The sequence below is a fragment of the Patiria miniata genome, unplaced genomic scaffold, assembly GCF_015706575.1.
Source record: "Patiria miniata isolate m_02_andy unplaced genomic scaffold, ASM1570657v1 HiC_scaffold_7, whole genome shotgun sequence".
Classification (NCBI taxonomy): Eukaryota; Metazoa; Echinodermata; class Asteroidea; order Valvatida; family Asterinidae; genus Patiria; species Patiria miniata.
In genome coordinates, this window is record NW_024037074.1 from 26202075 (window position 1) to 26346253 (window position 144179).

Here is a 144179-nt window from a genome sequence, read left to right on the forward strand (position 1 = left end):
GGCATCTTTCCTGCAAGATTTAAGCAATTTCATTTTTTGGCCAAAATTGAAAAATATGCAAGGGGTTAGCCTTACATTTTTAATCAAATTTGGCCAAAAATTGACTTTTCTCCAAACAATGCAGAAATTCCTTTGGAGGTAAGAGGAGCATCAATCAACATTCAAACTCCAAATATTTTGAAGATTTGGGGCAAAAACAGTCGATTTGGGGAGAAAACAATTAACATTTTTGACTGATTTTGCCCCAAATATTCGTCGTAATCTATGAAGAAAACATAGCTGTACACAAATCGTATCTTAACGTGTTCTGGGATCCCTTGGGCATCTTTCCTGCAAGTTTTAAGCAATTTCATTTTTTGGCCAAAATTGAAAAATATGCAAGGGGTTAGCCTTACATTTTTAATCAAATTTGGCCAAAAATTGACTTTTCTCCAAACAATGCAGAAATTCCTTTCGAGGTAAGAGGAGCTTCAATCAACATTCAAACTCCCAATATTTTGATGATTAGGGGTAAAAAATGATTTTGGGAGAAAACAATTAATATTTTTGAATGATTTTATCCCTAATTTTCGTCGTAATTTATGTAAAACGGCACACCTGTCCACAAACCGCATTTGAATGGGTTCTGGGGTCCCTTGGGCATCTTTCCTGCAAGTTTGAAGCAATTTCATTTTTCGTCAAAGATTGAAAAAAAACCCAATGGGTTAGCCTTACTTTTTTAATCAAACACGACAAAAAGTTGACTTTTCCCCAAACTATGCAGGAATTCCTTTGGAGATAAGAGGAGCATCAATCAATATTCATACACTCAATATTTTGAAGATTTGGAGCAAAAACAGTCGATTTGGGGAGAAAACAGTTAACATTTTTGATTGATTTTGCCCCAAATATTCGTCGTAATCTATGAAGAAAAGCATAGCTGTACACAAATCGTATCTTAATGTGTTCTGGGATCCCTTGGGCATATTTCCTGCAAGTTTTAAGCAATTTCATTTTTTGGCCAAAATTGAAAAATATGCAAGGGGTTAGCCTTACATTTTTAATCAAATTTGGCCAAAAATCGACTTTTCTCCAAACAATGCAGAAATTCCTTAGGCGGTAAGAGGAGCATCAATCAACATTCAAACTCGAAATATTTTGAAGATTTGGGGCAAAAACAGTCGATTTGGGGAGAAAACAATTAACATTTTTGACTGATTTTGCCCCAAATATTCGTCGTAATCTATGAAGAAAAGCATAGCTGTACACAAATCGTATCTTAATGTGTTCTGGGATCCCTTGGGCATCTTTCCTGCAAGTTTTAAGCAATTTCATTTTTTGGCCAAAATTGAAAAATATGCAAGGGGTTAGCCTTACATTTTTAATCAAATTTGGCCAAAAATTGACTTTTCTCCAAACAATGCAGAAATTCCTTTCGAGGTAAGAGGAGCATCAATCAACATTCAAACTCCAAATATTTTGAAGATTTGGGGCAAAAACAGTCGATTTGGGGAGAAAACAATTAACATTTTTGACTGATTTTGCCCCAAATATTCGTCGTAATCTATGAAGAAAACATAGCTGTACACAAATCGTATCTTAACGTGTTCTGGGATCCCTTGGGCATCTTTCCTGCAAGTTTTAAGCAATTTCATTTTTTGGCCAAAATTGAAAAATATGCAAGGGGTTAGCCTTACATTTTTAATCAAATTTGGCCAAAAATTGACTTTTCTCCAAACAATGCAGAAATTCCTTTCGAGGTAAGAGGAGCTTCAATCAACATTCAAACTCCCAATATTTTGATGATTAGGGGTAAAAAATGATTTTGGGAGAAAACAATTAATATTTTTGAATGATTTTATCCCTAATTTTCGTCGTAATTTATGTAAAACGGCACACCTGTCCACAAACCGCATTTGAATGGGTTCTGGGGTCCCTTGGGCATCTTTCCTGCAAGTTTGAAGCAATTTCATTTTTCGTCAAAGATTGAAAAAAAACCCAATGGGTTAGCCTTACTTTTTTAATCAAACACGACAAAAAGTTGACTTTTCCCCAAACTATGCAGGAATTCCTTTGGAGATAAGAGGAGCATCAATCAATATTCATACACTCAATATTTTGAAGATTTGGAGCAAAAACAGTCGATTTGGGGAGAAAACAGTTAACATTTTTGATTGATTTTGCCCCAAATATTCGTCGTAATCTATGAAGAAAAGCATAGCTGTACACAAATCGTATCTTAATGTGTTCTGGGATCCCTTGGGCATATTTCCTGCAAGTTTTAAGCAATTTCATTTTTTGGCCAAAATTGAAAAATATGCAAGGGGTTAGCCTTACATTTTTAATCAAATTTGGCCAAAAATCGACTTTTCTCCAAACAATGCAGAAATTCCTTAGGCGGTAAGAGGAGCATCAATCAACATTCAAACTCGAAATATTTTGAAGATTTGGGGCAAAAACAGTCGATTTGGGGAGAAAACAATTAACATTTTTGACTGATTTTGCCCCAAATATTCGTCGTAATCTATGAAGAAAAGCATAGCTGTACACAAATCGTATCTTAATGTGTTCTGGGATCCCTTGGGCATCTTTCCTGCAAGTTTTAAGCAATTTCATTTTTTGGCCAAAATTGAAAAATATGCAAGGGGTTAGCCTTACATTTTTAATCAAATTTGGCCAAAAATTGACTTTTCTCCAAACAATGCAGAAATTCCTTTCGAGGTAAGAGGAGCTTCAATCAACATTCAAACTCCCAATATTTTGATGATTAGGGGTAAAAAATGATTTTGGGAGAAAACAATTAATATTTTTGAATGATTTTATCCCTAATTTTCGTCGTAATTTATGTAAAACGGCACACCTGTCCACAAACCGCATTTGAATGGGTTCTGGGGTCCCTTGGGCATCTTTCCTGCAAGTTTGAAGCAATTTCATTTTTCGTCAAAGATTGAAAAAAAAAACCAATGGGTTAGCCTTACTTTTTTAATCAAACACGACAAAAAGTTGACTTTTCCCCAAACTATGCAGGAATTCCTTTGGAGATAAGAGGAGCATCAATCAATATTCATACACTCAATATTTTGAAGGTTTGGAGCAAAAACAGTCGATTTGGGGAGAAAACAGTTAACATTTTTGACTGATTTTGCCCTAAATATTCGTCGTAATCTATGAAAAAAGCATGGCTGTCCACAAATCGCATTTTAATGTGTTTTGGGGTCCCTTGGGCATCTTTACTGCAAAGTTGAAGCAATTTCATTTTTTGGCCAAAATTGAAAAATATGCAAGGGGTTAGCCTTACATTTGTAATGAAGTTGATAATTTTTGTAATTGATTTGTAATGAAGTTGATACATTTATAATGAGGTATGTACCTCCTTGCATATTTAGAGGTATGTACCTCTAGGGCGATCAATAATAACATTTGTCCGCAAACCGCATTGGAATACGGTCCCTAGTAGGGGCGATCGCCATGGGGGGGGGGGGGGGGGGGGGAGGGGGGGGGGGGGCAAGGGGGGCACTTGCCCCCCTCTAGAAAAAATCCTGGCGACGTCCATGGCGATCACCCGTAGAGGTATCTTTGGTCATAGGGCGTATGTACTTATTGATCGCCCTTAGAGATACCTCTATGGGCGACCGTTATGATCATCCCAAGAGGTACAGATACTTTTAGGGGCGAGCATTATGATCTATTAAAAAAACTAGGGTCATCTTCTTCGAGAATTCCTCGAAAAAGTCAATGTTCAACCTACCAAAAAAGGAAAACCCGTTGATTAACTCTTTTTCTGTGCAGCTTAAAAACTTGTGAGAGTGTTGAGTATTTTTAAAAGAATTTTGAAGTATGGGCATTTAGCACTAGTGTCTATGGGAATTTTATTGCAGGGTTGCACCCCAGAATACACTGCAATTTATATTAATGTCATTCTTTCACGGTTGCTGTCAATATTACAAATGGTCTTGACAATTTATTTGTTTTTAAGAGATTTTGTTCTCAAGGAGATTTTAATTTGTTTTCTTGGCGATTTTAATATGTTTTCTTGTCGATTTTAATTTGTTTTCTTGCCGATTTTAATTTGTTTTCTAGGAGATTTTAATTGCCAAAAATGCATCTTTAGACGCATCGTTGGAAATTGCCCTCTTCCATTGTTTTCTTCAAAATGACAGCTTGGCAGAATGAATAATTTCACAAGGAGTTTAGTACTATTACTTTCCATAAAACCACGTATGCTTTTCAACAATAATTACGTCAGTTACTTTTTGGATATCCTGCAATGGTCTCCCAATTCGTCCCCAAAACACTCTTTGACTCCAACTTTGTTTCCCGTAGTGTGTAGTTTTGGGAGCGTACTGCTCGACACAATGAATACGAGGTTGGACTTGACGCCATTTATTGTGAAGAGCGCCACCTGTTGTTTGATTATCTTTGATCAACATTAGAGCAGACGACTGAAAGTGATCAGCATAAAAAAAGTCATTTTTTGTAAGTGATTATTTCTTTCTCTTGGTAACTGTCAACGTGGTCAGCTTGCCTTGCATGTATTGGTGGGTAGACTCAGCAGCCCAGGTGGACTACGTTATTCTTGGGGCATGTGGGGCGTCCAGGATTATGTGCTCAAGTCAAAACGGGGCGAAAATCATCATGAATTATGTGTATAGGCTAGCTTGAGTGACTCCAGCTGACATGCTCATATTCATTCACATGTAGCGCTGGAGGAAGGCCTGTGCGTTTCCATGTGGTAGCAAGAGACCCTAAAAAAATGGCCTCTCCCAAAAATTGTTCATTTTCACCTCTAATATCCCACCCCAGAGTTCACCCACATACCTCATACATTCAGCAGTTATTTACGAAGCCTAATGATCGATTTGAAACAAGACCAACAAAAAAAAAGTGAAAAATCTTGACGATTTCGGTGGCTTGTCCGTAAAAATACGCCTGTTCCAACGGCTGTCTTCCATTTTGTTTTGCTAATTATATTAATGTATGCATCACGTGATGACATAAAAAAATCGGCGCGCACGATGTATTTGGGTACCACACCGCTTTCAGGCGCCGCAAGTGAGTTCAATTTTCGTCTGGTGCGTTGCCGTGGAGAGCATTCTCGTTGTCTTGCTTTCCGCGACAACGCACCAGACGAAAATTGAACTCACTTGCGGCGCCTGAAAGCGGTGTGGTACCCACATACATCGCGCGCCCCGATTTTTTGATGTCATCATCACGTGATGCATACATTAATATAATTAGCAAAACAAAATGGAATACAGCCGTTGGAACAGGCGTATTTTTACGGACAAGCCACCGAAATCGTCAAGATTTTTCACTTTTTTTTTGTTGGTCTTGTTTCAAATCGATCATTAGGCTTCGTAAATGACTGCTGAAATTATGAGGTATGTGGGTGAACTCTGGGGTGGGATATTAGAGGTGAAAATGAACAATTTTTGGAGAGGCCATTTTTTTAGGGTCTCTTGCTACCACATGGAAACGCACAGGCCTTCCTCCAGCGCTACATGTGAATGAATATGAGCATGTCAGCTGGAGTCACTCAAGCTATGTATAGGCCTAGTCTGGTTCCGCACCGACATTGTCGGCGTGACGTCTTCGTATTCATGACATGCATGAGATGGGAATCAGACCATTTTACAATTACGGACTATTTCCCATTTAAAATTAAAAAATCCTCCAGAGCCATGAGCCTAGGCCTACTCTGTAAAGTGTAATTATTTGTTGGCAACAAATGTGTGTTGGGTGCGATCTAGCTCTACTGAGTGGAGCGCTGAATTACGGGTACCCCTCCATACAGGATTATGGAGGGGTACCCGTAATTCAACGCTCCACTCAGTAGAGCTAGGTGCGATCCATGGATATCTGGGCAATTGATCCAGCCCACGGCCCACTCTGTTAATCAGTTGATCTTGTCGCCAAGTGTTGACATGGTTGATCACCTTTTCTTTTTAATCATTGCTTTGGAGGGTTGTTTTGAAAAACATGAAAAAGGGAAGTAAAGTCTAGAATTTCCTACAGGATTGACCGATTGTGGAAGCTATGCCAATCAGAGAATAGGTCTATTCTAAACCCTGTAACTGGGCGCTATAACTCCCTTTTTTCCAATTTCCTCTTTGGTTGGTCGTAACCATAGTAGCGTACGTAATCATAGCTGTAATCAGACATGCAACTTTTCCTTGGATCCACTGATTTCCTCGTTTTTTTTTAATTTTCATGAATGCCATTACAAAATGGAAAATAGAAAATACTGTTCTCAGACTTGTGCGGTTTGGAGTTTCCTCATTTTTTCCTAAATCCCCAGTTGCATGCCTGTGTAATCCAGAATTTTCATGAACACCTCGCTTAAAAAGTCATTCTGTTACCTGTTTCAGTCTCATATTTTGCAGTGAACTGTGGGAGCTGCCTGCATCTATTGCTCCATACCAACTATGACGGTGTCCCCTAGTTGCCAGTTGCTTACTTTCAACCCCTCGCAGAGGGCACTGGCCCTCTATACTTCCCTCCGCTAATGCCAAGGGAGAAAAAGCAATCCAAGGCCAAGAGATTCAGAGGTAAGTTGGCTTCTCTAAATCCTTTGGAGGAGCAGTATGATGAATTTGTAGAATTTGATTGAAAGGGAATAAAAATACCCATGGACCACTTAACTGAAACTGTGGATATTAACCCCAACCCCCTACGGTGATTTATTAAAAACCTTCCCTACTCCTGCAAATTCCAACACCATATGGTGAACTGTACAGAAGAACTGTTGGACTCTGATTATTGGTGGTATGCCTAACCCCATGTAAAGCATAATCAGTTTGCTAGTGCAGTAGCCGCAAGTGCAGTAACCGCTATCACCCACGAACCGCCAGCTACATCGTCCTGGGAATCTTGTAGCAATTATGTAATGCCTGTGCACCTGTTTGGCCTAATATATGCAGCGCCCATTCCCCATTCAAAACCTTTCATATTACTTCCAAACCAGACTAAAATTTCATCCAGTAACATATTAGATGCAGCAAGACTTTTGTACTACTTCATGGCAGCTGTTCTGTGGTACGTAGTACGAGTGGGATTGAAAATGGACTGTAATGGCCTGTAAAAGTATCGCATGCACACTAGTTTCCCCAATTTTATTTATTTATTTTTTTTGGGGGGGGGGGGAGATTTTACAAGAATCCCAAGAAATTGTTGCTGGCGGTTCATGGGTGATTACTGATATCAACTCGTTGTGATAATGCGGCAGGTTATCGCGTAGTTACAAGAACCGGCTTTCCCAAGTCTAAGTAAAGTCGTGAAATGATATTTGGGCTTCCAGTTTTATGATAGACATCTGGCAAACTACAATACATTTTGTACACGTGGAACTGTTCATAGACGAATCCCAAATTACCCAATGCAGCATTGAGACCCAGGCTCTCAGTGCTAAGCCACTGTATGAATTGAGGACCTTTTCTGTTCTTAATCCTCTCAACAAAAGACGGCACTGATGGCCTCAGCTTCAATGGCAATTTGAAATTCCTCTCTATCTTTGTAGCTTCTTCAGACAGTGACTTGGTCAGCCAGACAGAGAGTGAGCATTCCAACACTAGCGAGCCCTCCAGCCCTAGGAAGAAACACAAGAAGGCTTCTGCTAAGCAGGTCAGTATACTGTAGTCCATTTACCAAAGAGACACTTTAGGTAATACTGTTACCCCTGACCAGCAGGCCTGTAATCATTTCTCAAATTTGTATCACCTGATGTGATCAGCCTCATACTTAACCTGACACCTGTGGAGAAGCATTCCAGTACTCTACCTACCAATAAAATGCACAATTTTGATCCCAGGAGAATCAAGGATTCTGGATTCTGCTAACATCGAAATTTCAGGCCCACTCACATAAATGTTGGTATATTTCAGATTACTCAAGCAGCAGCTTTTAATTTGTTATATAAAATTTAGTAAAGTATTTTTGTCCTTGATTCTTTTTGTTCTTGCAGGCCGCTGCTAGTGGGAGTACCCCTGATCTCCCCCAGGCCCTCCTTCCGCCCCAGCCCCTCCACGCCAGCCACATCAGTGCAGCCAACCCCTTTGACGACACCCCAAACCCTGTGCCGCGGCCCAGCCACCCGGGCTTCATGGCGCGCCGCATGATGAACCCCCGGGCTATGAACGCGGCACCCCCACCCTTCCCCGGTATGATGATGAACAGTGGCTATCCCCGGGGAGGTATGCCCCCCGGGGGCTACCCGCCGCCGGGACCCCACAACGGACCCCCAATCCATCACCACCCGCCCATGTACAACATGGGTAACCACCAGCAGGGCCCGCCCATATTCATCTGCGGGATCTGTCGGATGGATATCCACGAAGGGGAAGAGACCATACTTTGCGAGAGCGGCTGTAACATGTGGTTCCATCGCGTCTGTACAGGGCTGACGGAGGCAGCCTACTCACTACTGACCACGGAACAGCTGGCTGAGTGGGCCTGCGACAGGTGCATTCGAGAGAAGAAAATTCCCCTGGTCAAAATTAAACCACAACAGGTCATGTTCTCCGCCAGTAATTAGTTTAAGATTGTCGTACCATTAACAGCATCAGGAGTCTGATGTATTCAAAGCTCTGATTGGGTTGTGGCTGAACTAATAGATGTAATCAAGTCCATCAAATTCAGGAATAAAGTGTGCAAAGGCCAATTTGTAGTACATGTAACAGGAAAGATGCTGTGTGAGCCTTGCAATAATGTTTGGCATGAACATTCATGTTGTTTCTTTGCAAAGTTGTGGTAAAGTAAACAGGCAATTGATGGAGGTACAATCTCTTGTTCTGAAATCTTGGTTCTTACAGCATACAATGCCAAGATGAACTCTCAAGTTCAACTTTAATAGCAATGGCATCTGCACATAGGAATGCAGTCAAATCCACACCAGCAAGACACTCCCATGACATGGTAAAATGTAGTCTTGGTCAAAGACTGTTATTTTTGGTTTATATTTTCGAGCATACCCCTGACAAGCGCCCTAGCTTGAATACAGCGTGCATAAGGTATGCTCGGAATATAATAATAATTTGGGGGGCTAATCATTCTTACTCGCAGCTGAGAAGCATTGCTAAAGACGCGGCTACAATGTGGTCGAGTCGAAGGCCTGTAAAGGTGCCTTTGGCAGCCACCATACGACCCTTGTATGACCACGGAGCACAGCCAGACATCAAAAGTGTTTGGGGGTTTTTTGCGGAGGGAGGAAAATCGGAGAGCCCGGAGAAAAGCCCTTGTGGCACAGGAGAGAATTCACGCACAACTCTACTTACGTATGGTCCGAGCCGGGAACGAACCAGGGCCACAGTGGTGAAAGGCAAGTGCTTTATGCACTAGCCACACATGCCACCCATTTAATTTATCCCATCCTGGGTAGCAATGCCGAAGTTCCCAAAACTGGACTTGACCCATCATGTTGATAGCGACCTCTACCACCTTGGTGGCTTTACTGCGCTTGTATCAGGGACGACTGCATTAGAAGAATAAAATGCAACTCCAGTCTTCGTCCAGGACTACATTTTACCATGTCATAGGAGTGCCTGTGGGCCAACACTTAGCTGCCTCCTTCAGTGCAGCACCATTGCTTTGTGCACATTTATCAGACTACCAAAAATGTAACCAACCAGCACAATGGTGGATTAATCAAATAACTGGATAATCGTTGCGGGCCCAGTTTACAATAAATTTATCATCCTCCAAACTACATGTATCAGAGATTCAGGTTTGCTGGGAGATAACGGTCAAGGTTAACAAAGATTTGCCAAATTTTGTACAATGTTATGTGTATATTTTAGTCTGTCAGTATCAGCTATGGGTTGTTTGGACTTTTGAGAGGTTTCCAGTAGACATGTTATTGCAATTCTTTTCCAATTATTATTTGATTGGTAAACAGTCTTAATGTTAATAAAGGTGTTAATTTTTTGTTTCATCATCAAACAATATATATATATACGTGTATGAAGGAATGTTCTGATAATGTGGATTTACGTATAGATAGATGGATCCAGTGAGCACAATGAGAAGTACATGTACATTTGTATCTTTTAAGTGGGTACTACACTTGCATTCATGTTCCATGGTTCCTGAATTTGAGATGCGTGCACATTTTGAAAAACCTATCATTGCTGTGAGAATTAAAAGTGCAATTACAACGTTCACATAGGGTGTACTTCTTCACTATGATCCCTTTGTGGTCACCACATTAGTAGGTCTACACTGTAGTTCACATTAGGTGGAAAGGTACGTTAACAAAACAGGGGGAAAAGTGTCTGAATTTGCAAAGTGAGATGTAAAAAAATGATACTTTGCGATATGGGTGGGCATCGGAACCGGGAACCCAGATACCCGACTGCTGATGTCAGGAACCAGTTCCAGATTATGGAATCGAGTATTCATAACCAACTTTACAAATTACTTAGTAACTTCTCAGACAATGAAAAAAAAAAGATTTTAATGCCATTTGTGGGGATATTTCAAAAGGAAAAAGAGGATAGGGTCTACATGGAATACCAAAACAGATTTCACGTTGATGTGCATTTTAATGCTCAACAGATTAATGCCTGCAAAGGTTGCAGTTGTCGTCAAAAAGCTATTAATCTTTTTAGACAACTTCCGGAATTCGAATTTTGGGGTTGGGTTTCTTTTACAGATACCCGGGTAGCCGTGTTTTACTTCAGTAGGGTACCCGGTTCCTGTACTACCCGTAAATGCACACAACTACTTTGTGATAATTCCTGTTCTGTACTTAAATCGTTCATTTTTCAGAAGATAGTCTACTTCAGTAGTTGGGGAAATTTAGGAGAGAATGGTCAACTATAAAATTCATATAACTACATTTTGTATTTGTACCCTTTTGCATAGGTTACTGAAATATACACGTTAACTACACAAATCTGAAATCAGTTTAACCAAAAAATGTCAAACCTTCTATCTTGAAATATATTAGCAACAAATTCAAAAGGCAACTATTCCTTTTCAAGGGACTCAGTTCTAGTTCCCTCCTTCTCACCTCTGAAATGATTATCATTCACACAAAAAACAATTTGTACATTTTCTGGAATGCATCATTTCAGTCTTTTATTGTTTTATACCAACGGTTGTACATATTTTTTTTGTTAACAGAATTCTACGCTTGTCTGGTGTGCAGAGACTTTCATGTGAAATAATCATGTGATGAAAATGATGTAAAATGTTCATGTTGTATTCGGCCATTGCAAAGTCAATCTTTATCATGCTGTGTCATGTCACAAGTGCAAAAGTAACAATTTGTAATTTGTACATTTTCAGACCTTAGAAACGGACTTTTTGTGATGCAATTATAGCAGGTATTGTTACAGTTGTTTCCCCTGCTCTTCAACCATTTTCGATTTTTTTTTCCTATTGTGAAAGCTACAAAATACTATTGAGTAGTAAGGCCAAAAAAAAAAATAAGTCGGTCTCTGGTCAGCGCGCGCGTCGATTTTAAGCATGCGCGTCGATCTTTTTTTTTTTCCAAAATGTTCCGCGGTAGCTCCAACAGGGCCCTCTATTTCCGCACCTCCTCAATTTTTTTTTACCAAAGAGCACCAAGGAATGGGAAATTGCACCAAGGCAAATGATCGAAAGCACCAAGGCAAATTATGGAGGCCACCAATGTACATGAGGACACCAACAAAAGCAAAATAGTACCCACCTTGTCTGTACAATCCAAGCTGAGGGAAAAAAAAAAAAAAAAAAAAAAAAAAAAAAAAGCCGCGTGGCCGCGTCAATTCCGGAACTTTGGTCTGACCAGAGACCGAATATTTTTTTTTTTTGGCCTAACCTGTAGTATTCATTTCTTTTTCTTGTCAAACTGAAAACATATATGAACATTAATTGTCAATACATGAATGCACAACCCAATGAAGATGTGCTTTTTTGTAATTACGTCATTAGGACGTCATCATGGGTCACGTGACGTCACTTGGAAACGTAGTATATTTGGTACTTGACCCCCAAAGAGGGGTTAGGGTTAATAAAATAAACTTGTATGTTTTACTCTAACCAAAAAAGGTTTTTATTTTTGGCACAAACAAGTTCGGCTCTGTGAGCAGACTGGCTCCCACTCTATACATTACTGATAGATTGGGAGGCCTGAACCAGCCTATGTGAGAACGAAATTCCTGCCCGACAGCCAAACATTCAAAATTATAAAGTAATTATTTAATAATTAAACATGGGCCGATTGTTTTTGGTCGATGTCTCATTCACAGGTGAATAACATTCGTGTTGCTAACTCTTAGTACCGTCCCATATCCTTCAAAAACCAATGAGGGCGGTTTGAAAGATTTTGTAGGATTGAGGAAGGTACAGCTGTACTTTAAACGAGATGTCCCTTTCTATTTGAACCAAAAGGATGTGCCAGTGGTTTCCCACGACGTGGTGGATTTCTGAGGATTCTGGACGTTTTCAGCAAACATCAAGGGAAAAAGTATTCACCCTGTAGTACCTTTATTCACTGGAAGATTAGAGTTTGCGAATTGAGTTCTACTCATTTTCAACTGAAATATAAAGTGTCAAAAAATCCCTGTCATTTTGAAGGGCCTTGTCATGTACATTATGTGTATTTCGTGAAGTCCAAGCACAGCAATCTTCTAATTTTTTTTGCATTGTTTTAATTTGCTGAGGGTAAAGGCTGGTACATACATGTACATCAACAGGAACAAAAATTCTGACGTATTTTTTTGTGGTTGGAATTTGCAAAACACATTTCAACACAGAGTTTGTGAAAACAAATTTGCCTGGTATTCACACGCGCTTCATGTATGAACTGGCCTTTATGTAAATATTATTCATGTGTGTGACGAGAATTTTTGCCAAAATCATGACAATTTTGACACTGGTAATAGAAACATGTCAACAATATATCTTAAGTATTGGTTTATCTTTCTCTATTTTTATGTCTCTTTATTCTCATTCAAAAGGTGGACAAACATATCTTAATATTCATCTTGAAGTATAACATGTACATTTTCGTCCCTAATTTTAATAACGCTTTTTAAACAAAGGATAAGGCTTTGGCCCTTAATTAAACCAAACTCTAAAAAAATAATTAACCGCATGAGACCGTAAGTTTGAAAAGCCATTTATTAAAACATGATTTACAAATTCAGTTTTGTATTTGTTATTAAGGGTTTACACATTTGGACAAGTAAATTTGAAATAAACCTTGTGTTCGAGATTAATGATTGTCCATGATGTTCTTTCATCTGTTTTTGAATGGAAATCAGGCAAATGAAACAACAGTAATAAGCTGGATTATTTATCAGTTCTTGCATTTTACTGGTTTAAGACATGCCACATTCAGAAACGTCAAACATACCTGGTGTGTGTTTTACACTCACAAAAAGAATGGAGAAGTCGAAATATTCTGCACAAAAGCCAACCTTGTTCAACTCATAGAAGATATAATAAGACATTGTAATTTATAGAAAGATTTGGTCTGTCCACTCAATTCCTTAAAACTGTACTTACATTTAGACATTGTATATTTAAGCATATGAGAGAAATCATACATCACAGAGTCAGTCCGGTTTGACTATGGGCTCCGTGCGCGAACTAAAGAGGGCGCCCATTTATCTAGCAACGACGTCCCATGGTCGGGACATGATACATTTCGCTGGTTGACGCGCGCGCATCGTTCCTTTTGTGCGATGCACCTACATCAGGGGATTTGTACTATGTACAATCAGTGGCCGCGGTTCACGGCAAAATATTGCAGTCAGGCAAGATGGCGTCGATCGGTCACCCCCAACTGTACTTTCTTTGCCGGTGAGGGGGACTTGTGAACGGAGCAGATACCACCGCCGAAAGGCGTTGTTAATGTCCCTAACGCTACTGGGAATGCCGATGGTTAGGCAGGAGAGGATGACTGCGCAGGAGAGCACATGATGGGTGGTTTGACCTTCCCCACAGACACATCTGTCGCTATTGCTGAGGCCGATCCAATGCGTGAATGCAGCGTACCTGCTGTGGCTAGAGCGGAGCGGAGCCGGTTCAGCAGCACCCACTGTGTGTGCTCTTTGCAGGTCATGCCCGGCTGGTTTCCTGGTTGGCTTCGGAAGGTACTGACGCAATTGGCAGTCTTCCCGCTGCCAGCGACCATTCCATTTGTTGTTCACCCATACATCAGGTGAAGCTCCTACAGCTTCAGAGCTGAGTGCTTGCATCTGTTGCACAAAAACGTGTCGCTTGCAATTGTGCATACATAAAAGCAATAGACTCCAATGAAATTGTATACTAATATGCATTTCTTGTTAATTAACCCCTTAAAGATGGGGCGTAATGGGGACATTCCTCCACACATAGAGCAAGTGGCCCGCATGACTGCACAGCCTTTGTGTGGTAGCGGGACTGCACAAAAGCAGCAGCTGTGGAACTACCCACTTCCCGTCCTTAAGGGGTTAATAACCACCGTTTTCGGGGCTTGGCTCAGCCTGGTGGTACAGACAACACATAAGGCAAGACGACAGACAGATGTACCTGTTGTGCCCCGGTATCAACTATCAGACTCCAGTCGTAAGAAGTTACCCAATGTGAAAATGGTGGAGTCCACTTGTAGCTCACTCTGCTCCAACCTGCAAATGAATGGAACAGTCTCGTCAGAAGAGCAAAATTCAAATTTACATGATTTTCATCAGTCATCATTATTTAAACTTAACAAATTTGACAAAGTGAAATACGTTGGCACAAAAAATGGCCTTGTTTCGGTTTGACTTTAACAATATTAAAATTCACCATCAAAAGTCACTGATAGTACCAGTAGCTACAAGTATATCAGATTCTTAATGGCCAGCCTACCCCCGCAAGCTCCATGGTCAGATGGTTAAGACACCAGCACTAGTAAGCAGGAGGTCATAGGTTCGAGTCCCAACCTTGTGAATTTTTTCTTCTCACAAGCTATAACACAGCATCAAGTAACAAGTGCTTATAAAATAATGTCGGTATTAAAGGACAAAAAAACAACTTGTTTACCTGTTTCAGCATGGAATATGTTCGGAACAGTATTTCGTAAGGAATGTGCTATTTTCCCAAAATGGATAACATTCCTTCTGAGATGCACAAGTCTCTCAAATCTTGCTGAACTTGAGTATCCCTTTAAGATTTGACTGTCAATTCAACACATAACCACCTGTACTACATTGTATTACACTGTATTTATTCCCTGATGAACACATAAACCATAGAGTGCTGAGTACAGGGAGTAACAGGCAGGGCGGTTGGAGCAGTTCGGGGACTATAATGGGTTATTGACAGTGTTCTCACTTGGACATTTTGCTGCGGTATTTCTCCAGCTGGTTTTTCTCCAAGGGTGTAATCATGTCCTCCACCTCCGCCGTCTGTGATTGGTCGGCTCCGTGGCTCTGAAGCGAGGCCGCGATGGCCTCCACGCGCTGGGATTTCTCAATCAAGCGCCTGCATCAAGAGACAATTAAAGTTAGAGTTGTGAACAATACAAAGTAAATGTAGACTCCACACACAAGTACCCCAAGGGTGAAATTTGTTAGGATTTGTTTACCAGATATCAGGAATTTTTGTTAGGATTTTTAATACGAACACATCCTTAGTCTTAGTTCCTACTTGTTCTCCTTGGTCTCAAATGCTCGTCTGCTGATCACGTTTGCCAAGGACTTGTAGCATCGCTCCAGCAGCATGCGGCTGACTTGGCTGACGTCGACCGTGAAGAGGAAGAAGGTGCGGGACGGGGCGTGGTCGGGGGTCCGCGGGATCTCCTGCATGGTGACAAAATGCTCGGAGAACATCTTGTACAGGAGCTCCTTGGCCTCCTTAGCTGGGATGAGGGCAAACTCCTCCACCTGTAACAACAACATCAGTCATAATATACACTTTAAAAACATGGAGGCATTCCATGAGAATGTTGACATAGCTGAAAATGGAAAATTTATTACAATCTTCAAAATTACAAGTACCATGACCTCAAATGTGATGTCAAATTAAAGGGGACAAGACCTTTCATATGATTGATGTGCCGTGAGATGGAATATGGTTAAGTGTATATTTTTGTGAGCAGACTTGCTCCCGTTCCATTCATTATCGATACTGGTTGTGAGGCGGGAACCAGCCTACCATATGAGAACGGAATTATTGTCTGCCAGACAACAATTCAAATTGTCAAGTAATAATTTAATAACTATAAAACATGGAGCGATTTTATAGGTCGATCTTTCGTTCAAAACTGAATAACTGTTGTATTGCTAAAAAATAGCATTTCAGAAAAGGACTTTTTTGGATGAAATTTAAAAATCATGGGAATCCATCTTTTAATACTTGATTTATGAGATTCCCTGATGTTCCAATCTCAAGTGCGTTACTTCTTGGCTACTTTTTATAAACTGACCTGTTTCTGTTCCAGGTACTTCTTGAGCAGTAACGTCTTGAAGATACGGAAGCTCTTGGAGCCAAACCTCTCCTGCACAACTGACTCTATGGTGGAGACAACCAGAGCCTTGCAGGCATTCTGGAAATCTGTACATATTACTGGTCAAGGAGAATCCCATTATAAAAACGGTCAAATTCACCCACAGTCAAATTCACCCTCTATTCCAAATTTGGAATAAGGGAATAATAATGTGAGGATGGAGCAATTGTGTGGTTTAAAACCAGTTACAGGCATTCAAGCAGACCAAGGTGAAAAAGTAGGACAACAATAGGACCAAATTAAAAAAAAACCAGGACAAAAGTAGAACTTTGGAGGACAAATCAGGATACAAGTAGGACTTTTGCAGGCTTTCAGGAGTAGTTTTTGTTGATACTCTGAAATGTTTTCATGGGCCTGAATTCCAAGACTATTTTAGACAAATTTCATCCAAGGATACCGAGGGTATATGAGCCACCTCCAGTCTCGCCCACCTTGGTCACGATGCTAGTCTGTGAGAAGAAAAAGGAGGCATGCAAATAAAATAATAAATAACATGGTCCAACCTATTGATGAGATGGTGACTCACAAGAGCTCAAACGTTATATGTTTACGATAAACTCTTCAAGAATATGGTTTAAGAATGCACAACAACTGCACGCCAGCGTGGCTCTACCTCAACCCTTCCTCTTCGGCTGACAAATTCAGCTATGTCATCACAGCAGTCAAAATCAATCAAGTGACTGTTTTTAACAGTTTAGAATTCCCTAGTTAATTTGATAGAACCAAGCTTTGACTGGAGGTGATTGATATGCCAGATGTACCTACAGTCGAGTCTCATTAATACAAACTCGTTCGGACCTAGCCAAATTGTTTGTTATATCAGATTTTTGTATTAAGAGGAACATCAGTCCCATTCATTGTGTACATACATGTTTTTGTAAATGCACAGTCGGGACCATGGCTTTATGTTTGTTATAACCAGAATGTTGTATTAACAGAGTTTGTACTAACGAAAGTCGACTGTACCAATTACCTCTTGTCTGTTGACGGAATATGACTAGTCATAGTGTTCATACAAATGTGATCTGGCTGTTTTTTACTGGTCTGTATACAAATGAAGTGGAATAAATTTATATTTCCCTTCAAAAGATCAACTTAGTCTTGAAAAGATTAAGGAAATGATCATTGATTTTCGGTCAGGGAATCATGAAGTTTTGCTGCTCTGTATCAATGGGACTGAGGTGGATAGGTCTTCGTTGTTCAAATTTGTGGGTATTTTTTTTTTTCGAATTCTTTCGGTGGGCTGAATATGTTGATTGCTGTGTGAAGAAGGCGCAGCAGCGGTTGTACTTTCTTCTCCATTTAAGAGGCTTTTGGGTAAGCACTGATGTTCTAATTATGTTTTATCATGCTGTCATCGAGAGTGTTCTCACACTCTCTATCACAGTTTGGTACGGGAACATTACGTTGACGGCAAAAGGAAAACATCTTGTGTAGTTGACACAGATACTGAGATTATTGGTGGTCCAATGACTTCAATTGACGGACTTATGAAAGGACTTGTGATGGACTTGTGATGGACTTGTGATGGACTTGTGATGGACTTGTGATGGACTTGTGATGGATTTGTAATGGACTTGTGATGGACTTGTGAAAGGACTTGCAACTGGACTTGTGATGGACTTGTGAAAGGACTTGCAACTGGACCCGTGAAAGCACTTGTGAAAGGACTTGTGAAAAGACTTATGTGAAAAGACTTGTGAAAGGACTTGTGACTGGACATGTGATGGACTTGTGATGGACTTGTCAAAGGACTTGTGATGACTTGTGACCGACTTATTGACATATTTTCAACTCCGACCGTACATGTCCCAATCATGATATTACTTTTACCTGGTCATCTGAAAGCAGCTTGAAGTACTGCTCCACGACACCAAACTTCATATTGTTCTCCTTAGGCAGATTTCTCATGGTGTCGTTGAGAGAGATTGGATGAGAGGTCTTGTCCTCAAGTCCCTTGGATAACTCGCTGATCCTCAGCATCGTGCGCACCACCTCTGCTGCATTCTGATGCAAAAAAACATTTGGCAAATATTAGTCCATCAGCCTCGGTCCAAAATTTTGGCCACCGGTATCAAATAAGGGAATAATCGTCATAGCGATTTTTGGCAAGGTATACACCTCGAGAATTGGAAAATATGTGATAGCATTGCAGCGGTGGCAGCTTTTTGGATGTTATCACCCTTTTTTCCAAAATGGCCATCAAAATGCTTACTACCACTCTAGGGGCGGTATACCTTGGGCATGCGCACTATAATCATTTATGCCCTGATTTGATACTGACCAAACCCCCAGGCTGATGGCCTATATCAGTCAATTTCTACTTCCTACCTCCGACCGGCAGGCTCATAGTCACTCCTGCAGTGATAGGGATAATGAATGGTCAAATCAGGCAGTCTGTGTTCCTGGCAATAGTCAAGCTCTACGCTTAAAGGTTTTTATTGTACTAGTACATGGACCTACCCAGTCTATCCTGCGACTCACGGCCTGTACGATCTCGTGGTCAAGTAGGTACTTGTGGAAACGGTCAAAGTTCAAATGCCAAAGGATACCCTCGTCGGCTGCATGCTGCAAAAAATAGACAACAGCACTTCATTTAAAGACACAGTTGAGTGATAACAATTGGACATTCCCATTTGTGAAAACGAACAGCGTTGTACACTGTTACAAAGCTCTTTTACTGCTTTAGGCAACAACATTTATATCTCAAAGCTTGACATTGATGTGGCTATATTAGAAAGTATTCGTCAGTAACCTAAAAGTTTCAATTTTCTTTTAAATCTGTGTGACATATGAACAGGCTTTGAAGTTAGTATTAACCATAAACGTCGCGGCCCTTTTGGCTAGGACCATAGAGCTATATTAAATTACTAGAGCGCTAACTCGATGTACAAAGAGATGCCTGATGGGAGCATCCATGTTTGTACACAAACCTATGGAAAACTCAAAATTTTGTACGGCTTTTGTACGGTTATTTGCATATCTGCATTTGCATTCCATACCGGTGCGTCATCGAAGCCGATACGCCCAAAACCAAAATGCACAATCAGCAAATGAGCATTTCTTTTTTCTCTACGCAAACAGCGCAACGCGTGTGCGTATTCGCTGCAAATGCGTTTTGCCGTGACGTTTTTTTAACTGTCTTGACGCGTTTAAGTTGTTTGCGTATGTTCCACTTGCGCGTTGCATGTAGAGTACCTTTTTAAAATTCAATCCATCTAATTTCATTGTGTTCTTCAAACACGCACATGAATTCAAAATATCTGCGCCCAGGACGGCTTCAAAGCGTCTCCGCGCGCAAGAGGAGTTAGCGCTCTAGTAATTTAATGTAGCTCTATGGCTAGGACCCATCCTCAATCCATCAAAATCCTCAAATCGCCACTATGTAACAATTTTGATACAACCTCAGTCCTCAAAAATCATCAGTTATTTCTTGCATTTGTTCAGCGGAGGGCTGACCACTGCCTCAATCCTTCAAAATCCTCCAGCAATTATTCCATACAATCAGGAATTGCCAACGATATCAAGAAGCAGTGCAGATGACATCTAGTAGAGTCTAGGCACACTTTATGCTTGGCTAAGCATAAACAACACAAAGTGCAGCTAAAGACCATGATACAACACATCCTCAAAAATCAACTGGCACTAAAATGGTATACAGCGTTAACCCTCCAAAATAAAGGACTGAAGAAGGTTAGGCTTAATTTGACTTATTGAAGGGTGATCTGATCTTTTGTCTCGAAATGTCACCGACTCGTGACGAAGAACTGCATGCTTTTTTATATTAAGGCAATTGATTACAAAACTACGTATAAGTTCAGCTTTACTAAATTTGACAGAATTTTAAAACAAAGGTTTTTTTTGCACCTCTTCACTGTCAATCTTCAGCCTCTTGCTAGAGCTCTGTGGGTCACTGTCTTCTGTTGATCGTTTCCGTTTTGAGGTGTCAGATTCTCCTCCTGACAAAAGTAAAAGAGAGTTTTGAAATTTTTGAAAACTTTTTGAGTGGTATTCAAAACTATGCATTTTGGCCAGGGATCATGCTCAAAGTAACAATGCTAACAACATTAGAAGTGCTCTAAATCTCTGCAATGGCACTCAGAATTAATCCAGACAGGAACAGAGTTTTTATTACAAATTTGCAGCCAACCCACACAGGCAATCTGTCTGGGGACACCTTTGACACTCCATATATGATTGAAAAAAGAAATTGACAAGAGTGGGGTCTGAACCTGTGACCTCCGGAGTACTGGACAGCCACTTTACCAGCTAAGCTATCCAGCTATGGAGCGAAGGTTAACAGCTTGTTAAGATGAACAAAGATGCAGATCAGGGCTTACGGGTCACTTCAATGCTGGCGGGCACCCTGTACAGGTCTCGTTCGCTGATCGTAAGTTCAGGGAAGGCTGCTTTGTTGTTGTCAGGGGGCGGGGCCGGTACCCTCTGCAGGAAGTGGGTGTTGATCAGGTCCTCCATCTTACCCTTGACATGGTCGTTGGTGACTGACTGCCCGCCTGGTGCAAAAAAGACAAACATTATCTAACAAATTCTACATGAAAATGTTTATGAGCTGATTTTACTACTGCAGCAATGAAGTTCAAGTACTACAAAAGCTACAGTCTCTACTACATTGGGACAAGTTAATTACTAACTGGCTATCTGTTAAATGCTAGAATGCACATACTGGCACGTATGTGAATATGAAATAGCTTGAAACCTAGCCTTCATAGTGAGGGAACTGAAGACACCATGTGCATCTTCAGCTAACAAAGCTGGTAAAGATAGAGCATTCTTAAAGGATCCCTAAAATGAATTTTTGTTTCTACATATTTTGAGTAACTTTCTGCTCCTCTTAAATGTATGAAAACCATTTAACATCCCTTTTTGGTTAATTTTATCGAAAAGTGCACTTCTTTAAACATTTAAAATTGTCCATGCTTTTCAAGACAACTGAGGGCACTGTTGCTGTGATGTCATTTCAGGAAGACACTGTTCAGTTTAGGGCTTTTCTGTTGTGAACCCAACAATTTGCTCATTGGAAACATCTGGGAGAAAAGTTTGCTCACTGGCTTACTGCCATGTTCAGACACAACAATGAATCAACAAAGACAAGAAAATTTACGACAGAAAAATATCCAAAATTCTGGCAACTTTTTGTGCAGAAATAGCTGTACATTGAGATAACATTGAGGTTTCTGCTTGGAATGACATCACACATTTGCTCATAAATATGGAAATTTACATTACCATAGAAATGCACCAAAATACCCTTGGCAAAACAAAAATTGAAAGTAAGGTTAAATGGGATACAAAGCTGCATTTCTAAGGATCGCATTAAACAAATAACATTGCATAATTTCATTCTTTGGCGTGTTTTGGAGTACATGTATGTACTAGCATCAGCTAAAAAAAAATGACCCTTTCTTTAACATCCACTAGCAATAGGCCGAGTTGACATTCATTGGCTTTCGGTTTTTTTAACCTGTGGCACATTCTTTGTGCCTTAACTTTAAACAGGCATCAGGTTCCAAGTAAATTTGTATTACCTGGGCTGTTCCTTCAGCAACCCAGTAAAATCTTTTGAAACCTCCCCATGAATTTCAAGGTTTTTGCGAGGGCTAGGGAAATATCCCATTGGTCCGTGTACCACACCAACCCACCCAGCCTATTACGCCCTGTACTGCCCCAAACTAACCCAGCACTGTTTGGTTTTTATAGATTCAGCAGGGAAATAAAATGAAGTACGGGTGCTACTGGGATTTATATGAGCCTCCAGACTTAACAATAGTCTGACCCCTTTATCGTACAAGTCATGATTGACCCTCCTATGCAAACATACATTCTGTGCCAAGTTGTCCTTTTAAATAAAATCAGTCAAGTGACTGTTTTCAACAGTTAAGAGCTCCCAGTAGCCTACATAAAGCAGGACTGACTGGCTGTGACTGTTTATGTAACTTGACACAGCTATGCTTTGGCTGTAGGTGATTGATAAGTCAGCTGTGCCCACCACTTGCCAGTTTTTGTCTGTTGACTGAGTTTGACTATTCACAGTGCTTGCTTGAAATATGATCTGACTGTTAATGACTAGCCTGTATAAAAGGCATGGCAGGGGAAGATGATTGATTTTTTGCCTGTCTGTGGTTCAGATAGTAGGAGGGTTAATTTTACATTGCAGATCTCATACCTTCTGACAGCCTCTGTGTGACCCGCCCCACCACCGTGCTCATCCTCATCTGACCGTGCTGAAGGATCTCTTCCACGATCAGCTCCCCCGCATCCCCGTACAGCGTCTTCGCACAGTAGATGTACCGTGGGTATCGCACCAACAGCAGGACCTGCTCCACGCTGGCTGCGTACTCCACAAAGCCACGCTTGTGCAAGCCAAAGGAGGCAATATTGTGCTGGACGAGGACGCACAATGCTTTACGCACCTGTCGGACATTGGTCACAAAATATTTTTAAGAAAGTTGGGCAGAGCAGTTCTGTATGCAGACAATCTTGTGGTAACAGGCATGCATCTGGGAATTTACAAAAATTGAGGACATTGCAATCCACTTAAGATTTTGTATAGCTCTTTCAATTTGTAATGGCATTCATGAGAAGTAAAAATGTGCAAATATATGTGCAACATGCAAAACATGAAAATAGAAATAGATACATTAGCTTGAGTGACATCCAGCTGACATGCTCATCAGGAAGTCACATGTAATGCTGGAGACAGAACTACCGGTACGTTCATACCTTATACGTACATACCTTATAACAATGCAGCAGTCATATCGAGAAGCTAATTTATGCCGAGTAGGACATCCAACAGCCATCGGGTCAGAAGTACATTCTGCATATCCCTATAGTCCATTGGCGTTGACCCAACGGCTGTTGGATGTCCTATTCATCATAAATAATCAAGGAATAATCTGATTGGCCGAGCGGCACAAGCACCCAATAACCACAACACAGCCATGACAGTGTGGTACTGGACGGTTTTTCTGCCACTGAAATCATCAATATTTTTCATAATTTCGTCACTTTTGTTCTGATTCAAGTCGATCATTAGCTTTGTGAATGACTGCTGCATGGTTATGAGGTATGTAAATGGAATCTGGGTTGGGATAAAAGAGGGGAAAAAGACTGTTTTTTAGGGTCTCTTAACCCTCCGCAGAGTGACCTGGTTCCATTTTGTGATCAGGTGACCGAATTTTTTGAATAAAAAAAAAAAATTGAGGGCCAATGACGGTCATCTTCCATCTAATCCTCATTCAACCCTTGCCAAATAATCTGGTTCAATGAACTTTGCAGCCAGGGCTTCACCCAGGCCGTGTCAACAAACTTTCGACCAGGCCTCCTGCCAAGTCTCATTGAAACATATACAAACACCTGTAACTTGACACAGTCATCTCCCTTCATAGCCTAAGTGCACTGTCTGGCAACTACCTGGACACTGTCTGGCATGTTGCTTTTTGTTGTTTTGACATGAATAGGGTCTTGCCTAGTGCGGGGAAGTACCTGTGGCCCAAAGGGGCCCCGTTGGCTAGTGCAAGTACCTGTGGCGAGTTCTGATAAACATTTTTTGTAAACGCTGCGCAGGGTTAAGATCTCACTTTTACAACAGAGTTTTGTCTCCACTCTTCAGCCAGCGTTACATGTGAATTCCTGATGAGCATGTCAGATGGATGTTACTCAAGCTATATGTGATACAAAATAATGTCTTCCGGTTGATTTAAATTTCACTTGGCTTGGTTAATAAATTGTATTTGTGACCTGTAAAGTACGATGAGGTGTGGCAAAATATAATCCACTATATAAAAAGTAAGTGGAAAAAATGTTGCAACCTGACACCACTTTTTTCTTCATATAAGTATGTATCATTTCAATAAAGGTCATTTATTGCAAAAATGAAGATACCGGTAATTAAGACATGACCCCCCCCCCACATTTTTTCCCACTAAATTTTATTATTTTTCAATATTATTTTTAATTAACATTCATTCCAAATGCTGACATCGTTTCCAGGCGCGGACCCCCCCCCCCCTCCCCAACCTAAGACAACCTTTTGTCAATATTGATTACCTATTGTGTAATATAGTGTCAATGATGGGTGATCGTGTATCTACATTGTACGGACCCGGCTCCTATCCACTTTCAAATTATGTCATAGAAGAGGGCAGGGTTTTGAATCTTTGAGAGAAATTCGGGCGTAAAATGACGATGACAACACAGCGACAACATGCAACCCGAAAATAAAGATGGCGCTCACCGCACGATGTACCGTGAGCAGCACGCACTGTGCGCTGAATCGCATGGCACCAACCGGCAGTAAATCGCGTAGGAAAATCGTGATTTTTCCCTCAAGAAACAGTTTAAAATTGCAATAAAAAATGCAAAAAGGGTGTCATTAGAATTGAAAGAAGTCTGCTTTTGATTGAAAAGGTGATTTTTGAGCAATAAACAGCATCTTTGACTTTAATTTGATCAAAACAAAACAGGGGCCCTACACTACACAATCGCCTAACATGCCTAATGATGATCAGTCGACTTTGAGCATGTTGAACACTGTCCCCATTGAAAGTATGGTACAAGCCCCCCCCCCCCCCCCCCTTGATATTACGGAGGCCATATATCTGGAGAAAAGAACCTGTCTACATTTCAGCAGTGATTTGCTGATGACCCCCCCCCCCACACCCCCGCAAAAAGAAATGGATCCGCCCCTATTTTTGTTTTGTGTGTGTCGTAAATACACGGCTAACTCATGCAAGTTCACACAAATTCAGATCTAACTAACCTGGTCAATTTTGAGCCCGGTTTCCTGAGCTGCAACTCGCAAAGGTTTGGCTCCATTCTGGATCAGATGCGTGCAGACCTTCTCTACAATGTCACCAAAATGTTCTTTGATGAGAAGAGAGCACAGGTGAATTTGACAGACTGACATTCTGTAGTCCAGTTCCGTAGCGAACATGCGCGGTATGGAGCCCTGCAACACCTTTACATGTTCTTCCGCGTTAATGAAATTAAACATTATAAAAACTATTTGAATGCAAAATAGTTCACAATTTCATCACTTTGAAATACAAATATACAGAAATCAATATTTTTACGTTTTAAAACAATATTTGTTCGTATCTTTATTTTGTTGGAGGAAAATCCATGTGTGCGCGGATCAATACCAAAGTGTGGTTGATCGGGGAAGCGGCCAAATTTCAAAATGGCGACTTCGCACTGTCGACTGCTCGTGTTTTTGCGGAAGAGTGCAGACGCCGTACCACAAAAGGCGAATTTTACACAGGTTTGTTCTTTCAAAAAAAATAACAGGTGATCCTTTCGCCACATATTTGATGAATGATTTAGTCTGCGTTTGTGTGTTGTTCCCGTAGGGTATGTGGGGTTCTGATCGTATCGATGATCATTTTATGTTGTGTTTGGAGTGGGGAATCTATGGAAGTGTAGGTGTTGTGCCCATTCTTGAAAATCACGCAATCTTAAGAATGTGCGCGCATTCTTAAGAATGAGCGCCCATTCTGAAGAATAGATAGGACATGGTTAAAAATAAATCTAATTCGTACGTACGAATTACCAAACCGTACTTACGAATTACTAAACCGTACGTACGCATTACTAATTCGTACGTACGAATTACTAAACCGTACGTACGAATTACTAAACCGTACGTACGAATTACTAAACCGTACGTACGAATTACTAAATCGTACGTACGAAATAATTAGTAATTCGTACGTACGATTTATTAATTCGTACGTACGATTTAGTAATTCGCACGTACGGTTTAGTAATTCCAGTGGCGTAGCCAGGAATTTTCCAGTGGGGGGGGGGGGGGGGGGGGGGCGCGGGTGGGCCTGGAACATTTCAGGTGGGGGGGGGGCGTCATGTAGATCAATGATAATTTTTTTAAGGTTTCATGGGGGGCTGTCGCAGTGGCGTAGCCATGGGGGGGTGACAGCCCCCCCCCAATGAAACCTTGTCGCCCCCCCAGTCGCCCCCCCCCCCCCCCCCCCCACTGAGATTTTGAGTTTCTAAAAAAATTATCATTGATCTACATGACACACCCCCATGAAATGTACCAGCCCCCCAGTGCCCCCCCCCCCCCCCCCACTGAAAAATTCCTGGCTACGCCACTGCCCCCAGGCCCCCCCCCTCCCGTGGCTACGCCACTGAGTAATTCGTATGTGCGATTTATTAATTCGTACGTACGGTTTAGTAATTCGTACGTACGGTTTATTAATTCGTACGTACGAATTAGTAATTCGTACGTACGAATTAGTATTTCGTACGTACGAATTAGTTTTATTTTTAACCATGTCCTATCTACACTTCCATAGGAATCCCCGCCCGGTGTATTTCGCCAGACCCTTTCTGTTTTAAAGACAGCTTAATCCGCTTTTTGTTTTTGGACTCACTTGACGCTGATAATTGATATAGATTGTCCGACTGACAGGGACTAAACAAAAGGCCGCAATTTGTTTTTAAATACAATCTTTGATTTAAACATGGCCATTTCATCAATTCAAGGTTAACTTTATTTTCACAATTTCAATGTAGGCCCAAGGCCTAATGTATAATTGTCCATTTTCAAGGGGGTTCTTGTGCCTTTTTGGCAAGTATGCTAATGCAAATCTCCATATTCATGAGCAAAACTGTATTTAATTCAAGGCAGAACTTCAATCACTTAAGGCACCAGAAGTTGCCTGAGGTAATTGTTCTCGTTTTTTCGTGATTCGTTGTTGAACTGGAGTTACTCATGGGAGCATGCCGTACAATAAACCTTCTAGTTCTACATTATTATTTTGAAGATGCAATTTATTGAAAGGTAGGCCTACATGTATGTACTGATGATTCAATATTTTTTCAGTGTATACTGGATTATTTTGGAGCAAGCGGAAACACAACGAGTCTTAGTTGTTCCCTGGATGACAACAAACTGGTGGTGTCTCAGCCAAACAATACATCAGATGGCATCATCATGAAGGTAAGTTAAGCCCTCACATGTCCATCAAAAGTCGATCACAGGTCAATTATCAAAAGTTATCCAGTCCAGAGTCAAGTCACAAAATGTTCAGATGAACTTTGACAAAGGTATACCTTTTTGTATTGACCATAAAATGTGACTACTCATCTCTTTCTCCTCGGACCACTGATGGGCTTTGGATGGACTCAAGTCTAAGTAGCAAACTACTTCAAGTATTGCATATTCCCAGAGTGATTTGCTCAAGATTTGCTCCGTTATGCCCATAATATTAGTCAAGAAGAAGTATTCTTCCCTCCTATGCTGTGATTCTCTAAGTGTTTTGTCATTTTTTTGACTGGCCAGTTCAGATGTGGTGAAGAAGCGGGTATGCCTAGCCTGTCAATGACTTGTGAGATGGAACTTTACATCGAGAAAGAAATAAGCTTTAATTTGGTTTTTCCTTTCAAAGTTTACAAGCGAAATTTCAGAATTAAACAAAATCCTGTGTTTGATTATTCCTCCCAAGCATCCTCCATTCTGCCCCTTGCACAACCTCCAATCAGACCAAGCCGCTGACATTCCAGAGAGCACACTGCATCGTGGGATAGATGTCGGAGTTGCAACCCTCCTGTGGTCGTCAGATCGCAAGCTGCTCCTGACGAGACGAGCTGCCAACCTCAAGACATTCCCCGGTGTTTGGGTTCCTCCAGGAGGCCACGTTGAGCTGAATGAAACGGTATAATTGTTACACCCCAACTGCAACAGCTGCTCCAACTATGGCTCATCCATAGTTGGGTAGTCCCAACTACAGTTCGGCTATTGTTACACATGCCACACTGCCAAACTATACTTAGGACTGCCCCAACAATGGTGGAGCCACAGTTGGGGCAGCTGAACAGTTGGGATGTAACATAATGACAGCCATCAACAGTCTTACAACATTAGAACCCCTGCTTGCTCATCAGGTTTTTGCTAGTCACAGAGACGGTCTCACTGTGCCTGACCGACTCACTGACTTGCTGACTGTCACTGGTGACGTAGCCAAGTCGTTGACTAGTTAAGAGAGCCAGGCACTATATGGTATGGGCTCTGTGCGCCAACTAGAGACGGCACTTATTTACCCCCTTCAAGAGCCCCATGGACGGGACACACCGCGTGTTCCTACTGGTTCGCGCACATATGGCGCAAAGTATGCGCAACTAATTTCATCCTGTGCACAAAGGTAATAGCGTCTCCGTGTGAGCGTCAGGCGTCGCCGGCAATGCATTTGAATGTCACTCCAAGTGGTCTCCCCCAACTCTTTGTTCCTTACCGTTGAGAGGGTACTAGTGTACGGAGCCCATAGGATTGCCCAGTAATAGGCTAAATTCAACCCATCGTGTACCCCCAGATGCGTGCATGACTTCAAGTGTTTTGTGGGCTCTGGGACCAGCTCTACCAGGCTTACCTATTCTCGTCAAAACATTTCTGAGCCGCACTCTTCACAGGCAAAAATACGGCTCATTGCTGCCATTTGGTGCAGGTTGCTATGTAATTCAAATGTAACGATCAGCTGTGCCTTTATAAGTACCCATTTAACCTGGGTGGAGGGAAGCCCTATTCTGACAAAGTGTCTTGCCCAAGGGCACACATGCAGTGCAACCCCACTTGTAGGACTTAAGCCCACGATCTGTAGAACGATTACTTAGTATTAATGCACAAGACATGGAGAGCCAACAACGCAAATGTTTCTTTGATATTTTGAAAATCGTTAACGAGTCTGTGATCCACTGCATTAAACTCTGTCAACATGAACCAGACGTCCACAACTGGTTTCATATGGTTACTATAAGACTTAATTCCTGATAATATATGAAACTTTCCTCAAGTTATACAACAGAAAACAAGCTTTGAAAAATACAAGAGCAATGAGTAAATTTTCTAAGGTACATTAAAAACCAATGAGAAGTCATGTGCAAGTGAAATGTGCAGCAAATCAATTGTCAAACATTTATTATTTGACCTTTTCTGTCTAGTTTAAATTGAGTTAATGGGCACCAAATCCTTCATGCCTCGAAAGCAAGATACGGTTCACAGAATATCCCAACTATAGAACTGATAGGGTTTTAAAACATGGTCAATTATGTCTATACCATAATGACAAATCACATGTTTGTTTTTCTTAGCTAACAGAGGCAGGGTTAAGGGAGTTAATGGAGGAAACCGGATTGGAACTCAAAGTTGAAGACTGCAAGGAAACAAGGACAATAGCACTATGGGAGGTAGGTAGATAACAAGATATTTTTTTACTCTTTTTTTTCTAAGAAACAATTACCAGAGTTGTTTGGCTCGTAACTTGAACTCGGGACTTGAGTCCAACTGGAGTCCCATTTTTCGAGCCTCAGACTCGGACATGAGTCATGGCGACAAGCTTGATTCGGACTCAGACTCGACTTTGCAGACTCTGACTCGGACTTTACCTGCGTGACTTGAGACTCAACCAAAATAACCACAAACCACTTATTATTCTGGCAATTACATTTGGAAGACGACCTTTTCCTTCTTGAGCTGTACAATCAGTGCGGTGCAGAAGAAATGCATCCAAGTACTGTGTATAATTAACAGTGCATGCGGATGGCTTGTTTCCGATATCAATGTGAGGTTTAAGCAGTACCTCAAATTTTGTTGGCAATATATAGTACTTATTAAAAGGTCGGACTCGGACTCGGGAGAGGTGACTCGGACTCGGACTTGATGCTTAGTGACTCGAATACAAGTCTGACAATTACACTAAAGAGCATTGCAATCCACTCAACTTGTTGAGGCATTAGAAAAATGCAGGTCTGATCATATGCAAAAAGATTGGTCAGTTGTTGCTGGATATGCACACTTTACTGCCTAGTTGCTGATTATTCATTGATTACTGTCCACTGCTATATCGGGGCCCAATTACATGGCTCTGCTTACCCTTAACGAAAAATCCCTGCTTACTGTAGCAGACGATTTGTGCTTATCGTAAGCGTATTTCACAGGTTAACGACAAATTCTGGCTTCTGCACATGCATACATCCCGTAACTAAGGATTCTGTGCCAACAGGGTGAGCACAGAATTTTTCTGTTAGCACAAAATGGTGATCGTAAGCAGAATTCTGTGGTTAGCAGTGCCATAAAATTGGGCCCAGATATACACTAGCTAGGCAACCCTAGTAAGCGTGGTGGTGAAATTGCACTGGTAATTGGGAGGTCGCAGGTTCAAGACCCACCCAAGCCTCTTGATGGCACTGAGGATGCGGTGCTTACTAAGTTAGTCAGTGGAGGGCTAAATAAAATCTTCAAAATTAAGTTTCTTTATTGAAGTCACCAAACCTTAAAACTTTAGTTTGTATATTGAATTTGCTACCTTTTTATTTTATTATTGTTAATTTTTTATTCGCCCTTTAGTCTGCTTATCCGCCCATGCTTTCTCATGGACTGCCAAAGCGCCACCATGTGGTCATTTACCAGACAGTTCAGGTGTCGGAGGACCATCATGCATTGCAGCAGCGGCTCAAACTCCAAGTCAGTGAGGTCGGGGCTGCCGTGTGGCTGAGCGAGAATATCGTCCATGCCATCGGCTTCAGAGGTTCTGACGAGACTGATGGAGGGAGGTTACCTGATGATATGCCAGAGTCTATAAGGTGCTTTACAATTGCCATAAGTTGTCATTGTTAAATTGTTATCACCACTCCTATCACCAAAACCAACATTACCGTCAATGCCACACTTGTTATGATCTTCAGCAGCAATACCATCAGTGTTACTGTTGTCAGTATCATCACAAGAATCACCACAATCAATGTCACCATTGTCATCATCACAAGAATCACCACAGTCAATGGCACCATTGTCATTATCATCACCAGTATCGCCACAATCGTCACTACCAGAATCCCCACAATTAATGTAACTATTGTCATCAGCATCATCACCAGTATCACCATTATCAATGTCACCATTGTCATCATCACCAGAATCACCACAATCAACATCACCATTGTCATCATCCTCACCACTATTAACAGTCTATGTTAGCATTGCCATCATCGTCACCAGTATAATCCCAATCAATGTCACTGTTGTCATTGTCACAATCATCACCACCATCATCACTACTGTTGTTAATCAATATTAGGTTTTGCCCTTCACTGACGTCGCTCTGATATACGTGATCCCCACCATAATTCATAGCTGTCATATTAATCAAGTCATTATCATTATGATCATTTCACCACTTCTTTCTTTATATTCAATATTTTAATTTATCGTCATCTGTAGTGTTGTCACTGTTTTAAATAATGTACAATTAATATAGTGTTGTAGTAGAGTCCATCACAAGTTCATTTCAACTCTTTATTCACACATATCAGGGGATGAACAATAACAATTGCCTTCATCATAGTTCATTTGGATAGGGTGTGACTTTACTTTGGCAACTGGAAGACTTCTGATAGAATTGTTAGGACTTGTGAAGGACTCAACTACATCACTGGATCATTCTTCTCATGAAAATGTTCATTTTTTTTTCTAGATGCCTTTTCTACAATAGTTTCCAGCTTTCCATCACCTCCAACTATAAAGTTGTTCAACTCATGTCATCTCATTAAAAAAAAATGTTTCATGATGAATGTGTACATTTCTAAGAGACACCGCTATTCCCATCACATCTGCCCTAGGATCTGAATTCTTTGTCGTCCCATTAAACATAAATAATGGTTGTTTTTACAGAGCTACAGTCGTCCATCCCGACACTCAAGAGCAAGTCCAGGAAGACATCCCCACGTCCATGCTCTTTGAAACAGCCCCCTCTATTGGCCAAGACACAGAGAGGATAAGCACTGGCACCAAGTTTGCCATCGAGCAGTGGTGCCGTCTGCACCCAAAGGACAGCTGACACTGACAGTGAGCAACTGCAACAACAACAGTTCACCAAAGTCTCTAGTTGTGTTTTAACCAAAACTCTTGCAAAAACAATGGAAGTATCAAGCTTGGGAGTTTCAATCCAGACAATTACAGATCAATAACAAGTCAATCAAAAGTCAGATAACAAGGAACGGAGGCAAACTGGGACCTGAATGCAGAAAAACATGCAAAACGACATTAGGCCAACTTTACTGACTCTTTAGCTGGCAAAATTCCCTCCTAAATTTCGATAAGGCAAAGACAACTTTCTCAGTATTTCACCAGCCAAGTTTGAGGTCTCAATTCAAGTTTGTAAAGGAGACTGTTCGTCAACATATTGCACCTGAGAGTGAAGCCGAGTGGTTTGAATTTGAAGCCCAAGACTAGACTGGTACATGTCCAACTTTTTGAAAAGATTTACATGTACTGTTAAAAAGTCTGGTGGCTTGACAATTGGGAATGTATAAAAATAGACGCTCGGTACCAGATGTTTCTTTTGACTTCTCTTACTAAGGAGTCTGAGACAGTGTGTGGACTGGTTGTTTCATGTGCCAGTCTATTAGATTAGATTAGCATGATTTTAATACCTTAAGTTTTGGGACTCATACACAGTATTGTGTAAGTCCCAATTTTGCGACAGGAAATTTGTGAAGTTTGTGATTCTTTGTAAGACCAGATGTCTTGTGATTGACATGGAATGACTTATTCCTGACTTAATTACAATGCTATTGAACTCTGATAGGGTAGTTAATGATGCAGTTTTATACTTGACATTAAAATAAGAATACATGTATATTGAAAGTGAAATACCGTTATTCCAAAATACTTCCCATAGATGATTGGAAACATTACATAGGTGGCAGCACACAGGGGTACATTGAGCTGCCCAAATGCGTTTTCACCAACAATTTTAGAACTTGTGCAAATTGTGTTTATCATACTAGTTTGAATCTTATTCTAGTTAAACTGCGTTTACAATAACCAAAATATTCTTAAATTACAGAGGACTTATAATTAATTACAATGTATACCACAAAGGGCCAACACCCATCACAAAATCTACAATGTAATCAATATCTTGAGTAGGTGTGTTAAAGATTTATATGACAGAATTATTTATTTAACCAATATGCTGTAACAAAGAACTAATGCTGTAATGTCGATTGTATTGAGTATTTTGGTATTAAAACTTAACATCTACGCAAATGACATTCATGGTGTTTTTTCTAGGTATTCCTAATGTCAAAGTAGGCGTGTGTGCAACCTCGTTTCCCGTAGTAAACCCTGGGTGGGAAACTTGCTTCCTGTATCCTGATTCGATACAGCAATGGCAAGTAATGGATTTATATCGTGTACTTGGAGTTTTTATTTCCAGCGTGTATTACATACAATGTACATTAAAGGGAATATACATCATTTGCTTTTGCTGTAATTTTCAGAAATGGATGGAATTGGGGGGTTGGAAATATATAGCAAACATAGTTACACTGACTTTTTTGAAGTTTTGGGTTCGAAACTGCTATAAAAACCAAGAAAAAACAATCATTTTCCTGTAGTCTGGTTCCCTGACTCCATATCAGAAGAAACAGAGCAGTTTACATACATTGGGGAATTGTAAGGTCAGGGAACCAGTCTAGCTGGCTTGTACCCGTTGATAGGTGTGTAATCGATTGCAAACAAGTGCGATGGTTAATTGGGGCCAGTATTTGAAAAAAAGCCAGTTTTTTCCAACGCTGATCAGCCGATCAGCGTTGGAAATTGATACAAAAATAGCACTTTTCTTGAAAATGACAGTATACCAGGTGCCATGATTTTACAGGATGCTTTACACTGTCATTCACTAACAGTCCAGCAAGGTATTTCAAAATGATTTGGTAGTTTTATTTTTTGATGTTTGCAAATGTTGTATTTTCCCTTTAATGCGATGGGAATTATTACGTCCACTCCACCTCGGCAATCCCACTTTTCCATTTTGCTTATAATGATATGTAATGTGATACTGCCTTTTGGCTTGTTAAAATTGTTACTTTAAACTTTGAAGAAAATCATGCTTTCGGATCTCACACCACGACGATTGGATGCTGGTTTTTTTACCCTAGACACTGCATACAAAAACAAACACTGATTTTAAAAGCACAGCCAGGCACAAGACTATTCCTAAATTGCATACATGTGCAAAATTTTTGAACATGCAAATGATCCAAAAGCAGGGTTAGAGAGCAGGTAGTGGTGGGAGCGTACTGCTCAACACGAGGGGAATGAGGTTGGGGCGTTTGTTTATGGTGTAAATCGAGGACACACACGTGCAACATCATCGGTGAATCGAGGACAGGAACCGAATCGAGGACGACCTCGATTAGAAAACGTGTACAAAACCAATGAGAGCTGTTGCCAAAAAGGTAGTATAAACAAAGGAAAAAGGAAAAGAGGAACAATAGAAAATCCTCGATTTACACCATAAACAAACGTGAAGGTGTGTGTGTGTCCAGGGGGTCACACCGTTTAATGTGTTTAGCATGCCCTTTAAAGAGTCCTGCACCTAGGTTTTGGGCAAATGACATTGCAGGTATGTCATTAAAAGAAACATCCAACTCGATTAATGTCGTAACCGAGGGAATGTTCCAGGGACAAGGGGATCCTACTCCTAAAGGGGCTCATACCCTCGAAAAGTTATTGAATTTTCGGGTTTGAAACTAGGCTTGACTGCTGTTAGGTCATTTAGAGGCTACAGGGAATTTACACCCTTTGGAGATCCCCAAATAAGGGCTCACATCACACTCTTTAGGAACACCTTTAACGGAAGCCCATTTCTTAAAAATTGGGCTCATCACACCCTTGACGTGAGCCAAACCACCACTCCATTGAAGAGTCTTCAAGATTGGGATGCATTCATCTCACCAAAGGATGTGCCTACATCTTATCAATCGAGTATGCACATCTTGATCATTTCCTTGTTGCCTGTTGAAGGAAGCTGACGCCCCAGAAGAGGTCCATATGGAGCTTCCTCTCGTTCTTCTTGTCGTGTCACTACACTCTTCCTAGTCAATGCATTACACAGGCTCTGGCGCACAGGTTGAAATCCTTGAAATCCTCTGGTTTGCAGGGCTCTGGTAGGGGGGGGGGGGGGCAGTTTAGGAGGTGCTCCATAGTTTGGGGTGCCTCCCGCAGTCACATTCGGTGGGTCCATCATATAGTTGTACCCCCACTTCTGCATGAAGGAGTTGCACCGTCCAACCCCTGAGGCGGTTGAGGAAGAGCCAAACTGGTCAAATTCTTTGGCTCCCACTGGAAGAGTCTCCTTATTAGGGTCTAGTGACAGAGTGTGGGTTTTGATTGTAGTTGTGTCTTCCAAACATCTATTCTGCAGCTGCGGGGGTTGCAATCCAGGGGTTGAACCATATGTAAGAAGCTATTTCGAAATTTTAACCTTCCATAAAGGAGGTTTAACAGTAACCAAAGGTGTTGAAGTTCAGGGGTCATCAAGGGCTTATCTTTGGAGGATCACAACCCTTAAAGAGGGATCAAGTCCTTGGAAGAGGTGCATAACTTGACCTACTTATAGTTGTGAGAGCAAAATGGGGGAAGCGAGTCATGGGCAACCTTTTTGGCAATCATGGCATTACTGCGGTCCAATTTCAGGCGGATGGTTATTGGGGCCTCACCTCTAGAGGGGGTTCCATTGGTTTAACAATGCCTTCCTACCAAATTAGGGGCACAAGGGGGCCACAGCCTCGCGTTTGCCCCACCCCGTCAGTTATGTCACTGCTTAAGGGCACTCACATGTTCCATACCGTTGGACAAGTTCAGCACTTACAAGAACATAAGCAGTAGACTATGTGACACCATGGCAATTCTTAAGGTCTGCATGTCTAGGTGAAATTTGTCTCTAAATACTTTGAATATTTTAGAGCAGCCTGTTTACAACCATCGACTGGCTTTGTGCATTTTATCCCATGTAGCTCCATGTGTTTGTCTCCCGTCTCTGTCGCACTACCCAAATCAATCTTTATTACAATCTCGTATACTCCTGTCTCTTACCTCGCATCCTCGAGAGTTCACCTCACCGTCTCTCCTTCCGTTCCGTTTAATACGTTCTTAATCTCTCACCCCGAGTTCACCAGCCGTTAGAGATTCAATAACCTCCCCCAATTTCCCCCCACACATTTCGCGAAAAACTTGTCCCGAAGCAACAAATCCTGGATTAATTTCCCCCGATTATTGAATCACGCCATTAACACGTTTGCAGGAGCTCGGGCTGTTATCTGCTAGCCTGGTGCTCGAGTCCTGCCAATTGAGTTGCGTGCATCGGGGCGATGGCTGGGCTGAGGCAAAGGCAAGGGCACCCGCGAGTCGGTCAATGACTCTCTGGAAGCCCAATCGCTCTCGCGCCGATTGCTTTGCCCGCCAACAAAACAACATGAGATGGGAGTTATCTAATCATGGCCGCATCTCGGGCTGTAGGCGGCATCAGCACCCAATGTGATACCTGGACTTTAAGCCTGTAAGGTGCGGAGGTAGGGATGACAAGGAGGTTGTTAGGGGAAGGGCCGCACGGACAATGTCCTCTAACAACGACAATCACCCAACGACCGTTACATCAATCCACAACTTCACTTTCGGACAAAATCTGGTTTGGTAGGCCCACGTGAAGTATTTAATTCAAGGACGTTAGAAACACTGCCTGCAACCTGCACTTAATATAGTTGAAATAATTGGCAGCACATGAGATGGCATCTAAAATATTTGGGATGCTACAAAATACCCTAACGTTTTACTTAAAAAAAAACACAGGTGTAAGTCCTACATGGATGGGGTGGTGTGAAGCGAAAGAATAAAATGACCGCCGATCCAGGTTTCTTCCAAAATCGCACGATGAGGCGCACGTTCTTCTACCGCACTCAGATAAATTTCATGCCACATTTATTTAGGACCCAGATTTGCCAACCACAGGAAAAAAATATTTTAAAGCAAAAACAGGTAGTACCGACCAACACTCCGATGTAGAAGTAGAGTGTTTTTTGCAGGTTGTCGCGTGATCCTTTACTTTGCACACAAATTGAAGTCCTGCATTACGCCGAGGTATTAAGACCGAATTTTCGAATTGTTTTGGAGTGCAGAGAGCATGAAATGACGAAGGTGACGAATCTTGCCCAATAGGAACCATTGCGAGGGGGCAAAATGTCAATTACAATTTTATGTGGTAATTTCACCAGGTCTGCATCTCAACATTTCGATGTATGCCGTTTGTGTATCTGTTATAGTAACCACGCAAAATGGTGATTTAACAGGCGACTTTTTCGAGTCGCACACGTCTCCTGTACTACTCGCACCATGCGGGGATCGTTAGAAACGGTGCGGGTGCCGTGATGCAGCTCGGCAAAACTAGGTTGTTATATCACCATTTTGTGTGGTTATTTCACCAACCAGCATTGGCCTACAGTATCTTAACATTATGATGCGAAATGCACAATGGCCATAGTGTTCCAGATGAAATAACCACGTAAAAAGGTACTTTAATAGGTGACGTTTTCCGAGACGTATATACGTATCCAGTATGTTTACTTTTTCTAATGATGCCATTTCCAATGGTATTGGTCCCTATATGTAACGGTATGCTCCTGCACCACAGAGCGCACAAAACGAACATCTGGATACCAACTTAGTCTGTGGTGATAAAGCGGTTTTAGGCGTTGAGTTCACCTCACCCTCAACTCTCCTTTTCCGCTATGTCACTTTCAATCTGAGGGTAAAAGAAAACTCTTAGAATCTATCGCTCAACGAAGAAGGCATTGTTTACATCATGATGAATTAGATGCCAAAACTTTGAATGACAGGGGTCTAACATTCATTTCCGCAGTGAAAGTGGGGCGTCAGTTTAACGACATTGCCTTTGATCATACATAATCGTTATCCGTTGGCAGTTACGACGAAGACTTCTGCTAGCTTCATTTTCGTACCTTACGTGTGTTCCCTTAGAACTATTTACCCGCTTTTGAATTTTAACGTTTTCAATGTTCCATTATACTTTCCCTTTATATATCTTTCCCAATTTTTCTTTTGCGTTTTCGAATGTGCACGTACATAGCCTATACCCTTTGTATCTGAGGATGCTCCCATACACGTGTATCGTTTGTGCGTCTGCCATCTCCATGTCAAAATGCGTTTCCTGCTTTCTCCGTTTTTCACTTCTCTATTACTTTCCTTTGTCTTGGGATGAAGTCTTAAGTTGAGCTGCACATAATGATTGGCATTATACGACGATTACCAAGGGTATACTGTCCTAGGCTGCACTTTTACCGAGTTGTGTCTTCAGGGGGCGGCGGTGGATTGGAGCTCTCTCACCGCTTTTGTTTATCGGTCTGTTCGCCTACGGTAGCCTGAGGGTACGACATGTTTTCAGGCGAACGAAAAGGCAATTTCGATTGCATTACTAATGCAGAGATGCTCCTTATCTTTCTTAATTTTCAGACCCTTGTTTTTCTAGTAAAGTAAGTGAAAATACTGCACTTAACTTTGCAGGATATAGTTATCGTTTACTTGCGTCCCTATTTTGAAAAAGATCGCCACCCAACTCCACGCCACCTAAAATCTGTTTGTCACATTATATTTGTGGATTATTTTACCAATTTAAACTGTGATTTGATTTTATTTCTTTCTAGTTCTGGTTATGAAACCAAGGATTCCTCAAAAGTGCAGTGGCACTGTATAACTCGAAAGCCTGAAGAAACCTGTAAAGAGGAGACAATGAGAAGAAATTACAGTTTATAAGCATTAATGGTATATCAAACAGGAATCCCGAACTTGACAAGGTATATAAGACCCAGTTAGGTGCAACTTAATATATATGGCAAAGTAACTTGGATAAGTCCCATTATATCGAAAATATACGTTGAGTGGCATTCGAAACCTAAAACGATCGGTGTGTCACGATTTGATGTTTAGATTGTTCTGAGTAACTATATATTATGTTGCATTTATGGCTTTATAATGTCTTTATATGTTAACTGAATTTAAAGTAGTATCTCAACTATCCCAAAGCTTGGCAAGTTATCCGTTTGCATGTTGCCATCGTCTAAGAAAACAGGCATCGTCAAATGATTCCAAAATTGCAGGACATTGCACACGGGGCAGTTGCCCCCCCCCCCCCCGAAAAGAAGAATTATTTTTTAAAAATGTATTTATTGAAACCATTAATTGCTCCCATCAGCAAATAAGCCCCCTCAGTTTCCCTATTACACCCCTCCCCTAAAGATTGGTCCTCGACCTATTAGCAAAACACGTTTGTTTTACAGCATCGTATAACAATTCCAGAAGTGTCTCAAATGGGCATGTAAATACCCCTGAGCCCACATAAACTTGCAAGAAGGCCATACGAAACTAAAACATTGAGCATATCTGGAGTCCATGCTATAATAAAAAAAGACCCTTTTTATTATACTAAAATATAGGATTAGACGAGTCCCTACCAGTAGGGTGAGGGGGGGGGGTGTTGATGTGATGACCCAAGTTGGTGATTTCTTAGATGGACAGTAACTGACATGCAAGCAGGCGTCTGTAACTCAGTACTGCATGAAACTTAAGCAACGCCTGAAGATTAGGTGACTTTTAAAAGCTTCGTTCCCTTGAAATGTCTTCTTCGGAAACACTCGAAAATAATACATTTATTCCTGCGAGCTCTGAGTCGTCGTGGGGCACAGATCGATACTGAAAGTTGGCCCGACGTTTTGTCCGAATCACCAGTCCAAGTTCAACGACCAAGGAGTGACTTCGATCGACGATGCAGTCTATTGTGGCCACCTCTCTCTTGTCGTCTTGCTTTCGCGGGGTATGGGAGTAGGGGGATAGCTGCATCAATAGGGGATGCTCTGCACCATTAGCAGGCTTTGAGATGCGAGGAAGCGATCAAAGGGTCCCCCGGATAGCGGCCTGGCTCTCTGGCCATTGTGCTCGATCTGTGGAAGGTACCGAGTGAATTGGTAAGACGGATCGCGTTTCGTTGTAATGACAGGGGGATCCCAGTGATCGGTCCATCGGGCCCGTAAAGCTAACCAGGGAGAAGGGAAACTACGTATACGTGCCCGGCCCGGACATACAGGTAGCTGAGAGATGACGGTACATGCAAGGTATCTCTTTCGTGAAGTCGTGCCGACGAGACCGTATAGCCTATACCATGGACCTCCCAATGGCCCTCCCCTCTTCGGTCCATGTGTCGCGGCGGAGTCCGTCGGCGGAAGGGACTCAAATGGAGTCACGGAGGTGGACAAACAGCCAGTTAAAAGCCGGATGTGTCCATTTGTTGGAGTGTTGCTCTCAAAGGAACGGGGAGGTAGGCGGATCTGTACAGGTCGATCGCTATTCGTGATCCCAACAAAGCATCCTGATGTCGGGGTTATAACACACCCTGGTCACATTAAGTGCTGTTGAACTAGATGACAAAACGAGTTCAGTAGTTAGATAAAAAAAAAAGTAGGGAAAGGAAGTACGTGTGACTTATGCAGTGCTCCTGCTGGTTATTAGACAATTAGACAATGTTATAGTATAGAAAACTGTTTATTCAAGTTCATTTGTTAACCACTTCAACTCGTAGGAATTTGTCTTTCATTTAGCCTTAATTTAGCAAACATTTGCGTCTCTATAGTTCCTGGGCATAGCAGGGATATTTCAAGTTGGGTACAATTTGCCGTGACCTGATTGAAATGAACAGATTTACCGGAAAATGTTGCATCGCCGCACTAAGCACTATTTTGGTGGCCAGATCTAAACTAAACGGTTGTAAGAAGTACTTTGTGTAGTTCGGAAACTTTGGGGAGTTGATGCCGCCGGATTTGAAATGATATTACAGCGTCCTCGTGTGCCAAAGAGTTGTTTCTACATTTTAGATAATTCTTGAAAAAAATACTGTATGTGCAAGCATAAGACTATTTCAAGAGTATCCCAATAATATTTACGCTTTCAGAGGCAAAACTATACTATAGCATGATAGTCATTGCACTTGGCCTTTAAAGTGGTGTATAAATCATTGGTTTCATCATGAGACTTGGTCTACGCGTTCTGATAGAGATGGGGGGATGGGTATCAACGAGAGGTAATTATCGCATAGTCAAGACCCATCATCCTTCTCCTCGGCGCCCGTGAGGTCCCAGAAAACTCCCATTTATCTGCCATCCGTCAACACCCAGACGGTTTGACGAGATCCTCTCCCCTCTTGGATAATTGGGTCGGGGATGCTCCCGTCCATCCCTCGAAAAATCGGCTAATCCAAAACAAAATAGCGCGCTATAACGGGGGTCCGGGGTAAGGGCAGCGGCGCGACCGATGGGAGACACCGGGGGAAGTGGGCGGTACTGCCCCCGTGCACTTGTCTCCGAGTGGCGCTGAAAGAACGGTGAATTAGACGACACCGTAAACTACTTCAGAATGTTTCAGAAAGTTTCTTGCGCTTCTTTCTCTCTTTCCTGGATCGGGGTAGTGACAACTTGAAACGAGTATGAAGTCCTCGTGGGGAGGTAATTGGAAGTTGAAAACTTTTTTGTTTTTCGTAGTGGTATTTGTGGGAATTTCATTAAGGTTTGCCGTGCACAGTAAGGTTTAGTTGAATGCACAACAGAATCTACTCATTGGGCACGATTTAACGTCCCCCTTACCACGCGGCCATTACGCCCAAAAACGAGCAGTGATTATGAGCTATGCTGCAAGGAGTGGGAACCGACGGCAATGGGGATTACTTTGAGAGGCAGACGGCGTTGCGTTCCGGAAGTCGTAGTTCACATCCGCCCCATGTATTAAACATTGTCACTTGTGACGTCATGCCAGTCGGTTGCTGACAGGCAAAATCGCCGCTCAGGCGTCTTTGTCATGTTTTACCCTTGATATTGCACAGTAACTGTCAATTCATTAAAATACCCATAGTTCGAGTGATAGGCTTACAATTGTAGCGCAGAATAGAAAAGAATGCTAAAAGTCTGCATCACTTTATGATCACAACATTCAATGCGTAAACAATTGTGCACGGTCCGTACCTGTACCTAAGTTTGCTCATCATACTTCATGTACCAATCCTTGTTATGTTGCATGTAAGGAACCACGAGAGGGCGTTGTTTCTATTCGGGAGATTGTGGGATTTTTTTTTTTTAATGTCAACAGCGTCTTAGTCGAAAATCAGCTATATCTACGTTTATATCAACGTTCCTAGTTGATTATAAAGTGGTACTGTTGTATGCATCACAGTGAAGATCATTGATAACTCTTGTCTCTCCTTGTATGTGCCTAAGTTGTCAAAAGATAAAATATCCCTATTATTACTACCCAATAAGCCTTTCTTATGTGCTTTCTTATGGGAGCCTGGGGGAGACGACGGTTTCGTAGCACCATAGAAAAGTGCACTCGTAAACAAAGTGTGACGTCATTAATACAGAGGCTTATTGGTACCATTTTCGAAATGGTTATTATCTTCAGGACCCTCAGCACACAATTTACAGGTGGAGTGGAATGCATCTTCTATAGAGGGATGAATATCCCCCGGAAGATCTTCTATAAAATATTTATAACAAGTGGCAAATGAAAGCCGATGGTCATTTCAGGGTGTAAGTCTATGGAAATGATCGAGTTTATAATGTTAGCATTTCCCTCAATACAATTTATGGCAGATTGGGTATGCGTCAGTTCAGGAGCAAAATATCAGGGCCAAGACTCACAAAAGTGGTGCACCCAGCATATTTGTCGTTTCAGAAGGGTCTGACTGGCCGCTGAAAAATTCGACAGAGGGTTTCATCTGACACTAGCGGCCGCTCCCCCTTTTTATGCGAGGGAACCCGGGAAGGGGAATAACGAGACTACAGAAAGAATTTTCTAAAGAGAAAAGTCTTCAAAAAAATGAAATGTTTGTTAATAATTGTCTCTGTTTTGTATTGAGGGGTGGGGGAGGGGCCCGGTTGGTTCCTGTGATTTAACCATATTAACACGTCATAAAGTTTTTGTTGTAAGTCTGTACTTTGGTATTCAAAAGATGACACATCACAAAGAAATCGCCGGTTGGCATCAGACATGTTTGTTTCTTTAACTACCAGTTATCTATTATTGTTAACCAGTTACAAGGCTACACGGTTCTTGATGTAACAAGAATTGGTCAAGGGGAGGGGTGTAATCACATTGTAAAGAAAGGAGTTGAGATTCTTTCTTAGGGAAGCCGATGTGGGGCAAAAGGATATGCTTATCTTAGTGCGTGTAGGGCAACTGTTCATGTTAGAGAATAAATCTTTGAGTACACGCATTGTACTGTTTACTTTTATTCTCATTTTAATTTAATTGATGAAACACTTGTCGCCGATGAGGGCGCACCGTGCAAGGGGTCAGTGGGTGCAGGCAAGTAAATAGGCCCGAAATTGCCTATACGTCGGCCAAGTCACGATTTGCATGCCCTCAAATTCTCCGGTACAGAGCACTTTGTGGGCCATGAACTTGACGGTTTGTAAAAAACATGGGTGGAAGCCATGGAGAGGATTGCAAGCTCGCATTTCTGTGAAATTAGGATGAAATTAGGCCCTAAAATGGCTCTATTTTGCAATGGAGCGCATCCCTTTTCAAATGATCCTCTTTGGATGGAATTTTCTCCTAAAAGCCATCGGTTAACCTCCCAACATTTGAACAGAAAATGAAAGATGATAAAATTAAGCTTTAATTTGATGTGTGTCTCAAACACCTGGAGAGTTGTGAGTATTTTTCATAATATTTTTTGAAATAATTAATCACTGAGGTCTATGGCAGTTTATTTACTGGTCTGCAACCTCGGTGTCGCTACAGAACGTATAGGAGTAGAATACGCGGGTAATATTTTGTGGTATTGGTTTGACACAGATGCATCTCGTGCTATTTCACGTAATGGAGATAATAAGACAGGTAAAGTTCGTCCAGGAGCGCATAAAATTCTACTCGATTCAGTAAAGATGGCTGTTCACTGGAGATCATTCCATGCGTTTGGTCTACACAGTGGGGTCGGATAGCCCATTCATTGGTGTCAGGAGGTAATCCTATTTGATGGCACTGCCCGGCTCACGGTTGGCAGTCAGTCAGTCAGTCAGTGAAATAGACACTCAGGGATCAGCAAATACGTGGCCCAACGCCGTCTTCACCATTTTGTTTACAAGTCACACGTTTGATGCATCTTTTTCGTTGTTGTATGAAATTGAAGACAATGTCTCTGTATTAAATCCACAACATTTATACTCAGACATAATTATTGATGGCTCACATTAAATGAAATCTTCACCAAGTAAGGGAAAATTACTAGAGACATTTGTTACATACTTCGGACAAAGTAGACTGGTTTTTATGAAGAATACATGAACAGAACCTGGACGAGGAACGACATGTATTCTCTCATGATGCAATCAATTCGAAGAAAACCGGGACTTTTTTTGTCAACAATTCGGGTTTCAAGAAGTGGCGGAAGTCACAATTTACCGGAATGTTGTTGATTTGGAGCAAAACTAAACCGGTCGTTTCCTGTTTTTCATTAAGATAAGAGTTGTGAAACTATTTTTATACCACGACCTCAACACAACAAAATGTGTAATATTTCATGTTGTCAACCTTAACTTTTTTCAAGTTCCGTTCAAAGTCATGAATATCTAGTGATTAAATTCATTGATATAACATCATCCTTGCGAGATAATCACATACACGAGTTTATAGAGAGTAATCAATAAATCAACCAAATAAATGTATTTCTGGCGAGTTGCAGTCGCAAAATCTTTGCTCTCTGGTGAACGATATGAAACAGATGTAATATTTGTTTGGGGCCCAGCATTGCCTTAATCGTGTACTCAGAGGTAATTACATATGAATTATGTTGGCCTTGGCTGCATTGTGAGACGGTATTTATTGTCAGTGGATGCCAGACAAAACAGAACAGTGCGGTTGAAAATAGGTCAGGGTCGGATCTCAGCAGACAGCCATGTCACCATCGATGAAGTCACCATCTCGAAATACGTCTGGGCCGTGCAGTGTGCGTCGGGTTCCCGACCACTCGGTGGGTTCTGTCTGCGGACCTGGGAGGCGCGCACCAGACTCTCACCTAGCCTCCGTCCCGCTCGTCATTTTTAATCATCATAAAATTGGCTTTTCACCAGGCGGACCCTGCTTAATTGACCCCCCGCGTACCATTTGCGCCACAAATTAGCCTCCTTTCCCTCCCAGCCGGGGCCGAGCGTTCCCGCAGCCGGCCGGGACCCAATTATGTCCCAGGCTGATGAAATTGTCCTTGGACGACTACCCTTGAATTAAATGTTTCATTTTTTCTATTTACAAGGGAAAAAAAGAAAGCGGTGGGGGAATTAGACTGACGGCGAGCCCCGGAAAGATGGGCTTTTGTAAATTTGTTTTATGGCGAGGGTTGACCCATTATTTGCCAAATAGACTGCCTCTCAGTAATCGCGTGTCACGGTGATTTTCAGCGGCAGAACATTAAAAATTGTTTCATAGAAATTGGATTTCCACTCCGTCAAAACGATAACCCTTTTCTGACATGAGCTATCAAAGCCCTAGTTTTAAGTAGAGTTGAAATGAAGAATGAAAAGAGGAGAGATGTGGAATTAAAAACTAGGTGGAAAACCGGTCATGGCGGCATATTTCTTTTTTTTTAATTTTCAACTTCGAGAAACTCCCCTCTTAAACAAACCACCCCTAAAGCGCTCAACAGGACCCCTGGAATCGAATTGAAGTTCCTCAGCCCCCAAATCCGTCGACTAATTAAGGCCCCACAAACAGGCTGACAAAGAAATCTTTCAGAAAAGGGTTGTGTACAGACTTGAACTACAGGAAAGTAACAACATTATTTTCTAAACCTCGTCATCATGTGCTCTGCATTCGACTCTATAGGATTATTTAATGAAAATACTATGGGCGTTGACGGCAACGACGTTTACAACCCTGTGGTAGACAATCATAATGGACCTATGCTGAGCTCAAGCCTCAAGAGAAAGGAGAGACAAAAAGACCAATCTGGCCTTAAGGATCTACGTAGTCATCTGACTCAAATTTTTGGGCCAAGGTCAGACTTAAGCTAGTCTAATTCACAAGTTACAGTGACAGTGAGTCAGTCAGTCAGTCAGTCAGTGAGATAGGTGCAAAGAGGGCTTTACGTTGTCCCACCGGCACCAACAAAAATCGTTGCTAACAAATAAGGGACCCCGATTTTAACATTGTCGAGTAGCTAAAAAAAGTCTTGTCCACTGGAGTATTTAGTTAAAGTTGCTGTTTATCCCACCGCCCCTCCCTTACCGCTTTTATAATCAAAAGCGCTACAAGATATTGCACAAACCCAAGGAAAATCAGTTTTCCCAGTATCCATTTAAGGGGCGGTATTTAAGGTTTTTTTATTATTTTTTTTTGGAGGGAGGGAAATTACTATGTTTAATCCTATTTTGGGGTCTTTGGCGTCAATATGCATGTACTGTTGATAGGTTTGATTGTGTCTTCAGACCTCATAGGATTTAAGACGCTCGAGACAAGCACAAAATAAACGCAGAGAGGAGAACAATCTGGAATATCTGCATTCCCCCAAACTTGGTACATTCTTCATTTTATTATTACTGCCATGAAGTGTGTCTCGGACACATGTGGACACGTTTAAAACCTGTAGAGACAGAGACGTTGGAGCGAGAAAAAAAGTGAGTAACCATGTTACCTGTTTTCTCTAAAATTGTAATGATGCCAAGATTGTTTTGATGGTTTTTTTTATGGCGTTTGATCACTACTGATAAGACCTCACTGATTTGTCGATCGAGAAAAGGAGAGGTACCGATTTGACCTTTGACTTAACCAAACGATTAACCTTATCAACGGCTTGGCCGACATAGCTGTGAGGTTCAAAAGATGTAGTTTTCTAAAAAAAAAAAATCAAAAAAAAAATGGAAAATGAAAATAAAAAGATTGAGTGCAAGAAAGAATAATGGAATTCACTTTGTTTTTCGAAAGACATGAAGATATCAAAATGTACCCTAACAGTGGTGATGATATTTTTTCGACATAATTGTATAGTTGTTTACCATAATGTTTGCTACCTGAAGTCTTGCGACACGCCTCCACGCACCAGCTGACGTATTACATACCCCCCCCCCCTATTCAAGGCGCCAGTCTTATTCAACTAAAGATGGATTTTGTGTGTTTCGTTGCCTTCATTAATTTCACTGAATACAAAAATACGCAACACCTTTTCTAACTCCACCCTGGCAACAAACGGCCTTACGGCATATCAGAAATGTTCTGCAGACAAATAAAATCCCTTACACTCTGGTTTTTAACCAGTTTCTTTTTTTTGTACAAAACAGCAAAATACAACAACAGACATGGCCGACTATTTGGAATAGTAAAAGTCTAAAGGAGTATACAACGTAACTAGGGCCTATGATTTAGACATAGTTGATAAAAACAATACAAAAACAATCCTAAAACACTGCTATAGACAAAATACAATATTGGCATGTCCACTGGCAGGGTATATAGATACATATATTCCTGTGTGTATATAAATATGCATATTTATAGATATGCGCATATATTTATGTATACATATAAAATATGTAAATATGTATATATAAGTATACGCTACATACGCATTAGCATATACATAAATACATACAGCACATTGTATGTGTATGAGTATCTTACATGTTCACATAGCCAAAAATAATTGATCTACAGCTACCTATAAACATAACAATTTTGTTTAATTTGTATATTATAGTACAATTAATATAATTTTGGTGCTGTATAAACGATGATAAACATAGCGCTTTAATGTTATGCCTATCTTTCCAGCATGGCGTTTAGCCCTACACATAGCGCACTATGCAAATTCAACTATAACGCGTAATAATCCGGACAGCGTTCCAAAAGGACGAAAGGAACTTTTTAGAAACATCTTACAACGTTTGGGCGTTTTTGTTCCGTTTCTCTAACTACCCCATCATTATGGTTTTCCATCAATTCTTAATCACTGGTTAGGCATAAGAGTTTCTAACGTTAAGCTAGCCATGTGTTTCATCTGAACGCACATAAAAGAGCACCACAAAATATCCCAGAGCCGCAGTCCATTTCTAAAGAAAAATCACCACATCGCACTTTTGAAGTGTTTCTAAACTAGACAATTCTTAAAGCAACACAGATACAAAACGAACTTTATTCTACACGCGTTTGGAATTGTTTGTTTCACCCTAAATAACACATCAAAAAAAGAAAGGCTAATTAAATATCTGCCAATAAAAAAAATTATTTCATTTCAAATTCTCTGCTCCAGCTGCAATATATTAAGGGTGTGGTTTTCCTTTCAACCGACTACATGGGAGAACATAACACGTTTAAAACTTGTCTTTTTCCCAATCGATTAAAAAATAGATTTCGATGCCAATACGTACAATACGGCAAAACATGATCCTTTAATTTCTTTGACAATATTCTAAAGATTGTGGAAAACCTTTTTTTCATGGTAACGCAAAATAATCAGACAAATTGTTTACCGGAAACATTATGAAACACCAAATATTTCAGGTTTAAAAAATGTATCGAAATTCACTTATACCATTTTGAGATTTCCCTGCCCCAGAAATCAGGGTACAAATCTTATCATATCTAAAAATCACAAACATGTTTCAAACTATACAGAACAGACAGTATTGTACTTTTATTTCAGCTGTGGCAGTTTTTAGTACAAAGCGGGTTATTTTAAAGTTAATTTGCAACTTTTACAATTTATTACAGTTAATATTACGGCGCTCACACTTAAAAAAAAAATCCAATTAATTCGGAAAATTTGCAAGCGCTGATTTTTCTCCCCGATTTCCCGAAAAACACACCCTCCGATAGCAAGAACATGGCATATATATGTTTTAAAAAAAAAATCAAAACATTAAAAAAAAAAGTCAAAATTATAATTAAAGCACAAAATGATTACGGATCGTAATGATTTCAAAAGTATGCAAGATTCAAACTATTAAAAGTGAACATTCAAAATATGAATATTCATGAAACAAAACAAAAATGCAACCTTCTAAGTTGGCTCGGAAACAAAGCAGCAAAACAGAAATCAAAAACAAACAAAATGGAAAACATTTTAACTAGCAGTGATCAACGGCAGTCGCTTTTAAACAAAAAAAAGCATCTTAATAAAGGTGGATGAATATGATTTGTATTATTTACTTTTCAATTTATGTACAAAATTCTCTCTCATTCACTCTCACTGTTTACATCAGTAAAAAAAATCAACTCGCGTGGACTCAAATTGAGTTCACATTTCATATACGTTCCATCGAATTTCAGTACTTGTTTTAATTCATGCATTATTCTTACGTGTTGCGAATGTTGCTGTGTGCCCCCCCCCCCCCCCCCCCCCACTTCAGTCCTTATTGTTTCCGCCATTTTCAATAACGGGAACAAGCAGTGGGAACGTATCAAAGTTATCCCAACACATAAATTGGGTTTCAAATCAGAGCCAACAGAGATTGGGTATCAGACCAAATTGAGATGGTCTGTGTTCAACGGAGTGCCCATGGAGGTAAACTTGGTCATTTGTTTTAGCCTATACTGGTACAACATTCGTTTGTGTTGGGTCTGTTGCATGGAAACCTCTATTCCATGTCGCCAACCTTAGAGGTATTCCTATTTCTAAGTGTTTCCTTTTTATACATTGTATACCCTTTTTCAACCAAATGGTGTGCAGCAATATGCTGAATGTTATTTAATCAGTTCATATATCATTCAGCTATACCAACGCAAAACGATAATGATTGCCAATGGAAAGCTCTTGAGAAAATGACGGTGGAATCCATATTTAATGGCCTTGACACACACGTTTTAAACATTAGTCTTGTTCTTAGTGCGTCCAAGCGTGTAAACTGTGTTCTCTTCATCTTGGCTCGAATGAAACCTATATGTCGTTAGAAAAAACAATTAGCAAGTGTGTTTTACTTCAGTACGAACTGAACAGATATTTCAAAATATGTTATTTTACTCGCTCATCGAATCAATTAAAGAGCCCGGATGTAAGTGACTGTTACATATTGCAGTCCCAAACGTAGAGACTGTAGAAAAAAAATCAATTAAATATACCCCACCCTAAGACATCACAGCATTGCACGCAGACAGATGACACACACACACTTTGACTTTTCAAGTCTCACGATCAAATCATCACTCGCACAAACTCGCACAGTCATTTTTTTATATTGTTTTTGTAATTTCAAAAGCCTTCTTAGTCAGTACGAAGCAACAAAATTATCTATATAATGCAGCCATTTCAGTTCACACCATGTTTTCTATGGTAAGCCAGTTAAGTTCTTAATAAGTAGGGCACTTCAATGAGTTACCCATTCGGGTTTGGGCTGGGGGTTGCCATTTGACAAGGCCGTGTATGTACCCATTCGCGAATGGGGTCTTCCCAACATTGGAAACAAGCGCTTCCTCCAATCAATTCTATTATTCTACCTAATGTATGAAAATGTTGGCACCTTGTAAGTCTCGCTGAAAAAGTCTGGATGGGTTTGATAAACCTTAGACTTGCGAGCGTTGTGTCTAATCACCGGCGTGTTTTTTTTTTTTTTTTTTTTGGTTTTTTTGGGGTGTTTTTTCTTCTTCATTCATTCACGAAGTAGTCCCAGAAATCTGCGTTAAGAGATCAGTTCTAACCACTGCGGTATTTAAAAGCCAATAGCAACCTGCCCTAGTTGGAGACCTTTATAAGATTTAATGACTACTCAACCACTATGTGTATAGGAGACTTCATTTCATGAAGTATGACATAAACTACACCGAGAAGTTCCCCTTACAGATTCAGCAGTTGGATTCTGTTTGGTTAGAACAGAAACTCTGCAACGGTTAACGCATTTTATGCGTGTAGGTCCACGAGGCCTCTTTCCCGGCGCACTCTATTCGGATGCCAGCATCAATGTAGGCCTAGCTCGGACGTTTTTTTATAAGTAAACTTGGACCTAACATGGAAACAATTTGCTTTTTGAAGAGAGATTCATTTCATGGATTTCTCTCGCAGTTCTTCATGTTGTCGTGGATTGTCTTTCTTTTTATATATATATTTTTTTGTTTTCTTTTCCTTCCAGTCACTACAGGGGTGTAGCTATGGCAACACGCCCTCTACGGTGACCCTGGCTATCACTGCACGGTCATGTAAGATGGCGGCCAGCTGAAGGAGCTCCCGGATAGTAGCATGTCCCGGATGAGAGTCTCTATGGGCGTCTTGCCCACCAGCCGGACAAAGAATAGCTGCTCGATGACCTGTGACGACACGGTCCGGAGGGAGGGGAGGCGCAAGAGGAGACGGCCAAAGCGGTTAGGCTGGTTCGGGTACTGGCTTCGCACGTACTCCTCCAGGGCGCACTGGGACTTCTCCTGTAAGTTCTCAACGTGTGCAGCGTCCGAAAGCCCGCAGGCGTCTGGGGAAAAAATAGCAAGTAAAAAAAAGAATAACAATATATTTGATTAGTCGAATGTCTATTGATGAGTGTAAGCATCCATTGGCTGCAATGCAATACCATGAAATGGTCCAAGAGTTAATCACCCTCATACACATTGCAACAATCAAGAGGAACCCGTGCACTGCATGCAAGACACAAACCGTCGACAACATGGCCGACAACCATGTCAGTGATCGTCAGCATGACGCAAGTAATCACATTTCACCCCACGGCATCCCTATTCCTGAGCTATCACTGCCGACCAGAATGTATCAAATACTTATTGAAACTACGAGTGTCCTGTTTTTTTTCTATGTCAATGGTAGTATAGATTTTGTCACACAAAATTACAATTTGATTTCTCAGAGACTTCAAACCGAGGCTTTTGTCGACCGAAAACGGAGCTCATCGGCCCAATATTTGCCACCTTACGGACGTCCTCGTTCATGCCTCGTTCCCATGGTCTACTTTCAACGTGGAGACAATAGTAGAGAGCAGCCAGTGGCAGCGTACTGCTCGACGCCATGGGGCCGAGGTTGTGCTCACGCTTTGACAACTCCTATGAACTTTTTAGTTTTAGAGACAAGTGATTTACGCAATGGCGCCCCAGTTTACCATCACGTTCGGGGCAAAGTTCCGCTCGTGTGTGCCTGCTGCTTGACGCAGCTTACGGCCGGCACATGAGGCTACCGACACGCCGCATTACCGGCTGCATGCACGATCAGCTCCCAAGAACCACGACCTAAGCACCTAAGATTTGTTTCAGGTACATTAAAGTGTGCCCCGAGTATTACTTTGATGATGTGTAACGGCGGCCATAGGCCATGTTAAGAAATAGAGCACGTCCAGTGTGGTCTTCGGTTGGTCTAAATTAGAAGGAATAATTTCCGTTGGTTTGTTTGGACAAGCAAAATACGAACATGACGTGATAAACGTTGGTAAAAAAAAACCTGTCATAACACAGTGGCAAAAATGAACTGAGAAACCTAATGTGTGTAATACCTATGTACAGTGTGAAAGTCTGTGCTCCATCCGTAAGAATTTGCCTATTAGAGGCCTATGTGTACTATCACCGCATGCAAAGCGACACACTGTAATAACCATATTTTATTTGTAAAACATTATTACATGTACTCTCTTATTCCTGTTAATGTACCCTTAAGGGATATTTGTTCGTCATACGTTATACCTTAAGGAGATATTTGTTCGTCATACGTTATACCTTAGAGAGACACGCGGACATTAGGTAGACATTTCAATGTCTCCCTAATGTCACAACCGAACTCCTATTATGAGGTAAAATCTTACAAAAAATAAATAAACCAAAATGCGTGGGGGTAGGATAAGGGAAAATTGGGGTTAGGGGTCATACAATTTGGAAAACATTTGTACACAACCCTATAGGAATGTTTCCCTAATGTACAATTTCCCGTAATTTATTATTACCACGTTATCTCTGCATCACTAAGAATGATATCTGTGAATGCTATCTGTTGAATTCAAGTTTTGCTATAGGTCACTTTTTCAAAATATATTGACGGTGTTAATCTCTGTGACTCTGTGATATCTCAAGGAATTCCTCGACCACAAGAAACTTGTTCCTCTTTGTCACAATTCCTATTTCATTCAAAGCCAAAGACAGTGTGTCAGAGCGGAATGATTGTCGTTCATGCCTTTCTTGGTAATCTTGACAAACTGTCTCTCCCCTCCACTCTGTTATCGAAATTTGTCGGTCTTCCACACTTCCCAATTTCTTTATCTCGGCGGGAATCGTCAGATGATAACGGGACGGTGTTCTCATGAACACCCCCTCCTCTCTTCTGAAGCTCCGTCACACAAGGCGCGGCGAACTAGCGACAAACACGCCCGGTAGGCAATGGGTTTCTTTTTTTTGTGCGACCAAGTATAGTCAGTTACCATGATGCGCATGCGTCAGTTGTTAAAGGATTGATTCTTGGATATTATTTACCTTTAAAAATCTTGAAGAGCTACGAATCGGTAATGAAATGTACAATTTATATCATTAAAATGTATATAGGGCTTGATATAGCGAGATTAAAGAAAGAAAATTACAATTAAAGAGCAAAAAAAACAGGTGTTCGGTGAGATTCGAACCATTGACGTCCAGAATATGAATAAAAATACCCACTGGTCCACGTGCCGCTTCCATTTCAAATATACATCTTAAAGATCCATTTTAAACCACGTGATATATTATTTCAATCACGTGATACGTTTCATGCATACGTCATGCATGCATGATAGGCGACTATACTTGGTTGCAGAAGAAAAATCCTGTACCCAGTAGATGGGCCGAATACTACGGGCGAAGGTGTGAGGCGTTGTACCGCCCAGGGTGAGACCAGCGATGCGTTCGTGTAAGCGGCGGGCACGAAGCTGTCCCAACTTCCCCGCCCAGCCCATATGCCGCGGCCGGGCCATTCCGAGTTCCCCTCCCACCCATATGCTGCAGGAAAACACGTCTTGGGGTAAAAAAAAAGTTCCATGACCCCGACGATACAGAACTTTAAAAACCAATAGAAAACCCAGGTTGGTCAGTTGCTGCACCGTGTATACAGACATGTTTATGTTACATACCAAGTGTGGACATTCCATTGCTTTCGTGTAGTTAAGAAAAAACAGTGAAAAAAATCATTTTTCTCAAACTGTGAAAACTCTTTCAACCCAATTTTTTTTCTATGATTCCCTTTAGTGTTTCTCTTCATTCTGCCACAGATAAACCTCCCACAAATGCCTCCAATCCCGTTTCTTCCAGAAATGGGGAAACACTGTGTGGCCTTGCCCAAGTCCACACAACGTCGCCTCTACCTGGTTTATGTGGACCTCTTTTGTTCGGAAGTCCACACAGTGAATGTAATGCCTACCCAGCAACTCTAAATTTGATCTGGACTTTATTTGGAAAGTCGCAATATCAACAGAGCGAGTAATCCGATTACCAATAGTCATGAACCGCTTGAGGGCGCTCTGGCAATGACCTTTTATTCAGACAAGTCCACCACGAGCGAGTCTCAAGTCATCAGTCACAAGACATGTCACAATAAGGGCCCAAGTAAAAATGGAAATTACAATGACAAAAGAAAGCCCATCACAGCTCATTTGCTTGACTTGATACTGTGATGTCTGGCATTGACCAAATTCATTTCCCTTTTATTTGTTAATACATAAACAAAAGCAAGTATGGACTGTAGAAGCCTTGCAGAAAGTGCTCACTAAAGCAGTCTGGAATACTGCAAAGAACTGCCGCAGTAGCATTTTAATAACTTCATACTCGGGGTTGTACAAGTTTCATCGCTGAATATCTGCCACAACGTACGTCATTGTGGTTGGCACGCAATTCTCCCAAGACTTGACACCGACTAAAGGTTGAACAGAATCTGGGTCAAGGGGGAACCTGGCATCAAAGACCCGCGATCACTAAACAAGTTACACTGGGAACAGTTTTGGGAACGAGTCCTAATATGTCAGGTTCCTGAACGGGTGTCTTATCCAACCTCGTGCGAAGGGGAAAATGTGGAAAGGACCAAGCAGGAAAGACCTCAAACCCCAGTAGAGTTCCCAACAATGTTCGGAGCCGTGGACCTGTACCGGTACAGGTGGATTACGCGAGTTGATCCCCGCCTTCCATTCAGCCCGCACGCTGCCCCCGATTGATCGCAATCCCACAAAGTGGTGTGGGAAGGTCAAGTTTAAACATGGTGTTATTCTGGGATTGCTTTATAATCTGGTCCGTAGAGATATCACCTTACCACAAGGGCGCCGGTCGGGGACGACTGTACTTTCATAAATGTACGGCAGCCACCAGGTATACCAACTTACCAAGTGGTGATGATCATGCTATACAGCGAAGTCGACACGCACAAGAAGCAAAACAGAAGTTAAACACTTCACATTTGCAGTCACATGCCGCTGTTTTCAAAGTACCATAGGGCTTTGAACCAATGGGAATCAGACAAGGCAACATAAAGGCGTTCATCCTGGCTCTATCTGGCGTGTCCGACACCAAGCACACATCCAATATGTTTTGGAAGGTACCTGTTTACTCCTTGTGTCGGGCAATTATTTAAGTAAAGTATCTTACTAAAGGACACAACAATTCTGCTACTGCACACGGGTACAATGTCACTTCAATGGCCTCAAGTTGAAAAACAAGTTGCACAACCTGAACATCGCACCTCACTAGAAGAAAGCTTGCAATAAATCACCAGAAAGTTTCCAATTTTAAGCGGTCGGTAATTTTCCAGAAAACAAAGGTTGATGCAAACTGGTCAGAGAAGTTTCAACGTAGACGACTTGCTTTGACAATAAACACTTAACTGTGCTGTTTCAAAAATAGGAAGCCCTTAGCCCGATTCGATTTCACTGAAAGGAAAAAATAGGAAGCCCTTAGCCCGATTCGATTTCACTGAAAGGCAAAAAAAAACCACTTTTTTCCGATTTAATGTAGAGTAAAACTGTTGACAAAAATGATCATTGTCGCAACAAAATAACGTAACTAAATATCTCTATGGCCTACGCTCTGATCCAATGATCCCCGACCATGGAAGGTCTGTGGTAAGATCAAATCCACCTTCTCGAAGAAAAATAAAGGGATCCATCTAAATTGGTTCTATTTTTTTTTTCGCCAGAGGCTCAAAAAAATAAGTCGCCGAGCTTTCTTTAAAAGACCATTTTCAAAGACTCGGCTGTTTTGGAGATTTTTTTCTGGAGTGAGAACCGCCCGGGGCGTTCCTTGTCTACTTTTAACCCCATATCTTTAGCCTTATGATCCCGGTGACCCCAAACTTCACAGAATCACTGTACTTTTTTTGTATTCCGGTCCTATCGGTCGGCAGAGTTAATGAGAGGGTAAAGGGTGCAATAAGACGGCGTGTCTTAGGTTAATGCCAGCTTCCTCGTACTTCGAATCTGTTTACACTATGCCGTCTGATGGCTGAATGATGATTCTGGGACATGGAAGGGGATTGGAACCTTGCACAATAAGACATCAGCGTTCGCTGACACCGATTCACGTAACTAAGAGCTGGAAATTACCAAGTGAAACTATAGTTCAATCGGAGGGTGGGAAAACTGCCAATTTTGGTCATGAATTGATTTTATCGCCCTCAATTTATACAGATCCCAAGCACCAACTAATTAATGCTATTTGTATTTTATACAGGGTGAGTCAAAAAGAAAGAAAATGACCCAGATTAATTTTTCTTTTCTTTAAAAGCAATCAAATTTGATACACCGATGAAGTATGTCTTAAAAGAGAATGTTCTTCCACTCATCTGAAGAAAAAAAAAAATTACTGAAATTGATCCATGCCATCAGAAGTTATGCATGTTTTTACTGTGCATGGAATGCCATTGGAAGCTATTGAGCTCAGTGAGAATTACAAATTACACGCAATCATTCAAATACAAATGAGATTTTAATAATTGAAATCAAGACTGAAACATTATTTTTACTGTCAGATTTTGCAATTTGAATGTGAGGAACAAGTCAACTTTTTTTTCTCTGAAATATTCATGATTTTTTTTATGTTTTTCTTGGCAAGTTCTCGTTCATTCATCGAGATTGGAAAACGTCCATGTTTGGGTATTCATCAGTTCGTAACGGCAAATGATCAGTGGTGGACAGCCGAGTTTTGTGATCGTTTTATTGAAATAGATACAACTTGGGTATAGAGTAGGCAAATTACGTGCAATTTTCACAGTTAAAAGTCAATAAGATGTACTTAATCCCTATGTTTGTTTAATGAAAGGGAGCAAGCCAAATATTAAAAAAAAAATCAAATTCGATCACTTTCTTTTTGACTCAACCGGTATACGAGAATTATGCTTCGAATCAAGGTGTCCCAAAATTGTCATGCCTACATATTCATCCATATTATCTACATGTATATGAACCTAGTTTGTTGATCATTTGCATGTACATGTACATCGACCGCTTTAAAACTTGCGTTTGAATATAACAAGATCATGGCGCCACATATAATCCAATGCGTCTATACATGAAATAAACATGATCATAATTTACCAAAAAACGAGCTATAAACTGAAGTATGGATCCTAGACAATATGGGATCATATATACAATACATACATACATACATACATATATGTATTGGCATGCTGGTATTGTTAAGAAAACACGAACTGTACGTCGATTAAAAAAAAACCGGGTCGACTACTTTTTTTGAAAACAAGTATGCTTTGATATATCGAAAATATTATACAATAGTATGCTAGGTGTAATAGTGAGCTAAGTTTTAATTTAAAACATTCCACTATATGGCGAGTATTAATATGTTATTGGAATGGAAATAGCACATTGTCTTTAAAAGAAACTGACTGAATTGAACCCGTGTGGTGATAGAAGATTGTTCCTGCTTACAATGAGCACGTGACAAATCGCTTTGCAGGTCTGGTGAAAAAAATGTCGTTGGTCGCTAAACTCTAACGAGAAAAACACCCTGGATTGCAACGCGCGGGAAACGGAATAGAATGATTGCTCAGTCATTAAAAGTTAAAAAACAAAACCCGCACGTAATCTAAACCCTGCCTCACTGATACCATATTCAGCAAAAGTATTATGCACATAATCGTTCCAGAGAATATTAATTGCGTCTAGCTGTCCCGGTTATGTATGAAATTCATATTTAGAATATACTCTTACAGGCATGAGTTATCACCATATACATATATGTGTAAGCGCGCATTATTCAACTATGTGCATGATGTTTAAGCTGTCGTTGTATGCACGACGGCGTGTTAACGTACGAGATCGGCCATCTTTGTTTTTTTCAATAGACTCTTTTTTTTACCAAATTCCATTTTTTCCTCTACAAAATGGCTAGCGGTTTGTTACCTTTTTGGCCTATAAAAACTAAGATATATCTGCCTTGGAGTACGAATGAGAGACAACAGCAAGAAATTTGGAACATGCACCTCCAAACAAAATGCATAGAGAAGTTAACCCACTTCCACCAAAACAACTGTTGGTGTACGTGTGCAAGAAAGTCCCAAGTGCTTCGAGTTGAGACTTGGTGATTGGATGCCTGATAATAGTTATTCGGAGTGTTTTTGGTCTCTCACCGTCTCTGTCCTGTCTTTCTCACACTACAAAGGCCCTTGTGTGAGTCAAACAGATTTTTGAGGGAAAAAACTTGTTGGACCCTCTCGTTCTCATGCAATCACACATGTTGAGGTGGTCTGGTGGTGTGACCCAGTTATCTAGATCTGCAAGTTGCAGGAAATTACTGGAAGCAGAGGACCCCACAATACCGGAAAATATTAACCAGGAGAGAAGTTCCGGTACCGGGCACGCGGACCGGGGCGTATGGAAGTCGACACCGTAATACCGGGGCTTCAACCAACTTGTTGGCTGCCTAATTCTTTTCACTTAAGCTATTTCCTTGTCTGCCGGTGTATAAATTCCTTGATATTAGCTGCATTAGGTTACAGGCCGGTGATATTTATGTGTCTGTTTAATGGGATTTTTGGACACCAAATATTCCCCAGAAAGTGCCATTGATTTGGTGTACAAGAACTGAATTCGTTGAGTATCAACAAAACTCGAAATTTAAAAAGAAAATACCGAATTTTCTATATAACACCATGAACTAACAATTATTTGCTAATGAAATTCAGTACTTCCTCATTTTGTTGTTATTTTTTTTTAACAAATCAGTGTTTCACAGCATTTACCCCTGTACAAATCAAAAACAATATCAGGGCGAATGCTAGATAAGAAGGGAGAAAATACTTTGTGAACGAAATTTCATGCACGGCACGCAACCAGAAACAATTCAGAGTTTCGCGGACCACCACCACTCCCAAAGGTAAAGATGCCATTATACAAGCGGCAACCCAGATAACATGCCAGCAGTATTCACGGGGACGACCGCTGGGGTCAGACGCCGTGACCCCGTCGAAGGACAAACAACGCCGAGTGTACGGTATGTGCGGCGCTCCGTGGCCCCCAACTCGCTAGCGTCGCGTCGATGCACTCGTCTAGGTCTACGAGTCAAGTTCGCGGCACGGCACCGAGAAAAAATTGTTTCTCGTGTCGCGTCAGGTGAAAATTGACGAACAGCATTTTTTTAAAGTGTTTATTCCATTATTTGTTTAATTTCCAACACGGACCAGTTTTGACACTTGACTGTGCTTAAGATCTTAACCCTTTTTACTCAATCGATGCTGCACTGACATGATTCGAAATACTTCATAATTGACTTCATAATTTTCATGATTTTGTTTAAATAATAATCACACGTTGGGCAAAAAAATGAGGATTGTTTTTTTTCCTGTTCGGTTATAAATGTTAATGTCGAAAAAAAATACGGGCAACCGACACTTCCGTTAAATTTGTACATTAACACTCTATGGCGAGACAATGTATTGAAATGAACTAGCTACACTTATGCTGGTGTTTTAAATAATGTATAGTAAAAGAAGATACTTAAGTAAATATTTATTACAATCTGGCTGTGCAAATCTACATCATGTACTTTTGTTAAGTTGGGGGAAATCATGAATATCTTGCATGCGTGGGAGTGATTGGTAGGCGTGGATTTTAAATTTCAACACTGTACTTCAAGTATTTGTTTAAACACACATGTATGTGTACAAAAAGTCGCTTGGAAAAGCTTTTTTTTCGTAAATTAAAGTGTTTAGCAAAATATTGGATGGCTCGTCTGTTATATATATACCACTTGAGGCTGTGCTGTGAAAGGCTGTGCTGTGTAAAGTAAAGATGAAATTAAAAAATGTAATAACACATTTGTGTAATCTGCCAAGTATTCTAACTATCACAGATGCTTCTCACTGCGTCATCCACTTCTGCATATCTAAATGTACACTTAAATCCTCCGTACTGTATAGCGATTACAAATCAGAAAGCCCCTGAAATTCCAAGGTTACGAAATGCAGGTGTGTTATGTTTCACTATACTTTCCCCTCAATTTCGAAGAAAGTATGTCTCAACGTGATAATTAGTAACTTGTTCAGCTTTTGTCTTTCATTGAAAGTGCAGTTTGTCAATAGAATTATTGTACGATTTTTGTTTTACAGTTAAAAGTGAGGATTTACCTTGCGTATTGGTAGGCAGAAAGTTATGGGCCTGCATTACAAAAGCATATTTCAGTAGGAATTGGCGCGCGAATCGACAACGCATCATGCAACAGATTTGGTATATGAATATTTATTGAAGTCATATCAGCATGACCTCGCATTGCCCGAGTACGCTCATATGCAATGTGCATAATGCCATAAAATTATAGATTGTCTGAAACGCATCATAAACTCTTCTGGTGGGTTTTCGAAACTCTAATTCGTATGTAAATGATCCGTATGGATCTAAGCAACAGTGAGTTTTTGTCAATTCAAATGAACACCCGAGCGTCTCCATTGAGCGATCTTTCAATTCATAATTTGAGTCATCATTATTGTGCGCCATGAATGCTGCATGAATGGCGTTTGTCCCCTGTATGTCAATATGTTTTATGCATTAAACAGCATGATAGCGCATTTCAATGTGGCATTATACAGGGTTGATTTCAGCTCACATCGGAATTGCCTTTATATTGGAAACGAATGAGGATTTGAGCATGAACTTAGGAATGACCGACATGTTTTTTTTAAGTCATTGTATGATTGCTTGAATTATCATTGAGTTAAAACATGGATAGGCCTACACCAAACATGACATGTGGGCTGTGGCTCTATATAGAATGATGCGAAGCAAGCATTATGATACGGGCATTATGGCATGTGGTGTACATGTCCAAGAACTGAGAATTGTGTGCTGACTAAACAGTCAATAATCGTCTCGTGTCACTAGTCCCATGTTGTCATCACTGTCAACAGCCGGAAAAAACCTTACTGTGTATTATATTTATGTTTAATTGCCAGTATTGTCCGACTCGGTCTATACTTTTAGCGTGTGGGTTGGAGATCGCAGCCGTGGTACATCGATTGTTGGTGTCACGAATGATGGCACCAGGCTAGCTGTCATCAAAACAGCATTGTCTTTCACCTTCCAGCTATCGTCGGCAATTACTGCCTTGCCAGTTACTTGGCCTTCGTGTAGGAAGATGAAAATAGGTCCGTTTGAGTAACGTGGTGATGATGTAACCACAGAATACAGGGTAGCCAAACCGGCATGTCTTTATCTTTCTCTCTGGCATTAAGTGAACCCATGCACCATGCCGGTGTTGAACCAATTTTTTTTCGGGGGGGGGGGGTTGCTAACTGGTGCGACAGTCGTGTCAGCGCCATCCTGCCTAATCAACTGCGAGACTGAGATATTTTGGTTCATTACGGGGTCCTCAGCACCGGAGCGTTTTGCGTTGCTATGGTCGTCAACGCCGACATCACAGCCCACATCCTCAGATGGAGGGAGTCTAGACAGAGCATGATGAGCAAGGCGATCGCGCAAAGGCCTTCACAGAAATTAGACCACCTCTACGGCACTGGACATCCAGTGGGCTCATTATCGACATTCCAAGGGCACCAATGCGCAACATGGGCAGACGATGCCATGGGCAGACGTTACCATGGCAACATTTTGGGAAGAAACCATGACAATGAAACTCACACAGTATTTAAAAAAAAATCCGTGTTCAGCAAACCAACCTGCGATAGGGTGTCACGGATTATTGCTATTAAGATATACATGTATGGCATCATACAAGCAGCACTGACGTTATTAAGTACATACTTTTGTAGACATAAAACGCACCATTTAACCAATCAAGCACCAATTTGACCTAAGCATACTAGGGCCGACAGGGCAGATTCATCTGGAACACCCTAAACATTGCAAGATGGCGATGCCTGATCGCAAAACCACATGTCTGTGAAGAAAACAAACTCAGATCTCGGCCCTTTTTGTTCGTTCTCAACAACTACCATCTTAGTCGTACACTTCACAGTATGAACCATTCAAAGAGAAAGTATTGAAGTCATTAGGCTGAACCCTTATGGAATAAGGAACAAATACATGACATTTTGGAAGATTAGCATACTTTCTCAGCTTTATGGGTCAGGCCAGGAGAAAAGATTGAGACAATTCAAAAGTTATGGATGAAAATTGACTAGTAAAAGGCTACGCCATGGCACAATATATCGATCAACATTGACACTGCTCTTTACGAAAAGTTGTCATCGGTTTTGAAATGTGCTTTTCCGTGGACCAAAGAAATAGCCAAAAGCAATTGGATCCTCCTCCAACTTTGACCCAGAATTTGTTTAAAAGATTAAAACGAAATTTCTGTTGATTCACTCCATGTATTCAGTAAGCAACATTTTAGGAACACGATTAAAGGGTTACCTTTTGCTTCCAATCATTTAATATTGCCTTAAGAATATCTAAACTTGATTAAATGTAATCTCAATTTGGTGGGGTTTTTTTGGTACAGTTTCCTGTAATCTCCAGGTCTCAGGCTCGTTTACCCTGGGAGAAACGGCGGTCCTTTTTGTATAGAGTTGAAACAGCTGGGAAACAGAATAATTCGGCTGACTAGTGTCAGGTAACGATGCAGAGATTGAAGATTTGGCCAAGAAGGTCAAATACAAAATGTGTTTATGATATGACCATTAATGGGCTCCACACTTACCGGATGTGAAGAGAACGATTGCCTTCATGCAGCTGTACTCTGCCGAGTCCACGTGCAACGCCTTCAACTTTTCCACCTGTTCCTGGAATATCCGAATATGGTCCATGAAAGCGACGACCCGATCGGCCGACATTGGGCTGGCGTGCAGGCCCGAAGCGGCCAGCAGCGGGGCGACGTGCAGCGGCATGGAGCACTGCGAGGCGTTCAGGACGAAGAGTTCGCTCCAGCACATCCGCAGCAGGGCCACCTGGTCGGTCACCTGAAGGTCCGGGAAGAAGGGGATGTTACGGGCCCACTCCACGGCACTGAACAACAGTCTGGCAGCCAGCTCGCAGATACTGTCGATGCCCATGACGCTGTTGGTCTGCATGCACTGGGCGTAGCGGGAGGTGGGGTAGGGCTCGGCCCGCAGCAAGAGGGAGATGTAGCCCGAGAGGAAAGAGTGGCCCTCGAAGCGGCCGTCCAGGTACTGGCCTGGCCCGGGCTGTGACGGTGGAACTCGTCCGCGCTGTACTGCTGCAAGAGACCAGAGATTGTGTTATGTTATCAACTTATGAACACGGCTAATGTAAACTTACAGGGCAATCCTCCAGAAATGTATCTCGGTAACAGGTCCTCCACCTCAGCATAACTCCAATGTTTGTCCTGCATTTATGGTAGTTCACTGACTGATTACCGAATTATTTGGTCGTCAGAACAGTTTGATATGTTGTTTGATTTTTTTCTTGAATCAAACCTTTTCTTTTCTGCCTATAAACAAACATTATCAAGTCTGCTGTTAGTGTGACTGCATCGTTCATCTTCCTCAACTTTATTGCTATTTTTTTAGTTTCATAGCGTTTTGCCAAGTTTGAACTGGTTGCTGATTGGGTACAAGTTCCATCACTCACGTTGCCTTCTATTCATAATCACACCGGATATAAAATGGCGGCCAATTTGTGCTCGGTAAACTTACTGCCATAATTGTACAGATTCCCTAACCAACACCGGAGACGGCCCACTCTAAAACATGTCTACATTTTCGCTATGCTCCCTTTAATAGTTTTAGTTAACTGCAGGCATCACCACGGACACGGTTACAAAAATGGAAATAATGTCGAAAGTCATGAAATGAAAGAGTCAAAAAGATTTCGTCATTTGTTTGGCTACTGAACGGGATTATCTATTCATAAGTACTCATCGTAAAACCGAATAAGAAATACGAAATCAAGCTCGCAACTTGATATGCAGCAATATACTCACTGTAGATATTGAGTGAGGACTAAAACAATAAATACCAACAATCATATTTTGTTACCTTACAAATCATCGGTTTGTTTTACATACATTTAGATAACGTTGCAGCACAGATTGACGCCATCTTCTATGTAAAACTCAAATGCTTTAAAAACATGCTTTCATCCTTCATAGAAGTCAATCAGAATTGCAGGTCCATTCTATCCTCGACTTCTTTTCTGAGATCACTCGACTCAGGTTGACACCGAGTACTGAACATGACAAAACATGGCAAGCGAATCCACGACCCTGTCCCTTCAATGGTGCGCCATTAACAAAAAACTTGGGACACAAAGTGAGAAGTTTACCCCGAGGCTCGTCGAGTTTTACTGCTCTGTGCGATGGTGAACCGTTCCAATATGTGTCAGCATGGATTGCTGCCTATATGCAGCATCCATTCACGAATGTGCAACCGACCAGAAACGGGGCAGAGGTCCAAAATATGAAATACAAACCAAACATTGATACTTGTCACGTGACCAAACGTTGCTTTTTCCCCCCTTTTGGCCCAGTGATTATTACTTTTGTGGTTAACTGGGTAAGAACTTGTATTTGGGATTATTGTAAAAAAAAATGTGTATTATAAACAATTCTTTCTCGTGAATTTTTCGAAAAAAACGTAAAAAAAAAAAAAATCACATACGCACCAGATGTCTAATGCAAGCCCGATACAAAATGAACTCGAACATGGTGAAATGCGTGGTTACCAGTATTCATCCGGATACTAATGAATTCGGTAGAATTTAACGGCTGTAACTTTTTTTTGTCACCATACAAATGTTACATGCAAGATTGGCTGGAGTTGACGAAAAATACTTACTACAGTAACGTTGACTGAAAACTGTTGGGAGTTTTGTCACACCTGAACAGTACAAAGAATGTGGCTTTTTTGAGTTCAGACGCGGAAAATATGACGCAACGGAAAGTCCTATACTAGCATGGGCTTTCAAAACTGGTAAAACTTAAATCTGTAAAACTTTGATGCAAACGGAACCACATACCTCCATGCAGTGGTAAAAACGCCAACAAAATGTTGAAGCTGACTATTAACTAATCGTTTATGTGTTAATGCTCCTAAAGACCCAAGGTTTTATGTGAATAAATGTGGATTAACTCGGTGAGGCAGCTCCTGTAACTAAACAAAACTTTTAAAAACATCAAATTCTCAACTTCCGAGGGAAAGAAAAGAACAAAATGAAGTACTTACCTTCTCGTCTCATGCCCATTTTCAGACATTTCTTAAGCCTACAGTACTGGCATTGATTCCGGTGGTGTTGGTCGATGGGACAGTTACGGTTTGCCCGGCAGGAGTAGGTGAGGTTCCGCCTCACGCTCCGCTTGAAAAAACTTTTGCAGCCTTCGCAGGTAAACTGACCGTAGTGTTTCCCGCTGGACTTATCCCCGCAAACCACGCACTCAATTTGAGGTGGACTCTGGTTCTGTTGCTGGTGTTGCTGCTGCTGTTGCTGCTGCTGCTGCTGGGTTTGAGGGACCTGGGACTGGGCTGTTTGACCGGGTGTCGGCGTGGTTTGACTGGGTTGCGTTGGGGTGGTGGGTTGCGGTGTTTGGTGCTGCTGTTGCACCCCAATCCCCTGGGCTGTTGGGGTTTGTGGGGGCTGTGGGGTGGCCTGCGGGGCATGCTGTGTCTTATCCGAGGTGATATCATCACTGACATTGACTGTGCTCCAATGGGATGGCGGTGGGGGTTGGGTGACAGTCTTGGGATCCGGACCGAGCTCATCTCGGCTCCACGTACCGAGTCGCACCGGTCCAATCGGCTGTTGTGGCGGCGCCTGCTGTCTGGTCTTATCCCCGGCCAGATCGTCGTTACTCCAGGTACTAACTGCCATCGCCATGTTGCGGCGGAGTACGGTGAGTCTGCGACGGGCTGTTTTGGGGGTGTGTGGCCGATGTCAGAGGGGGCCACGGTGGGGCAGTCAATAGGTGGAGAAAGGGCAAAGAGAAAAAAGTACCAAGGTTAGTGTCGAGGTTAAAATGCCAAAGTGTCACTGTTAGTTCCGCGATATACGCGGCATGCGAATTACAATGACAACTATCAAAAGAAATCACCCGGCAAAAAATAAGAACTTACAACCCCAGCAGTCGCGAAAGGTCGGGTTTAGCAACCCTGAGAAATCGGAAGAGAAAAAGCAAGGTCTTGATGCGCTGACATTATTTCAATAGCCCCAATGCATGTGCGTGTATGTGAATGCCGTGAATCAACGCCACAGCATATAGCCAAAGTACTGTACTCACCTGGCGAGCTATGTAAAGATCAACGCACACATACACACCACCGACCTCTAACTACCTCACGCCGTAACCTTAGAACCGCAGACAGGGCAAAATGCCTAGAGTGACATCGTCGGTTAGGCTACCCGCCGGAGCGGAGTAATTCTGAAACACTGTGTGGCTTTACATACACGGGGGCGTGCGCTCTCGCCGTCTGGCACAATGGCTGAACTCTGACACTTTCTGTTTGAAACTGTCGGGTTACCATGACGTCCCCTTGCCTTTTATGGCGGGTGGAGATGTCAGCCGGGTTCACCAGGTTGATTGGCGGATGGTAATCAGTGTAGCCACGGTCGCGGCCGGTGGACCCGTCCATCATAACAGCCTGCGCGCTGCTCATTGGCTGCCGTCATGATTTAATAAATTACCCTCATGGATATGCATGTTTATTGGCGGTCTGGTTCCAGTATCCCTACGCGTTCTTCAGCGGGATCAGTCGACGCCGTCAACTGGTAAAATAATCAAGTAACTGGCCGTGCCGCTGCGTTGGAACTGGCGGATTCAACACACGACTTGTACACACCGTGTTGGCGCGCTGGTATACACCAGGCAAGACTGAGTGGTATATGGTGTGAACTCCACGTACTGAACTCGAGTTCCCGCGCTAAATTGCAGATATATTGACCGGTTTTTGTGTCTGCGACAGTTTTCACACCACTGCAGAATGCGGAACTGAACGGCTTATGAGCTTTCCCGCCGAATTAATATAAACTCCGCGTGTATTTGTTTTTAAGGGGCGAGATGAAACTACTATAGGATTACAGAATTTTTTCTTCAAAGATTGAAGTTACTTATTGATGATAGCTGATTGATAAGCGCCGTGTATAACAGACGTCTTTCATTCTCATTTGGGTATTTACCTTTCAGCACAGCACATGTGCAATACCAATTGACCTACCGGAAAGAATTAAATGAATGAATTTGCGGAGGTATAAAGGGTGCCTGTTCAGTTTGATTTAGAAATTATCTCCTTTAAAATGCACCCATAATCAGGTAAGTGTACCTTCAAGAAATGAGATCACTATGAAACAACCAATTCCTTCACCGGGGTCTTGCAGTATAATTTGTGCTTCTTACGAAGCGATTCTGACTAGAGCTTTCAGGCCAACCGTTACTCTTAGTATACACGTGGAGCACAATCACAGGGGGAGACCTGACGCTAACCCATATCCACTGCATTGCCTTCATAACCCGAAATAGTCGTTTGATCCTTTGGTCGCGATGCCAAGTACCGGAGTTGCCCCCTCCGGCAGGTAGACCCAGATACAGCGCAATGTTTTCTCTTTTTGTTCGCTCCCCTATCCGAGATGAACACATGGACGTGGTAGCGTTAACAAATTTTTCGAGAGATATTGTACTTTCTCATTCGTCAATTATCAGAAGAAAGAAAAAGGTTTCTAATAAAGAAAAGTACAGTGTCAAAAGGGTTTCTTTAATTTTGAATAAAGTATTCAGTCGCGCAGGAGCCAATCTATCTGAAATTACACTCCATCCTCTCTTCACATCTGGAAGAATTTTACTGAGACTTTATAACACTTGGAATGACTTCACCAAATGGCAGACAAGTTTTTAAATTCGAAAGCAACAAAGAACAGGCTGTTGAAAACTGTTTACTGGCATGACCTTCGATGTATGAATTGTAAAAGAGGCCTCGACGTTTCGTAGATCCGAAGTCAAGGGCTACATTTAACAGCTATATTGTCTGTACCTTCAAGTCTTCAAAAAGCGACAAAGAGTTTACAAGGCTTATATATAGGGTACCGAGGTATATTCGTAGCGAACACACTCGCTCATATCAGTTCCCATTTTGTATTTCTGACCTAATCGTCAGTTTTTTAGTGTATCAACACAAGGCCATGCAGTTGAGTGTCTACTCAGACGCAGCCGAGATTATTGGCAAGACCCCGGCCACTTACCTTTTTAGCCTACCTTGACCCACAAAACACTTGCCGAGCCATCGACACCACAGCCGCGCATTATAAACCCGGCATATTGCCTGTTATTGCACGCGCCACTAGACATTGGGGATCGCAAGCGGCTACACAGACACACACCACACAGGTCATCACGGCTAAGTTCACTGCTTACTCGCGTTCAATGCCAGCCAGACGGCATTGTCTGATTGCATTGTTTGCGAGTTGACCTCGGCCAAAAGCCAGACATGTAAAAGGAATCTGTTAATAGAGGGAGGCTTTTTAATTCACAACGAGTTTTGTTGATTGCATCACGCCTGGTTGTGTAAGCGCCACAGCGCACGCATGCAGGTACCAAAAACATCGGAGCAGATCCGTTTATATACCTCGATCGACATGTAATTAATGTTTTTTTTATACTGGTATTTAAAAAAAATACTGTGAGTGGACTTGCATGTGATCATAGTAGACCTGCATTTTTTCCTCCAAAATTTCTGAACGAAAAAGAAAAAAAAACCTAGTTGTCATATGCATGGAAGTTTCATTAATGAAGAGGACACATAAGTACATAGCCTACACTCTGTACTAAGGCACCGCATTTTGCTTATTATAATTTCATTCCCTTGAATTTATGATACACTTAAATTGCATTAATAATGGTAAATTTGATGTTTGGTGAATCGTCCTCGAAAGCTTTTATCGAAAGCCAAGGCAAAGAGGGTGGTTTGAAATAATATTCCTAACATTAGATTAAACATATAGCTCACTTACAAACCATACGGGTGAATATATTTATATTTGCCCGAGTGAATCATTTATACCGATCGGCCTATTAAACATAATCCCAGTTTGGTTTTTAAAAAGAAAAAAATAGGATGAAGGGGAAAATTGCAAGACATAAAAAGGCACGTTGACCTTTAACATTATGGCCGAGGACTCTTTGTATAATACATCTGCGAAACGATTATGATAATATCTATACATTTGTATTTTATTTGGAGGGACCATTTATGTAACAGATCGATACATCAATTCGATTTCATTATTGGAACTGTAGTTACTTTACTGATGATGAAGTAGCTCGGAAATAATACATGGATTTTTCGGAACTGCGAATAAAGTCATCTTGCACAAAATAGAAAGTTATAGTTTCAGACTTAAGTTCAAATAAAGAAACACAATTGAGTGACATGGTAACGTTTTTACACTGTAACGCTTTGGTGGTGTTACAAAACATCAGTTGATCAGTTCACAATGTCGTCGTCGTCAAAGGTTAAATTCAACATGTTTTATCTCAGACTCCTTGAAATCTAGCGACCGAAGTGACAGAAAACCGCGCTCAATCTAAACTATAAGTCAAACCCAATCGCAGTATAATTTATTTGTTCCGAGTTTATATAACTTACCTTCAACCTTGAAAAGAAGTCAAGTCCGTTCAAGATTTTGTCGGGCTTGATGTAACGACGCCAACGCGGTTATCGCTGAACTAATTATAAGCACAATTCAATGTTTGCCCTGTGACCTTTACGCGTTGCCTATACCTCAGCTTTCTAATAACATTACTCAAACAGTGAAGTTCAAAAACTTTTGTATAGTCTTTGTGCCCCAAATCCCCCTTTGTCACTGCTGCACACTCCGGGAGTAAAGTTCAAGATCAATGCTGCACCATTATCGTAATCTTGATCAACTATTGTGTTTCCATGTTTCAGGCTTCAGCGATACAGCCGAACCGTCTGTTTCATGCATTCGTAATTTCGGGACACAGAACAGCCGTTGAGTCCCCGGCTCCAAAATACTTCAAAATCGATGGACAACAAAGAATCTCAGTTGTGATTGAGTAATAAATGAGAACCGTCGATACTGTATGTTCTGTTCTTTAAATAGCCGATTTTAGAAAGAACTCCATCCATGGTTTCAATGTCAGAACCCTTAAACTCTTCAATATACCATTGAGTTCCCGTGCGGAAGAGAGCGTACCGGTAGGCCTAATTTCACAACTTTCCCCGTTTCATCTCATATGCCAAAGTGGCGCAAAGTTTAATTTGTGAAGGGATAAACCATTCTTCTTGATTGCATGGTCATTTTCCTTAGTGGATTCATTTTATTATTCATAGATTATCACATAATTTCAAGCCCCTCACTGATCTCTTGGGTCTACCAAGGGAATTCCCCAAAGTTTCCCCTTCCAAATGTTTAACATTGCCCGTTCATTTTCAAACCGGAAAAATCACCATTTCCTATAAAGTGCACTGTTCAGTACATAATCGCACCTCCCTGTAAACACGGTCCATGAGTTCAGGCCGCGGCCGACCGCGTTTTTAAGGTCACGGTTTGTTTAACAACAAGCGGATTACATGACAATTTGATTGACCACACAACGGCCGCAATACAAATACCGGCTGACCGTTAAACTGTCGGCCACGTGGGGATTATGTAACCGGTGTGTGAGTATTAATCGGCGGTCTGACCTGAAGCGGGAGGTCATGTTGTGGCTGCGCGAGAGAACTAGACGGTACCTAGGAGGTGTTCGCTTAAAGGAGCAGTTGTAAAATTGTGAGATTGTAATGTTAGCCTATAAAACTAGTGATAGCACAAAGTTAATTATAGACTCTTCCCTCTTCAAATATACACGTCTATTCTGTTAAAAATATGGCCTAAGAAGATTGAATATACAGTGAAATTTCGGTAAGTCAAAACTCAAGGGAACAGGCTCAACATTTGACTTGAGCAGAGTTTTGAGTTAAGCAGGTATATCACTGTCATACTTCTGAATTGAATGGATTCTTTGTTTGACTTAACAGTTGTTTTGAGTTCAAGATTTCACTTTAATATTCAAGCGCCTTTTTCAGAAAAGAAACGTCTTTAAAATCCATGCCACGTATCCACAAACATGGACAAAGGTAACAAATTGTAGACGTGAATCCCCCCCCCCCCCAAAGGAAATGTCGTGTAGTCGTGGAGTCCATTGCCATGACTCCTCTACGAATAGCCACTTCCCCAGCAAACGTCTCTGATATCCGTACAGATTCGGTGAATTATGCAAAACAAGACTGCGTCTTGACCTCAAGATTCTGACAATTCAGCGAGTGCCTTCTATCGGGTCTTCGGTAACCCGTCGTTGTATTACAAAAACATGACATCCAAATTGACCAATCAACAGCTTAGTCTACATTTCTGATCGAAATGACGTCACAGTTTCTAAAGTCGACACCGATTGGCTGGCGCGCGGGGTCGCAAAGAATTTGCATGCACACATACATGTTTATCAGACGTTGTTGCTTGCAGGGCTTGCAGGCGTTGAACAACGGATGATACTCGGACTATGCCTTGACATCAGACATGGGCCAACACAACACGAGGACTGACCAAAGCACTAGAACTAATTAATGAAGCATTAAAGAGGTCTTTATGATCGAAAACAGTCACAAACACCCCTTCGACCTACCACACAAAATGAATAATAGCATGTGATATCGCATTGGAATGCCTGCATAGTAGAATGAAACAATGCGGCACGACCGATGGTCTGTGCATGTGATGCCACTCTCTCAAGCATGTAGCTTTGGACGTTCAAGAACAGCGCCCTCTTACGTTATAAATAGCACATCCGGCTGGAGTTTGTTAATATTAGTGTATTTTTCTCTGGTGTGTGCCTGGCTCTCGCTGCACGCCTCTTTTTTTTTTTTTTTTTAAAGGAACTCGTAGAAAAGGTCTGAGCGTCAATCGGAAGTTGCTATACGCCTTACATCCTAATTGAATTCCACGTGTCATAACGTTGTAGTGCTGTCTTGGGCTGTTAAATAGAACTACGTTGAGGAGCGATTTTGATGGGGGGGGGGGGGTGGTGGTAAAACCGTAAATAGCCTGTCAGAAGTAGGACCAATTTCTAAAATAGATTCCTACCCGTAAATACAGTTCTCACAGAATCAGATGTCACGTTACAACATATTCTGTTCAAAATAATAATGGACTTTTGTATTACATTGCTAATACTAATCATCTGATATCGTTTAAGGAATCATGACATGACTTTTACCCCATTTCCATTCAACTCTTCAGTTTAGGCGTTTTCTGTTTCAATACTAAACCCAAACATTTGCTCACCGGAAACATTAGTACGTTAAGTTTGCTCATCGACTTACTGCCAGTACTGAAACAACCAAAAATCACACACAAAAACCCAGAAAATTCAAAAATTGAAAGTTATGCGAACTTTGTGCGCTGGAACATGCAGCTGTTACACTGAAGTGCCTTCTTACGAATGACATCACAATTTCGCTAAGGAAGACGGAAATTCGCATCAACAAAAAACACAAGCATTAGTCTGGTTACCTATCTTAATAACTGACTGTCACTTGTGAATTAGTCTGGTTACCTACCTTACTGACTGACTGTCACTTGTGAATTAGTCTGGTTACCTTTCTTACTGACTGGCTGTTACCTGTGAATTTGTCTGGAAATGACTGACTGAGACTTGTGACTTGGTCTGGCTACCTGTCTTACTGACTGGGTGTTACTTGTGACTTAGTCTGGTTACCTTTCTTAATGACTCGCTGTTACGTGTGAATTGGTCTGGTTACCTATCTCACTTACTGATCGTCGCTTGTGGATTAGTCTGGTTACCTATCTCGTCGACTGACTGACTGTCTCTTGTGAATTAGCCTTGTAACATATTGTATTCACTGACTAATTGTCACTCGTTAATTAGTCTGGTTACCTATCTTAATGACTGGCTGGTACATGTACTTGTGAATTACCGGTAGTCTGGCTACCTATCTCAATGACTGGCTGTAACTTGAATTGGTTGGGTTACTTATCCCACTTACTGATCGTCATTTGGGGATTAGTCTGGTTACCTATCTTCATCGACTGACTAACTGTCACTTGTGAAGTAGACTGGTCACCTGTTTCCATCGCATTACCATAACAGCTTATTCTGCGAACTTTGAGCCATTTTAGATCAATTAAAAAGACCAGTTGTGTGCTCTGGGTCTTTCTTTACTAGGCTTGTCTTGTCTGTGTTAAAGGTATAGTCCATCATTTGCAGCCATCCGAAAAGTAACTGGCGTATTTATTGTTGAAAAACAAACTTGGTTGAAAGATAGTAAGGGGACTAAACTCCCTGTGAAATTATTCTTTCTGGGAAGCTGTCATTTTGAAGTAATCAACGAAAGAAGGCATTTCCAACGGTGATTCTTAAGAAGCACCGTAGGAAAATTTAAATTAGTAGTTCGTTTTGTTATTCAGCGCAGCGCGCACAAGTATTGGAACGACGCACACGCGCGCGCGGTTGTTATAATTCGTCGGATCAGTGCGCGACGTCGCGTACAGCTGCAATTCAAAACAATTCAAAACATGATTCAGTAACTTTGGATTTGAAATTGAGATCTTAGAATGCTATTTTTCTCGGAATGTACAGCTGAAGCTTAGCTGAAACTTCATCAGGTTAGTTGCTCAGTATCCTTCATTAGATTTTGAACTCTTTTGTTGCTTCAAACGAACAAAATGCACAAATTACAAATGATGGACTGTAGCTTTAAGGATGAAGGAGCAATTAGGAAAGGGAAAAAGAGACTCGAGGAAATAGAGATTGGAACTTTTTCTCAGCTAAACGTGGAGAAAACAGCGCAGTGTTATTTTCTTTTGGTATATAGACAGCGACACGTTGAGCGATGGCATCACGACTCACATGTATCGTGGTTCGTCCGTCAGGCTTGTCCCGGCCTACCTAACTCGGTTACACGCCTAGATTGGCCCGGTGTTAATTGACGACACGAATGAAGACTCGGCAGCGCTGCCGGATCATGTAACATGTTGGAAAAAAAGTGGGTGGGAATATTAGTCCAGAGGCGTCAGGTTTGTAATCCTGAATGGCCTGACTACATTGTGGAAAGCAATATCCGGTGATGCAGAAGAGACAGGCAAGGCCATCTTGTTTATTACAAAAATATGAAGTTCCATTTGATGATAATGATGACGGTTATTTGCCTCTCAGTTCACATAGATCTTTCAAGTGCTGACATAATGATTATAAAACACCTACATGACGATGTCTGCTGCAGATGCGCGCGCACCCATCTAACTGCTGTAAACAAGGCTATCTTAGAAAAGGAACTGTCCGTTGTCAAGAAGAACATTGAATGTTTGGTACTCGTTCTAAGAGAACATGGGCTAAATGACTCGAAACGCTTAGGCCATGGAGGAGTCCACTTTGAAATCAAATAGTTCTGCCGAGTGCCGATTAACATGGACAGTGCTATTTCAATGTGGATTTTTGCGAAGACTACGGATCGTTAGCCGTAAAACTCCCAACAATTACTGTTTATTAGTGTTGACTAAATAAATTGCTTGTTTAATATTGTGCCTAAATTTGTTCAAAGGACACATCTGAGATGGCCGTATGATCAAATATCTTTCTTAAGACATACTCTGACTGTGTGCCAAATGCCATGCTTGTATCATCAAAGGCGCAATTCCCCCTAATATTTCCCCTATCTGCCCCACTAAAAGGGGCTGGAAAAAAATAATAAAATAAGACACCAATCGGCAGCATGGGAAAACTCGCGGTTGATTTTGGATACCTGTTGATTTGGGAGTGTTTTATGGAGGGGTTTTGGAGGGGTGTTGTTCTTTGTAACATTTGCTTTTGCCGGGTTTTTGTGTGTGTGGTTTTTTTTTTTTTTGGGGGGGGGGTTCAGCTCAACAGTGTATCATGCCCCCATTCGCGTTCTATTTACTTACATGACACAACACTCGCCTATTCAACACTTACAAACAGCCAGCTCATATGCGATCATGTTTGCACCGACGATCTCATAGGTAAACATGAACACCTTGATAGCGTTATTTTGTATGATAGGAAGCGTACATTGTGAATGCTAAATGACGAATCCTGCATGTTGACGTGGATGAAAAGAAATGCAATAATATGAGGATACTTCGCCCTTTTAGAAGAATAATAGTAACAAGAAATTTATGGATAGTTTGCACCTTTTTTCTGAAGAAAAAAATAGTAACAAAAATTTCAATGCATAAAGCTTGCACTTTTTTCCCTGAAGAAATAAATAGTAACAACTTTCTATGGGTAGCTTGCCTTTTTTTCCATGAAAAAGGGACAAATCCAAATAGTGCACGTGCTCAAACATGATCTTTGTTAAAAAATATGATGATATGATAATACAAGGCAAAAAGCGTAGATAGCTAAACTTTTTTGAAATAGAAAATGACACTGCAGACGATTCAAACATGCTCTTTATAATATAAGATTGTCCATTTCCCTTTATTCATCAACATTTCCAAGACTTTGAATGACAATAAAATGCTAAGTATATTGGTTTACCTCTTATTCCTCGCGACTGTGAAATAACTGCAATTGCGCGAAAGTGAGACTCCTTTTTGCCTTCGACTGGCGAGCGGAAAGGAGAAAATAAGAAAACAATTTATTATTCCCAACCAACGAGAGATCTCAAGGGACTCTCGCCTGGCAAAAAAAGCAGGAGGTTCACTGACCTAGTCAGGTGTTTTGACCCCCGAGTGTAACCTGTCTAGCCTCTTGGATAACCGAGTAAAAAAAACAAAGAGCCCTCGGATTTCATTAATAAGCAGCCGGCTGCGCCGAGGCTGACTGACTCTCCCCCGCTACTCGATAGATCCCGGGCACAATTCCCCGTACCTTCCCGCGGCCCGACCGACGTTCTTCTGACGCTAATCAACGCTTCTTCCCCACGTCTCCGGGGACAAAGTATGGTTCAAAAGGGGGGATATTATAACGCGGGATTATTGTCCCGGCTTTCCTGTCCCGTTCAATATCATTTTGACATAAACTAATGGCACTGCGGCCCTAGAGCGAGTTACATAAATTACATTATTCACTCGTGGGTATAGCGGGGATCGTGCATGCCGGCTGGTGCGGGCTGCATAAGCTCTCTTTACTCGTGGAAGTTGCGAGCGAGTGCATTGGGGGAGGTACGGCCTGGCCCGTGGCGGGATTCACGGTAGATGAGCCAGATCGCAACCCACCAGTGGAACGATGCATTTGGCATCTTGGCAAGACGACACTGCCAGGTCGTTGCCACCATATATTCACAGCATCTTTCAAGTATATCTGGACATTTGCGTGGACGGCACATCCCGCCAGATCTCATCAGTGTCAATCCTTATAAGGAGTGTATGGCCAACCATAAGCAGCGTAATATTGCGCACGCTGCTTACACACGATCAACTTAACTGCAGTGTAGCAATCGTTGGGAAGTGAATGAAACCAAACTAAAAGGAAATCAACTCCGACAACGGTCCCCTTACCTTTTGCTTTAGTTGTTCAATCCCAACAGAATGTTTTTCCAAGCTGCCAAAAATCATACATCTTTATTTCACTGCAATCAGTTGGGATTTTTGTAAAGTGCCACATGGACGAGGTTTTTAGCGTCGCACTCATTGTCCAAATCACCCCTCAATTTGTTATTCGACGGGGGGATGTTGTTGAATAACGTGTGACGGAAAGGCATCGTCACTCGTACATCATCGCCACGGCAAAAAGCCTCTATTCATTTAAACAAGGAGCTACAACTAAATGTATATGCCATGAACTTGCACTGAACTAACAGCTAATAGTTTGTCCGATGATTAGGGTGTCATGTACGTTTATTGCAGCGGTAAATTTAAACCAGACCTTTCTTTTATTAAATCAAAGTGTTTCTGTCCTACTCTGTTATTGAGGGTCCTGAAGAATAAGTGTCTCAAACGGTGAAATACATCAAACAAAGTTGTTCTGTTCACATCAAAGATAAAATATCAGGATGAAACATTTTCTACTGACTTTTGTCAAAGTGCTCTATGCCTTTCATTGTTTTACTCTCAACGTGCTATCTATACCTGAACCAAATTGCACTAAACAAAATGTTGGGCAACTGTGTTGGCGTTTGCCAATGTTGGTCAGCGTACAAACTGCCCACATTGGGCAAATTTTGGCCAAAACGTCACTGTCAAATCTTAGCTGGATTAACCAACAATCGAGGTGACGTCAAACTAATGTTGGGTAAATTGCCCAACCTTTTTTTTTTTGCCTAACTTATTTTGGGTGTGCTAATACACTGAGCTGTACTGATATTGCTACTATATGAATTTACAGTGAATTTTTTTTTTCAGTTGATAACCTTTCAATACTTTATTAAAGGTAATGTACAACATCTGCACACATTAAAAAAAAAAACTACAAATTTTATGAAATACCTTACTTGACTTTAAGTGAATAATAGTCTGAAGCATCCTGTGAAATTATGGCACCTGGTATGCTGTCATTTTCAAGAAAGGTCGAATTTCTGTTTCAATTTCTAACGATGGTTATGGCCAACCATCGTTGGAAAAAAAATGACTCATTTTCAAATACTGCCCCGAATTCACCAAATTTAGTTAGATCACATTTTATTTGCATTCGGTTACACATCCGTGAACGGGTGCGAAACAGCTAGTATGGTTCCCTGACCTGACAATTTGCTGACGTCTATAAATTGCTGTTTCGTCTGAACTTCGGGTCAGGGCACCAGACTGCAAGAACAGCATTTTTCTTGGTTTTTCCAGCATCCATTCCATGAACACAAAACTTTAAACAGGTCAGTGTGAGAAAGGTTGCTATGTAATTCTAACCCCCAAATCCGTCCATTTCTGAAAATTACAATTAAACAGTTGTGAATATTACGTTGAAACTTGAAAAGTTTTGGTTGAATCTGGTTTATTCAACAGGGGTGTTATAAATACAACGTTATATAAAACCCGATAGTTGACAGTGCTACTCTCATATCATATCACATCTTTTATCTTGCAGATGTCAGTGACTCTGTCACCTTTTGAACCGATGATATGACCATCGAACCATCTGTTATCCTGTAAGTGTGCTGTTACAAAACCCGATCGCTCAGATTCGCGTGGGTGGGAGACAAAAACATAAGAAACCTTTGAAAATATCCATGGATTTACACCTTGTCTTGTCAGTAACCGAACCGGGTGAGAAAACGAGAATCATCGGACTGCATTATATGCGCCGCTAAGTGATCGCATTTTGCTGATATTAGAAAAGACGGCCACCATAGCGTATTTTAGCTACAGCGCAGCTACCCTTGGGCAGGAGAATTTACATGTCACCCTGCACGTTAGAATGAGAGTGAAGGATATGAACAAAACCTAACCTGCATGCCGTTTCAAAGTGATGATGCTTCAGCGAAATTCAGTTAAAAGGGGAAAAAAAAATCTGATTTGCGCGGGACGAATCCGTGAAGGGTTCCCCGGGTAATTCCCTCGCTCACCGGCTTACCTGTAAAGGATACAATGCGTCCATCAACGCGACATGCACACCGGGCCGTGCCGTGACAGCATGCCACGCACAACCCTATCCAAACACCCGACTGGATTTTCAGCCCGCCCGCCAAACACCACGCATAAGATGGTTTTTCCCCCTCGCTAACCGAGCGAACTGATATAGTATCCTCCCGAGTCTTATTGTGTCTCTCTGCGTTCTATCCAGGTCGCTGACTTGGCGGGAATTAGCTCCGAGAAGTCGCAGCCGTACTTTTTTTCCTTTTTGGCCGGAGTGCAAGGAACTGCGGACTTCTAAAGGCTTAAAATTCGAATTGTTTGATTTTCTGCCTTCTTTTTGTTTTACCAAGAACATGAACAATGTTTCGCTGACATTGGTATACCGGTACTATGAAGTTCAACCCTCCTATATGCAAACATACGTTCTGTGCCAAGTAGTCCTTTCAGTAAAAATCAATCGATTGTTTTCAACAGTTAAGAATTCCCAGCCTATACATAAAGCAAGATTGGCTGGCCGTGACTATTTATGCAACTCGATACAGCTTTGCTTTGACTGTGGGTAATTGATAAGCCAGCTGTGCCCACAACGTGCCCGCTTTGTCTGCTCATGGTCTGTTGACTGAGTTTGACTAGTCACAGTGCTTGCTTGACAGATGATCTGACTGCTGTTGACTAGCCTGTGTTAAAAGTAGAGCAGGGGAAGTGGATGGACATTTGATATGAGGTCATTCTATGACTTGATAGGCCTAAGGATGAGGTCATTATTTATGACTTGATAGGCCTAAGGATCCTTTGAATGCCTGGTTTGCATCTGATGTTCTGATAGGTATAGGTATAGGTAATTATGTGCTGCACCTTTAAGACAAATCTCACCATGAACGACACAATTTAATCCTTGAATTTCTCAATTACAACTCATCCGAGGTTTGTATCAGGAAATGTTTACAGGAATTTGTTTCTATCGGTTCGAACTTTGTAGGTGATGGTGTCAATGGCTTTAACCTCGCGGCCAACTTGAACAGAGGATACAACAGGCGTTCAAGGACGGGTTTTAATACGTGCCACAAATCAGGACAGGAGCTCAAATAACGCGACCTGCCCGTATCTGAACAGCTATAAAGGGGTAAAGGGTTCAACACCACACACGAACGCCAGGCCAGGAACACCGGAGGAAACGAGGTCCCTCGTATGAGAAGAGTGCCCCGGATAAAAAAAACCTCTGCATGCATCTGGAAGCGAATTCAAGTCGGGTTTTTTTCTCGCATTATTCCTTGGGATCATGTGTGGAGTGGGTAGGATCAATGCATATGCGTAATCCCACTCAACTATTTTTGACCGTGCCCCAGACGATTCAGACCCGTGTCTACATCAGGGGAATTAATAAACATCTATGAGCTATACTTTCGTCACAGTTACTAGGGCAACTAAACTTAAATGTTGGCGACATTTATTTGAGACTTTAAGAGAGCTGTTTGACGTGTGCTTTTCAAATTGAAGATTGTAAATTTTGTCAAGTTAATGTTGCATATTCTTAATAAAAACATTAATTGTCTAGGTTCTTGTAAGCAGCTTGGTGCATGTCAGCAGAGTAGGAGGATTTCTTTATGTATTTGTGAAGCCAATTGGGCAGTTGATGATTTTGAAGCGGGGTGTCATTTCGTATTAGGTAAATGGCCGTCCACATTCTACATCAGAGGAAATTCTGATGTTTAAGACCAACATACCATTTTTCAATATGTTAATGAATGTAAGACAAACTCACATGGCAAACAGTGCAGTGTTTTTTTCTGTTCTTTTTTTATAGTAAACAGAATGGTGGTGAGAAAATGAAGATGATGACAACAAAGATAAGATCGACGAAAATACTGTAACAGTCACATTGTAATGACGGACGACCATGGATCAAATTCCACTGTTCCCAAATCAATGTCCAGTCAACGACCCTGTAGTTTTCTGAAGTTAAAATAAACGACAACACTGATCACAACGTTGATGACAGCGAAACGACGAGGATAACGACGATGACAACGAGAGGACACAAAGACGATACGATGACGACAGCAATTGAATAAAAACAACAACACGACGACACTGACGCCATTGGGGACATGGACAGCATAATAGACCCAGCTAAAGACAATAAAAACGAACGGTGTCCGTCGCATGTGATATGTCTCTCACAATACAGCCACACAGATAATCACTACTGGGCGGTTCCCAGCCCAGCTCGGATCGTTTGAGTCAGATTACTAGTAAACGCCCAAGCCTAGTGACAAACTGCGAACATCTGGCACTATACACACCTGGGCCTTTATAACCTCATTAAAACAACTACGGATTTAGATCGGTGAGAGTTTCCCCTGAAAATAACCCAAAATCTATTGGAGAGTTACAGGTACGTTTATGTACTACGTTCGTTATGGGAGGAGAGCTCACATTTTAGCGAAATTCTTCAATATTCAGTTTCCTCACCTTTTCACATTTGTGGGCTTGAAAGGCAACAACATTACGGTGAAAGTTTAAGCTCAGCAGATGCTCGACTACTGGAGAGAACTTTAATTTTCGTCCACTGTCGTTATCATGAACTAAGAGAAACTCTTTTTGAAGCACATATTTTATATTTTTAAGTGCATAAGTGTAATCACCTTTCTTTCGCACAAATGATCCATTTATTAAACAGCATATATGCATGCCTCTACTGAAAGTTTGGCCCATTATCCTGAAGTATCACATGAGAAATTGGGTAGTTGTCTGAAGAATTTGCGAGCTTAAAATTGCATTTTGTGTTCAAAAGTTACTTTCAGATTGGCGTGTAGGTTTCGTTTTCGACGATGCTCTACTTTTGTTTCAATGTTCAGACTGAACTACCATGAAGACAGCAATGCGAACATTAACCACTTCAGCTCACTTTTTGTGGTTATTACCAGGGATTGCGTTTCGAATACTCGTATGATGCCCTACTAAAGTTACGAATTTCTTCCTACCAGCCCCAAATTTCTTGGGCGTTGTCATGTTTGTTTAGTATCGTGGTGACAGATTTGTGGAGTTGGGGCTACTTTTTTATCACAGCAGGTCGCATTTCCTTTAAATTGTGGACAATTAGATACTTAGACAATTATGGAGAAAGGATGGGACTCGAATTGCAATCATACACCGCAGTGTCATATGTCCATTGTCAGAAACACCTGAATGTTACAAACACCGTCAGTGTATAAGTTTACAAGCTTTTATCCCTTTTTTTGCGGAACATGAACAAATACTGAGTGTGACATGGATTACTGAAGAGTAATTTGGTACCCAATAAGGACCTTCTGCCGATAAACTGACAAGGTTATGCGAAACGAAAACGTGTTGCATTAATACAAGTCGTTGCTCCATTATCAAGTACCCCCAAAAAAACACCACCGAATAGGCCTCTTTGGATTATTGGCCCTTAGCACATACAGAATGGATGGGCGATAATGGATAATCATGGCATACTAAGGCGGGCATCGTGGCCGGGTGTCAGTATCCACTGTCAAGGGCCACTTCGGAGCATTAGCTCTGCACTTCGAGAAAAAAAATGGATAATCATAACGTGAATGTTGCATGATTGTGTACCGGGTCGCATGTCCATTATCAGGGGCCACAATGACCAAGCGGGCACCCTGATTATGTACGCTCGATACTGACTCCATCCCAGGGTATACTTCCTCGGCCCCAGGGAGTCGACCCTCGTGCATTGATGTTTTATTAGATATGATCCGCGGTGTTTTATTTCAACTTACGAAGGAAACATGCATAAATTGCGCATTACCATACCGCATTCATTACCAGCCTGTAATACAAATTTATGCTCATGAAAATAGAACAAGTGAATATTTTTCGGTATATTTTTTACGATACACTGACGGGGATACAAGAGAGACACACTCGAAGTGACGTCGGTAACGTCTATAATACCAAATACAGTGTATATGAAATCAGTGACCAACAAAAGAATGAAACCAAAATAAATTTGAAAATCCATGAAAAAAAACACAATGTACCTAGTGACATGACATAAAACATAACAGCGGAATTTATGATTTAGTTTTATTATTATTATTACAACCCCGCTTGCAGTCATAATGGTAACAAATTAACCCCCATTATACAACTGTTTACGTAAACATTTCTTTTTTGTTTCCAATTAGGAAAATACGAATGCATGCTTTGAAGGTATATTATTATACAGTCGTTAAAGAGTCGTCGGGCCTGTTAACATGGTCTCCTTCCCTACCCCTGCCGTTGGCCAATGCACCCAACCTAACTAATTAACACTATCAGCTTACAGTGCAAACGATGATATGCATGCATACATCTTTTCATTTTCACAACATGCATTCATAATCACACATTTTACAAGATGGTTATTATGAGTGTCCTCCTTGTGAACAAAAAGGGAAGAGGGAAAAAAGGGTAGTAGGGGAATATTTGGGGACGGGGCCGGAGGCTAGTGCCTCCTACTGGGGGCGTGCCCTTTTTTGATATGATGTTAAAATTCTTTAGTAGAAACCGGACTTACATTCCGGGGTTTTTCCTCTCAACTCTAAAAGTGGGTCTTTCCTCACTTTCTTCTTTATTTACGCTTATCCAGTGCTTCCGAGCAACTGCAGTGCCATTGAGGAACCAATTCTTTGTGTTATTACCAAAACATATATATTTAAATTATAGTATGCCACAAGAGATGACAATTTGCTGAAACGCTTAGGACATGAATTTCATGCACAGCGTGCCAAAAAGAAATTATGGTACACTTGGTAACCACCGTCTTTCGCATCTTGAGTTTATATGTAGTGTTTTAGTGCAGAAAAATCACTCCACACTATACTGAAACTATAGGGCCAAGACTCTCATAGAGTGAAGTGTTTCTTTAAACTCTTTCAATCTAAAAGAGTAATTTCTTACTCTAAATTTTTCTGTCGCTGTAATCAATAGTCTATGCAATATCCCTCACACAGCAAAGGTATAATGATATGCGAGCAGATTCGACGATTAATTATGCAAAACAAGACTGCGTCTTGACCTCGAGTTTCTGACCATTCAGCGGGCGCCTTCTATCTAGTCTTCGGTAACCAAGTTGCTGTATTAATAACAAAAACATAGTATCCAAATTGACTAATCAACAGCTTAGTCCACATTTCTGATTGAAATGATATCACGTTTCTAAAGTCGACTCCGATTGGCTGGCGCGCGGGGTCACATAAAATTTGCATGTTAGGATATATCATGCAGACGTTCGACCGTGGCTCTGCACACTTTGGATCCTCAGACTAATAATCAGTGGGTGATACAGTGAATTTCACTTTTTGAAATAAGGGTTTGAATTCGGTTCGATATGACAATGTCTTATACATACTGTTGCCTAACATAACTATAGTCTTCCTTTACATAAACTTGGAAGCAAAATCTCTAGCTTTTCTTCCATTACAATGTCATCTTCCCTTCTTTATATTTATTCCACAGTCTTAAAGAGCCATGTCCAGGTTGTTAGGCTCCCTAGAAACTTCAGAAACTATCTTATTATATAGGCCCCCATCCGATTATCCAGCATCAAACAAGAATGCCAAGCTATAGGGAATAGCGAACCTCATTAATTTTTCATTTAGGAAAAGCGAGAACAAGAGCACATGGCCATGTAGCCTGTAGGCATTTGCAGTATTGACATTATGAAATGAAACTTTTTCTCCCTCGGTGGCTCGCAGCCCTCCACCGCCAGTCGATTTGCAAATAACGTTTGATTTCTCGGCGGGCAAAGAACAATCCCGGCAGCCATTTTCCCTCAATACAAAATGTAACTGTTTTTAATACCGTGCAGGATTGAGTCTCGTGGATACTCGTGTGAACCGAATGTTTCTCGGCGGGATTAACATTTTAGGAGAAAACAACATTCCCCGCATGATTATGCTTTATCATGGATCGAATGATGGAACCATGCAGACGACGTACATGTACACTCTAAAAACTATGTTTAGCAATTAAACACAATTTTGCTATCACTTCTTTCTAAACATGTTTAGAAGCTAAACATTATGTGCTCGATTCCTAAACATCAATGTTTAATTACTAAACACTATCCATCAATACTCTAAACATGTTTAGTATTTAAACATGTTTACAAACTGACAGCAAGAAAGTGTTTAGAGAGGTGTTTAATTGCTAAACCCAGTTTTGCAGTGTACACGCCTGAAGATACCTCCTCGGTATTATCGGGAAAGGATACTCCAACCGATATCTCTTGAAAAGCTAACATGAATGATCATGATTTAAACATGATACATCCGATACGATTTATATAAGAACATGAAAGATGGAGAGGGCAGAGTAAAAAAAAAACCAGACGAAACTGGACGGAAAATAAGTTACCAGCCTAAGTTACCTTTTTGTTGTCTGTGTGGTTATTCATCTGCCATATGTGCATGCCTTCCCGGCCATGCATTCGTGTTTATTAAAGACCCCGATATTTCCATAAAACCAATTTTGATGGCTTACACGACGAGGTTCATTATTGTTAGAGCAGCAGAACATAATTGGTGAATTAGATCAGTCAAACCATCAATGTCTGAACTGCGACTAGACAAAGAACCGCTTTATGGTCCATTAATGTTTCATAAACAAAAGTGGAACATGCACAGTTTACGATTGATGACGGCTATAATTTTCGTTAAACTGATACTGAAAATTCGCCAGATTCGACGACTGAGCATTTTTTTTTTGCGTTTAAAAGTGGTGCATTTCATTCTCCTTCCTCGAACGTGTCTGAAGTTAGAATCCCGCCAGGGCCATAGCGAAGAGTAAGATGATATAGGAGAATTCCAATGTCATGAACAAGATATGTCTTTTTTACACACAAAAATGTATTTCATTCACAAGTGACAATAAGGTACACTCTTAAAAGTTCCTGCAGGTCAGATTGACCCGGAATCCGTTCTATTTGGCCTACTACTTTTCAGGGTCAAAAAGGATAATTTACCGAGTCATTCTTAAAAAGGACTATACAGGTGAGTCACTATACAGGTGAGCCCTTTCAAAATCTAGGATACGAAAGCCTAATTCATAGGCTTTCTTTTAGTACAAGAATCATTCAAAGCACTTTTCAAGTTACGGAAATTTAAACACAACCTCCGTTTTAAAGTTCTGTCCACGGATCACAAGAATGTAAGTGTTCTTTCAGCAAAATGAAAACAAATCACACATGGATGTGTGTGACTGTTTTCGTTTTGCTGAAAGAACGCACACCTTTTTTTGTGATCCGTGGACAGAACCTTAAAACGGTGGTTGTGTTTAAAATTCCGCAACTTAAAAAGTACATGATTAGTGATCTTAATGATCCTTCTAATAAAAGAAAGTTTAGGAAGTGGGCTTTCGTATCCTAGATTTGGAAAGGGCTACATGCAGAACTTCACTAAAATAATGGTCCCGACATTTGTGTTTGGCTTTTTTTGGCTCACCCTGTACATACCAAATAGAACACAGAGTCTGGGTCAATATGACGCGGGATTTTTAAGAGCGTATAATAAGTAAGCACATTTAAACAAGGTCGAGGGCCAAAATGTTATGTGACATGTGTTACTGTTCATATCCAGCTCTGAACTGCTTTGTGGTCGGCAGCTCAATTTGCTAAGTTGTATTTGCGGCTCCATGAAATCGGGCTCGTATATTGCTACACTGGTAATAAATAGTAAGTCAGGTTAGTATACAAATAATGAATGGTTATGAGTACAATGGTAAGAATAATTTCATTCGGTGACAGAGGTGAAGTCGAGTGGAATGGAACATGCCAACTGTCACCGAATGAAATTATTCTTTCCATTGCACGAATGTGAAACATCCATTATTTGTTTTATGCAACACCTGAATGAATCCTCGTCATCGGATTGGTCAGAGCCTCCAAAAGTGTGACAGTGCAATGGAATTTCTTTTTACCGTGGAATCGAACTTTTTGCGGTGCGGCTGGGCCGTGGGTTTGGAAGAATATTCAATGACACGTGATCTACGACTAACCAATTAGACGACGGGGATTAATTCAGACGTTGTGTAAAACTCAATAATACTCGGTGGAATACCAAGTTAGCAATTAATGTGTTCGTCATAATGGTTTCAAAGCTTAAAACCAATCAAAAGCTAGATGTAACAACCACGAAGACGAATGCTTTAAAAACAAGAAATGCACAGTATTTATTTTAAAGCTTGTCATTATTACACCAAGACGACAAACGGATGACTATTGTTTTATAAGGAGAATAGTTCACCCTTTCGTATGCTGTGAAAATTTGGAAGCTCGATTGATCTGTGAAATCAAACATATGTCAGAAGATCTTCAGAGAGACGATTCTCATCGGTTATGCACTGCTTTGTTCTTTGTTTTGTATATAATTTTTGAGGGTGAAATGCTCCTCATCGGAATTCTCCGTTAGACTTAAACTTCGTCACTCGCTTCGTCTGTACTCTTTCAAAAAGTCCGTTGGAATGAAGTCAAAGTTTCAATGATGAGTGAACTCGCTTCGGTTAACATGTTGAAAGAAAAGGACAAGTGACTGTGATCCACATTTGTTTTAGTCATTGCCTATTGTGGGGAGTTAGGTTGGCGTAGTGGTACTTTCCTGGCCTTCCACCGCTGTGACCCGGGTTCGAATCCCGCCTGGGCCAATCTGTTGATTGGGTTTTCAGTCCCTACCTGATACTGTGGGTTTTCCCCAGAATATTCTTCTGGGGTTTTCCTCCCACCTCTAAAACTGTAATTGCTTCTCATTGTCTTCTCTCTCTTGCGAGTTACAGTGCCTATATATATAGGGTGCTTTTGACGAATCTTTGGTTTCATTATACCAGAAATAATTAATAATAACAATAATAAATCTGTTCTTAACGTACAAAAGCAGGAAGGAATATTTCAATTCAAAAATGGACTTATCTTTTTTCTGAACTTGGTACATCCAAATTGGAAATGTTACATTTGTTAACATTTGGACTTTTTACATTGTTTGTCCCAGTACATTGCCAGGCACTGGAAATATGGAAATTTTATCGACAAGGTCACGTGATCACTCTATTGTGTAATTAGATAAATTACAATGGAGATGCGTCCGCCCAATGTCATCATAACATTTGCGCGGCGACGTGTTGTTCCTCCTCAGTAAATTACCATGGCATGGCTGTGTTTAGTGACATGTGAACAATAATGAAAATTGCAAAAAACTGAAGATTAATGCGGCTTGTTTTGTGATGCATATGATAAAAGTGGAGATGTTGGCACTTAAAAGGTTGTTTTAATATCCAAACGTCACTTAGGAAATTGAGACTGTACTTCAATTTTTGCATTACATTAATTCAAGGGCAAAATATTATCTGGATAGGCCTATATATACGTAACCATCGGTACCGTCGTTTCGCACATGATGCAACGTGTTGACTGCACATGACAATAACGTGTACGTAAGTTTGCGAGAAAAATCGCGTTGTGCTTAAAATGCATGTTATTTCTAAATTACATGTAAAATTGTCATAATATATTTTCAATTATCTCTTAAATCGAAAAAAAGGCAATGCGATCTTAAAGAAACAATAGTCTATTGTTTTCTGAAATGCCTAACGAATGTTGAAAGTTTAACTAATATAAAAATGCAAAAGCGTGGTAGCCCTTGGTTGAAAACAAGCTGAATTGCTTGTAATAATTGAATTGGTTGCAACAAGCACACTCATATGGTTGGCTTTAATAGTGTTCATTCCTGGAGACTTTATGGTACATGCCAATTATATACCGCCACCTATCGACCATTGCTATCTAATTCAAGTTAACTAATTTGAGTTTGGAAGCGAAAAAACAATTGATTTGCCTCTATACTCTGCGATACGCCAATGGAGTAAAAGAAGGATCTTGTTCCACGTCAAGGCAATACGTGTGTTTTTAGCTACGGGAAAACAGCTCAACAAATCATCATGTCGCTCCGTTAGTCTGTTAGTTAATTAGTTAGTTACAGCAGTTGTTAGTTAGTTAGTTAGTTAGTTAGTTAGTTAGTAACAAACGTTGACATTGTCTATTGCTCCTACATATTTTGACCGATTTCAACCAAACTTTGTCAAAAGTATCAGTAGCCCAGCCCCAACATGTCATCGTGACGAAACTGGGGTCAAAGGTCATCATGGGGTCACTGGGATCAAAAATCTGTTGGTTTTTTTTACTCAACAAAAACAATACTCCTTCCAGAAATTACATGGCACAATCACATGACTCATGCATGAACACAAATTCGTTGGCCCGCAGCTTCCAAGATATTTCCGATCGAGCTTGTTTATTTATATAACAACAAATCTTTTACCCTCGTACGTAAGTACAGAAATTACACATATTCTACTAATGGCAAAATAATGAAATTATAATGTACTGTGAGACGGTACTAAAAAAATTGCGAGGTAAATTCACAAATTTTTGTTATTACAGGAGACAGTGGTGTGTGTATATGTTAACAGCCTGTGTGAGGTCATAGTCCGGAAAATGGTAATGTCTCGAGGCCAATTCGCCTAATTTGATTCTTCACCAGATCTCCCGCCAAATTGTGGACAGGGATACAATTGTGCGCATGACAATTGCCGGGTCAAACAGTTTAATGACACACGGACCAATTAGATTATACATTTTCTCGCGGTATGCGCTGACACTGGTCGCACCGATACCACGAAATGCATTTGTATATTGATGGCGTGGAGTTTAAGTAGACGATTGCGTATACTTCATTAGCTATGCAAATTTTGCAAGGTTCACAAGACGTTATGAGATTTGTATGACAGTCTATGGTTGGAGGAAATATGTGTTGGATTTATTTCACTAGACACTCGTTTTCATTCGGGTTGATATTATTATAACGCACTTATGCATGTCAACAAATGGAGATACCGTCCAATTAAAATGGTTTTATTTGTCAGGTCAATAGCGGAAGAAACACCAAGAATGTCTCTGTGTGTAATGATTTCAAAAGCCACAAATTTATCCCCAGCCTGTTTCAAACTGACGATACCTTTTTAAAATATAATAACGATGCAGAGTATACTGTGGCTGCACGAAAATGATGATCTTCCAGAACAAAAAGGACCGGAAAATAATTGACTTTCACCCCTCATTGACTTGTAATTTACAATCTAAAGTACTAATTGGTAATTTGTAATCCAAACCCCTTATTCATCAGAGAGAGAGAGAGCGGAATAATAAGTATTTGTTCGTGCTGCGCACGAATTTTCAATTAAAGACCGAAGGACTTCCGCAAAACAACTCCAAGCGTTCATGTATTTCGCGAACCACGACCTAATTCCTGTCCCGAAAGTTTTGTTCCACGTGCCGTGCTGGATTCGAAATCTCTCGCAGTGGGCAACGCAGCGTGTGAGGGAGGTTGTGATTCGGCGACACAGAGCCAGGCACGCATGACGGGCCCTGCGCACGGTTCCCACGGCCAAGGACACCGAGCGGGGCTCGGTGCGCCTGTCCCGGCAGCGCCGCCCGGCGCCGCTAGACAGTACCCCGGCAGTGAGGTCCTACCAGACCGTGACCAATTAACCGATTTCCCCCTCCCCCCTCATTCTTTTCTGGGACGACAGCCTTACTAGGGCCTATACCAAGGGCCTATACCAAGTTTTGAGGAAGGGCAGAGCGGTGGGTGGTGATTTTCCAATTGTTTGGTGACTATACTGCCGACTTTCTCGTTCGGCTGAAAGAGTAAAGAGTCGCTTGGCGACCACGGGATGAACCCACAGAGTTTGTGATTTGGTCAAGATTAATTGTACAGTTCGGGATGAACAAGACGACTGCCAATTTGTCAGCGGTAAAGACAGCTGGGTTTGGTTTTCCGCTTCAGATGTTGTCCAACGATGTCAGAACTTTTGCCGCCAAAATATAGTCATTCTCATCGCCGTCTTATGTCGCACTCGATCGTTCTTTGTTCTTATAAATGACAATTTTGACATTGTAACAACGGTGCTGTTCCTTCGCTTTCAATAAGGTGTTGTTGCAAATTTAAGTTGATTGATTCGCCTTCAAACCCTAGACTAACTTTTCGACAGTAAAGTTAAATCGTGTACTCCGTAAACTTTGTCCTTTCCCCTAATTTAAAGAAAAATTGTGAGACCTTCACTTAATGCCGTTTTCTGTGCGCAATCAAATCAACCGCATACATCTGGTCATTATTATGAGCGTAGGCGTATGTTTTAATACGATTCTACCTTCAACCCTTTTTTGCTATAGCTTTTTTTCTAGCTTAGAATAGAAATTTGTTTAGGCCTACGCTTCACCCTATGGGCAGCTTTCTTTAAAATCTGGATTGAAAATCTCGAGCTGATTCATAACTATAAGAAAATTGGCCCTTCGAGAAAAAAATGTCAACAGAGGGGCAAGTTGAACAATTCATTTTCTTACTTTAATCAACTGCTAAAGTGATTTTTATTTTCAAATCCATGCAGGTAGTAATGATTTAAACCTCGACTGTGCAGTCTGTCACGGTGTTTTGATGGTTGGAGAAGCTTCACTTAGGCCTATGTACTGTCCTGGTTTCTAAATTATCACAACATCACTACGGAAAAATAAACATATAAACATTTTTCATATAATAAAATCTACCAAAGCAGAACTTATATTTTTAAGAGGTTAAGATCTTTTATTTTATTTTTATTTGTTTTTATTTATTTATTTTTTCTTAGGGGGGGGGGCAACTTTTTAAGTGACCAATTAAATATGAATGCAAAAACACTACGATTTAACAATAAGAAATTGGTTTTTAAACTAACTGCAATATCAGAAATATGTAACCTAATTCATGCAAAGAAAATTTTACAATTTTACATTTTATTATCAACGAGAAGATAACACATATTTCCGTCGACATTCTTTAGAAAGAAAAAAAGGAGATTTTTTAGGGCTTCTCCCAAACAGAATCTCAGTACAATGGAGCATAATAGGTTTGTTGCATTGTAACATTATACACAATCAATTTAGAAGTGATTTAATTTTAGTTGGGGGGGGGGGGGCTTCTGCCAAACTCCCAGGCCTTTCAGAACTGGGAAAAGGGAAAGCCGGCTTGCAGCCATTTGGAGCCAGTTATTGTTTTTAGGTCAACTATAAGGAAGAGGTTATCCCGCAACGTGACACCACTGGCACAATTCGCGCCCTTTATTTCCCGCCAGAACTTCCCCACCATGCGAGGAGTCGTGCATGCAAACGACCAGATTTTTTTTCAGGACTACAATACTTCTGTGCGGGAGAAAAAAAGCAAGATGCATGGTCACAAAATATGGCTCGTAAAATGTTTGAGAATATCTCGAAACCCACGGATGGAGAACAATTGAAGGAGCACGTGACTTAGACACGTGTGCCAACATTATGTGCTACCTTTTCATAGAAAGAAACAACAAAATGTATTCATATATTCATTGTTCATAAGGCTGTACCAATACAGAACAGTTATACATTGCACCCGATTTATCACAAACTTTAAGATTTATAACTGAATGCACAACTTCAAAAGCCATCGAAGTCCATGTAAATGTGTAGGTTTTTTTTCAAGTTAGGCACAAAAATCCCATATAATTCGAAGTGGGGAAAAAGCGATATTTTATCACAAGGAAGTCATCAAAACCTTCCACGTGTTTTTGCTATTTTAATTTTTCTTTATTTAGGTTATGGACGTTATAGTAATTCTCTACACATCCGTTGGTGGCGTTTTGCCAAATTCCTGTCCTTATACATTTCCAGATCCCTTTATGCTGGTAGAGGGATTTTCTGGAGTTTATACAAACGGATGGTTCGGGTTAAACCAAGTATTATGGGGAAACCTATAGACTTATGCCTATGAACCCCCCCCCCCCCCCCCCCCCACCAAAAAAATGTAAATATTGTTTGAAGCTTTTTAAGTCCATTGGTCACATAACATTGGTTAATTTTGTCAAATAATCCAAATTTAAAGTTGTTTAAAATAAGGGAAATACCGAAGTGCACGCATGTGCTTAATTTAATGTCCTATGAAACATCCACACCTGGTACAAATGGGTTTGATATTAAGGACATTTTCATATTTCGAAAATAGTACAGACTACTTCAAACAGAACATATGTATAATTTTCCAACTGAACCGTCGAAATACAACCTAAAAAGTTTGGAATACGTAAGCTTAAAATTAGTTAAACATAAAGTTTTAAAACAAGAAGTTTAAAATGTTCTCCACTTGACTTTTCAGGTACAACACACTGTTATTATTGTCTGAGGTATGTTATCTTAGTATTGCTCAGTATATATGATATGCTAAAATTTAAATTTTTGCTTGACTGTTGTGAATTTGTTTTTGCCGTGGATGGATACAAACCACAACTATGGAGTGTAAGAGTATCCGTATATAGACTTAAGCTTATATATTCAAAATATCATGAACATCGCTTCTTTTATATAAGGATCTTATATATTTGCTTATTATTTTCACGACGATAAATGCGATTCATTCTGTGCCTCATACTAAACCTATAGAAGAATCTGTTCTCTTCTAATGGTATCAAATCTAATAGGCCAAAGTAGGGCCTACACAAAAATGCATTTTGATAAAATAAGGACACTTCAATGTATTGAACGTTTGCCCTTCATTGAGGTACAATTAAATTCTTTAAATTTAAATCACCCATAAGGCAAAATTTTGTTCAAAAATCCAGAACACTATTTTTTTTTATTGTAAACAGAAACTACAGTTCTATTCTGACTGCTGCGGTTAATGAGCTATCAATCTTATGAATTTTTCGTGTTCTGGTTATGAATGTTTTGTTCTTATTTGGGCACTGGATTATTAATAAAACTTGCTTCAACGAAAATACCATTATGTAAAAGAGTTAAAAGGCATCGGTCTTCATATGAGATATTTGCTAAACAGGAACTAAATGTGGTTGATGCTTTGGCAATGGTTTGATTGCATTAGTCTTAACATGGTACATTCTGCATAGAGCTTCAGCCCCAGTTTACGTTACACACATGCAGTTAGAGGCAGCTACATTTTTAAATATGCATTACATAAAGGCCGTCTCAATGCCCGCATATCATCTTCCGCATAACCAAACAATAGTAGTTGGGGCACCATATTGCATGATGGAATAATGATAATACATGCAATAATAGTTCAGTAACGATCGGCTCATTCATGAACCGTGGCAGTGAACTCGCCATAACCTGGCACTTGACAAATACACATAGGCGTATGGGCAAACAGTAAACGGCGCGCAACATTTGCCCCAGATACCGTGGCCTGCATTGAGTATGCAATGAACGTAGTCAAATTCAACCCTCTTAAAAAAAGACAACAGTGGTACAATGCTTATATCGTGACTTGCCTCACCTTTGAACGGGAGATGTCAGCTGGTGGGTACCCCCCTTAGGTTCGGTTCGGGGGGATCGGGGTCGCTGGTGGCAAGTCGCTGAGGTACCTCTCTTCCGCGGTGGTACGTCTCACACAGCGCGTCGAGTCAAATGTCGGCGGGGCAGGAGGTGCCTTGGCACGGTATGCAAGCCCTGGCTAACACGCTGTGCTCTCCGAGTTCTGCGACTCCTGTCCGCTGCCCCCTAAAAAAATCCCTGGCACCGCGTGTGTTTTTTTCGTGGGTCTCTTGCTGACGACGGCGTTGTTCCGTGGGAATTCAGCGGCCTAAAGATGCGAGCCCTGAGTTGCTCCGTCCTCACGGTGTGTCGCGGTGCCGAACTTTGCCAAGACTCGCTTGCTCCCCAAGAAACCCGGCCGCTAATACAGTGCACTAACTCGCACGATGGCGCGCCGTGTGCCGGTTTTTGACTCCGGTGCAAGGAATGTCTGCGCACTTTTGACCCCCGACCCCCAGCACATTAATAAATGCACGGCGGAATCACAGGCGCGCAGGTTTTTTTTTATTGTGTATTTTATACACTGAGTATATCATGTCATATATATAATATGTGGTGTGTGGTGTGGGGCATAGGAAACTGTGTATCAGCCATGCCTTCGACTTCAACTCATCTGAACCATCCCCCTGGCGCATTCGCCTATCACAACCTGTCATGGGCGGGTCTTGCACGTCCACCGACCCGGCTGCACCACAACCCGACACCGCTCTTAATTATTTATGTTAATTAAAATATTATTTTTTTCTTCGTTTTGTCCAATGGGCTGGGACAACACTGACACGCTGTCATCTTTGTTGATTTTCTGGACGACCGCTGATGGCTAATTTGTCCCCTACCGGTTTTGCGGTTGGTCGGTAGTTGTGTGGCGGGTGTGACGCGGTAGGGGTGGGTGATGCCAGGGAACAGGGAGTAGAGGGCCAGGGGAGAGAAGTCACACGGTCGGTCGGGGCGGGGTTCCCCCGTTCCTCAGCATACAGCCAAGCGCGTGCCAACACGTACCACGGGCCGACGCGTTCCCTGGGCCGGATTGTCGAGGCGGGAAGAGCAATCTATCTCCTTCGTTTGGGACTGGAAAACGGGTCATGGAATGCGATTTGAAACAGTCAGGCCAAATTGCCGCTGTCATTTTGGTGGCAAAGTCCGCGATTTCTCATCTCCCCACTGACGTGGCTCACGACTGCCGCGCTAGCCATTATTACTTTTTTGTAAACCTGTAGTTTTTATTTTTACTTGCACCACAAACCAAACCTTGTAAAATACCGGACCACTATTTGCATTTACAGTTTAATTTATTTCATTTTTTTCTCAAATAATGGTCGGAAAATGTCCTCGAAAAGGTCGGAGGTTAAAATTAAGGTGTTGCTATACTTTAACTTTTTCCCTCACTGTTGGTTTTCCGTAATTTCTAAATACTTTTGTGGATGTTATTTCTGTAGGCCTACGCATTTCCACGTAATGCTGTTACCAAAACCTAGAATAAAGGGATACTTTTAGAATCCAAAAAAGTGAATTTGAAAATTTGGCATTCGCCTCAGCTTCCGAGTTTTTTTCTTCTATAACTCCAGTTAAATTTTGTCAATGGTTTGTACATCAAACAATGCACTGGCACGCTTTAGGTCACAGTGTCAAGTACAGACGTTGTTCTGTTGGTATTCGTTTATTACGAAAGTGTACATCGTGTCCTCACACACACAAAATCACATTACATCAACAAATTGTATTTAAAAACAAATTCAAATTCAATTTGAAATGGTGTGGTTCGGGTGTTAGGGCCTATATGCATGACAAAACAAAAGACATATATATGGCACTTTCTTTTGCAGATGTAAAATAGCTTGATTCGGAGCAGAGGGGTTTAAACCTCATCCCAAAATATGTTCCTGGTAATAACACAAGTGCCAAAAAACGAGATGTTGGGATGATGCACGGTACTCAATCTTAACGTTAAAAGCATGGGCCATTCTTTATGTTCTGACAATTGCCCAGAAGGACACAGACAGGCAGACAATCGGGAAGACGGACGAACAAACAGACGGGCAGAGAGGGGAATACATTCAAATTCCGATCTACGATTACATCACACGAAAGACATCACATATTATGAGGTACAACATCCAAACAATATACAACGGAAAGACAAACAATTAGAATACCGCATATGTGTGGACGAACAAGCAAGACTGGGAAGAAAAGATGCAGATCTCGGAAAGGATGCAGAGAGTCTAGTTGGGGAAAAAAACACCAGGAACTATACAGAAAAGGGATTGCGGAAATGTTGGAGAAAAAGTACAAATAAGCAGAATGGTATAGTCAATAAAGTCCGCGAGATGATTGGCAGCAGACCGGTGTGGAGACAAGGAGGAATACATCCACGCAAAACAAACATGGAAAGACTTATGCGCGATCTTAACGCCATGATTAATTGTTGGTGTTGACACAAGGACTATGCACGTCACATAAAATGCCATCCGCGTGGACTTCGGCAGTGTCTCACACTGCCACAATGGATGAGCAAGAAAATAAATACCAAACGGTAAATCACGATTCTATTAATGTTAGGTCCCTGCACGTGAATTCTTCTGTGTGTTGTTTTGGGCGGGACAAAAAAAACATAAGGGGAAGAGACGCACATGCAGCCTCATTATTGTGTCACTTAAGCAACATGAGTCGTCAGGGTTCAATGTTCGCAAATTACCGCGATCCCTGGATGGCGTTACGTACAGTCTTCACCGCATTCGGCTCTCATTAGCTGCATACTTGTAATTTTCTGTTTGGTCATATTCCTAAGTGGTTGCCCGGGTAACCGACCAGGAAAGCATTGCAAAAGCAGGAAAAGATCATTTGTTCTGGAGATTATCGTTGGTGTACAGTCAGTGTTCATGCATACACTATTGATGGCCCGTCTTGTCTATAGTGCTCTAAACATAAAGGGTATGTACGAGAGTGCTTCAATTTTGAGATGCCTGTTATCGGAGAAAAGGGGCCTGGCGAAAATCTAAATTTCAATGTTTCCACAAAAACCAACTCGGTACAATCACAATTTGGAGGAAAGTCGCAGACATGTTTTGATAAGCTTCTTTTTATACAATTTTCTCAATGACCTTTCCGTGTTATGAAAACAATCAACAGTTACCCCCAAATAACGGATAAAGCACCCTTAATGTGATGGAATTTCAACTAACCTTTTTTGCCATAGATATCACACTTATTTGAAGCACTAAAACGTGGCAATAAAGATCGAATGCAAATTATTACCGAATGCAAATTATTACCTAATTTCCAATTGTTGAATAAAAATTGTTGAGCAAAACATGTGTGTGAAATGGGCATTGTACTCAGTCTCTTTTGTTGAGATTTTATATATTAATTTTTAATGTTTTTATTTCTCGTCATGAAACCAAGGCTTCCTCAAAAGTGCCCTATAGGCACTGTGGCTCGAAAGCCTGAAGAAACATGTAGAGAGGATACAATGAGAAGAAACACAGTTTTAGAGCTGGGAGGAAAACCACAGAACAATATTCTGTGGAAAACCCACGGAATCAGGTAGGGGCTGAAAACACAATCCACATGTGGTCCGGGCCGGAATCGAACTCGGGCCACAGCGGTAGAAGGCAAGGAAAGTAACCACTGCGCCAATGGCCTAGTCAAGAAACCTTCAGTTTGGACTGCGCGGGCTCTTGGAAGCCGTAAATGCTCGAACTACAATGATAAGGCTAACTTCCACTTAAATTTGTTTTTAGTATTCACGCAGTGTTACCGGGACTCGTACTGAGCCGTAGCCCCATAACCAGTCCTTAACTTCAAACCGTAAGCCAGAAACTGTAAGACTTTCATTGGGCCTCTCATTCTTACTGTTTTGAAATTATATAGGACCAAAATATTTTCCGTACAAAATGTATATGTATAACCCCTAAATTGTTGACTAAAAGAAAATACCAACACACAATAAGAAAATACTAACACACACTATTTTTCGGCCTTGCATTGTAATTTCTTACTCCCTACGTCACGGTCTCCCAAATTAACAACAGACCAAGTAGCTCAGAAATCGATACAGCCGAAACAAAAGTCACGGAAGAGAATCGACATTATCGTCCCCTCCTTTTCCTATCACGTCGAAAGCAGCGGGAAATTTCAGAGGTGCTGGCGGGCAAATGAGCGCTTGCTCACGGCCTCGCTGAGGCGAGACGACACACGACCCACCGCTTTACATCCCACAGACGGCATTACACTGGGGTAACACACACCTATAGGAGACTCATACAATAACCCGCTGGTATGTCACATGCTTTTTTAAAAAAAAGCAGTCGTCATATTTGATCAGAAATTGTAGTCGAAATTGACTATAGGCACTTACAGGGTAAGTTGAGTGCAATTTAAAAAAAATATCGTTAGTGGAATCAAGTCCAAAATCTGTAACGATCACCTTGAATTTTCCATTACGACTAGATTCTGTAGTTGGAAAAGTAGTCGGTGTTTTCACTTTGTTGTCTTATGATAGTATTTGCTGTTGCAGAACGAGTGGCTCTGATTGGCTAGCTCTCCTAACGACTGATCAGCGAGGAGGAATTGTGTGACTGCATGGGTTGAGAAACAAGTGATCGGCGGATTGCACGTGTCGCCTTTTTTCGCGGTTTTTGTGTTCTTAAAAAAGTCATACTTTGTGCATTTTTAAACAATGACCTCAACTGACCCCTTAATGACCTTGGACCTTTCGGAAGAGTTGTCATGAACCCCCACCCAATTAGGATCACTCCATCCAAGTTACATTAAAATCCATCAAATTCTGTAGACAATGAAAATTTGGAGTATATTTGAACAATGATCTCTAGTGACCCTTACATGACCTTTGACCTCAGTAATCCAAAAAAGAATTGTGTCTTCCCACCTAAGAGTGACTGCATCCAAGTTTCATCAAAATCCATCAAAGCATGTAGATGATATACATTTTTTCTCAAGAACTTAACCTCAACTTTAACATACATATACGGACTTACGGAGATACGGTCATACGGGGATACAGAATCTACGACTGGTAAAGTGTCCCCCAAAACTTCGTTTAGGCCACACAAAAACTACATTCTTTCATACAGAAATTAGTATATTTGTTTTAATTTGATGTAGGCCTACAAAATGTTACGATAGACACCTGATTGAAAAAGCACACACCATGTGGTATATGCTCCTACCATTTTTTGACATTCAGTTAGCTTTGCTGGATGTTTATGGATAGGGTGGCATGTCTGCTTGGCATGAGTAGTTTTGATCGTTCACAGTATTACAATGAAAAGGACACAAAGACATGAGCACTTTTCATGAAGTCAACTCCATAGACTCATCTCCATTTGCTGAGCAAAACACTTGCAGTACCGCGACCATATCGTATCTATCTCCTCTACCATGCGGTGTTCTGGAGAGGAGACTAATCTTCAACAACACGCCTATAGTACTTCGTGTAATGTTCTGGAGTCAAAAGTACAGCTCTACTCCCCCATCCAAGTTACTGAACTTTCCAGCACTCTCTTAGCCAACTCTTCAGTCTGCAGTCCCCCACAAATGGACCATCCAATTCGGAGCTGATAGAGCAATAATCAAGCCGCGGTCTTCTCAGTTCAGGCCAGCGCCGTCTTAAGTGGGACTTGGTGACAACCCGTCAAAGACGGAACGAAAGCGGAGACGGAGGACAAGGGCTTAACCCCGCCCGTCGAGAAACTTTCCGTCAATCCGCCATCATGCAGGGTTCGGGTATAGCGGGTACAAAGATGCGTGTTGGAAGCGCCGGTGGAATGGTTTTCGCCTGCCTGGCAAACACGAAGATGGAAAGGGGGTAAAGCGAGGGGGCAAGTTGGCCTGGTGATTAGCCACGGAACGTCCGCGTTGCCTCACAACGGGCGAACGTGATTTTGGCGGGACTTGGAAGCGATGGGGTCTCCGGGTGGTTGGCAAGCCTGATGACTGGTGATTAGAATTTGAGATCGGCTAGCGCAGGTACGCCGGGGAGAGCCGGATCAAAAACGCATCGAGTGCGATTCATATTTCTCGCGCGTCTTTCAAAGCTTAATCTGAGCGCATTAGCGGTAATTTTCCCTCCTTTTGGCTCGCCACTAATCGTGATGGGCAGAGAATATTGGAGACGTGGGCTAGAGAAAGTTGCATCAATATGAACTAAATAAGCATCTACGGTTTCATGCAAAGAAAACACTGGGACGTGGCCCTACGTGAGTCACACAGAGTTCGAGAACCGGCAAGTTGGCTTGTAACCTACATAGCGGCTGATTGCATCGACAAATAATCACCGGCCGTCATCAGCCGAGCTGCTCCTTGAAAACTTAAGCAAAGAGTGACCGTGGTCCTCGTCAATACAGACTAAACATTTACTGTTACTCAGACTGTCAGTTATTGGTATAGAGATACCCAGCTGTTAACGGAGGGTGATTCATTCAAACTACAACTAAATGATTCTGCTGAGGACACTGCATAGATATTCACTATAGTGCTATAGTATTTATTTGATCTTACCTGTTAATACCAACAAGTCTATACTGAGAAGTTTTAAACTATTTAAAGCATTTAAAGCATTCAGTTTTCTTTCATTTTTGCAGCGCTTGATCGGAGTTTGGGAAGTAATATGACATCGAATCGATTTTCGACAAAGTCAGCAATGTTGTCAACATATCACATAGATACATTCCGTACAAGGCACAAGTGATATTGGCATTTCATTACTATAGCTGATTAGCGAATAAATGTTGGATTTTAAATTGTTTAGTTAGTTCGTTAGGGCGAGGTGGGGACTCTAATAGAGCTCCGTTGGACATGTACTCCATCGTTTACTGTACTGAAAATTGTTTGACAAGATATGAACAATTATCTTCTCCACTTAACACAATATGACATAAGTGCTATAGGATGTCATTTCCAGCAACGACGGAACAATAGTCAGCTTATATTGAGAAAGAAATGATTAAAAACATACTTAAAGAGAAGAAATATTCCAATTGAAAAAGGGGATATTGTTTACGCTTAGAACAAACAATTTTCAATTAATGGGTAAGATTCCTGAAATTCCATCCAAACCCGGCCCTACGTGAATTTCATCTACCAAGCTGCAATTGTACCACACATTAAACAAAAAAATTCGAACGCATACAACGCCCTATCGAAGGACAGAGGTCACGGCTTATTTGTTGGGGCTAATTTTCATGAACCTTTTTTTATTCAACAGCCATGTTTGAAGTGTATTTGTTAGTTTCATTCAGTAAAAATAAATGCACAAGATGTCTACTTGTGTGTAACGTATCCCTGCATGTGAAACAAAAGCTCGCGTATCAGAAGATGGCTGCAATGCAGATTCGGTTTAATTTACTGGAGTCAACAATTCAATGTGCGCATTGCTCAATAAATCTACTCGCAACAATCATATAAGGTGGGTGTAAGCTATACCCAACATGCTTTGCGTTTCCTTTTACATTTTTGTTTAAAAGGTAAGCCGTCACAGGCACCCTTGGGCGGGAGGTGGGTACGATTGAAGCAGAAAGAAACCTCTTTGAAAACAGGTTTCAACAGACAAAATGTCAGACAAAGAAAATGTTTAATTCATCTCAACATTTGTGCATCCAACGGGCAGGACACAACCTCATATTTATAAATACAGCATACGGTGAGGTTTAGAAACCCACGAATGAACAGAATAACTGATGAGCAGATTCAGGACTCGTCGTAAAATGGACTTGAATAATTAGTCGATAAAATTCGTCTGTTGCTGATTTTCGCAATACCGATATGTTTATTGACAATGTGGTGAATTCGTTTTGTCCGCGATGCTGCACAGAGCTCCCGACGTGCCATTCAATAATTGCTTGGACCCACAAAAAATTCCGTCACCTGATACAAAAAGTCCGGATCTTAAAAGCTAAAATGACTTCTCAAGAAATCCGTATAACGGATTCATTACTTATTTTGCGCATGCGTCAGCTGCTTCTGTGTGAAAAGAAATAAGGAATATAAACTGAAAATAAACAGATCCAACCCCCCTCAAAAAAAAGATGTTTTCAAAGACCATCAGCTGTAAACTCCGCCCCTCAAATAGGCTTCTTTTAGTATTGGTGTTTCATGTGTAGTTCGGGTTGCAAACAGGTAAAATGGGCCCAAAATTGCCTACGCCGGCCAAATCACGATCCGTTTACTGCCAATCTCTCTTTTTTTATATAGAGAGTGTTCAGGGTTTCTTGTAATAATATTGAAAGGTCCCAGCTAAAGTGGTATTTGGACTTGTATTTACGAGAAATTTGGGATGAAATTGGACCCGTAAGTCGCTGCATTTAGGAATGGAGCTGAAATGGTCATTTTATTTCAAAATGGCGGGCTTGAGGGACTGCTTTTAGGAGTGATCATCTTTGGAGAGAAAAATCAACCAAATTCACAGGTTAACCTCCCAATAATTGAACAGAAAGTGAAACGTGGTAAATCAAGCTAGTTTGATATATGTCTCGAACACCTGATTTTTTATAAGTGGGGTGTTTATCATAGGTGTCTATGGGAATTTATTTACTTGTCTGCAACCTTTCATATTACATATATAACTCTCAGTTTTCAACGCAAATGTGTCTAACAAGAAGCAGTTCTGATGGAATATCGGCTAGTGTGCCTTTACCGCCTTAGCTGATGAATGTGTGCTAGTTGTGTGTTGTGCAGACTTTTAAAGGCATAAAGGATCATTTGCTTTTCATGCATTTTGTTAGTTTCCAATAATACACCACTCAAAATTCAAAGAGGACTGTTCAAAACCTAAACTGTTGAAGTTTCAGCTCATTCAATACTGTATTTCACTTTTCGAGAAAACAGTGAAGAACTATGCCCAACGTTTTGACCACGAAACGCGACGGTCAAGCATTCTTTATTTTGAAAAATATTTGTCAATTGACTGATAGTTGGAAATCACCTACATTTCCTGATTTCTCAACAACAACAAAACCAGCAAGCAATGACGGAATCATTTCACGGGGTGTTTAGTGCTAGCATACGATCTTTAATCAAAGTAAGCATTTTGATAATAATTCGGTAAGTTATACTTTTGGGATAAATGCAAATGATCGTATATACCTTTGAAAGAAATAGCCATCAGCTCCTAAATTGATGGAACTGCCACCATAAAATTGCCTATACACCCATTTCGAAACCAAATAAAAACCAAACAGTATGAGCGACTCTAGTCGACCCAAACAGATTTTGGTTTCTGCCAGGGGAAATTCGTGCATTAATTCTACATTGCCAGGACCTCGGAAGGGTTCCGAACGACTGCATCAACCAGTCTTTCGACGACTTGCTCGTGTTGTCGCTCCTAATTGTCTGAACGTCTAAGTTAATTTAAATGCAAGAAACCGTTTTATTTCATGTGTCTGTCGAATTTCGGTCTGTATAAAACGGGTGTTTAACGGGTGATAAACTACGGTTGTGAACCATAGACCCGATAGGTTAAGGCGGAGTTAGAGGGCAACAGTTTAGCATCGCTAGGATAGGCCTGAGTAAATTCTTTTTGTGTATTCATTATAACTAAAATTACAAAGAACACCCCCAAGTCAACCGTAACGCATATAGGTCTGTTCCGCATGGCACTTTGTTTGCTATGCCATTTTCCTGATTGAAACTTTTTCTGTTCTGGACATTCGTGTGTTTGGCAGTTGATAAACTTGCCGTGTCACATTCCCCGCCCCGAAGAAAGCTCAAGACTTTACTTATGAGTAGTCAGTATTCAGCAGGTGGAGTGACACATTAATGGTAATCTCTGTGGACAAATGCCGTGCAATTTCTTTTTCGATAAACATGAAACAGTTCAAACATAACCTTTCTTGATATCAGAATTTTATTTTATTTTATTTTATTTATTGGGTTTTTTTTTTTTGGGGGGGGGGACACTTAGGAGGCCTCATTTTTTTTTTTTTTTGGGGGGGGGGATTCTATGGGTTTGTTAACAATGAAAGGCTCATTTTGCAAATTCCCCCAAATTCTGGGGGGGGGGGGGGGGACCTGGGCCGCAAGCCTCAAGCAGGAGGGGCGTGTCCCACGCTCCCCTTAGTTACGCTCTGTGAAATTACACACCATTGAAAAGTAAAGCCTGTTTCGACCATGGTCGGAGATATAGTTTTGATTTCTGACCTGAATTTTCTTTAAGTTTATCAGCATGTTTCATGTTTATTCATATCTTATTTTTTATTCAGTTGGACTGGTTACAATTTCATTAACATTATTTGTTAACACTAACAGTATAGCCTACTAACATTTTCTTACTTTTACGTCTTGCTCTGCAGGGCCCAAACCTGCCAGTTCTATACTGAGGGGCGACACTATACTTAAATAACACCACAAATAAAAAAAAAATCATTTGACGTTTATTAAATCAAATAAACGCGTTTAATTACCCGGTTTCTTCCTCTCAGAAAAACAATTGCCCATCTACAGCCATATTCAATATCCATAGTCCCTCCAATTTGTCTCCACTTTTCCCAAGCTTAACAATAATTGTTCCGGTCGCCTTTCGTTTACATCCGCTGTGAATCACCACCTACATCCCTCCCATCACTTCAGATGGGCCGTTTGCTTAAAACCGAGAACACGGCAAATTGTCGTTCGAGAAAACCCGATCGGCTCCCTTCGTATATTGCTATCGTCCCATATTTACTGCGACGCCGTGGCTTTTTAAAATCCAATTAAAATCGGCAGAATTAATCCCTAATCGATTAGCGCGTGGATCGATGCTAGACGCAGCTGCACTCAAAAACCCTCCTCTTCCCCATTCCCTCTTCTCCACTACAGTCCACTATCTATATATATATTTCTTTACATCGTGGTCCAGACAAGAGGCTGCTCCAGAGATGTCCTGACGAGTTACAGGGAGGAGCGGGGGTCCGGACGAGGGCCAATGCCCTCTCCACAACGATTCGTCTGTGTAGTCTTCATCTTCCCCCAACCCAACACAACACAAAACACGCGGTACACCGATACTTGAGTGAAGGTTTTCTCCCTGGATCGGATGGGGGGAAAAGGGGGGACGGATGGAGAGATTATTAAGGGAGATGACGTGGCTGATTAGAGTTGATGACTCTGCTCACACCTCGGCGGAAAGGTAAGAAGGGAGGGCTCAGGCGACGGGGTGATGTAAGATGCGGTTACCTAGGTGACAACAACAACTGTCACTTCTCCGATATTTTTCCTCTCTCATGTATTTTTCGGTGGGCATTCAGTTAAAGCTGTGCTTGTGTGCTGCAATGTTTACCCCGCGAGAAATACATGGACAACTGCCCATTAAATCTGTCGTAATTCATGACGGCAAATTAATGGAGATGATGGAATTGTCCTACTCTTGAAGAAGATAACGATTCTTTATTTTGAATGACTTTGTTTTTCCCCCTGAAAATCAGAAAGCGACAATATAATGGAACTGATCATTTACACAGCCAATATTTAATATCACTAATTATGCATTGGAAAAAAAAACAGATGTAGAGCACAACACGTGACGTTATTGTTAAAATAATAATTAAAAAATGGAAACGTTTCCACTGGGCTCTAATGTTTCCATGTTTAATTATGAGTCAATTTCAGCCCTTTTATTTAACAATCTATATCAGGCACAGAGGTATACACCTTTTCTTTGAAATCTGCCAACGTACTACCAATGTTGTTACATCGACCGTGTTCATTCTACATTCATACACGAAACCCTAGCACACTTGCCCTGCCCCCCCCCCCCGCAGATATCCGTGCCCCCCCCCCTCCGTGGGCCCCCTATTTAAACTCTTGAATTGAGCAAAAATATATATCATTTGCCTTCAGTGCCCCCCCCCCCCTCAAAAATCTGCACACCCCAGGTGCCCCCTCAGAAGTTTAACCCTAGTTACGCCACTGAACGAGTCACTGGATTTAGTCGAGATACTCCTTTTCAGCGGTTTTGGACATAGGCCAAAATGCAATGAAAATGTCGAACGAGTTTCATGACGTCATTCTTGTGAAATCATGTCCTATAAAGGAATGATGCCTTTTCAGGTTTCCTTTGGTGAGGAAAGGTCAGTGCTAACATGTATGAATTGATGAAACCACTGCCAAAATGAATAGATTCGCAGTGCTTAAACACTGAAACACTTCAAGCAACCATCCGCAATCCAATATTTCAACACGCCGCGTTGTAAAGTTTCCAAAAGGCGATATTTGGGCCAAATGGTAGCATCGATGGAAGAGATCCAATACTCTTTTCAAACAAAGAGAATCTCGAAAATGAACAGGCCTAGTGTATTGGCCTTTTTCTTTTATTAAGGCTGACAAGGAAATGAAATAATATGGGCAATGATGTCCTGTTATCTGAGGATAATTCCTTGTAGTTTCGTAGGTCAAAGTACTTGCGAAGACACCCTTTGTCATCGGGCCGCCTTTGGACATCATCGATGGGATATCCTCTGTCTAGAAGAAATAATGCACTCTCCATGGATTTTGAATAGGGTATTCTCCTTGCAGTTATAGGGTACTATACCTACCATAATCACTTTAGCTTTGAATGTGGACAAAACATTTTTTGAATCAATTTCCTGGCTCCAGATCTGCTCGTGCGCTTGTGAAACGAAGAGGACATTCAACTTGTATTCGTATAATGTCAACCCATTACTGCGTGTATACGCAGAATCTGTCGTACCATCGACAATTCGTGCCGTTTACTCATTTGTTCATCGTGACGTGTCTCTGACTTGTGTTGTGGTGATTAAACGTAAAAAGGGCCTTTTTCTTTTAAAAATTTGTGCACAATGCACATTCTTGTGAGGTCCCTCTGAAGTACTGTGACCCTGCGTTAAGTAGGAATATCGGTGCTTGTTCCTATGCCATGATATGAGCAGAATTTGGCTCGAACTGCAAAAGGGATTTGAACATTTTTGGCATGAATACAAGTCGAGGCAAATATTGCAAATTCACAGGGGGGAATATCCGGCGGTAACGCTTCACAGCAAAATGCTCCTGCAGAGAAGAACGGTGTGGTGTGAAATTCGGACTCTATATGAAATACAGTCTCATGGGTTTGGTGTACATAATTAGGACACGTGATAGGCCACGTGTGATGGTTAGTGTCCATATAGGCCTAAGGTAAAAGAGGCCAGATTTTACAGAAGTTCAAAGTTGATATGACAACGGGCCTGACGAAACCGCATCTGATTTTGTTTTTGTTTTGAAAAGGGTGTCGACTAAAAACAAACAGATTTATAATTGGTGGTCTAGTTGGCAATTCTACAAGTTGCGGGTTTGAGACCAGCTGGTACGAGAGACCCTTTAGGGGTCAACTCGGCACTCTATCTTCTGCTCACGAACCTGGTATAGAAGTGGTCGTTACATGTATAAAACAGCTCTGCGTGTATAAATAGAAGATGAAGCCTATACTCCCCAGAGAGCTGAGAATGATCTCACCTTCAGTGGTACAATTTTGGCCCGATGGGCAGGGGTAATAATGCACTTTACAAGAATTCCGTAATAACATCTTGACTCAGTACGTCTCTTTTACGAAGTCTCATACAAAATCACAAGCGCGTCGTGTTCTACCACAATGTCTTACGTTGGGAAACATCAACACAGTGGTGTCCAAACTGCACTGCCGTTTAAAAAAGTACACGCGGATGCTTGCAACGGTGACAGCCCGATTGTCCGAAGGTTTGTTAGTCCGAAAATTCGTTAGTCCGAGGGTTCATTAGTCCGAAGGTTCGCTAGTCCGAAGGACCATTTAGTCCGAAGTAGAATAAGGTTCAATATAAATCCGAAGGCTTGATAGTCTGAATAGACGATAAGTTCGATAGTCCGAATCGACAATGAAGTTGCAACTGTCCGAATTCACAGCATTGAACACTCTTGTCAATTCGGACTATCGAACCTTGTGTGCTTTCGGAATTATGAGCCTTTCGGACTATTGAACTTTGTTTTCGTTTCGGAATATTGAACCTTCGGACTGATTAACATATTCTAAATTCGGACTACCGAACCTTTGGATAAATGAACCTTCGGATTATCGAACCTTAGGACTATCGCATCAAATGATCAGATTAGCGAACCTTGTTTCATTTCGGACTAACGAACCCCTGGTTATGGGAAATGTGTGTGTTCGGACTATCGAACCTTCGGATCAATAAACCTTCGGACTATCGAACCTTCGGACTATCGGGCTGTAACCCTCGCGACGACCTACTCGACTGCGAACAGACCGATTGCATTCAGCAGCCATCTTTGAGGTGTGTTTTGTTTTCTTAATCATTAACATTGAATGCACATGAGGTCAACTCAGGCGGGGCCGCATCATAAGTCCGACGCCTCATAGGTCCGACGCCTCAGAAGTCCGAAATTTCGGACTTATGAGGCGTCGGACTTATGAGGCATAAATTCCGCCTCATAGGTCCGACGCCTCATAAGTCTGACGCCTCATAAGTCCGACAATGGACAAACGCTGTTTCGGACTTTTGAGGCGTCATAGCTATGGGGCGTCGGACCTATGAGGCGGAATAAATCAATTGTATGCTTCATACGTCCGACGCCTCATAAGTCCGACGCCTCGTGAGGCGTCGGACCCCACTCAGGCGTATCCCTGTTGAACAAGAGCACACGCCCTCAAACATGGCTGCAGAACCACTTTGAGGATAAGTTTGATTATAGAAAAGTCCTGTTCATGCCTTTGGATAATTCTATCGGCATACGCTTTGTGTATACTCATTTGCTGCCGGGCACCAGTTAATGGCCAACGACCAACCGAGACAAAAAAAGTTGTTCAATTTGCTGCATCAGTTGTCGTCATTGTTATCACTAGTATTATTTTCCCCATTTTTTCTTTCTCTTTGCGATTAGAAGCAAGGGGATAACGAACTCTAGTCAAGGCGCAGAGAGATTGCAAATCGCAGGATCGCTGGTATACTAGATTGGCTTAGCCTGTGTTGTTGTCGTTGGTTTGCACTTTCCCCCGAATGAGTCCGGCGCTTATAATTTTAAGTGAACCCCTAATGTGATTGTCTCATGCTATAATCTAATTCCGCGGCCACACTCCAGCATTAAAGGAGCACTCACTCTTTCTCTCTCTCTCTCTCTCTTAGTGATGATTTTGGAAGCTTTGTCCAGAACTCACTAAAGAATCGCACCATTATGGACGTCGATTTTTTTTTCGCTTCACATATTTTCACCTATGAGTCAGTGTTAAAAAAAATATTGTTTTTTATTTTGGGGGTCTAGTGCAACCCTTGGGAAAAAATTGGTTAGGTTGCTTTGCGCCAAAAGTAAAAAAACGCAAAAAGAAATAAGCTCTGGCCGTGTTGCAATAAGTCTTGTATGAAAATCTCGCATGAAATCCGTCAAAATGATCCCTGCCAGAGCTGAAAAAAATGCGACACCGAAAAATGCGATGTCAATGGCACATATGGAACACCATACTTTTGGTCAATTTTCCGGAAGAGACAGACAGACAGACCGTCCGACCGACCGACCACCAAGTGACATGTAGAACTCCTGCCAGAGCTTAAAAACATCCGCTTCTGCAGGTAAACTGGTTTCCGTCCCCATTTTTTTAATTTAAAGGGGGCGGGAACCAGTCTACCATATACTGTATTATTGTCCGGTCGCCAATCATTCGAATTTTGTAAAGTATTTATGCCATCAATAAACGTTGGCCGAGTTTTGGGGTTTTTTTTCGATCAATGTCAAGTGCATAACATTTTAATGTTAGAAAAAAAGAAAGTTAAAAAAATATATATATTGCTTTGGGTAACACTAAAAACTGCACGAACAATTCATCTTTTATTTGCCACCTTGTTTTATGTTAAAGTTTTTTTTTTAGCTCTATATGGCCTATAATAATCCTGTATAAAACATAGTACCTTTAGAAGTGCACGTGGAATACGGAGTAATTTGGGCAATGCAAATTGTAAAAGGTTGACATTAATGGTAATATTAGTGAAGCATAACATGCTCGATATGCTTAGCCAGTGTTAGCACATTCCAACACATCGAACAATACAGAATAGGGTTTTAAGGAATGGAACCTGCACACATTTGTGGGCGGGGAAATATCACCAGGAGGGCGTTGCAAAGCTTTTCAACTTTTTGACCCGGGTAGACGTGTAGATTTGTTTTAATTTTTGTTTGTTTCATATTTCTCCCAGAATATGTATCTCGATGGAGAAGATGTTTAAGAGAGCTTTTCTTTAAATCTAACAAATAATATGGTATAAAATAAAGAATGTTTATTTCTTCGGTAATAATCCGATAAAACCTGCAAAACGTCGTGACGCATATTGTGACGTATAGGCCGCCCTTTCAGGTACTTATTGAAAAGGGTATTTTTTTACGATTCCAAGAAATGTGGATTGCACATAACTTGGCTTAATAAAACAATGGGGTTAAAAAGTCTCTGGGGATTTTATTTTTACTTCTGCTCTGACAACTGTCAGCGTTTAGGCCTATGCACTTGGAATTTCAGCCTCCCAAGTCGAATCAGGATATTGACAAATCGTCACCAATTCTTATTACTATTCCCGATACATTTTCCCACCAAAAAAAAAAAGAAGGAAAAAAAAATATGTGATAATCACCATGCCGGCCAAACTCACATAAAAACCACGCTGAGAAATCCTCATCTCAATCCATCTTTAATCGTTGCTCCCTCCAGGCCGATCCTTGCATCCGCTGATAGTTCCGGTGATACTCCGGTTTCCCTCCCTAAAGGAGGACGGTCTCCCTGGCAACCGGATCACGTGACGCGCACCGCAGTCAATGTTCGCGTGCCCCAAATACGTGTGACCCCGTCTTCAGAGCGCCACATTCGGCTGCGCGCGTTTTTATGATTATGTAAGATTGGATGAATCACCCTTTTCTTCTTTTTATTTTAACCAAAAATGAGCGCACGTGGCTAACCCAGCAGACCCGGATTAAATTTCTGAAAAAAGTCTTGGCGGCATGTTGATGACAATTTAGTAAATTTCCGATAACATTTGTTAATGTTGTGCGTCGGAGCAAAATGTCGCGATGCACGGATAGAGGACTGCACATTTAACAAACGGATAGATAAACTGGGTTGTTAGTGTAGGACATGAAGGACAGGTGACAGCCACAAAGCAAATCAAAACTATTTTCTCTCCTGAAATTATAATATAATATCAAATCGCAGTTTGCAAGTTTTTTTATTTCAATGTTTTTGAACCATTTGTTTCTTTATTTCGTATATAGGGTTTTTGTTTTCGGGGGGGGGGGGGGCTTCTTATCACCATAATGCAATACAAAATCAAATGCAAGCAATTTATTTTCTTTCTTTTTTTGAATAAAAAGTCGGTTCAGTGATCTGAACCCCGACACGGGGATTACTGAACCGGATATGTATTGTGTAAAGTTGCCAGATCGAGGCTCTGCATGCCCATGGCGGAAGTGTGAAAAGAGCGAATTATTTAGTTCATATTTAGTTCGCATCCATCCGAATACGTTTTTAAAAATGCTCAACAATTGATGGTCGAATTTCTTTTGTTTTCTTGACATAAAAAAACATAGCTTTGGTGAAGTATCCATTCCATGTAAAATAAATTAAATAAATTGACTCCATCTGCATTTTCACCATACAAAAAAAAAAAATCCCCCCCCCGGAAAAAAAGTGTCGTACTCAGCACGAAACAAAAAAAATCAAATTTAAACTACGAAGCACAATAATCGAAAACAAGATCAACAAAATCAGAATCTCTTGTTTGTGGACTCTCGTGATGGATTTGAATTACGTTAATTCTCGTCTTTAATTATTTAAAACCTGTCGTAACAAGCTAGCTGAATCAATTATGATGTAGTATATGAGCAACTTCGCGAAAAAAAGGGGGAAATAATCCAAGCGAAATTTCATTATTGAACAATACTACGATACCAGAACTGTATTTCCATTGGCAGATTATTAGGTTTGATGCATGACGTACTTTGACAATTATATCATGATCTTTGGAGAAATGTCATTTCCATAAAAGCATGGAAAATCCTGTTCTGGGATCAAACAAATGGTCTTTCGTTTTGTCGTTTTAAGCCTATGCCATTGAAAAGACATGTAATATTTTTTGGCAGAATCTTACTTTTTAGGCAGATTTTTTTGCATGAACAAGGCCACATAAAATCTACCCCTAAAACTTGAGTTTACAAATTCTATAAACTGACAATAGAAACGTTCATCACAAGTTTCTTGAGTGAGTGAGTCAAAAGTATCAGTAACACAGCCCCAACATGTCACATGACCAAACTTGGGTCAAAGGTCATCATGGGGTTACTGGGGTCAAAAAGAAGACTTTTTACTCCTTCCAGAAATTACATTGCACAATCACGTGACTCATGCATGATACGAATTCGTTGGCCCGCAGCTTAAGCTTCCGAGATCTGATCAAGCTTGTTCATACTAGATACATCGTTCATGTTTTTCACTTTAAAAAAAATGTATTACCCTGAAATTTTTTACCGGAAAGTAGACCTGGAAATGAAAAACTCGAAACTACTACAATATTGAAAACGGCTAACCCACGGTACTGCTTACAAGTAAGGGCTGAAATTAACATTTTGTATATAGTGGACATCATCAAAAGTCTCATTCCATGAAATTGAAGAAAAGCTAAAAAAAACATGATCGAAATCAAGGCATAGGTGTTTCGTGCAGCTTCTTTCTCTTTTTAATTAAATGCGCATCTCTTTTGTGGTTTGATTGAAAGAAACCTTTTTTTCTCTGGAAAAAATACAAGATAGACATCAAATGTCCCGACCTGCGGTAGTCCATTTCGTGTCATCTGCACTTTTGAATGAGCATTCACTCAAGCGGAAAATTATGATAAAAAGGATGACGTCCATTTGATCGTTGTATATGCAATTTGCGTTATATCAATTTGGAGGCGTTCTCAAATGAGTTGTGTTTGGGGGTATCTTTCCTTTTTCAGATAAAATAAGTAAATAAATAACAAATAAATGAATGAATAAATAATACATAAACCACCGTATCTTATTTTAAAAAAAAAGGAATTCTGAGAGAAAATTAAAAACTATCTTTTGGCACTAACATGCCGGGAAAATCAATGAAATGGTCTAATTATGAGGCCCTTAAAACCACATGTCATCTAGATTTTAGCCCCCCCCCCCCCAAAAAAAAATGTTGAGTAAATTAGGGGCTTTTAAAAATGAAATTCAATGCATCACAATATTAAAATGAAGAGGCTCAGAATTCACATTTAATATATTATCATTTAGTATATTAAGAAACAAATAGATAAAAACACTGTGGTAATTTATTGAAATTTCTGAAGTAGCTAACGTCAAAATACCTTTATAACATAAAATGAAACAGTATCTAACTGGTTGTATCATAACTGGAAAAAATCATGGTCGTGAAAAATAGGAAATACAAGACAACACGAGCAAGATAATGTGCTCAGATTAGCATCTCCCCAGAGACAACACTCCCGCTGAAATTCTCTTGATGTTTTATGTAAGAATTCGACCATCATTTTCAGGCTTCGACCGACAACGAAGACGAAAAGTAAGAAGAAGACGAGGAAAAGAAGGAGAGAAAGATAGGGGAAAAAACAATCTAACGTGTCGGAGAAAAGGGCCCGGGGGAACAGCAGAACCCGATATAATCAAACGGGCCTCCGTCATTCATATCGGGGCATCGAGCATCTTTGAGTCAACCACGGGGGAACGGGTCAAGAGGCCGCGATCTCCGAGGCCTTAGGGGGAGGGGAAGCGGGGAGAGGGTAGGCGAGAGACAAGGGTTGAGAGGAGGGGGAGACGGGGGAGGGGGGCAATGGCCGCCCGGCTCCGACCGACTGACCGACTGGCAGTTCGGAGACTCTCAGAGTGTACTGCAACAAAAGCAATTATTCTAATACTCATTATCAACAGTTTATATCATTGCTTTTTGTATAGGCTAAAACGTGCTTCTTTAATGAGGTGGATAGAACATGTTGGGTTGCAAGGTCAAATGATGATTGAAATGAATGGAAACAAAATATGTGAAACAACTAAGTTTTGTAAAAAAAAAAAACACACACCTGAATTTGGCACACTGAGTGACTCTTCAACAGAAACAAGACAATGCAAGCCTATGGCTGGTTCCCTACGCACAAAATTACATTCAATTGTTTCAGAATGGTTAAAAAAAATCCGTAAATTCAGCTGTATTGATGAAACTCCATCGTTTCGCAGCTTGCATGGAGACTTGACTTATTGCCTACACAATGTGGTGTGAAAGTACATGAAGCAAGCGGCGCCATACGATCGCACATGTAAAGTGCAATACATGACATACATGGATATGGGTATAAGCCTCTTAATGATACTCCCAGATCAGTGTAAGTCACAGGTGACTGGCAGTCAGCGAGATTGGTTACCAGACTCATTCACAAGTGACAGTCTGTCAGTCAGTCAGTCAGTCAGTGAGGTACAAATAGGACACTAGACTAGCCTCTGTGACCATAAAAAAACACCTAATTTCCCCATTCAAACACATACGAAGTTTCATGACCACATTCTCGCCATGCGGTTCAAGCTGCAATTGTGATGTATTGTAGTACCGAGGTGACACAATCTCCCTACGCTTGTGGGCATATTCCAACACAATATGACGTCACTCATTCTGCTCTTAATGTACACCAAAACCTCTGACGTCATATTCATTCATAATAATTAGTGTACCACTTCTGTTCGTGAACCTTATACATGTACATTCATGTATACTTGAAATGCTCCTCCCCTATGGTGCATGTATATAATCAGCAATTTAGCTCGTCCAGATTCGGCAATATTTTACAAACTGGTTAAAAAAATATTTGTATGGGTACAGTTTGCCAAAGTGATCAAAATATGACGATTTGCTTACAGCACTGCCTTCCAATGTCAGAGCAGTGGCGAATCTATAGAGACTTCAGCCACTGATGATAATACGAGTAAAATGGGGCCAAACATAATAAATGAAATGCTAAAGTTCCTATTTTTTCCTCAAATTGCCTTAGAATGCAGTAGAAAGCACATCGTATACATTCAACATTTTCCGGGGGCACCGCGGACCCCAATGCACCCCCATAGCAGGCCTTCACTCACCCCCTTTCCTGAAAGCTAGATCCGCCCCTGCAAAAGTGAGGGAGACTGTTTTGAATTACAAGTATTTCCATCCTAAGACAATCAATACACAACTAAAAAATCCAATTTGGGAAGAGGTTTTAACTAAGAACGTATTCGTTCCTCGGCGAAATATGGGCCACGTCGTTTGAGTTTATTACATCATCAAAAATAGGAATCCTACTTTGACTCCTGGAACGTAAATGGATTGGACCGTCAAAAACGATCTGCTATATGCACGGGATATTTCATATAACTTACACTATTTGTGTATAAGCTCTGAATACTTTTTACGGGTCACTGAGGTATGTCCTCCTCCGCTTCAGTTTTCCGAAACTCATATTAACGAATCAGAATCTAAAATCTATATCACGAATTGAAAGTCTAGATGAAGATAGTTAGCCCTTGGCATAAGGTCATCATCATTGGAATTGATGTCGGAGCTGGCAAGGGGGTCCTAAGTAACCTTCAACTCATTAAGTTCTTTATCTCTTCCACTTATTGCACAAGTTCTCATGAAAGTAATTTGAATCCTAAAACCATCACTCATGATCCTCGGGTAAGTGAATTTGTCACTTCAATAGGAACAAGACAAACGGTTGTCCACTTTTATACCGAGACTTTTTAGATCCATGATGAGTGAAGTATAGGCCTAACTGATGATATTCAGAGTTCTTTAACCTCGATACTAAGAAGTCACTCATTTGTTTCGAGTCCACCCCGACTCTCTCCCTCGACTGATCTAGAACAATCCTACACCAATAAACCCAACCCAGGTATCATCGATCACGCAATAGGTTTGCAGATATAAAGGGATAAGAACGCGGATACACTCTTCGCGCCACAACTTAGCTCTTACATAGTTAGTGAAGTCTTTTGATAGTTTTGGCAATTCACTCACCCACTGACGTAATCCCATTCTTAAAGTTTGCCATATCAGATTACCATGTTGTGCACAGCAAACCAAGGAGAAAAGTCATGTACTCCGAACCACGCACTCATCAGGCTTATTTCTGTTGCTATAGGCCTAACGTGAGCATGTACGATGATGTTGATGCAAGGCTGTAAACATATAAGTTACAAGGGTGACCAGGAATTTCAAGGTGTTCAAGACACACATCAAATTAAAGCTTGATTAAAGCTCTTGCACTTTCTGTTAGTTTTTTGGTAGAGCCGAGCGATGACTTTTGGGTGATTTTTTTCCCTCGAAAAACGACCACCCCTGAAAAGCAGTCCCTGAAGCCCGTCACCATTTTGAAAGTGTTCCATCCACTCGATTGCAAAATAGAGCGACTATCTGGTCCAATTCGTCCTCATTTTTCTCAGCAATTTTAGTTCCAAGTCCGGATGAGACCTCTGACCCTTATTTTCTACAAACCCTCATGCACAAGGGCCACAAAACTCTCTATTAACGATCTGAACAGTCAAAGACAGTCAAACAAGCAATCGTCTTCCCCTGCCATGTCTTTACACAGGCTAGTCACCAACAGCCAGATCATATTTCAAGCAAGCACTGTGACCAGTCAAATTCAGTCAACATACAAACAAGGCAAATGGTGGGCACAGCTGGCTTATCAATCACCTACAGTCAAAGCATAGCGGTATCATAGAGAAAGGGCACCTCTCTCTATGGCTGCATCAGGTTACACAATCAGTCCCAGCCAGTCAACCCTGCTTTATGTAAGCTGGGAATTCAGATGTTAACTGTTGAAAACAGTCACTTGAATGATTTTGACTGAAAGGACAACTTGGCACAGAATGTATGTTTGCATAGGAAAAGACTGAGGACATGCAAATGGTGGTTTGGTTAGCGTAAGCAATTTTGAGCCTATTTACCGGTCTGCAACCACAAGGCAGATCTTGTGTGCTGACTTTGTTCTGCGAAACTCCATATAGTACATGATGTCCTATATAAGCGAAAATGTGGACGTTATAACGTCCAAACTTTAGCTTATAGCAAGCTGAAATGTTTCAGAACAACGTAGCGAGGATTCGGCCTCTTTTGCCCAAATGATTTGTAAGGACAGTTCATTACTTTGTGGACTGAAATTGAAGCTTTGCAGGGAAAAGGTTGCAGGCCGCTTTCAAAACGAGAAAACGTTGTCATGCAATCAACAAATCAAATTAAGTCCTACACACCCCACCCCAAATGGTATGATCAGAAGATATGATGTGCGAGATCAAAGTAGTGTTTTAACACCCACAATAAGTCCTCCCCCCCCCCCAAAAAAAAGGGGGGGGGGACATAAGGCCAGGTCTGAAAATGGGAAGATCTGTAAAGAGGCTTCTATATTTTATGTATTTTGTATTTTTCTTTAATTCATTTTATAATTTCTTTTTTACTTTTTAGACGGATCCAAAGCACACTTTCTGTTTTACAAAATATACATGTATACAACATAACCAACTTCCCCTTCATCCCAACCTTAGCCCTAAACTTCCGATATCCTAATGATTTCAAAGGAGTTTAAAACATTGACTTTTAACAAGTGGGCGTTACCCCTTTTTTGTACCATTGAGATCATTTAGCTCACAAAATAACTGAATACATAGGAAAATACACGCAGAATAACCAGCAACATTCGTGCATAATTTTCCCGCCTGCACGATAACGAGTGTTTTATAATTACCGTATGGTGAATTGACATTACAGAAATGACACAGTTATAAATATTCATATTTATACAGCGCGGGGTAAGGAACATGTTAACAGATACCATGCAGTTGCACGTAATTATTAACATTCATGTAAGATGGCGCGCGCGTATACCACGGGTCTGGACGATGCAGAAAATATGAGCGAATGCTCTTGTTTGCCATATCATAACAGGCACAGTAAAGATACATTAAAGACATTAAAATTTACTTCAGTAATTTAGATTTCGAAACGTATCAATCTCAGTCAGTCTACTGCAACTTTTTTTATTTATTTATTTCATACAACATCCAACAGCGCAAGCGCCAGAGACGGATGAATAAATTTACAATAAAAAAATTTGTCCTCTAAATGGAAAAAGTGGAACGGTACGTTCTCGGCTATATCTGAAACTGTTTCGTATAGAAACGTCAATTTTAATGTCAATTAATTCGTGAAAACATTCATGAAAACGTAATTTGCAGGCATATGCCTAAGTAATAATATACCCAATTTCGATGCAATGCGGGCACTGATTTTGAAATTGGTTTCTAAAATCCAGATTTTTGACCAACTTCCGTTTAAGACCACTTCGTCTTCAAGATGTGATTGTGGAGGGTTTCTATGGGTTTCATGGTCCCTAGTACGCGGCCAATGACCCCACGGATGACCCTCAGACTACCTGACGGCGACGCGGTCATACTCCGGAACAGACATCTCAGGTGTCTGAAAAACACCTAAATTACACCTGTAACGGCACAATCACGAAAAACAATAGCCACCATAATTGATCTCAATTGGTCTCGGAGGGGGACGAATTAGGGCCGAACGTAGCCCGTGCCGAAAGCCACCTAAACATGATCTCTTGCTCGGTATACGTATACAAGACTAGAGTCTAAAGCGTGCTACTCAACTGAAATCATACCGTCGCGACTGAAGTCCGCCTGGCAGGGGGCACCGCGCTCTGTGCGCGGTTGCACCGGGCGTCGAGCACGTTCAGCCCGGCCAGCTCGCGGTCTCGGATCACGCCTCGCTCATTTCCCCCCGTGTCTTCGTTTACCGGGAGCGGATCGATGGGCCTTTCTAGCAGACCGGCAGAGGCGGCCGACGGCCTCGCCGACACGCGCCCAGGCCCACCCGAGGACATTCTTTCTAATATCGTGGTGCGTGGAATACTTAATCATAAAAAAAATCCAAGGCCAAAAGTAAGCCACGACACAATTTCTGTCTTTATTGGGTGGGGGGGGGGGGGGGGGGGGGGTGTTTAACCTCAGGTCAATACCGTATGTGGTTTGAATCAACTGACATCGGAAGTAGTTCAATGATCAAATTTCCTGAGACTGCACAATGGAATGACACAAAGACCCAACAACATTTTCAAAAATGAGAAGAAGCGTTTACCTTGCATTCACGTTCTGTTATTGTAATACTTTTTAACAATGGCAATGTACCACGAGCCCCTGTGGAATTTCAAACGACATGAAGACGACAAGATATGAGATATTACACGGCTGAAGTCTGCAATACCAGGTTTCAGAGATGGTACACGATCAATACCGCCCTCAGATGACCAAGTTCATCAAGTTTTAGACTGATACAGTTAATTACCAATTCTAGTATATAAAGCAGGATACAGTAAAATATAATTCTGCTGTGGGCGATATTGAGAGAATCAAACATTTGAAAATAGTATTCCGATAAACGAATAAGTCTACTGCTGATTCGCTTGAATGTATTACTTTCAATTACGAACATTTAATTTGATTAACTTTAACGTTTAATAAAGAAATTGACTTAGTGGGGTTTGCTGCTAAAGTTCTTAAGCTCGGTTGGTTATTTTTAAGCAGATTGAAGTTCAAGCCATTTTTATGGTCAAAAAGGCACACAAAACTGTTATAGAATTGGCTTCGTTTACCCGTTTCAAAAGACAAAACAAAACTGTCAAATTCTGGACTTAAAATACCAACAACAAAACTTTCTAGTTACTCATGTTCACAAGTCTTGTAAAAATGGAATATACAAAATTAAAGAAAACTTCATTTTTTTGTGGACGTCATTGTCATACATACATTTATACATGGATTAGGGCCACACGGGCTCAGACGAAAACGGCATAGGTACGAATTTAGAATTAATGATGAAAAGGGTGTATATAGTTAAGAAAAACTTAGATGCTAGGTGTGATGTCTATTTTCGTAAGTATAGAGAGAGTTGTTTGGTTGTTGCGTTGTTCAAATTATGTATAGAGCAAGATCTGTTCCAGAAAACTCGGCACGAAATGGTATGGGTGCAACAACCTCCAGGTTCCCTACAGTTCTATCGTCTTTCTGATCGGCTTCAAGTTCAGATTTTTAGCCAACTTGACATTATGTTTGTCAGTTGACGTTTTACTTTGGGCTGTCCGTATTTGATGAAGTTTGCGGTAAGTAAGGCAATGAATATTAATCCTGAATCGAGCTGTCATTCATAAAAAAATAATACCACAGAACATTTCAAATAACGAGGACTCCAAGTTGAAAAATAATAATAAATATAACAAGAAAATGGAAGTCAATCTTAAGTCCATTTCTCAAATTGAATTTCAAACCAAATTACACTTAATCTTTATCCGTCACTCGATACGCCAGCAGACTTTGCAGCAACATCCCTCCCGTCCAAAGCCCGCGAATTTCCCCCTCGTTTCGGTCGAGTATCTAGGTATTTGTTTTTCTTTCTCTCTTTTTCTCCCCCGGAAACCAGAAACTGACAAGTCTGGAAGTAGTTACCGGCCAGTTCTTTAGATTCAATCAATTACGTATTAGTTGTCGCCGGTGCAGTTTGTGCGGTGCAAAGCCTCCCTTTTTCGCTGCAGCGGGTGGCGTTGTTGACGCAGGGTTTTCCAGCCGAAATTCCCAGCAAATCCCAAAAATCACACGCGGCTATCCCGCCTCACAATCCCCCAGCGATCGTTTTATCCCCCTGCAGAGATCCCGTATATACTCGCTTCGCCGTTCGAATGTCCGAACCGGTATCCAATGAAGATAAAGAACAAAATCTCGAGGAAATAATTTTCGGACGAGCTGGGATGATCCCACTTAATACCGAAACAGTAGAACCGAGGCAAATATGGATGTAATGATTCCGGCAAACACTGGCTTATAGGGAAATAAATTAGGTGAGTGTGTTGGTTTTTCCTAGTCTCTGTGCCCCGGACAAGCTTCGGCATAGATGGTCCCACTCTGGTCCGGTTTCTGCCTGGTCGTTTATCCGTCGTTGATTTTTGGGCGCTTTGCATATTAATTATCGGTAATGCGAAACCTGCTGAGCTTTATCCGGTCGTTGCTTGCCCGGGCAAACCACCCGAGTTTCGCTTGGTGGCCTCTTCAGTAGGAAGGCTATCGTACTTTCCGATCTAAAAGCGATTTTCTACAGTGATATTGCAAGGGAAAAAGTTCTGAAGAAGAGAAACAAAAAAGGAAAAACGAAACCACTATTGTACGACACAGCCACAGGGCAAACGAGATGATGACAGCTCAAGATGATTTCTAAAAATGATTCCAATCCAAACAATTTCCCGACCGTAAAACCTACAGGGCGTTGGCCCTAATAAAATTGTCGTGCATTGCCAATTTTAAGTTTTGTAGGAACAGGCCAATGTCCTTATTAAAATGTAATTAACACACGGCGAGTATATTTCGTTACATCAGCTTACATTCTCCCTTGCAACTTCAAGAATTCAACACCAACACCTTCTAATGTACACAAGGCATGGGTTGCCCAAAGGATGTGAATGTTGCCTCCTACCTCTTTCTTGAATCCCCGCCCACAAATTCCCCGCCATGTCGAAGATGTGAACACCATCATAAAAGTTCACACTCGCAAAATCGATGCTCAACGTGCACAGAAAGAAGACTGTAATAGACGATCAAACTCTTCACGTTTCAATGGATCGAGAACAAAATGCGCACTACTGCCACAGGAGAGGGTTTCTTTTCAAAGTTTTTTTAATTGGTTATTAATTTGGCGAAAGTTCATAGGTCATGTCAAGACAGTCATTATCATAATGTACATTAAAACTACTCAAATAGGAACACGACCTCACACAGTAGATCTACTCCAAGAAATTGAAAAAAACACATTCCCATATCTTCCAAAGAAGACGGTTTTGCAAAATGCAAATGAACATTTGAAATCTTCATACTCAGGATCAGAGTGTTGAACGCACTAGTGAACTCTACGAAATATTACACTCTTGTTAAGATCATCGAAAATGTTAACCAAAATACTGCTTAGCTGTAGACACTTTCCGAACTTAAAGCATTTTTAAAAATGAAGATTTTTCTGAAGGAATAAAAAGATCGGTAATTAAATATCTTTAAAAAGTAATAAAAATCGACTCCCTACCTCAGTAATGGGTCCACCCATATTTAATTCTTCAGAGGGTGCGCAGACTGAATGTTTGAGGCAAGACTCCCGACGAGTTAGTTACCGTACTTTTTTCCCAGGAATTTTCTTCGGTGTTGCCTGCTTGCAAAACTCGGGCGTTTGTCATGAGGGAGAGCCGGGCAGGAGAACGAGTTTTATACACAACTCCCCAAATGCGCCATATCATGGTGTTAGCCGAACAAAGCCCGACCAGGTTCGCATTCAGCCCCATTGTGGCGTTGTCAAAACCAGTTATATCAAAAAACCCTTTACTTCCAAGCCCGGTACCGGTTTGCTATCATAATAGACCGAGAATGGAAGCGCGGAACGGGAGTTGGGGCCTGCCGGGTACTGCCGCGGCACAGCCCCAGCGCCTGCCCGCTATCAACAAGGGGGTCTCGCCCCGTAACAACTGGCGGGGTCAAGCGATTCCTAACTCCGGTCGGCCGTTCACCGGGGAGCCTGTTGTCCGGGGGAGGGGTTGACGCACGCCGAGGGCTAGGGGCAGACCCGCTCTGAATTCCCGCTGGAAATGTTTTTACGACCTCTTGATCTCCATATTTTTTCGTTTGTGAGGGATACTCGGGGGTTTCTTTTTTCCAGTCGTTGCGATATACTTTGTTGTAGCTGACTGTTATCGTTCCATTTACATCACAAACCAGGTGAAGGTAGTTGCCCCCACTCTGTGGTTCTATAAACTATAACCCAAGTTTGTAAACCCAAATCGATTGAAACGAAAGTTTGGAGTTTATTGACAGATATTTGGAGGTTCATTCGAGGCTGTAATAATAGTTGATGTATTATATTGCCATAAAACCATCATTTCTTTGTCGTCTGTGTCCAAAACCCCAAATGGAGATCGACTCGAGACTGTTTAATTCCAACAAATAGTACAATGACATTTCACAAACAAATTTTGAGCGTCGACTCTACGCAAATGGATCTAACGCGTAAATGTTTCTCCCCACCCCCCCCCCCTAATATTCTCTGACTATACCTTAGATCAAACAAAATTGATTTAAAGAAAAACGTATCTAAAACAACTTCGAAATGAGAAAAAAGAAATCTTTCGTTGAGGAAAGTAGTGGCCGCGTAAAATACAAGTTAAAAAGTTCACTATTAGAATGAACTTCCTAACCAATTAAAAACATTGAAACTTGCACACACAAAAGTTACACAGACTGAACCTCCTACTTGATGACGTCATTCGACCATTTTGTCTTAAATTAAGACATTACAAATTCCATTGGTCTTCAGACTTGCATATATGTTGTTTTCGATCCCCATCCGACAAAATAGAAGGAAAAAAGTGATTTGGCGAGACTTCGGCCTGGAAATGTGATTGGGTTTAGTTCTGAAGATTGCCTTCCCCGTAAGAGTAAAAAAAGAAAAAATAATAATAATAATAAAAATGTGGTGTCGAAATTACAACATGGGTGTTAATTTATTCCCCTGTGGTGTTTACATTGTGCAGCGGCAATGTGCTTACGAAAACCCAATATAAACAGCATCTGTGTTGATTCAACGCCCCTCGCCTTTGCACAATGAGAAACAAGCTTCCAATTTAGGGGATGTAAAATATGAGGTGGGGGAAAAAACCCGACCCATATGCAGACTTCGGAAGGCCGTTTAAAGTTTCGCCATACTTGGATGACTAACGACAGAACCCAGTAAAAAATCTTGCCGTAGCTGTAAAATTATAATATTGACATCTTGCTTGGTAGCACCTCGTTTTCTGTAAATGTGCTACTGTGTTATTACCTTCGTACGAATCATTTTTTTAAATATGCATTCTTAAATTAAGCAACATTTCCGGACCAATTTTGCACATCCCTTGTGTAAACGAAAGGGCGGTATACTCCCTCAATTTCTTGACTTGTGTGATGTCTTACAATTAAGGAATACTTAAAAAAAAAAATGAATTAAGTATGATTTTTACATGCTGGCCCGGGAATGAAGGTTTGCTGTGTCGTATTCCATTTTGTTGGTGTGAAGAAATTAGAACATACGGTTTACTTTTCGTCGTCAAAAGAGTGAAATTTCAACGAACAAGAATTAAGTATCGATACCTGATATATACAAGCTCAGAAAGAAACGTCCACAAAAAAAGTCTTGAAAAACATTCTCACCGAAGTAATCTTTGAAAACTATGGTTCAACGATCCTAATCTACATATGCATTGTTATTCGATGCTTGGGGAACTCAATATGCTCATGCGCACTATAATCGGGGTTTGATCATGACTGTTGCTTAATCTCAACAGGAAGTGGGTCAAAATGATGGGTCAAACTGTTTCCGGGTCATTAAACTCGCAAAACAATAAATTGAACTCTGTTTTTGTTCACTTAAATTTTGATGAAAGTCTCAAATTATGGTTCAGATGATTTAAAAAGTGCATTTTTGCAATCCATTTTTTTCAGTATCCAGAATTCTTTGTTACGAAGAGTTATTTCGACCCTAGTCCATAATCCTTCGAGTAATGGTTGTGTTTGTTGAATTGGGAATAGTGGACAAAACATTAAAGCTCCCGTTCACGAACTTTCTTTGTCCAGTTCAGTAGTCTTTCATCTGACCACGAAAGCTTTGGCCCGTCCGTCCAGCATATTGCTATTACAAGAAAATAAGAGATAAGGAGAAGTGACAAAGATGTTTTTGTCAGAGTAAATATTTGTATATCCGTGACTGCGAGGGGGAAAAAACTAGAAGAAGAGATCGCGTAATTTCAGTCCGTGAGATCGACCCGAGACGGCCGTCATGTCATTCACCCTATCGGGCCGATCGACTCGGGATGACCGGCGAACAAATCGGCGACGCGCGGTGCGGGGGGATCGGGTTCGGCCAAATATTTTCACTCGGCGTTTTGGGTTACAGGCCCGCACAACCGTGCCATCCCCAGCCCCCGTAAAAAGCTCGCCTGAATTAAAATATAATATAATAATAGGCGAATCGAACGGCAGACGCACCGGTCGCATTACGCGACGGGGAACGGCAAAATAAGAAAGGGGTCGTAGATACATAAACACGGGCTTCGATCTGGTCCTGACCACTATAACAGCTGTCATATAAAACGTAATATGACAGTGTTCGTGAGGTCCCGGGAAAAAAGGAATTTCGTTTTACTTTCTTCCCTATTTCTTCGGTGGTTTTTTTCTAACAGAATTACCTCTGGCTGTTAGCTTTACCTGAAAGCCAACAAGGGTGTTAGCAGCCCCTGGACTGAGTTGCAGGGAGTGCCTTGTGAAAGCATCGCCCGTTAATGTAACTTTGAAGGGGAAAGTGTCTTGCCGCAAAGTGAAGAAGAACATTATAAGGTTCTAGATTCGAGTTTGGAACAGCAAACCATACACGACAAACCACGGTAGGCTACAATGCACTCGTTGTAGTGTTTGTAGGAGGCATTGGTGATGGTGGTTACGAGGTTGTGCAAGATCTGATTTTTAGTGGAAAATATTAGAAGCTTAACTCCCAGCTGACTTTTTGTTTTATAAATTGAACCAGATGCAAATGAAAACTAATAAGTCAAAATCATTACATGCATAAGTCGAAATCTAATAACAATCTGTGTGTTTTCACAGCGACTAAATTTCCAGTCAGTTCCCAACGGTTAAAAATAAACCACTCAGAATTTGGAAAAGGATGGAAATCTTGGTGAAAATCACGATGATCTTGGTCGTTACAATATTACAATAGTAGTGGTGCATTGTTAAGATGATATCGCTGATGATGGCATTAAACAAGGGTAGCGATGATTTCACCTCGGATGAAAATGATGAACAGGCCTTAAAGTGTACTATAATACTATGCAGTTTCCATGTTTTTAAGACGTGCGTTTTATTTTGAGCCCTAATTAATTCGAGAATCACTGATTACTCTCTGGTGGTACAATTCTTTGTACTGTTCAGTTCTTATGATATCAGCTTCCCGAGCAAAGCGTTATCCCTTACTGTATAAGAAGTCAGTTTTTGACCCGTTCTGGCCCCTAAACCTCTAGGCCTGCAACCTTGAACACGATTTTGCTTTTCGTTCCATTTACCTACATTCCACGTTTACTTGAGTCCTGGGGCTGTACAGCACGCCAACCAGCCTTCATGGCACCAAACTCAGGCTGCCTTACAGTGTGAAAACCCATTGCTTGGCTTTACAAATTGAAAGTTATGAACAATACACTCCAAGGTCAAATTTTATCCGGAATATGGGTCTGAATTGACCCAACAATCTTCTGGGTCAAAATGGCATTTTTTTTTGTAGAGTAAAATCTTTGCTTTTTTGAGACGAAATGACACATCTGTGAGTCACTGTTCTGATGCATTTGACTAGGAAAAATGCAATGTTGACTCCCGACATTGTCATTTTGACCCAGAAAAGCATCAATATGACTCAAATGAAAGTGTCATTTTGACTCGGAACTGAAGAGTGTCGGGTCAAATTGACCCTGGATTTTTAAATTTGGAAACAAAATTTTAACACCATTCGCGACTAACAAAGACGATTATTATGGTGAAAATCATCTATTAACACGAATGTAACCTCCATAATCGCAAAAAAAAAAGCCACCGAACGAAGGAACGGGGAAAAGTTAACTAATCGAAACAGCATATAATCAGGACCTATCTGTAAAGATTAACCTCAAGTATACACTCGATGCCGTGAATGTTGGCGTTCGTGGTTTAACAATGAGCGAGCTGTAATTTCAATGTCGTGTGTTGTATACAACCGTAATTTTTACATCAGCTGCCAGAGTGGACCTAACCTTTCACTGATCATTCAGGATATAGCTAGAGGCATCAATAGTTTAAAATGCCTTCAGGCGTTTTAATAGATACAGGCTTGTGTGTATTTCAAATGGAATTTCCTCTTGAATGAAACGTCACAGAATGTGTCAGAGTTGAAGAAATGCTCAGGGCATGATATGCTATTGTAAATCGAGAAAAGTATGGTCTCTTAAGGGTTAACAGTTTGCGAATGCAGTGTTATAGGCTATTCCTATCGACTTTTGATGTCATACTGATATCGCCCGTCAACATCAATGTATTCATATTATAGAAGGAAATAACGTGATGCTTCCTCACGATACTTACACCAAAAGGCTATTTTCCTTCAAATTGAGCTCTTTCGGAACTTATGTGGCAGAAATGCACAAGACATCTGCGAAACTAAAAAAAAATGACGAGAATACGAGAAGGAGGTCGCGTCCCAAGTTGAGCAAGCTCCGGCTCCGGTAAGAAAGAAAAAAAAGCAAGGGGCGTCGACCGCACCGTCCCTCTTCGTCCTAGTACGGGGGCCCGCTGACGCGAAGTACCCCGGGGCTGTTGTGGGAGTCGTGCTATCCGATATAGACCCATTCGCAAGGTGAAAGGGCGCGACGGCCCGCCAGAAATCGCCGGCCATTGTTGCCTTTATTTAGGTGAAGGTGGTTGCCCGCAGAGAGGGGATAATGGGCCAAGTTCATGGACCTACTAGGTGCTTGTGGAGGGTGTCTGGAGTACGGGGGGGGGGGGGGGGGGGCTCCAGTGTCGCGCGCAAGGATTAAGCGTGCCTTGAAACTCACAGAGTTCACCCAAACCAGGTGGACCATATTCTGCCCTATACCGCTAGCGGTTTAATTTCACGGATTCCATTGGCTCAAGAACGTCATGACTCATGAATATGTAAATACACTAAATGCAATGACCCTATCAGAATCAGTGGTTCATCATCAATGCGCCAAGTAGTTGCCAAGCCCATCGCCAACCACTCAGCAAGACAAAAACGAACAAATCTGTATCTGGCGCAATACACGCATCGAACCAAAAAAACACAACCTTTCTCCTGAAGTTGACTCAGACTAGTTTGCCGTTAGGTAGTGCTACAATCAGTCAGTTGGTTAAAACATGACACTAACAATTTAACCAGTGCATAGTTGTTTCGCATGACACTTGAGCATTAAATATACACAGAAGTGTCGACATAGGCCTAATGGAATAACTTATTGTCAGAAACCGCGACGATTTCAATCCGGGCACGCTATAAATTCTATCACGAAGGCCCACTTCAATGGCGAAAGCATTGAGCTAGCTATTGTTCAGATAATCCATCACGGAGCAGTAGATTGTACAAGCGTGCCAAATGGTTTCTACATTCAACGGGGTCTTGGTGAGTGTAGGCCTACAGTGATCACCCGCAAGAATAACAACCAGAATTCGAACATGTCCCGCTATAGCTGTCTATGAAAGGTGGGCCTTTTTAAAACAAAAAAAATCGACATTTTCAGCACAAAGATGACTTTTCTTTTTGCAAAAACGTGTAACTGCTAGAAATTTTAACATGCGTCGCCAGTGTTGCAGTCGAGTACGAGTACTTTGTCATAAGTACGAGTATGGGTTCAAGGCAGTTTTTTCCCCACGAGTACGAGTACCAAAAATGTACTCGAGTAAGAGTACGAGTATATATACGAGTATACGAGTATGAGTAGTTCCACAAATATGAGAAAAATTTCAATGGCCGTCGTGTGCTTTCAAAGGCTTTTTGCTATATCACACTAGGTATTAAACAAAATTATGCAGAAGCCTCCCAAACAGTATAGAAAACTGGTTCTTTTCCTGCGTGTAGCTCTTCAATCTTTAAAATTCTTGCGGGAGATCATTTGCAAGAGTACGAGTACGAGTACTTTGTCATGAGTACGAGTCCGAGTGCAGGTATTTGTTTGCGAGTACGAGTACGAGTGCATTTTCGTGAGTACGAGCACTACAACACTGACAAGCGGACGAGGAATGGAATGAACTCTTATGAGCCAGTAAAATATTAAAAAAAATCATATTTTATTTTGACAGTTATTAAGATTAAATAATGCAAAGCTAAAAATGAACCAATGTCGAATTTGGGGTGAGTCGTTTGACCCGGACCACCTGGCATAAAATTCCTGTTTTGGGTAAAGTTTCCGAAACCTTCCTGTAAGGCTATATCGTTTCATGTACGCTGACACCACGGTTTTCTAAAAACGCCAACGGCATTGTAGCTCATAGCCGGAAACTATCGAGGGCAAAATTTAAAAAAAAATCCATTTCCAAGAGTGGGAAGAAAGAAAACTAACATTCTGGGGAAATCATCGGGATGCATGAAAATAATACATAATGCACTGGTTGGGACTCAAACCGGGTTATCATGCACGAGACGCGAGAGAGTGACCATCGAACCAACCCGACTCTGTGTTTTCCACTCATCTGCGATGAAGTTACAAGCGGAACATGAAGATACAACATGGCAAAATCCGCTTGTCTTGAATCAGCTTACATTGCAGATATTGTTGGTTATACCAAGGGTGTTACTGTCTTTACCAAGTATTGGTTATTAAAGGCACGTGACAACATCGGTCGTTATCCGGAAATGAACCTACTGATTAAATGAGAACCCCCCTCCCTTCAGAGTGAAGATTGGGCTGGTACCAAATACCCTGTGGAAGTATTCCGCCTGAAATGGTAAGCAGTAATAAATGGGCACATTTTTTGTTTTTAATTTGACGATATTCATTACCGGGGGTAAATACTGTGTGAGGAGTACCCATCCACTGCATGGGACCTCGACGTCACATACATTAACCAGCTGAATGAGAATCATGTCCTCAGTGCTTATTTTGGGATTGTACACGAGAGGGTCCGATTCAAAAATATTTTACAAGACTCAAAATATATTTGCATAGATTTTTATCCGTTTTCTCAAAATGTAAAGTATTGCAACTAATCTGACACTTCCATAGGTCATTGTTATGGACCGTACATAGAATTTTCAGCAATTTTGTTGCTTAAAAATGCACAAATGCAAAAGATCGTTTATGTACCTATAAGTTAACTATGCCTGTTTTATGTATACCAAAACGGCACTGATGTAACCCCGAACTTATACAAAATGGCAGAGGAAATGAACGAGCGACGGTAGTTGGCAAACCACACTCCGCAATGAAGGCAAAGGGAAAGTTACAAATAAAATAGTAATCCATTCAGATTATAGGAACATCGTCTATAAATGTAAATAAAACGTCAAATTTGAGATTATGTACATGATATTTCAGTTAGCTTTTGCACAAGCCCACTTTATTGAAAAGTCAAGTAAAAGAGACGGTGCTATGGGTTTGTCCCTGAAGGGAACAGAGTTCTTTTGCACTTGCGAACGTCATTCAATATTGCGATGCGGGTCGGATTTATTCAAAGGACAGTGTGTTTATTCAAAGAAACAAACATCTGAACTCAGGGTGAAAAGTTCAATAATGTAACGTGTGGCAAGACTAGGATTTGTTACTTATCATGACTTTTTCGGCATTTCCCCCCCTCAAACAGAATCGAAGCTCATAAATTCGCAAGCTGGGGTGAATTCTTTTTGACAGATATATGAATCTGCGTTCGGGGGAATTGTGCATGTTACACATTTTTTTTCAGAGAATTATTATTTATTAATTTGTTTGTGACCTATCGCCCCAACTTGATCCGCTCTGAGAGAAAAGGTTTCGGGTCATCAATTATTATTCCGAAGATGGAGGTTCGTCAAAAAATAAAATAAAAAATTAAAATAACATAACATATAAAGCTTGCCTCGGTAGATTTGCAGTGCCCCTTAGGCAAAGTTCACGAATTCCACTTCGAGAAGACGGAAATATTTTACATTTTTTTAGCAGCTGACTTTTAAATGAAAAAAAAAAAGATTAACCTAGCTGTATAACGCAGAAACATTCCCTAACGGGCAACTTGTTGACCATTCCCCATAATAGTAATAAGCAATTTGCGAATCGAGAGTTAGGTATTCGTTTGGTTTGATATTTTATTCGTTTACCCTTTCCTATTGGTCGAGAGCACATCACGTGGCCGGTTTTAAACGGTTGATAAAGAACACAGTGTCACATGAAATTTTGACTCCTATGAAATCCAGTGCAGTACCGTGTAATTGGTTGACCGTTCACAATCCTCACGTAGGCATGCGCAATACCTTCGCCTCGGGTCATTATCAGCATCCAGACTCTAACCGGTCTTTAACAGAATGCTTAAAACCGGCCAAGCACACATTTATTCCCTTAATAAAATACATACATGCGCATTCAAATCCCCAAGTATATTCAATGCCAGCCTTACATCAGCTTCCTCCAGCTCTCTTAATGGTCTGGTGCCTTTCAGCCATTCTCACCCGTTGTGAACAAATATTGGTATTGAATTTTGCGAGAGAGTCAAGAACCAGATTAATTGACTAAAATGAGCAAGCATAATGTTGGACAGGCCAACGTATTAGGATCTAGTATACATGACCGATATAATTGAGAATTATGTGGCTTCGAATTTGGCGTTGACATTGGCGCGCCATGGTGAAATGTCGTAGCCGCAGACATCAATGCTTGTTTCGTACAATATAGTAGGTCACGTGCAGATGGCTCATTTTTCAGATAGTTTGAAAGATGCGAGTGGGACACTGTTCCATCTTTGGTTCTTCTTTATTTGATTTATTTTAATTTTGACTACATAATCTTTAAAACAAACTTAGATGAATCAACGACGAAAAGCAACCTTTCAAAAGCTATTAAACCGCTTGTCATTAGTTTGGTTCCATTTTACCTACTGGTCCCGAGATCAGATACGTTCCATTGTTTCCATACGAGCCACCGGCAGATCCACAACCACAGTTTCGGTAACGCCAAGTGACCGGCGGCCAGCCGTTTCGAATTCGAAGTGAGGGGGACCCCATTAACGTTCCCCCCTTTTCTTTCTGTCTTTAAATTATCACGAAACTGGTATAGAGGGAAAGGGCATTAGTAGCATGGTCCCCATGAATATTATGATGGTAACATTGGTATCATTTCCGAATCCCGCATGCGGCCGACAATAATAGTTAGCCCATAGTTCGTCTTACTTCGCACGAACACGCTATTCGACTATAACTGGACTAATCGAGTCAACTTGTGGGGATCGCTTAAACCGATGTTGCTCATAAGATTGGTCGCATCGTTGGTTACCAATCACTATCCCAGCAAATCATGATGCACGGCAGGGAGCCAGGATGGACAAGTTTCAGAACGCCATTTGACCATCGTTCCAACTAGAGACGTTTCACTTGTACTTGTAGTCGTACCCCTCTCTGGTCGTACCCAAGAACCTATCCAAGGGCGCCGGGGACCTCGAATTGTTTTCTGAGTTAAGTTGGGTACGTTTCGTTTGGCCAGTGACCCGGACTCGGCACTTCCGTTTGCGCACGACACAGCCGCACGAAATTGACGCTATTGTTTATGGCAAGTGATGGACCCATAATGATTTGGAACGCCTGCGATTTCTTAACAAGTTTTGTTAAAAAAACGATTAGCGATCAGAAGCGCCAGTGGATATGGGCGCTGGTGGCGACCAGTGGTGTAAACAAACTAATGGGGGACACGTCCCCACGCCCGCTCGAGGCCTGTGGCCCCCGAATTCGTGTAAAGCAGTTTGAGCTTTTTATTGTTAAAAATATACCGAATGCCCCCAAGTGCCCCCTCCCCTGCGAACTGAAACCAAGCTACGCTATGCAGGGGCGTTCGCATTTAAATTAATATTAGTGCGCAGGCCCAACATAGTCACCAATATACCACTACTACTAGTACTAGTCAACCAATGGTCCTCGGTGGAGCCTGTCCCGTGTTGTGACGCGTTCCCGAAGGAGTCGAGACGGGTCAAGTTAACGGCGACTCCTCGGGTCATTAGGCCCGTCGCCGGCGCGCCCGAACGGCCAGGAGACTCGACCCATTACCGTCACCCAATCTGCCAACTTCCGGGCGGGAGTGGTCAGTCGTTATGAAATAATCCACGAGCGTTTTCTTTTCACAATGTAGGCAGAGTTAATGGGCGTCCATCGCGTCGACCGTGGTGACTCACTCAGAGGTAAAATCGAGTGCTTAAGACGTCTGATGGTCAGACGCAAGATACAGGTTTCTTTACGTTGCTTTGATTTTGATTGACCAGTACACGGACGTTTTGTCTGAATGGTCAGCTAAAATGACAGGTCGTTTAGATAACAATCTGCCGATAGGATCTCCGTAGGAACAGCATCGACCAATTTCACGGAGCTTCAATTTGCGAAGCATTATTTGGTTAACAAACACATATCGAGCGATGTATACTGCCTGGGATTGGTTCTCAACTCTACAAAATGCAACCCAACTCGACAAAAATGAAAACGCAACCCAAGTCAGCCCAACGAAATCCCGCCTAACCCAAAACATTGAACCCCAACCCCTCCTAACCCAATTAAAAGAACCCCACCCATCGCAACCCAATTCAACCCAACCCGACCCAACGCAACTCAACTTGACCCAACTGAACTCAACGAAACTGAACTCAACGAAACCGAACCGAACCAAACCCAACCCAATGCATGCGCAACACAAGCAACCTAACCCAAACCAACCCAAACCGAACGCAACTCACCCGAACCTAACCCAACCCAACCCAACCCAACTTTACGCAACTCAACCAACCTAACCCAACCCATTCCAACCCTGTGTATCTATACCAAACTCAACCCAACCATTCCAACTCAACTCAGCCCAACTCAACCCAACCCAAACCAATCCCACCCCATCAAGCCTAAATAAATCCAACTGTCCACCCCAAGCAAAAACCCAACCAAACCCAATCTAAAACCATAATACCTAAGAACTGAAATACATAATAGGCGCCATGACAAACAACTCCCCCTCATTTTTGGCGGGAAAAAAAATCACTTCATCATCATTATTCAGCCCCGAGGCAAGAGTTGCCTCGTGAAAGACAGAGGCACAGACACCAGGCGTTGCAGAAAACTGGAGTGGAAAAGAAAGAAGAAAGAGCAAAACTCCGCGGTTCAATGTCAGTCGTGTCAAGGGTATTGACCGGGGAACTCCAGCAAACCTTCGGCCTGAATGGTGTTGACGGAAGCCTATCAGCTTTCCACCCTTCGCAGATCTGTGAGCCTCCCTCCTCTTTTCTAATGGTAGCAATGGAAAGGACCCGTGACGATTTTTAATGCGAGGTAGACCCTGATTTGTTGATACTAAGGAAACGAAAAATAACGCACGTCTGACACTATCCCCCAACGAGACTGAGCGTGGGGGCGGTTCAGTCTTCAGAGGACAATTTTTGGATGGTTTGTGTCCAATCATCACAGGCGCTGAGGCGCAAAACACCAAACAGAACTGTATACTTCTTATCAATCAAAACTTCCTTTATGCTTATAGCCCATGATAGGATAACTGAAAAGTAAAAACATAAAACAAAATTATGGGAAAGGGAAAAGGAAATGCACCACGGGAAGTGTTTGTCATTCAGAAGAAAAAATTGATCCGGTCGTCAAAAATCGCAACACCAACAAAAGTACCGGTATTCTTACAAAGTTGCACAGCAGTTCCAGCGCTATGTAAACTACGTAAGACTGAACCTATGGACACTTGGCACTCAACAACCACCTTTAAGATCTTTTCCCCCCCCCGATATTTTTTATTCAGTAATGTTTTGGTATGGCAAACACTCTTCAATGATTTTCTACACTGAAATTTTGTTAGACTGGCCCCTGAGATACTATGCGAGCAAGAATCACGATTTCGGTTCCAGACATGACGTGCCGGTATAGCCAGTACAGGAAAAGCCAACTTTCAAACGATGGATTGTATTGCGGAAAGGTTCCAAACCCCAGCCGAATACAGATCAGTAAACAGTGTGGTAGGGAACATTCCCTTGTACAGAATATCCCGCAATCTGAAAATCTCCGCCTGAACATTTATGCAAACACAATAAACACGCGGACAATAAATCTGAAGGCTTCCCCAATTTCCTCTGCAATTCCGCTGATGTTTTTCTTTCCTTTTCGAGAAAACACATTTTTTACACATCAGCACGCAGGCAGTCTTCTCCCATTCCTGCTTCTTCTTCTTCCTATTTTTTTTTTCAATTCTTCAGAAAAACCTCCCTAACGAGTTCGGGGAGTGCCAACGCTCATAAATCATAAGATTGCAGAGACTCTGAAATAAATTTCACCCTGGAGGCCAAAGATTTATGTTACGCGCCGATACATTTATGTTCCGGACGTTGCCCCCTGTTTCATTCCCCCTTCCACTCAGCGCAGTGCTCCCCCCTCCAGTCCCCCTTCCAGCTCTCAAAACACCGGGCCGGCGTCAGGCCTTCGACCGGGGTGTGTGCTCCGGGAAGGGAAATACACGAATCCCCCGCACTTCATAGGCGGGTCGGACTAGTCGAGCTCGGGCCGACTAATTCCCACCCAACCCCGGAGAGGGTTGGCAGACAATGACCGGTGAATTTGATGGGGAAACTTAGGAAAACAATGCCGTGGGGCGTACCGGTGCAGTACCAGCAATCCGTGTTTGCCGGAGGGGGATTTTGGAGATAGCTGCATCCCGCCTCACGACACGACCGGTGGGTCGGCCAAGGCACGGCGAACAAAAAATAACCGATTACGGGGAGAGCGTCAATCGTTGATTGTGGCTATAGGACCGGATACTTGTCAGGATTAAAGGTCTATTTCGGTACACAATCTCTGCAGTGCCACTCAATTCCTCGTAGATCATCTCTCTCGGCTGATTTTCTGTTAAGAGAAAAACTTGTCTTCAAGCAATGTAAGTGCTTTACTAGACACACCCAAATTAAGCCTTGCAGAATCTGTCCCTTTCACGAAGTACTTAAGTACAACATGCCCGGACGCCCCCCCCCAAGAAAAATTACCTGAAAAGTAACAAACCCTAAATTGTGTATGTTCATATGTTGCGATGATGAGGAAAAACGACACGAGACGAGGTCATTATGACGTCATCTCTGTGATAACTGTAAAAGCTAGTTTCCATGGAGAATTGAGATATAGAAGCACCAACAGCCCGATTCCGATAAGATTAAAAAGTGACCCTTTAATGTAAGTTCACTGTCCTCAGATGAACGCTTGGCGGGAAATATTTTTTTTTAATGTCCGAATTGTGTTTCCCCAGCAACATATTCACGAAACGTTGTTATATTGAACGATTCTCATGTGTATGTATGGAGAAAATAATTTTAGCCAAATAAGGGAAAACAATTCAATAAACCATTCCAACTAAACAAAATGCCCGTTATCTATTCACCAATCCAACCGGTAATTTGCTCACCAAGCAGCCAGATAACTGACCAACCAACCGACTGCACAGCCGACCAATGACCAACAGACCCACCTATCAAATGTCTAATCAACCAACCGACTGACTACTTACCCAACCAACCAACAAATATCAAAATCAAATCACAAATCGAAAAAGAAAGTGCAAAGAACAAACTAAGATAGCAAATACATTGATTGATTATTTCTTTAATCTAACACACAATCGTTGGAATTTCACACAATGTACAGCTAATATACCAAAATATATAGAAAATTTGATTTCAAATTTGTTCGTTTCTTGTTATTAATTCACACACATAAATGCAAGGCAGTTTGTTCGATTTGGCATGGTATTGCCATATATAGCATTCAATAACACACACAATAATTTACATTCTAAAAACTGGGCTGTAATTATGAATACAAAGCAGACAAAATAGGTTTGCATTCTAACATAACATGGAGTGATGTGTTCACACAATTCCCAATGTTGAAGATCCGAAAAAAAGTTCAAAACTGCAAGATGGCCTGACTAATATACATGAAGAATCCAATGAGATCAACATTTTTGAAGATCACAAAAACCCCAACCAAAATATGAAGTTACCCTGTGACGGATCAACATTTCTGGTGCTTAAAATTTTAAGGACCACAAGTCCAAATGTGTTGTGAAGTAAAGCAAAATCTAATGTGACTATCAAAATATATTATGTATTCTTTACATAATCCTCATGACAAAAATAGACCCTTTGTCAGCAAATTTATGAATAAGGCTCATAAGACAAAAAAGTTACAGCACCACAAGTACTCTATTCAATTTAAAAGCATAATCTTATAAGAAGGCTTTATATAAATGCATACTTCATTTTGAAAGATCAGCATCAAAATGAAAAGGATTTAGAAGTATGAATTAGCTTGTTGCTCCATGTGAAGTAACTGCCTAATAACATGTCTAATGCTGTTTATAAGACAGCATTTTGATGTCCATGTTTAATCGGCAAAGCTAATGTAACATTTATGACTCCTTACTTCAATGCCCAACCTTATAAACCCTCAAGGAGGTAACATATTCCAGGACTAAAACAATTATATGTTATTTCTAATGAACAAAAACCTCTCTTCTATTTTACCCACATGAAATAATACCATATCTGAACCCCGGTAGTACCTTTTCTAACATCAGAGAAAAACACACAACAAGCAAGTAATAATGCAAAACAAACGATTGCACAATTTTCAAGGAAATTTTTCGGACATTTTAAAATGCTTCTGGGAATCTCTAGGGCTTTTCAGGACGGAATAAAAAAGACTGTCAGGACAAAATAAAGAAGCTCTGGTGGACTCTTATAAACCATCTTCCTCTTTGTGTCTCATTCTCCATGAAGAGGCAGATGAAAACACTGGCTTTCCTGGCAGTCGACCCTTCATCTCTTCCACTGTTGGGGTAAGATCCAAGTTTTGCTTGCCCCTGATAGGCGAACGGTCTGATGGACCTGCAGGTTTGTCTAGACGTCGACGAGGCTGCAACTTGGTGAGAGCAGAGGATGTCTGGGATGGTGCCGGCGGTAGCGAAGACAAGAACTGCGACAATTTTGGCTCTGCTTCGGGTCTCTTCTGGTTCATTCTTCCATAGTATGTCTTTGCTCGGTTAAACTTGGGAGGTTGGGGCATGACGTTCCTTTCCTTGGATCGACTGAGTGAGGCATTGCCTTCTCCTGAAGTCTGTAGTCCGATTTGTGCAATTGGTTTCCTCCCTTTCACCCTGTCGCCGGAACCATTACCCTTTTGATTCATCTGGACAGACACATGCTTGTGAATCACAAATCTGTCTCTCACAGGCTCAGTTTCGGTGGAGGGCTTTGGAGGCTCACTCCAATCAAATGCTGTCGTAGTGCTGGCTGAGGCCATCATAAGGGGTTTCCGAGTCACAACTGGCATTGTCTTGGACCTCACCATATTTGACTCGCGAGGCCGGCTCTGGCGCTGGTTACTCCTTGTTGAGGTGTCTCCCTTATCTAACTTTGGCCTCTCCTTTATCACTCCTTCATTCTTCGTTGTCCTTTTTATGGCGGAGGTAACACCTAAATCCACAAAGAAACTTGCTGAATTGGAGTTTTTTACAGGTTCTGATTCATCCAGTTCACCAGCAGACACACCTTCCTTATCCATTTTGTCATCCACCCCCTGGTATTCTACTGCTTCTAACGCCGTCTCTACTGTATTAAGAATGGCCTGCTCCTCATGCTCCACTTCTTCCTCCATTGTTTTCTCATCATCCTGTTCCGAGTCCATCTCGTCAGAGTATTCTTCAGGTGGAGAGATAGTTGGGAGTGGAGTCGGTGCGTAGAACTCCGCAAGGGTCAGCTTTGTGGTTTCGCGTTGCACAGGATTTGTACGCTTGTTGGATGACTCTGCTTGACTGTCAATGCTGTCCGTTTGTTGGTGCTTTTGAAAGACGGATCCATTGTTGCCGTTAGCCTAAGTAAAAGATTGATAGCAAATTATCTGTGACCACTAAGAGGTTAAGGCTTTTCTACTAACTTTTCTTTTGGAGATAAGGTTGGTTTCTCTTGAGCAAGAGGTGGATGGGTAAATGAGTGACTGAGGGGTGTAGTAAGTGGCAACTAAGAAAGAGCTTAGTGCTTAGCTTGGCCAAAACTGAATTATGATTTTAGTCCCCTTATGCAGCCTCAAGGTTATTCCCAAGGGCTTGTGAGACATTATTCATTTTCAGGCTTACAAGGGAATAACTCCTGCTTATATGTGCAAGAAACTCTTCATCACCAATCTCAGCAACCAATGCTGAGATTGATTGAAGAAGGCATGTAATCGATTATGAGATTGCAAAAGTTTATGCATAAGACCTTTTTAAATGAGTAAAGCTACCTGCATGGTGTAACAAAATCCTCATTTAACCATTGAAAGCCTCATTTAACCTCATTTAACCACTGTGTCATTCAATGCCACACCTTTAGCCTGGACAGAAAATTTGAAAATTCCAGAAGAATATTTTGGAGGACTGTTTGTGGTTAAAAAAGGTAAATATAGCCACTATAACTTTACATGAGGCTTGAAAGTTGATGTGGCATCTGGTTCCTACACAGAACAGGCTTTGGAAGGATTCAGGTAAGGTCTGTAGCAAAAAGAAATCTAAGGAGTTATGGTTAACTTATTTATTTCCTTATTAACCCTCCTATGCAAAACATGTATTCTTTGCAAAGTTGTCCATTCATAATCAGTCAAGTGACTGTTTTTAACAGTTAAGAGCTCCTAGCCCACATAAAGCAGGATTAACTGGCTGTGACTGTTATATAACTTGATACAGCTAAACTTTGAATGTCGGTGATTGATAAGACAGCTGTGACTACCAGTTGCCTGCTTTTGTTTGTTGAATGAATTTGACTAGTTAGACTGCTTGTGTAAAATAGGATCTGACTGTTGGCGACTAGCCTGTGTACAAGGCATGGAAGGAAAGTAGTGGATGGGATTTTTAACTGACTGCGACTGTTCAAACAGTAGGAGGGTTAATGATGAATACATTCAAATGACATGAATGGGAACTGAATACTAGCAATCAACTTACATCTTCTGCAGGTGTGTCTCTTCCTTCATCAAACTCCATGGGTACTGAGGAATCCGTATCTTTGCTCTCAAAGGCTTTTGGATCATGCTCCTCCTCCGAATCCTCCTCAAGGGGGTGCCATTCTGAAGCAAAAAAAAAGCAAAAAAATTAAACAAAACATGAAACGTATTCTTCTTTGATGAAACTTATTTGATTAATAGGGCCTACCATTAATAATATCATGAAATGGAGATTTTTATTGTGTAAATGTAACCTGTATTATTGTCACAATGTTTTTCTAATCAAACAATTAAAATGGCATATTTCAGCCTTTATAGCAAGGCCTTCTTCAGAGGTAAATTTCATTGTATATTTCCGGCAAATCCAGTCAGTGAGCTGTTGGCTGCACTTTATTTCACTTTCACATTTTTTTTCTACTGTGAGAATGCTTTTGTCAAAGTTCATGTGAATAGCTTTTCACTTGTCTTCTAAGACTGCATGACCTGCAAAGACCTGACTACAACTCTTGCATATCTAAACAACTGGTATGCAATATAAAAGAACAATACACAATCTTGAAGTTTGGAACAAAATGTTGAAACATGCCAAAATAGCTTTGGATAAAATGGATCAGTAATCATGCCGAGAAATGTGAAATGGATAAAAATAAACCTGCTAAAGAAGTAAAATTTATAAAATATGCAAGTAATTACTTGTGTTTATTTATAATTTTCTATACAAAGAGAAAAAAAAAAGAAGGAAAAACGGAAACAAAAATTAAGACAAAAATACCAAGGAATTGAAAATTTACTTCATAATGCGGTTTTCATATGCACTACAGCACATGGCTCATGCACTTAAAAGCTTCTGATTGAGTAAAAATAAAAAGTACACAGAAAAAACATGGAAACGTTTTAAAGCAAGAGAACATGTTGTTCAAACTGAGTTATCTCACATTTGCAGGGGAGTTGGCTCCAAGATTGTTTGCATTGCAAAATTTGAAACTCAAAGGAAATGCTTATTAAAAGTTGTTAATGATGATCAGCTTTGTAAAAATGAAGGAATTTGAAAGTAGTTGACACAATACACAAGGGCAGATCCAGAACACAATTTTTTTCGGGGGGAGGGGGGGGGGGGTAAACAAATTTTTGGTCCCCCAAAAAGTGGGTCAAAAAAATTACGCCGTGGGGTTTGGGGCCCGCTTAAGGGCCCCAACATTTTTTTGGATTCTAGATGCTCTGTGGTGCGATCTGAGGCAATTTCTGACCGCTGTAATCAATGTTTTTTTGAGGAAAAGATGGTGGTGTACTCCTTGCCTGCCTTTATTGCGACGTCACATAAAAACAAAAACAAAATGTTTTTTTTGGGGGGGGGGGGGCATGGCCCCCCCCCCCCTGGATCCGCCCTTGACAATACAGAAGTTTCATGACTTTGTCGTTGATGTGCAAATGCCCTTGAAGGGCTTGGTCTTGGCAACTGACCAAAATGAAAGAGTAGTTTTTAATGTAAACAAAAAGCAAAGTAGGAAAAACTGACAGATCTATTTCACAATAATTTAAACATTGTTTTCAAATGTTTCTGGCTAATGCAGAAGAGTCCCAAAAGAGGCCTTTAAGAATCCCGACAGTTGACATTCACTGAAAGGCCAAAACTGACACTGTCTTCATGAATATGCACCTAAATACATAAAGTTGAGAAACGTTTGAACAGAACATGCATTTGCCCAGAGAAACGATCTTCATCTGGTGCAACACCACTTTGTTGTACATGTACCCTTCAAACAAAACGTCTATTTCTGTTCAGTTCATACTTCTCTTAGTAAAGTACAGCTGACAAATTCATACTTCAATTAAGTTTAAAAAGTGCTAAATATTTGATAATTCATAACGCGAATACTTGACTTAATGTCACAAATTTGTTCTGTTTCGTGCTGAGTTTGAACCTTTGGTCTTTAACGTACACAAATTTATAAAAATCTAAACAAAAAGTAGTACAATTCTGTGGATAAATTTCCCCAGAACTCATTTCCCAGCCTGGTAAATTAGCTACTACCGTTTAACCCTTAGACCACAGATGTAAAATGAAGATAAGTTTGACAGAAGACACATAAACCTGCATGTAAAGCCTGACTACATGACAATAAAAATGCCGCATTAAATTCACAGCAGTTTTAAGAAGGAAAATAATTACATTACAAGAATTATTTCAAACAGGAATCAATTTAATTTTTTTTACAATTCAAGAGGTCAATTTTAATTATGATGTAATATTGATTCCATGTAATAACAGTAGATAGTTGTAACCAAATTTTCTTGTACAGGGTGACCCCCCAAAAATGCAACCCTGAAACATTTGCCTTTTTTCGAAAATGTGATCCGTGAATTTTTATGTTTTGGATATCAGCTTTAAGCTGAAATGTTTTTCTTTCAAATACTGCCAGTTATGCAACAAAACTCCTTTTTGTTCCATAATCTGATATCCAAAACATAAACATTCACAGATCACGTTTTTGAAAAAAAAGGCAGAGTTTTCAGGGTTGCATTTTTTGGGGTCACCTTGCATAGAGCTATGGGCTCCACAAACACGTTCCCCCCCCCCCTCAATGGTCAGCAAGTGAGAGTTGGGGGATACCACTGGAAGCTATGGACATTCGAATGCATCACCGACGACGCCTGATGCTCACGTGAAGACACTCTGGTTTTTTTCACATTCAGAAAAAATCAGTCGTGCCTACTTCACTCTGTATATGTAATGCATGCTATACGCGCGTGCGGTGTGTCCCATCCTCCGGGCCCTTGATGGTGGTAAAACAATGCCCTCTGTTGTTCGCAAATGGAGCTTACACGGCTTATATATTAAAACAACATGGGCACATGAATGATGGCGGATAGATGTAGCCAAAGCGCTGGACATCCCCCACCCCTTGTTTCATACACGCCTTACTTAAAGGAGCCAAAAAAGGACCAACATGTGACTGTGCCGATTAAAGTGTACGAAAGGTGCATGGAGTGTGTGCTTCCCATTTTAAACTCAAGTGCACAACACCTGTAAAGTCTACTCATGAGAGAAATGGGTCTAAAATGTCAGTGCATGACAGAAATGCTGTCAAGGCTGAGGGCATCGACCAGCCACATTGGTGTTTTGCATTGTTATGGCTCAGGGTGTAGATATAAATGGACAGTCTCTTGTTAAACTAGTTCACCAGGCTGTTCATGTTGTAACTCACCTGGTGCGCCCACCACTGCCATTGTGTGCCAGGACCCACAGGCTACCCTGGCCACTGGATCATGTCCCCAGAGAGAGACTCGCACAGGGGTGGGGTGCTGGGAGGAGGGGTTCAGCTTGCCTTGGGTGGGGATCACGTGGCTACTCTTACCCCACATATAGAGGGCACCATTGGCTGAAAAACAAAACGACACAAACATGTACCAACGAAAACTACTGTGTTGCGTTCCTGGTGTTACATATAACCATGTGTGATAAGATGGACAATTAAGATGAAATTCTGATTTGGGGTTTTAAGCCTGAACAGACATATGCATATATTGTTATTGTTCAGATCACTTTTCTCTTTTCTATTTTTCTCTTGTGATTTTGTTTTCCTTGGTAGTTTTCCTGAGACTTCTGAAAACTCAGAAATACTCTACACTTGCTACGAATTATTTGAGCATTTCTGCAGCACGAGATAGGTGTTTTGCAAGATTATTGGGTTTTGCGAGATAAATTGTCAAATTTCTTGCAAGACAACCGTACTTTCTATTATTAT

The 144179-nt window shown here is 41.2% G+C and overlaps 5 protein-coding genes across 13 annotated transcripts in view; 2 read left to right on the top strand and 3 right to left on the bottom strand.

Moving 5' to 3' along the window:
• The first annotated feature begins 4378 nt into the window (after nucleotides 1-4378).
• LOC119745802 (protein pygopus-like) lies at nucleotides 4379-10765 on the top strand. 4 transcript variants are annotated; one of them, XM_038222410.1, is made up of 4 exons: nucleotides 4379-4455; nucleotides 6348-6527; nucleotides 7496-7599; nucleotides 7940-10765. In XM_038222410.1, exons 2-4 carry the CDS (start codon nucleotides 6485-6487, stop codon nucleotides 8507-8509), a joined length of 717 nt encoding a protein of 238 aa, XP_038078338.1. In that variant the 5' UTR covers nucleotides 4379-4455; nucleotides 6348-6484; the 3' UTR covers nucleotides 8510-10765. The 4 variants fall into 4 exon arrangements, with proteins under 4 accessions (XP_038078338.1, XP_038078339.1, XP_038078340.1 ...); XM_038222411.1 differs by having other exon boundaries at nucleotides 4412-4455; nucleotides 6363-6527; XM_038222412.1 differs by having other exon boundaries at nucleotides 4444-4517.
• Nucleotides 10766-12869: 2104 nt separating this feature from the next.
• On the bottom strand, nucleotides 12870-25436 carry LOC119745635 (DNA-directed RNA polymerase III subunit RPC3-like). Of its 2 annotated transcripts, none has more exons than XR_005273639.1 (12): nucleotides 25215-25436; nucleotides 22617-22863; nucleotides 20773-20946; nucleotides 20300-20391; nucleotides 18896-19000; nucleotides 18266-18439; nucleotides 16830-16881; nucleotides 16352-16479; nucleotides 15574-15809; nucleotides 15259-15408; nucleotides 14402-14570; nucleotides 12870-14258 (listed from the first exon to the last, which is right to left on the bottom strand). XR_005273639.1 is itself a non-coding variant. In XM_038222137.1 (12 exons), the coding sequence occupies exons 1-11, from the start codon at nucleotides 25386-25388 to the stop codon at nucleotides 14492-14494; spliced, it is 1611 nt and encodes a 536-aa protein (XP_038078065.1). In that variant the 5' UTR covers nucleotides 25389-25436; the 3' UTR covers nucleotides 12870-14162; nucleotides 14476-14491. The 2 variants fall into 2 exon arrangements, 1 of the variants encoding a protein (XP_038078065.1); XM_038222137.1 differs by having other exon boundaries at nucleotides 12870-14162; nucleotides 14476-14570.
• Nucleotides 25437-25527: 91 nt separating this feature from the next.
• Nucleotides 25528-33520, top strand: LOC119745636 (nucleoside diphosphate-linked moiety X motif 17-like). Its single transcript, XM_038222138.1, has 6 exons — nucleotides 25528-25715; nucleotides 27297-27413; nucleotides 27919-28128; nucleotides 29558-29653; nucleotides 30813-31048; nucleotides 32136-33520. The coding sequence occupies exons 1-6, from the start codon at nucleotides 25635-25637 to the stop codon at nucleotides 32299-32301; spliced, it is 906 nt and encodes a 301-aa protein (XP_038078066.1). The 5' UTR covers nucleotides 25528-25634; the 3' UTR covers nucleotides 32302-33520.
• Nucleotides 33521-50918: 17398 nt separating this feature from the next.
• Nucleotides 50919-95038, bottom strand: LOC119746056 (nuclear receptor subfamily 2 group F member 1-A-like). 5 transcript variants are annotated; one of them, XM_038222825.1, is made up of 5 exons: nucleotides 94552-95038; nucleotides 65875-66555; nucleotides 65488-65529; nucleotides 63393-63908; nucleotides 50919-51748 (listed from the first exon to the last, which is right to left on the bottom strand). In XM_038222825.1, the coding sequence occupies exons 2-5, from the start codon at nucleotides 66521-66523 to the stop codon at nucleotides 51468-51470; spliced, it is 1488 nt and encodes a 495-aa protein (XP_038078753.1). In that variant the 5' UTR covers nucleotides 66524-66555; nucleotides 94552-95038; the 3' UTR covers nucleotides 50919-51467. The 5 variants fall into 5 exon arrangements, with proteins under 5 accessions (XP_038078753.1, XP_038078752.1, XP_038078754.1 ...); XM_038222824.1 differs by lacking the exon at nucleotides 94552-95038 and adding an exon at nucleotides 66924-67154; XM_038222826.1 differs by lacking the exon at nucleotides 94552-95038 and adding an exon at nucleotides 66760-66891.
• A 41995-nt stretch (nucleotides 95039-137033) lies between these two features.
• Nucleotides 137034-144179, bottom strand: part of LOC119745850 — a 7974-nt gene continuing 828 nt past the window's right edge. The window contains exons 2-4 of the mRNA XM_038222483.1: nucleotides 143640-143813; nucleotides 140435-140556; nucleotides 137034-139329 (exon numbers count right to left, since the gene is read on the bottom strand). Of these exons, the coding sequence (XP_038078411.1) occupies nucleotides 138196-139329; nucleotides 140435-140556; nucleotides 143640-143796 (1413 nt within the window). The 5' untranslated portion in view covers nucleotides 143797-143813 and the 3' untranslated portion in view covers nucleotides 137034-138195. The remainder of the gene's footprint in view (nucleotides 139330-140434; nucleotides 140557-143639; nucleotides 143814-144179) is intronic.

Excerpts from the sequence above, each read along its gene's own strand:
- LOC119745802 (XM_038222410.1), top strand. The coding sequence starts at position 6,485 with ATGCCAAGGGAGAAAAAGCAATCCAAGGCCAAGAGATTCAGAG. Across the intron at positions 6,528-7,495 it reads CAAGGCCAAGAGATTCAGAG|CTTCTTCAGACAGTGACTTG; the intron begins GTAAGTTGGCTT and ends CTATCTTTGTAG. Across the intron at positions 7,600-7,939 it reads AGAAGGCTTCTGCTAAGCAG|GCCGCTGCTAGTGGGAGTAC; the intron begins GTCAGTATACTG and ends TTGTTCTTGCAG.
- LOC119745635 (XM_038222137.1), bottom strand. The coding sequence starts at position 25,388 with ATGTTCGCTACGGAACTGGACTACAGAATGTCAGTCTGTCAAATTCAC. Across the intron at positions 19,001-20,299 it reads TGAAGATTGACAGTGAAGAG|CATGCAGCCGACGAGGGTAT; the intron begins GTGCAAAAAAAA and ends TATTTTTTGCAG. Across the intron at positions 15,810-16,351 it reads AGTACCTGGAACAGAAACAG|GTGGAGGAGTTTGCCCTCAT; the intron begins GTCAGTTTATAA and ends TTGTTGTTACAG.
- LOC119745636 (XM_038222138.1), top strand. The coding sequence starts at position 25,635 with ATGGCGACTTCGCACTGTCGACTGCTCGTGTTTTTGCGGAAGAGTGCA. Across the intron at positions 25,716-27,296 it reads AAAAGGCGAATTTTACACAG|TGTATACTGGATTATTTTGG; the intron begins GTTTGTTCTTTC and ends ATATTTTTTCAG. Across the intron at positions 28,129-29,557 it reads ACGTTGAGCTGAATGAAACG|CTAACAGAGGCAGGGTTAAG; the intron begins GTATAATTGTTA and ends TGTTTTTCTTAG.
- LOC119746056 (XM_038222825.1), bottom strand. The coding sequence starts at position 66,523 with ATGGCGATGGCAGTTAGTACCTGGAGTAACGACGATCTGGCCGGGGAT. Across the intron at positions 65,530-65,874 it reads AATGGGCATGAGACGAGAAG|GTGTGACAAAACTCCCAACA; the intron begins GTAAGTACTTCA and ends TGTACTGTTCAG. Across the intron at positions 63,909-65,487 it reads TTTCAGTCAACGTTACTGTA|CAGTACAGCGCGGACGAGTT; the intron begins GTAAGTATTTTT and ends GGTCTCTTGCAG.